This window comes from Coffea arabica, chromosome 2c (genome assembly GCF_036785885.1).
Source record: "Coffea arabica cultivar ET-39 chromosome 2c, Coffea Arabica ET-39 HiFi, whole genome shotgun sequence".
Taxonomy (NCBI): Eukaryota; Viridiplantae; Streptophyta; class Magnoliopsida; order Gentianales; family Rubiaceae; genus Coffea; species Coffea arabica.
Window position 1 is genome coordinate 75,213,667 of NC_092312.1, and position 113,728 is coordinate 75,327,394.

Here is a 113,728-nt window from a genome sequence, read left to right on the forward strand (position 1 = left end):
TTCCATTGCTTTCTTTCCAGTAAGTGGAATTTTGTCCTCTCCTTTCTTTTTTCTTAAACCTAGACATACCCCAAAGGAAATCCCATAAAATATGACTACATTAAAATTCCAATTACAGATTTAACATGAATAACCACTGCAACAGCTGGATACTCATAATCGTTTTCACTTTAATTAATCCTCCGAAAGTACATTTTGATCAGATCTGAACTAGTGAATTGAATACCCAAAGTCATGCCTCAAATAGGATAAATTATAGCATTTCTTAACCATCCAAGTTAACATGAACTATTGATTCAGAAATCTTTGGTCGTAAATATGTTTCCAGTTCCAGCTTCTCATTGTTTCCATCTAAAAATCACTAATGCTCAAAATCATCCTAACCAGAAGATGATAGGAAACCATTATTGATCAAACAGCAACAAATTCTTTACTGAGAATGAAATGATAAACTGGATATCAGAACATTTGGGCATAGTAGCATGCACTACTGCATGTTGGACATAACTACATGATAATATAATATGTAATGATCCCAAAAGTTTTAAAAGAAAAGAAAAATTATCATTGGTTAAGCTTCTATATGCTTTGTGTGTATCAAGCATTTGCAATGAAGCAAGTATAAACAAGCATGAATTGCATTTAACATGCTTGAGCAAAAAATTAAGAGCCCGTTTGGATTGCTATTTGTTGGAATTTTTGTTAAAAAAATACATCGTACCTATTTGATGCATGTGAGGTAAAAAGGTGATTGAAAACTGTGTTCACAAAAAATGTAAAAATCTTTCAGGAAAAAATGGCAATCCAAACAAGACATAAGATTCTTGTACCTAGAATTCAAAGAAAAGTTTGACGGAATGGAAGATGACTCAGCTCGGGAAACATCCCTAGCAGATCCTCCAATGGCAGTGTTATTGACTGCACTAGTGCAGCTGGCAGCATGATACCTTTGCATGTCTCCCAGCTATCATCTGCATGCTGCCTTCAGCATTGAACCTCAGCAAGGTTTATGCTGGTCAAACTGCAATAAAGAGCATGAAGGATAAAAAAAAATTATAAACAATCATAATTATATTAGCCATAGAATTTAGCATTAAAGAGCAGTTATAAATGACACAAAATGTATTTTAGGGCACAGAAGTCAGAAGAACAGCCAGACCGAAAAGACGATTCAACAGAAGTTCCATCTCAACAATTTAAACAACATAGGGTCAAACTTGTCGTTGTGATAAGCATTAGCACTTTAGACATTAAAAAGTGCAATACAGAATTGATTTTTCTAAGACTGAAGAATTTGATTTCCCATGGTAAGAGGTCATCAAAGAAAGGAAAAAAGGAATTGCAAATAACTGATTAAGAGAAAATTAGAGGCTAAGAAATTGTCATTAATTGCTAAGACGGACATGACAACAATTTGTAACTACACGACAATTTAAAATTAATGCAAATTTCTCCAGAACCTTAAAGCCACTATTCTTCGTTGCAAAAAGCATGGTAAAGCTTGAACACAATATAGGAGGATAAATACAACAGTGTTCAAGATTAAAAGCCGGATTTGAAACCCTAGAGAACCTCGCACAAGTGACAGAATAACTTTGGACACTGAGAATGATAGGTCAATCACGCAATGAAGCTACTCCAATTAATCTTTGGGCGTCATTGACACATGACACCCAAAGAAATGTACGAATTGATTCTTTACCCACACTCAGAAGTTGAGCGCTTTAACATTTAATGACATTACTACTATTGTGTCTCAGAGTGATTTATTGATCCTAGCAACTGAGCCACTATAAAATTGCATTGTACCATCACAAAACGTTCAAGTTTTAATCACGTAATGAATCCAACAAGACCTTTGCAAGAAGTGAGCCCACAACATTTCATAACCATCTAAAACAAAAAAGAACAGCCCCACCCTCGACCCCACCCACGAGGAAGTAGAAAAACTCACGAACCTGACCTTCCTTTAGCATAAAAATCAAGGCTTCCTTTCACTTTTAAAGAGAAGACCACATGGAGTTCCAGCTAACTAGGGCATACAAAAGTCCTCTACTTAAAAATCACACAGATTCATCAGATGAGTGAGTGCCATAGTCCAGCTTTCCACCCTATAATAAACTCTTAAACGCACCCAAAACTAGTTAGAAAAACAAATTCACCCTTCTTCACAGTCAACGTATCGAAAACTCCAATGCAGGTCCAATCGCTTCCACTGGCAAAGCAAAACACACATTTTTCTATAAAGACTCTCCATCTGTTTAGTTGGCACAAAGTTCCAAAACTAAATCCCATCTACGGCTAAACAGCTACACTACCACATATACTACTGAAAAGCATTCTGATCCAAGAAAATTCAAGAAAAGAAAAAAGACCCAAAAAAAAGAATTCCGGGCAACCACAGCTGAAATGTGTAAGAACCAATCTAAAAACCCCCCCGCCATCAAATCAACCACATTCAATCTTGCAAATTTCCAAATCCCACTGAATCCAATTATACACAACTGCATAAACTGAAAGGAACAGACGGAAGAGCAGAAAACGTAAGAACAACTTAACCTAAATTTCTTAGATTACCTTAGAAAGTACATTAAGAAAAAAATAGAAACTACCGAATATCTCAAGCGGAATGGTTGTTTCGATTGTAAAGTTGAAACGAGCTGAACAAATTCCAATCACTAGGGTTCAAGAGGAGGTTTTTCAAGATTAGGGTTTTCACTAATTGAAGAAAGAAAGAGAAAGAAACTGGTAGAATGGGAGAGGAGAGAGAAAATAAGTAGAAATTCAATGGAAATCAGAAGGCGATTGGGAGATTTACTGAATTAGGATTGAAATATCGAGCGATGGGCATGTACATACAAGTGCCTGTATCTATGTATGAAAATGTATATTTAGCCTATTTTTTTGACTGTTTGTATAGGTCGATGTATAGATAGAGAGAGAGAGAGAGAGAGAGAAGGCTCTGGGGGCTGGGGAGTGGGGGTTGATGGTTTGACTCTTCTTTCCTTGCTGCTTTTGCAGATGATGACGATGAGCGCTAGGGGGAAAAAAAATTAAAATACGAAAACATAATAGAAATGGAGAAAACTTCTTTTTCTTTTTGAATATATATATATACTCTTAATATTTCTTGAGTTTTTAGCGGGGAACAAGAAGTGGGAAATTTTTAATATTTGGGATTACCTCAAAAATTTAATTATCTTTGCTAAATTTGTTATCAGAAAAAGGCAAAATGAAGGCAATATGAATACTCAAAAAAATGATATGTAAATCAAACAAACCATTTGCTCCTGCTTTATATATATATCTACTTTTTTCAAGAATAATTTTCCTCGATTTTTTTTTTTGTTACTATCTTACTACAACATAATTTAATAAATTATTGAGGTAGGTAACTTTTTGAAGTAACTTATCACTCAAAGGTATGAATCTAGATGAGAAATTTACCGTTGCATATGCATGATTTGTTCAGTAAAATCTCATTTACCATTTAATAGTACTGAGTGTGTTTGGACAGTCAATTATTTGGCCAAATATATTTGCTGACATCACCATTACAATTTCCAATACACCTTTTTATCTTTCCAATTACCTTTTTATCTCACATACATCACATCACAAAAAGTGCTACAGTAAAAATATTTCAAATAACTTACAATCCAAACACACATAGTATATGTACGAATGTAGTGGCGACTTAGTACTTACCAATATTGCTACAAAGAGGTTTTCCATTTACTTACCAGGAAAAGGGAAAGAAACAATTTTTGTAGTCTGTTGGATAAGAATACGTTACCACAAGATTCACAGCCTGTGAGAGTTCTTTAAATCCGTGAGATTTTTCAGTAGTTAGCATATTTACACCAGTAAATTAAATGGAAATAGCATTAGGCAATCGAATGGTCAAATTGGAGAGGTCATCGTGCTGCCATCATTCAAATTGTACACAGTCTATTCTGATTTGTCCTGTAAATCAATTTTGTATTCTTCGACTTCATGGAGTTAGAGGGCTAATTTGATTGTTTATCGACTTAATTCTATATTAAATGTTGGATTATCTTTTCTATACGCCTCTATAAATTTCATTAACATTGTGTTGCTGCAATGGATAAAATGGTAAAATGTAAAGTTTGTTGTGAAACTAATAAAATTAACCACGATAATATCAAGTGAAATATTAGAGATATTAGAGAAAGAAGTAGAGAAATAGAGAGTGATTATCTCATTATTCCAACTAATACAAAAGTCCTCACAAAAGGTATTAATGTACCTCTATGTATAGGTACTACAACTATAAGATTAAAGGTACATTAATCCTATTAAACACTCACTACTACACAAAGAATATGAAGAAACCTATGAAGCGATTTCTCCACTACATGAATAGATTTATGGATTGTAACTTCTATACATAATGTAGCCATAAATCATGAATTAATCCTCTTGATAATACAAAGGGACACCCACACTTTAAATTGTTTCATAACAAAGTTTTTTTTTTTTTTTGGCATAAATTGCCAATACTAACGCATGCAGTCCAAGATTATTGTAATTTACTATAGTAATTCTAGAAAAACTTTTGTGTATTTGAGGATTTGGAGAACAAATTTGTTCTTTCCTTTTTACGTAAATTGCCAATACTAATGCATGCAGCCCATGCTAATAAAATTTATGTCGTCTCGTCTTCTAATGCCCAAACCAAGCCAAGGCCCATTTTGAAGTGTGTCTTTTGGGGAGTTTGTATAAAATTTTATAAGAAAATTATTTGAAACATTCGTCATCAAATGAATTTTTTAAGTCCTTTTGCTTTTCAAATAGTAAATTTATGTTCTTTACAAAAATAAGCTGTTAAAATTTGATTCTAATATAAATTTTTTACTACTTTTTTATTTTGAATTTATCACATGACTCATACATAATCCATTTTTTAAGGACAAAAAAAATTGGATCCCATTTATAATTAAACAAATTACATGATCCATGTTCATTTTATTCCTCAAAAAAGTAGAATTTGAACTGAATCATATTTATTTTTCTTCTAAAAAAGTAGGATCTGAGCCATTTTTGACACTTAAAAAGTGAGATATGACATTTTTGTACATAAAAAATGATTGAATGTTGGTCACCTGATAAAATGATTGAATAGTTGTCACGTGATAAAAAATGATTGAATGTTGGGTATATATATGACTATGAAAAATGCAAATGAAGTTTTATTTGAAGATTTTGAGATACAGTAAAAATCTATAAACTAGTATTTGATAAATTAATAACTTCTATCAAATAATAAAATTTTTTGATCCTGACTTGGGCTAACGAGCTAAATTGATAATTTTGATAAAATAATAAGATAATTTTTTTTAAAAACCTTACATAACCATTTAGTATCATTCATATCATAAATTAATAAAATTACATATCATATTTTCCTAAACTACGAGTTAAAATATGAGTCTATTGTTGTTTTTTTCCCCTTAAAATTCTATTGTTGTTTTTTTTCCCTTAAAATTTAAATCTAAATTTTTCTAAACTTGAGACCTTTGAACTTTAGCCTACTTTTATTAATAGAATAATTCATATTTTTATAAAAATAAAATAAAAATTTAGATCATATTTTAGATAGTGATGGTTAAATTTTAATATCTAAACAACATTTTTTTCCCTTGACTTCCCGTCCCACTATATACAGTGGTGGCCAACTCCTCTATCGGGGGTTGGTTAATTAATATCTCTTTAAATTAATAAAATTTGTATCGTTCTAAAATTATTAACCTATAGAGGTTTTAAATTTGACTCTCCTTTGGAATATTAGTGCCTCAATTTTATTTTATTTTCTAAAATTTGGCCCATAGTTATTCCAATCACAGTTGGGAATTAATAATAATGTTTGGTGTTCTCTGAGGGCATTGCATTTATGAATATGTTAGCAATGGCAGATTGCGATGGTATAGATTAGAGTTGTTCGTGAGCCGAGCTACTCGCGAGTAGCTCGGTCAACAACTCGACTCGAACTTGGGTTGATCGAGTTCGAGTCGAGTTTCGAGTAACTCGACTCCAAATCGAGTCGAGTATCGAGTCGCATATTCCGAGCTCGTGGCTCGTCGAGTAGTTCGACGAGCCAGAGTTAATTAAATAAAATATTTATAATTTAAATAATATATATTTATTATAATTATAAAATGACCATTATGGATATAGGTTATATGAAATTTACAATATTACCTTCTTTATAATAAAATCCTATAATGGTAAAAAAGTAATAACATAATTGTAAAAAACACTAAAAAGAAAAAATGTCTAAAAAAAAAAGGAAGAAAAGACTTTCTTCCTTTTCTGTGCCGACTGTGCGACTTTCTTCTCTGTTCGAAGAAAGCCTAGCAAAAAAATTCACTTTACCAGCCGGCAGCCGACTCTGACTGATTTAGATCTACACCCTCACTCCGTTCGTCGCCGACGCCGTTGCTCGCCGCATCTGTGAGACTCCATCGCCATCGCCATCGCCATCGCCTTAACAAGTCCCAAGTCCCAAGTCCCAAATCGAAGCTGCTCTCTGCCTCTCCGGCCTCCGCCAGTCCGCCGCGCTGTACGTCTCCTGTCGGCTGTGTCCTGCCGTGCTGGTTCATCGCTGCCGAGTGTCGAAGACGAAGCACCAAGATCTCACTAGTTCATTGCTGGTTCATCACTGCTCATCTCTGGAGCACTTAGGTAAGTGCTCCTCTGTTTTTGGCTCTGTGTCTCTGGCATTAAAATGGGCCAAGATCGACTAGGAAACTTGTTATCCTGAATTGATATGGGGACGAAATCTGAGCTTCCAATTGCAAACTCTAACTGTTGTAGTAGTTTAGATTAGGTGTGATATAACATAAGCTTTGTATTTTATACACAAGAAGCTCTCTCCAGTTGTGCAGCCTTTAAAAGTTAAGGCCTTGGGGTTGAGGCTATGTATAGACATTTGTAATCTTGTAGAAAGTGGGGTTGAGGCTATGTGTTGGTGTTCCACTTCGGGTGTTTTGTTTACGGAGTCTTGAAGGTCTTAACTTGCTTGTTTGATGCTAGAGTTTGCACCCTTGCTACTTCTGAAAGATTTACATTTTTGGGACCACACATGTATTAGCTTTAAGTACAATGTGATTTCTGTGCTATTTAGTCAATTTTTATAATTTCATGGCTGAAAGGAATACATTTGCTTATTTTATGTGTTCCTGGGTAGTTAAAACCTTTATTTGAAGTTTTTGTAGTAGAAGCTACATTCCATCAGATAGTTGTTAGTGTTGTTTGAGGATTTTGCTCTAGTATCTGCTGCATTTTCCTTTTTTGCCTGCCGTTTGTATAAACTTAATGACTATTGTCTAGTTTTGTTGCATTAGTTCGTGCCTGCATTAATTTTTTTGCTCAGAAATATTAATTGTTAGATCTGTGTCGTTTTCTTGTGATTCTAGTTTGGAACTTGTTCTTTTCATTTTCTTGTTATTCAAGTTATATTCCATCAGAGAGAGAGGTGTAGCTGTATTTGAGCATTCATTTTTGCATGTTGAAAATAAGATCTTGAGTGCTGTTGATTGCTATTTTTAATTTTACTTTTATTACAAATGGATTTAGATCTGCTTTGTACGTAGATGATTATACTTGTGTTTATGCATGTAGCTGTGCCAAAGTTTATCGGTCTTCATACATGCCCTTATGACCTCCTCAGTTGAGCACATGCGCATGCCTTTCTCTCTCTTTAGATTCAACTCCTGGATACTGAGTTGACTGGTTGCATCTCTACACTATTGCTGTCATCTCCTATTATGATTCTTTTAAGGAAATATGGTTTTACCGACATTAATCCCAGGGTTCCATTGTTGGGCAGGACTTAACAACTTATTATGGTCCTATGCTATGAGGCATTTGTCGTGGTAGAAGAGTTCCTTTTCTTCCCTTGTTTACCCGCGTATAGAAGTATAAAGCTGTTTACAGTCACCTTTGATCTGGTTTTTTGGTCAAATCGAGTCAAAAAGCTTGATAAGACTCGACTTGATAAGGCTCGATTAAAGATCGAGCCTTATCGAGTCGAGTCTTGGGCCTAAGGAAATTCTTCGAGTCGATCTTCGAGTATCGATTTTCGGGCTCGATCGAGCTCGAGTCTCGAGCCTCTGTGTGTATGAGTCGAGTCGAGCTCGAGTATAGCGATACTCGAGCTCGACTCGACTCGATTACATCCCTAGTACAGATTGGGGTGTGGTCTCAGTTATTTATCTATATTTTGTCGTTGAATTTGTTAATTTTCAAGGGTAAAATAAATAAATAAAAAAAAGAAGAGTTGAAAAGTACATTTTTTAGGATTTTCATGAAAATTTCTACTGTTCAGTACTTAATAGACAACACTGCCAAACTTATTGTCATAGAATTGTTTGGCAAAACTCAGGGGAGGTAAATACAATTAATCCATAAAACACCCCGACCTCTGGCGCTTCCCAGCAATCTGAAGTTGAGTAGAAGGGGCTTCCTTTCTTTCCCCAGATTCGTCATCTGAGCAACCTGCAGTTCAGCAGAACCCTGACCTCTGGTGTTCCGGTGCCCTTTTTGGAGGAGCACTGAGAACTAAGGTAAGAGTTTTAATAGTATTTTTTCTTGTACATGCTGTTACGGACTAGTGAATTCAAGAAACGAAATAAAACCATTTACCTTTTGATTGTTTGATTTTATGTCTTTTTGGGTAGTTTGCAAAGGTTGCTATTGAATATCAAAACCATTGAATATGTTTTCCAGCCGTGCTCGTTTGCTTGTTATGATCAGCTTATTTGTTTGCTTGTGATTATAGCTTATTTGTAAACTAAAAGCTGTTTTGGGGTGTTGTAATTTTGCTTTTGATTTCTCCTTTTCGTTTATTAAGTTGAAAACATAAAAGCTTAAATTTTTTTTTTTAAATAGCTTGTCTTTTCGTGTATTAGGCATTTTAATGGATTAAGCAAACAATAGCCTGCTCGGTGTTCTGATAACTCCGTTTTGTTTTATAATCCTGTAAGCAGCAGATACGTGCATTGACATCACGAGTTTCTCACCACAAATAGACTTTTACGGTAAAAATTTTCAAGAGAATATGTATCTCTAAAGTTTCAGTACCGTTTAATCTGCAATCCGTTATTTGATATCATCGTTGTGAAGAATGCACAAATCACTGACTTAGAGCCTGTTCTTGAAAAATTTTGAAAAGCTAAAACTATTTACATCATCACCTTGGTGACTGGTTTCTGGAGTCAGCCTCAAGTACAGTAAAAGCAGATATTCTGTAGAGTGTGTAATGTGCATGTGGTGGTTGGAGTGCAAAAGTTGTGTTTGTTGTCCAAAAATTTGGTAAATACTGATACTTTCTGTTTGGTGGTTAATAGTGGTGACAAATATTTACAAGGTGGTGGCGTTGTATATTCTATTTAGTGGTTATTTTGTGTGGTAAAGCATCCAGCTCCCGGTCTTGTGGAAGGTAGTGTCATGCTCAAGTATGTGGTGCTTTATGGCAGAGCCTCCAATTCTTCCTCATATTGTGTTGCTGTGAAGTTTGAACATGGAAATTCTGTATTTATTTGATGGCTACTTAGGACCATGTATGGTCATAAACCAGTTTTGTGGTTAGCTGCTAGCATTGAACATTGGAATATTTTATGAGTTAGTATTGTATTTGAGAGTTTCTTTTGAAGTATGAAAGTTGTAGCTTTCAATAATCCTTTAAGTAGCCTATACATTTCGTGTTTACTTATTGAGATAATGTACTAAATCACCAAATTTGATAGTTAAGTTGATAGAATGTTGTAGATAGGTTTAATGAATAGATGACTGCATAGTCAAGGTGGTATCCATTATAGTTATGAGCTCCTTTATTGAATCCATGAGTTTTTCCTGTCATCGAAATTTGTCCATTATTTTGATCCATTCCCAAACCATTCATATTTTTGTAGCCTATGCCTTTTTAATCCTTTCTTCCTATTGAGCTCTAGAAGTAATATTTTTATGTTAGACATGAAACATAGCTGTTTGTAGTCATAAACTCCCTTATATTTAAAGGTTTTATACTCTTGATGTGTTTGATCACTTATTTCCTTGTTATTTTTAATTAGATTGGTGGAGAGGATAGTATGAAGTCAGATGAAGCTTCAAAAAAAGCATCACTCCCTCCGCTGGTGAAGTTTAATAAGGCATTCAAATTGGTAACTTTTTCTCAAACTCTTTAACATTGTTATATGTTAATCGAAATTCGTTGGCACATGTCCTCCATTTGTGACGAGACCTAAGGTAAGGCAATATGGTTGTTCTCACTCCATTTTCATGGGCATTTGAAATTTATGTTGTTTAATTATGCATCAAGGGAAAACATTAAAATGATTGCATCCTGATATTTCTATTGAGCCATGACATTCACAAACGTAATTTTACCAGTTCTGCTCCAAGTTCCTTGCTTGCACTAAAAATCTGTAATTTATCGATTTAACGGAGTTAGGTCGCTTATTAGTTATTAACTATGTACAGGAATTTTAATACCATGTAGTGATTAAGCTATTGCTTACATGCAGGCTGAACAATGGGTTAATAGTATGAGTAAATTGGAGGATGAAAAATTTGCTAAAGTAGAGGTTCGGCCTTCCAGGTGAGTATATCAAACGCCACCATTTCTATATCACTTGATCTGAGAATTTACCATGTTAGGATCCTGTAGGCTTGGGGTTGGTGCAGCAGTTGCCCGTGAATCCAAAGTCATTCAGTCAAATGACCCGATTGAAAGAAGATTACGTGCTAAATTGGAATCTGATAAGAAGAAAGTTGTCAAGAATGCTGAGGAACCTGGAGGGCCTACACTGAATGGAAGTTCTCAAGAAGATAGTGACGACGAGGAACTAGGAAGCAGAACAAAAGCATTTGTGAAAAAGAGGCCTGCTGATTGGACTTTATCTCTACAACAAGGAAAGAAAAAACTTAAGTAACTCTGTGGATACAGTAGGACTGTCTGAATCAGACCTTTAGTTTCCTCACACATATATAGCTAAAAGGGGGTTCTAGGTTTATTCCTGACTTTGGTTATTTTAGTGCACAAGATCCTTTTTCATAGGTTGTGCAAAACTTCAAATCAGTACGCCTGGGGAACTGCCTTTCAAGCCAGCTGCAAGCGAAGAATGCGAGCTGGCTATTGTAGCAGAGGAGGGAAGCTATAAACTGGTCATCTTTTTAAGTTGATCCTAATCATACTATGAACTTGAACCAGAACCTGAGGCAGCGTTTCTCCAATTACTGCTCAGAGTTCTATTCTATTTACTGTAGGTCCTTTAATGGCTATTCTACTTGCCTTGTTATGTTGCAGCTTCTCTTAAGGAGTCACTTTTGGTCCTGTTGTTAAAATTAAGAGAGAAATGTTGATACTTTTTTCAAGGTTTGACCATCTTTGTTAATCTTCGAAAGAACTTATTAAAGATTTTAGTGTCAAAAAATTTCAAGTGTGATCATGTGTTTGGGTGATTTAGAGACGTTCATCTCAGTTGTAAGGCAGGTGATTAGAATCTAGAATACGTTTGGAAACCATTGTCAGCAGGGTGAAACTTGTTTCCTGAATCCTGTGTAATGAGACAAAGGAAAAGGAAAAGTTGAATGTAATACATCGGTTGATTTATTATTTCACAAGAGATTATGAGCATTGTTGTGCGTTCTTCATTTAGTTGAGGAGACTCTCCTTTATGGAATCCTCATTTGACCATTATGATTTCAACTTTTGCTTCTGTTGGAGGGACAGAGTGCAGTAGGTGGTTGATGCTCGAGGGAAACTGCTTCGGAGTCTTACATGGTGTCTGAGCTGAATACTTGCCTAGTGGCTATGTAATTGAGAAGGTTAAGTGGGGAAATTATTGGAACAACTTTCCCTACCTTCTCCTGTTTTGATAAATAGAAATGCATAGATGCATAAATCAAAAGGAGTTAACACTTAACGAGTCATCCTAGGAAAGAAACACCACCATGATCTCTGCTAAGAGGAGTAGGGGCAGAGCATGATGAATAAATAACAAAAGGTTCCATTTCCACTGCACTCAGCAAACCGAAGATCAATTTCCAGCTGAGTAAAGTAAACTGCTTAGGTCCATGAAGAGTTTGAATTAAATGGTGACTGATGGATTTCTGTGCAGTACTTCATTCGCTAAAGCAAGCAAACAAACATTATTGTCATATACATGTACACTCAGCTAAACCCTGTATTTCCAACTTGCACTTGGAAGCGCAATGGGTAGAGAAGTGTTCTCATTATCTTATGCAAGCCGGTAACCTGAAATGCAGCATCATGCAAGTAAATCTAGACATTTCTAGATTGAATTGGAATCAAAGAGGCTTTCCAAAACTGGCATGCAGCCAATAATATGTTGAGAACAACGGTGCCAAGAAGTAATAATAGCATCAAGTTGTACGAGTCCTCAAAGGAAGTTTGTCCAGAGCGCAAGGATGTATTCAGAATCTGTCGTACTTTTTTTTTTTTTTTTTTGTTTAAATCATTGTTTATTTCTTAGTATGAGTTATTACATCCTCAAGTCAAAAGTTTGTGACAGCAAGAATGGCAATTCAACAAGAGTAAGCTATTTGCAGAGACAGAGAGAGTTAAAGACAGAAATTTTCACACAGCTAGATACAGCACGCCTATCAAAAGCACACCAACCTCTACAACTCTACACTTTCTAGAGAATGTCGTATTAATAAAGTCAGATCCAATGATCACCATATCAAATCACCAACCCATTTCTGCCATAATCCACTAGCACTTTTGCCTTCTCATGAGCTTGCATCAAAAGATGTTTCACATAAGAGATCCTCTATTTCTGTACATCTTCTGCCACAGAAGGCTTCCATGCTAGTCTCTTAGCAGAATATAGGCTGAGCATAGTCCTTTAGGCCTCACAAATTTAGCATGAGGTAAAAAGATCACCAAATGTGAACCTTCATTAGACCACCAATCAGAGCTAGAGGCAGCATAACTGGAAATGTGGGTTAACCAGAAAAAAAGGACCTTTTACTGCCTCAGCAGACTGAAGATCAGCTTCTTTTGCATTAGCTCAGTAATAACGTCAATTATACTTTACAGGTCAACTTTACGAACTTCAATCAAATCAGCTGAAGATGATAGAGAACCATTTTTCAAATCATCATAGATGAAGCTTGAAACCGTGTCCTCTACCAATTTGTCAAGAATGGCCTCTTCCATTTCCGTACCAATGTGTTGGATATCTAATCGAACATCTATCCATTTTCTGGACTTAGCCATGTCCTTGTTGAGAAGCTGATCCAAAGATTGAGGTGACGGGTCTTGCTGGAGGTGCCACTCAACTCCTTCCCATATCTCCTGAATAAGTGCCATCCTAGTTGGGACAGGCCGAATGCTCTGTTTATTACTCGACATCGACAGGAAACACCCAAAATAGCGGTCGCATACCTCCTCCAGTACTTCGTTAATACAATCAAAAAGTAGCTTTTGCTCATGATGAGACCGGCTGGAAAACAGCTCCACTTCATCATACAATGTCGAATCGAGAATTGGAGATGAAGAAAGCCACTTTAATAGATATTCATCCCAGATCAATCCTGAACCTAGTAACACTGCTTCTACATATTCAAATGCAGATTCTTCATCATTCAAAGAAGTCTGCATACACATCCCTTGGTCACTGGAAGACCTCCACTCCTCAAAATGAATTTGCCGTGGTTGAATTTCTTGTTCAACTAAGAAATCAAAACATCCTTATATCAAATATGATATGGAAGTACAACTGACCATAAATCAAATAAATCTGTAGTTCATAAAATCTAATTAAGTGACCTAACCTGGCCTACGTATGGTCCTTGCTGGACTGATATCATCTTCAATAAACAGTGGTTCAAGAACAGATACAGGACTGGGTCTGTCTGTTCTATCAATTGCACCATCAAAATCTTCAACTTTTATAGTGACTGAAGAGTGTGAAGGTGATGCTGAAGGAGAAGGCAACATTTGACACTGCTCAAACGATTCCTGCAAAACAAAACAAGAATTTAGGCCTGTATAACACGCACAGCAGGGACACTACAAGAGTAATAAGATATTACTCCCAATTGTCATCAGATGTAAATTACGATTCTCATTTCAAGCAGACATCATCAAGAACCAGGAGATTACCATCTCCATTGACTGTGTCAACCCTTCTTGATGATATTGTGCAGCAATATCACAGTTTCGATCATCTTCTGTACTGTAAGAGCTACTTGATTCATGAGCAGCATTTGAATTCTCATAGCATTCATGGTCGCCTTTAGTTGTTTCTTCAAATCCTGTAGCTCCTGCATAGGATTTATCTACCACATGATGAAATGAAGACTATGAATTGCTCATATCCAATCTCAGAAAAAAAAATTAGAGGCAAAATACCTTCAGCTACCATTACATCTCCACCTGAAGACAGCGCTTCGCCATCCAAATCAGTATGATGGTGCACACAAGACAAACTCCTACTTGCTTCTGGAGTTTCTACTTTCTCATCAAGACTGGCATTAGTGGTGCTAGGTTCAATCTCTGAGCAGTACTTTAATGAACTTGAGGGTTTCCTAAGATTTTCTTCATCAACCTGATCTGTGGTCTCATTAGCAATCTCAATACCACCATGAGAAAACAGTGTGCTTTCAGTTGTTACAGAGCTGTCCTCAGTGCCCTTCCTAGGGCTGCTGTTGGCAGAAGAATTGTATTCTGAAAAAGAAAGAATCCTACCCAAGGATTTTGGTAGCTGCTGACTGATTAGCTCTGTATCATTATGCCCACTGCTAAGCATCTCCAAGAGGTGCTTCTTGGCCTCGAGGTAGATGTTAGCAACTCCCGACTTGGTATGCACAGAGGTCTCTTTCACTGTATATGGGTCAGCGTCGTTTGGTTTGCCGATTTCATCATCCCAATTTAGATTGATGGAAGGTTTGGCAAACCTTTCAGTATAGAAGTGGTTTCTGTTTGGAGACCGCCACCCTAAATTTTCTCCTCCAATTCCCTTCTCAAAATCATGTCTCTTTTGATGCTCTGATAGAGTTCTATGAGTGATTCCATCAGGAGAGGTACCCTGCCTTTCTTTTCTGATAGCATGCTTTAGTTTCCGTTTGATTTCAGTGAAAGAGAACTGGCTTCTTTCTCCCTGGATCTTAACTCCCTCAGGATTGTGAGATTGCATGGAAGTGCTAATATGTATCTCTGTGTTTTGTTGTTGCAAGGTCGCTGGTCCAGGTTTTAAAATAACAATCTTACTAGAGGACTGACATTTGTCACTTCCCATTGAGGGGAAACTTTCCTGTGATTTGCTCCTCCTCCGGAAAAAGTTTCTGTGTTGTTTGTGGTTGATGAGGTCGTCTGTTTTTGAATGACTTAGTTTGTCTTCTACGAAGCCAGATCTTGGCAATGAATTGGAATGCAGCAGGCCTTTCTCTAAATGGGCGCTCTCCAAACCTTCAATTTGCTTTACCAAAAGAGAGTTCGGGTCTTGTAGGAGCTTTAACAGCAAGTCCTTTTCTAAACTCAATCTATTCAAAGCATCCATGGATTCTGTGGACTGCTGGACCTGCCCATTATCTCTAGAATGCTTAATATTGGATGAGTTCTGATCAATGAAGATCTTAATGGCTGCACTTAACTTTCCTTCATCAACTGCACTTGCCTGATCTGCTGGCACATCGAAATGATCATGCAACAAATGCATAATAATTTCAAAATCAATTTTATCTGAAGTTTTTTGACTGTCAACCTGATCACCAGACTTATCAGTCCCTAAATCTTTCATGGCATCCAAATCACAAATGTTGATATCACTAGACCCCTTGCTGGCTTTCTTTCTATGTTGGCGGTCTTTTCTTGTATGACATCCATGTTCTGGATGGCCCATCTCGGAATCACTGCTCTGCTTGTTTGGATCTTGCTCATTGACCATCTCTTCTTCCATGAGTTTCTTCACACTTGTTTTAACAGTATCAACGGAGGCTATTCCACTCTCCCTGCCATCCTTTTTTGACATAAAACTGAATTCAGTATTTCAATTTATATATGCAATTACACCAGTAATTGAGCATCACTTTGATCAATATGGCAAAAGACTTCCATTTTCACTCCACATCCCACAATAAAATGACTTTTTGCAACTTTTGATACCAGATACTCTTCAAGATTAGTAAATGGCTGCAATAACTTACCTCACTATCCTGACAGTTTCCATCGGAATCAGGTGACATTAGTCCAGTTTGCGAGGATCCAGCACCTGTAGCAAATTTAAAGTAGCTATAGTCTGTAGAAATAGTGCTACATAGAATTCAAGTAATTGAAGCAATACAAATCATGAAAATATGACATGAACTGCATTTATATTGCTTATCAAAGAGGTTCCTTACCGTCAGCTTTCCTGCTCCCCTTTCTTCTATCTGGAAGGAGCTTTTTAGTGGAACGGCCATGGCGAAAATCAAAGATGCTGATCAATCCCGATATACAACCTGTTTGATCCTTTTCATACCGCAGACGCCGTCTTTGTGACCTCTTTGCCATTATCTCTGGCAACTCTCAGCTGTCAAGTTGTTGCTTTCATGTATATTTTCTTGCAAACGGGAACGCAAAAAGCCTGATTAAGAAGTGAAAAAAGAGTGAGATGAGAAAACAGTATAGGTACTTCAATCCAAAAGATGACATTGATGCAACAAAGTTTTCAGATGATGAATGCACTGAGAAAAGGAGAGAAATGTACAATGACAGGAGAAGTAGAATTATTAAAACTCTGAACCGTCTTATGTAAGCCTGGAATTTCAGTCAATTCATCGCATCAATCAACAAAAGAATACGAGGTTTGTCATATGCCATGATCGTAGTTCACTCTGCATTGATATAAACGAACCTTTGAAAGAAAGTTTCGCAATTTATTTTTTTAAATTTAGAAAAGAGAAAAGATTCTAAACTTGCTCTCAAGCAAAATCTAGATTCTTTTCTTTCTGTAATCTTTACAATTTTGGCAGGGGGAAGCTTCTTTTAAGTAATCTAGTGAGCATGTGATCATGTATTTTCTTGCAGATCACTATGATCCCTCATATAAGCATCAGAAACGTTGCAAAAGTCTTGTATTGACAAAAGGGGGTGGGGAATAGCAGTCCGATCCTTCATAAACCCACAAGTACGAGATTGTTTTGCACCAAAAAATAAAAAGGTACAAGTAACATACAAATACAAACGCAAGGCAGATGATTTACCTGCAATTTCAGGCTCTCAGAAACACTAGGACTAACAAAAACAAGCATGCATCCAGATAAAACTTTGCCGAGATCCAAAACAGAGTAATTTCAGCTGCTCAAGGAAAGTAGTGCTCTCTAGCAGGAAAGCAAGTCTTAACCTTCTTTGTCGGTGATAAACCTACACAGTATTTCCGATGGTACCAGTAGAACCTTCCTTTCAAACCAGCTTTTTCAGACAAGGACAACTACTCCTAAACTTCGAAATACAGGCAGAAGATCCACTTACTGGATTGTAGTCACAATTTCCACTGGCATTAATCAATCTCACACACTCTGATGCATTGTCACTTCTTAATGAACTCCAAAATTAAAACTTTCTGCTTCGTTTTTTGCTTTTGATCAGGAAGAGAGGGATCAAACTCCTCAGAAACCCAAAATTCACACTAGTTCAAATTCAACAGAAATCTATATAATACTTTCTCAAGAAAAAAAAAAAGATTCCAAATTTACACCTGTCCTGATTGCTATATATGCAAAAGGGCATCCGAAAGTAATATAAAATTTCAATCTTGACAAAGCTGGCCGAAAGCAATCCAAAGTAGTACAGATATGAAGGAAGCAAAAAATCCAGAAAAAAAAAAAAAAGAGAACCCCCCACGAAAACCCAAAAATTGGTCTTCTTTTCTTCTTCTATCCGTGATGAAGCGTTGCTTGAGGGAATTTTCTATGCACAGAGGACAAAAAGAGGGGGAGAAAAAACACCGCCCCACGTAATAAAATGGAGAAAATGTGCGTGGGGTGCAGCCATTAAAGACTAAGGAGGAAGAGGGAAAGTGGGAAAAGATAGGAGAGATGCAGAGAAGAAGGGGAGAAAAAAGGGGGAAAGGTTGGAAAGTAAAAGTATGGGGAAACCTTTAATAATTAAATTTCCCTTGGAGATGCAATTGAGGAAAAGGGATTAAATTGGAGAGATTAAATTGGAGAGGAAACTGAAGAAGGAGAAATTGGAATTGGGAATGAAAAGGTGGGACCAATAAACCAGAACGAGGAGACCAAAGTTGATGGGGAGCTTTCCAGTGAAGAAAAGTGATGGTATGGTTGGTGTATTTGAGTTGGGAATGATTTTGCCATTTTCTCATGCTCTTTTCCTCTCTTCTTCTTGCCCAATTCCATTTCTTCCACGTCCAGCTATCATCATCAGTCTCACCACCCAATTCCACACCTGTGTCTCTTTCTTTTAAGACTTTTATCTGTCTCTCCTTTTTCTCTGTCTACTGCATGTACATTACTTCATGTCCATTTCAATCTGTTTCGGTAGGCATCGTTGGGATAGTCAGACAAAAGTTCATGGGAGCCTTGGCCGCATACGCATTGAAAGGGAGAGAGAGTTAACCAAATTGATCATATATGCACGTTGGCGTTATCTGTTACGACAGTGCTTCTACAACGCGTATATGTGTGTGTGGTTCGGACTTTCAAAACACAGCAATTCAGTGGGTCGGTAAATTACATGTCACCACCCATCTGTAGTTTTATTATATAATGTCACGTAATTCTTCGAAAGTTTCAAAATAGCCACGCAACTTTTTTATAATTTTATATAAAATAAAAAAATAAATGAAATGCATAATCGGTCGCAGTGATTAAATTACACGCATTTTACAAGAACATGTAAGAACACTACTGGTGTTTTAAGTAACAATAATATTACATAAGCTATTTTTCATTAAATTTTTAGTTTACATGAAACCATAAAAGGGGTGATTTCTAGTGGACATTTTAAAACATTTAAGAGGTTATGTGGCAATAAATGAAACAATAAGGGGATGATTAATAATTTACCCTAACTCGGTAAAAACTGAATGAATTTGGCTCGACAAATTTCTTTATAATAAAATCACAATGAACCCAGGATGGTATGGAAATAATACGAATAATTTACGATCCAAACTAACCCATAAATAGTGAAAATCACAATCCAATGCCACACAATTCACGTTCAATGAGAGCTAAACCTAAAACCTCTAAATCCCTAGACTTTTGATTCAGCTCGATAATTGATCGCATTGATTTGCTCTCCGATCAATTAAATTTCTAGTCGATATAGATTGATTGATACTTGAACAAAATGGGAATGACTTGATTGGGTTTGTGTAGGGATAAAAGGGTATGAGTGGATAAATTTTAACTCTAAGTCTTTGTACTCGTTTCGAGCTTATTGTTATTTTCTTTAAGGCAAAAAACTTCAGCGATCACTAAACTATTGAGTGGGTTAAGTTTTGGTCATTAAATAATTTTTTTGTTACAAGTTGACCACTAAACTAACCAATCAGTACGCTCGTAACCATTGCATCGATTAATACTCTTAACCTATGAAATAAACTGAGCACATGACATAGTTTTGTTCTTAATCGAGTAAGTGGTGGACAAAATTACCTCTGCACTTTTCCACGCATTTTTAGACAAAAAATATGAAATTAGTGGCAGCAATTTGGATAATGATACAAACATCACATTGTGCCAACAGTACGTGACCTATGGCCAACAAGAAGAAACTTCCTTCTTATACTTTATTATTCTTTAATCAGCTCGATAAAAGATAGCAATTTGTCATGATGCACGTCTCATAATTAACAAATTGTTGGACAGTTGACAAAGATTTATGTTCCTATAATCCTATTTCAGTTTTATAATCGCCCATGCACATCTCTTTCTAGATTCACAATCAAACATATTTCCACGCCAAATTTACAAGCTATAATTTTGAGGGAGGATCAAAATTTTTCTCGTCCTTTTCTTTTTCTTTGTTGATTTTTGTTAAGCTTAATTGGAAATTTACTTTACTTTTCTGATTTATCTTTATTTTGTGCACTCTTAACTTGTCGATGGCTTAGATGCTAATTGCTAATAGCTTAATGACATATGATACTACACAAAAAGAGCAGATATACTTGTTGATACGCATCGTAATGCAGATATCTCTTACGGAGGTTTTAAATTAGTTTCAAACCCTTGCATAATTCTACCAAACTCCAAATGCCCATACAAGAGAAGGGGTGTGCCCAAAGAATCTACAGTTTTAGTTTTGTTTTGTTTTGTTTTGTGAAGACAATAATCTGCCGCTTGTTGAACTCACGTTTACGTAGAGCAGATTAAGTATGGTTATTACAACTTAAGACATGAAAGATTAAACAAATGGAGAAGAGCACAATTTTTACAATTTTTTGTTTAGTTCGATCTGGTTAATATAATTCGTACAAATTTTTGAGTGAATCTGTGCAATTTTTATTACAATTTACTTGTATGAATTGATAAATTCACACTTACAGTAAAACTATAGTACTAATTTATATCAAATATATTAATATCAAATGTTTTGAGAAATTTTATAATTGGACCAAATTGAATAAAAACTCAACTGGAGAGGACCTGATCCGAATTTTTGATGGAGTTGAGTGCTAAAACTAAAAGTCCCCCCATTAAAAAGTCCAAGTAAGCAGTCGTGTCATCTTTCAACATCAATGACACTGATGCCTTGTTTCACTTGTGGACAAGTCTACCGCAAAGTTGTCCTCCGTATATACATATACATACATGCATACATACGTGGGAATATATATACATTGAAAAATACCGCAAAGTTGTCCTCTCTCAAAAAAAAAAAAAACATATATATATTGAAAAATACGAAAAATATTGTTAATTAACAACAATTTTAGGAAATTTATGACATACATTGAGTGTGTGTCTACGTGCGCGCGCGCACACATATATATATTTTCTATAAAAGAGCCAACTAAAGTATTAAATAATTGATCTCTTAATACAAGATTGATTTCAACTCCTTTCCAATCATTCACCCCCTTCTATTTCCAAAGCTATCTAGTCTAGATAACATAACTATTTGTGTCTAATTTTCTACAGCCGGAAACAAATTCCTGTCATTAAATATGCAAAACGATAATGGAATATGCAAATTGAATTGCCGATTCAAGTCAGCATTGACAGCAATATCATTTCATATTATTAGATATGCAATTTCTGTAGAAGCATATCTACAATGATGATATGTCTATAACAAAAATTTGCCTAAAAAGATGCATTGATTTAAACGCATACGTAGTACTATTTCAAATTGCCATACTTCTGCTCATATTTCTCAAATCTTGATCCCATCATGCACACTGTTGAGTGCTTGTTCTCTTAATTTCTTTCCCCTTCAAGTAACAATAATGACAACCATGTAGTAATTAACGGTATCAAAAGAGTCTTTAAAAGCAAAGGTTGGTGAAGCAAGTTTACTCACGGTGAGGACCATCTCTAATATTACCATTTAAATCCAGGACCAACTGACCTTTGCATGCAACACATGGTGGTGGACACAACTATACTAAAGCATGCATTTTCAGCTTGTGAAGAACGCAAAACATCATTGATGAAGATGCATGGAATCCCCTGAGTTTTAACTACTTTGGCGAATTATCATGCAGGTATTGTTTGGTTAAACTTAAACACCTCCCCTGCTCTAGCTACCAAGTTTGTTGAGAGTAATGATTAGATAATACTTGCATGTCAGTCTGAAACACATTTGATCAGTTTGATACTGGACGGTTGGATTCAAACTTTCACTCGTAAATGATCCTTAATCGTTTAAATTATTTGAGATTATATCATGCGCAATTCCACCTCATCCAGTGCATATATATACAATTGATTGCCTTTGATCCCTAACTTTATTCTCGCTTTTGGTGATGGAGGACATGACCTAATAAATTGTCTTCGTGTTAGCTTGCTATGATTAGATAATCAGATTAGGTTAAACTTAATTAAGAAGCATTTATCTGACGATGATAATTCATTCTCAGTGGTGAGCAGTTGTTGGCTTCTGCCATAAGAGAATAACTTAAGGCACACAGCAAAGTAGATAACACTAAAGAAACTCGTAAAGAGAAAAGTGCCAGTTTCAGATCTCATTAAGAGGTTTGAACTACTTATAATCCTGTTGCAAACTAAATATTCTAATGACTCCTAAGACAGAGAATAAGAATACTTTTATTTCCTTACTTATTCAAACAAAAGAATAAACAAAGATAGATGTTTACTCTTTACGAAGCCATGTAAATTATAGCAGCATTATATGCATCAATGGGCAGATCAAAGATCAAAGAACTCTGAGTGGAAGACGGACAATGTGTACATAATCAGCAAGGCATTCATACCATAATACTAGAAATGTGGGCTGTTAGTTCTAATTCCTTTTCAGGGAAAAAGTTTATCTGCAAGCATCTGTGAAAGTTACGTCTGACAAAATCAAGCCTAACAAGGAACGTATATTTTTATACGTAGCTGAAATTTTCTTGACTTTTGACAGTGGATGTTAGTGGGCTAGTTTCTCAGCAGAAGGGTTTTGCATATGCTTTTCTAGGGCATCGGATGCTTCTGCTTTTGGACACAGTTTTGTCCTCGAAGTATTCTTTTAAGGCATCCCCATTTTAAGAAAAGACAATTTAGCTCTATCATCATTTGCATACTAAACTAATGGGAGATTTGTGATGCAATCTTCTTCACAAGATCTGTGAAATTTAGCACAATGAGTTGGAAATTAAGGTAGCAATGGAATGATGGATCATACCAAAGTCGCGCTTGCTTGGGCGGGAATATGATAGATCAACCATCATTGCCCGACAACTGAAACCTCGCAAAGTTGTGCATCCCTCCCTTGGTCCTAGTTGCAGTCACAATCCTCAATTGTCGGTACAATCGCATGATGTCCTCAATTTGGCTGATAGGGGAATAGAAAACAATTTTTGAACTAAAACATTTGGTCATTGTATGTTAGTCTATTACGTACTGCAAACAATTGGGCGACACCACAGATTACACCGATCGAGATGTATAAAGTTTTGAGGCCAGAATGATACTCTACTAAATTATGGGTTGGTTAATCATTGAACTTGGAGGCCTTAATAGTCTTTTTCTTGCTAGATAGGACAAGATTGCAGTATGATTCTAGAGGATTATGCTAAACAAGCACTCTATTTTTATCAGATTCAACGAAGGTGATCATTACTCATCCAAATCATGAAGAATAATGAGTGCATTATCTTAGTGGACTCGGAATGATAAAGCCTTTATCCAAGAAATGGTTAGATTAATCCAGAAAAGAAAAAGGAAAGCAAGACGAAGGCTGTAAAAGTTTGTCGTAGAGAGGGCCCAAAGTCTTTTAAATCATATTCTCTTGCGTACTTTCCAGCTAAAGATCAATGCGCAAATTCGCTTTTTACTAACTCTTCACGTTCGTTGCAACAACTAATTTACTCATAAGTTGTTCTTTCCTTTTAACTAAGCAACAAAGCCAAAATCAACGACCTGCTAAGATGATGATGATTTCTACAGCAATTAAAAGGAGCAGCTCAGCCTTCTTTGGTACTTCATCACATACAAAATCTATCTCAACTTACCAGTTACGTCAACTAAAAGATCAAGTAGGGATGTTGAATCAGTAGTTCACTAGGCAGGCTCAGAGCTAACTTTTGTTGGATCACATAGCTATAGATGATCCTATCTAAATGCCACTGCAGCTAACTTTTGTTGTCTCGCGTTCTTCTTGTTCACACACATGAAAATTAAATTGTTCAATTCCGAAAAGTAGGTTAGACTTTGAAGTCTAAGTATCACTTCTCGGGACTCTGCAAATAAATATAGGATGTACAAATCAATGTTTGCCTGGTTATGAGATATTCGTCTACAAGTGTTTGACACAAGGAATGGTGCTACTTAGTTCACTTATGTGGTCAATTACGTAATTTTGAAGTCTGGACACTTCGCAAGATTTTGCATTCAGTCCACTGATTCTTGATCACTCAAAGGAGGACAAAGGAAAACTATGAATTTGAAGAATTAGAGCTGCACGCTATAAAATGTCAAAAAGATTGTTTTGTTAATGTATTGTCTTTGGTTGATCAATGTAAGGCATGATGTTTTACAGCTAATTGATCCCAAAAAGACTGGGTATTGTAAAATTATCACTGTTCTCTTGAAAAGAGTTACCGAGTAAGAACTTAAAGCAGAATCACACTTTGCATGGTGGCAAGGGTTAATATCTATAGTTTTATGGTTATCCATAGGGTTTTATAGCTTTGGTTGTGACTGTTAGTCTTCCGAGATTCTCAACTTGATACACCAACAATAACGACTAACCAAACCGCACGGTTTATCATCTTATGATCTTAGTCCTGTCTGATTAAAAAATGCCGTACACGAAGTAAGGTTTCCTATATTATGTTTTCTAACCAGTAAATTTCTACGGGGACAGACAGTATATCTAGCAAAAGTAAATATCAAACAAAGCAATTGTAGAAAAATAACATATCTGAGTGATGTGAAGCAGATCTGAATATATATTACATTTTTTTTTTTACCTCTTTTACGTGATGTAACTGTGTACAATGACAACAAATTCTAATTAAACAACTACTTTTCTTCGTTACAGGAAGAGGGTATTGCAGAGATTTATTTGCAGCTCCATGTGAAGATTTTGGCACAAAGCTTGAAACAAGAAGGTTTTCAAGGGTCATTTCACCTTTAGTCTATAACAATGGGGTTACAGCGTTTTCTCTTTTGCCTTCTCGCTTTTCTCAGTATGCGTTCAGTCTCTTCATTTGCTTCCTGAGTGGAGTTGTTCCCTACATGTTCCCACAAAGAAGACATCTTTACAGCAGCGAGGGTAAACAACTAAACATTATAAATATCTATTGGCAAACTGCCGCAACAAGAAAATTATGAAGGTCCCAAATAGTTGAAGTACACAATCTGCCTTTTAGAGAGAAATGGATTGAGAAAATATTTTACGACACATGTTATTAAATTTCCATAAATGAAGTCCTTTTCAATAATGGGAAAATACGCACTTTATGTTCAAGTATCACTATTGGGATTGCACCGTAGTCAAATTGCTCTCAGTTGCGGAAATTTAAGAAGAAAAAGAGTTGCGAAACATTTTGATTTTTCAAATCATTTCTTTCTAAAATGCAGATTGTGTATTTTCCCAAAAGAATGTATAAGAACGTGTATCTGTTCACTCTCTGAAAAGTGATTAAAAGTTTTATGAATTTTTTGCAATAAAAAAAAAAACGCCACCTCCTCAGCTACAAGAAAAAAGGTAACTTTGGTCCTCTGTAATATGAAGAAAAATCAACTGTAAGTCCAGCGTACTTAATTGCAGAAGAAAATCATACAGATACAAGAAGTACTTCAGAAGATAAGCCTAGAAGTTCATGCAGATGATGGACAATGATTTTGCACATCTCATTCAGGAATTAGGAAAAAGTGATTTGAGGCAATCATATAATGTGAATATTTAATTATCCTGCAAGACTGTTACCTGTTTGCATTTCTTTGAACAAGCAGAAAATTCCGCCATCAGTATCCTCATCTGATTCGACCACAACTTTGCACTTCCTTTCCTGCACCGGTATCAAAAACTTAGTATAAAAAGACACTTTTTATGTTTTCGATATCTTATTCTTCAGCTTCAAAAAATAAAACAACACAATACATAATGATTTGCACCATTTCCTGAAATTGTGAGAACCAGTCCCATTATATGACCCTGCACCATTTACTAATCAGAATCTGTGCCCCCCATCGACATTCATGGAGTGCACAAGATTTAGACGTGCAGAGTGAGAGGAAGAGAACACTAACACGAAGAAGCAACAGAAACTACAATTAACAGCTACCTGCTTGATCGAGGGGATTCCTCCCTGGTGGGAACTCTTATTAGGATTTCTGTCTTTAAAAGGAGCTTCTTGGTGCTTTACTGATTTCCACCCTCCACATTCAGTCTTTGGAACCAAATTTTCTTGAGAAACCTTGGGATGCAGTTGCGCACTTGAACGAAAAGAAAAAGAGAATCTTACTGGGCTAGAGAATACAATGATTAACACATGTACCCAGAAACAGAAATTTGTCCTCATTCTATGCATATATATGCGAGTAATACCACTCCATATAGAGATAATGGAATACTTAAGGCCTGATTATTTAAAGAAAATACTCATACATACAAAGTTTGCCTAAGCAAACCTGAGTGCTACGATAATAAACAGAGAAGGATCTAGATTAGGCAATAGAGGTCATAGATTCTAATCAGTCACACTAGCTTAGAAAAATCTTAGGCATGTCCAGGATTATGTTCAATGTTTTCCTTCTTGCGAGACTTTCTTTATTACCCTCCCCACCCAGTAAACAGGATGATGTAGAGATATTCCTTCTTGAACTCAATTCACTTCTAAGGAAATGAATTTGATATGTCCATGATTCATCCTCCTAAAGTTCAATTATCAGAAATATCAATTTTTACAAAAAAAGCCGATTCAATCAGATGATTGGCTCATGCCAGTGGAGTCAGCAAGTGAGAAGAGAAAAGGAAGACTAGAAAAGAAGTACTAAATTGATACCTTTTACGAGACTGCATTTCCTGTAAAGTAGCACGATGATTAACACCCTGCAGATAATGTAGATACATGAGGCTTCAGGAAACTATCTACAAACACTTAGCATCTAAAAAATGAAACTGTCAGCTTTTTTGGGGATAGAACAAGTACCTTTGGAGGAGGGATGACAGGAGTTCCACATTTTTGGTTAGCAACTGGTACTCTGCTTGCAATTGTCTGTAAATGTCAAACCATGAATTCGGAAAAAACCTTCCAGGCCACATATAGCAGTATAAAAGATAGAGCTGCGCACTTATTGACTTCATTAGTTGAACACAAAATGTTTTCATGCCTGTATTTCTTTCGTGAAAGTCTTCATGAGATCTTTTTGAAATTTCAGCATAGAAGCCTGAATCTTTTCTGGCAAAGCTGAAACTGTTGAAGATATTTCCCTTGAACTCTCTCGAAAAACGTTCTGTGAAAACTGCCCAGACAAAGCTTTGAAGCCCCCATTCAAACTTGATTTGATATCTTCCTGTCCCTTGTTCTGGTTGTCCAATGGATTAGAAGACGAAGTTCACCGACATATGAGACACACATTTTATTCAAATAAAAATGCTTGAAGAACTGGATGTATTATCTGATACCATTAACTGAAGCAGATCATCATGAACTACCATCTTCTGCCGAATGCTTTCCACTGCAAAAGAGATCAGAGAAAATAATGACAAACTAGCTTTTGCACAAGTTTCAATTTCTGAATGCCTTTTCACTTCCCAATACTTAGAAGTATATATGCCCAAATTGCTTAATGTTCATAAAATACTGAAGCTTGATTGTGCAGGTTGATAACATATTTCTTGAAATATGTGCAATAGATATTAGCAAGAAGCTGCCTGGTCTGGACCACAAGCAAATTGCAAAATACTTTTAAGTGATTCGGTTCATCAAAACTGCCGAAGCTGGCAGGTGTTGCATGCATGAGCCTTAGAAATTTCACAAATATTTATATCAAATGCATAATGTTTTAGCTAAATTTTTACTGCTCTTTGTTCTAGTACTTTGTCAACAAAAATTGAATACGTACCCTCAAGCACTAATTCTTTTGTTCCTTTGTTGACTTGCATGATGTCACTCTGAACAGAATCCAAGATCATTCCAAACCTGCTTAACGAAGTTTCCATCATTCCTATCCTATGTTCAAGTTCTTCATTGATCTGGCCTGCTCAAGCAAGTAAACTACTGGAAACTTAGAAGAAAACCTTGTATATCCTAGAAAACAAGCTTGTTTAAACAACTTGCAATACAAAGTTACATTCTTGTATCCAATTGAAAGTCCAAGGGGGAAGTCAGAATCTTCAAAACAAAGTTGTTCATTCAAACTACAAAGTTGATGACACTATTTAGCTGATAATTGTAAACTTACACTTGTGTTCAGGAAGGGACCATTTGCGCATTTGATTGGCAGAAGATCTAGAAATTTGCATTTGACTCTCTTCCCTTGGGCAATTGATAGGAGCCAAGAAAGAATTCCTCTTTGCAGAAGTCTCCCTTTCTTGTGAACTCAATCTCTAAGGTATTTTGGTAACATGCAAATGAAAATTCTGGTTCAATGTAAAGTGATACTAACACCAAATAGATTATTTATATGGCAATTGCAGTTCCCTTTCTATTACTTCCTTCTTTATTTCCGCTTATTTCAAAATTTTTAACTAATGAAAGTGGACAACATTCATTGAGTTCAAAAAGAGTAGCTGTATCCATGCATGACAACAACATCCATAAAAGTTGCATGCTTTTACAAGTATACCAAACAAGAACTCTGATGATTGCAATTCTTTTGACAACAAACTTTTCGCATTATCTTCTTCTGTAAGTCGTTAAATGCACCATACTTTTGCAAAGGAAAAAAAAAATTAACGACACTTAAGGGCTACTTCGGCGTGCTTCTAATAGTTTGCCTATTCTAAAGCTACCACTGTCATCCACTTGCGATATTATACCTAGTTGATTCAGACAAACACCTCAAGTTTCTACTTTCATATAGTTCAAAGGCAATCCTTTCAAAAATAGAATTAATACAGAATTTATTCCAGTTTATCTTTTCCGAACCAGTTCCACTATACTAATAATCCAAACTAGTAAAATAAATTAGAATATAGAAATAATTATCAGTTACTTGCCACAGAAAGCAGCTGCATTACTGAAATCTACTACATACTAGTTCAAACTCTGTTGAAAATTAATAAAATATTCTGAATGAAATAAAACAGGACTGTACTTGATCTCCTACGCTTATTTTGCCACTGCTTAATCTTTACTTTCTTTTGAACAAACTTTTGATTATATATCTGCTGAGCTCCATTTATGTTTAGAGAGAGAGAGAGAGAGAGATTTTACTTGCTCGTGAGTGATGACGTCTTCGAGAGAGTTCTGAGATATCTGAGAGAAGAGGCCATGCTGAGATGAAACTCCTTGAGAAAATGCCGACTGCTGGGAGATCGGTGCTTGTGATCGGAACTGCGACACCGTTGCCGACGCTTGGCTTTTTCCAAAAATCGAAGTCTCTGCTCCAGTCGCAACCGCACTCGGTCTCCTTCTCACATCATCACAAATATAAAAAAAAAAATCAATAAGAAAAAACACACACACAGAGACAATAAATTAACTGAGCTAAAAATTGAAAAACAAAAATACAAGTGCGTATGGAACAAAATGATGGTAGGATTGAACCTGGAATGAGGAGGAAGAACGGAGATGGAGCTGAGATCGGAGGCTTTGTTGATTTTTAGCTTCATTTGTCGGAAAAACCTTAAGGTTCAGACTTCAACTTCGATATTCTGCTAGAAATTTTTCAACGAGTGAGTGAAACCCTAAGGAATTAAAAATGAATCAATCGAAGAAACATGGAGGAAGTAGCAAGGTTTCAGACTGCGGATGGAAATCTGTGCTGAAGCAACGGCACTGACTACTTATATACTGGAACCTTGGGCGCGATTCCGAATCTGACGGCAGTTTGAACGAGAAAGCGTTGTGTGACTCCCACGTCTTCTTAAGCACTCTGGGCTTCATCGCACGACTGTGGCTTTCTCTTCTATTAGTAATTTAAGCACGACTGGAGTCCTCTTGCCCTTCCCAACCCATCCTTTCTTTCTTTTCTTTTTCCCCTTAAAAGTATATTATTCCCGTGCAAATTGCTCATGCCTCGTGGGATTGAAGTTGTACTTTCGATCAAAGGATAAATTGGTTTCGACGGGGCTTTTCATCTTTTTCTTTTTTGGGTCAATTTTCAATGGATTAGATGAGTCAGAGGTAAGTCTTCTGGGCTCTTTAAGAGTTGCCGGCTTTTGAAGACGTTCTTGGAGTTTAGGTTTGTTTGTCCGCATTTAAAAGTCCTTGTGATCGAAAAAAGATGAGTCAAAGGTACAAACGATTGTCAGGTCAATCATTTTTATCGATTTTGCATAATTTCACAAGATATACATTCATTCATCAAGATGTAACTCGCTTTGAATACAAAATAAACATAAATCAAAATTTCATAAGCCTTGTACACAATATTAAAAATTATGTATACGAAGCGATTTAAACCTTATAATTTTTTTTGACCAATCATGGCTATGCCCCCAAGTTCTTGGATTGGAATGGAAGCATTTAGGACGTCTGGACCTCTTTCTTCCATGTCTACACATTTTGGGCTCCAAAATCTTTATGTTGGGCTGCAGTCTACAGGGCATTCGAACCTTGGGAAAAAGATAAATAGAAAGAAGTTGGGCGGTTGTTAACTGTCGGAGTTGAGGTCAAGGTACAGGCTAGGTTTTTTCTTTTTAATTCATGAGGAATGTTCCGTTTTATTATTTGTATCTGTCGTTTCACAGTTCTATAATTCACAGTTCTGGCATTTTCTTCTATCAGACAGGTAAAGTATTTTTATAATGGGGAAGTGTTCATAAAGTGGTACTTTTACACCATGGAACTAGTTAAGTTGGTCACTAAAAATATTGAAAATTCTGGGAAGCATAATTGATTTGTTAAAGAGTAGCTTAATGTGAGCTGATGGTGTGGTTGGTGGTTCTGTATGGTTTGTTCTGATTGTCGTATTTTTTATATTATTTGATGTATAATCACATTAATTTTTTATATTTATATGAAAAAAGTAGTGTACATGTATAAAATATTTTACATATATTTAATACAATACTATAATATGGTTATACGTAAAAAAAAGTTTAAAATGTATAATAACTAAACCAAATCGCACGTGTGAGCTTGTTTGGATAGAGTATTATTTGGAATAATTACTGTAGCACTTTTTATGATGTGATGTATGTGAATTAAAAATGTGGTTAAAAATATAAAAATATGAATTGAGAAATATATTTATGATGCAAGCAAAATATTGGGAGTGTCTGGATACAAAACTTATCCCAAATAATATTTCGCTTGCATCATAAACACATTTTCCAACCCACCTTTTTATCTCACATACATCACATCACAAAAAGTACTACAGTAATTATTCCAAATAATACCCTATCCAAACAAACCCCCAGTTATTTGGGATAATTTCACTATTCAAACAAACCCAATTGCCCAGTCCCACTCAATGCATGCGAGTAGATCCAATCCCCAGGATGGCCACACGAGTCAAGTGATAAAATTAAATAGATGTGCGTGTAAAGCAGGAAGAAAGGTCACCTAGAAGGTCACATGGACTGATGGAACAGGAAACGGCAATTGGCTTTTAGTACTACTTCCAGCAATTTCAGTTGCTTTCTTTGCCAGCTCAAGGGACAATCCCTTTCCAAGTTTGCTCATCATATCGTGTCCCCTGTTCAAGCATGAACCAATTGAAAGATCATGCCCTTTTTCTTATGTAACAAATTAGAGGAAAAAAAAAGGCACACCAAAACAAAGAATTTAACGTCAGTCATATGTAGCAAATAGTCACGATGGGATACCTCTACAAGGATTAATATTCTTGATTGCTTCCTTACTGGGCTAAACGTTTCAAGCCAAGGGTGTTGCTTCCCTATTGATTGAAAGGAGGGGATAATATTAGACAATTGATGATTATCTTTTAAACAACGTCTAAATACCCCAATTAAATGTTTTATCCAAGACCTTGGGCTCTAACTAAAAAGGTAGATACTTGAGCTTGAGAAGCTAATGACCCCAGTGAGTTGGTAAAACTCAGTAGGATAGGCAGTATTTTTGAACCAAATAAAATAACAAGCAATGAAACCAGGGACGAAGACGAATAAAGCCCCTAAATTATGAGGCTGCATTTGATAAACTTGAAGTTTGAAAATTGGAATTTGAAATTCAAAGTTTGAATATGTTGAGCTACTAAATTGCTAAGTACTAATCTGATACATTTAAGTGTACCTTACATTAAGTGATAAGTACATTACTTATCGCTTATTTTTTTGGAGTAAGTTTTGCTTAGAAAATTTAGTGTCACTTAATTAATTCAGATGTTCTATATTTGATTATCAAATGCGTGTCTACACATATTAAAATCAGAATCAGTTAAATTTAAATGCTAAATTGAATTATCAAACAGGGCTTGAAATAAGGAATCCTATCTAGACCATACAAGTAGAGCTGTTAAACTTCATGAGTAGCTCGAAAGCTCGTTAGAGTTCGGCTTGATAAGGTTCGAACTCGGCTCGTTAGTTGCGGTAAACGAGTCGAGCTCGAGCTAGAAATGTGCTTGTTTAGTACTCGGCTCGTTTGATATCCGAGTAGTTCGTTAGAACTCGTTAATAAAGGGCATATTTATCATTTTAGAAGTCAAAGTATAAAAATTGAAAATTATAGATTTTTATTGAGATTAATTTGCACAAACTCGAACTCGAGTTCGAGCCACATGTACATTTGATCGAGTCGAGTTCGAACACATTTTAAAACTCGTTTGTCTAACGAGCTCGAGTCAAAGCTCGACAGCCAAATACTCGGCTCGATTAACAGCTCTTTGATACAAGTGCGTCCATGCAAAGAGTTTGATTAAGACATAGCAAATTCCATCAAACACACAAATCAAAGCAAACCATCCATGTCGGTGGATTATATCTTCTAAATCCCCACACCAACGATCCAACCCTCCTCCTCGAAAAGGGGTTTTGGTAGACAGCTACGTTAAATACCTCTTCATGAGAATATAAGTTTGGGATCTACACGCATATTCTTCTGGCCCGATTTATATAATATAAAAGCAGTCTTCAATTTAATGATGAAACTTTTTAATTCTTACTTATTGCCCGTTGCCGGAGTCCCAAGTAAAAACCTACCAGCGGCCAAGAACCTCATGGTCATGGTCGCCCAAGGGATTAAAAGGTCTCTTTTCCGCATGCAGACTTCTTGCATATATGAAGAGAAGTCATTGATCCCAAAAATTCTAACAAAACGTTGTACAGAAACGGGAAATATATTGGAGAGGCACTTGTAATTTATCCTCTTCTTTCTTCGTAAATACAATACATTATTATCTAAATGACTACTGTTTAGGCCTACCAAATTAGAATTCAATCCTGTAACTGTTTTGCGCTCATAATCTTCATCTTATTTTTGCTTTTTAACCACCTAACCCACCCTCACAAGTAAGATTCGGAAGAAAGATTTGGGTCATTCTTTGATCAATAATTCGCTTATTGATAATCAGTTACCAAAGTTGACGCGAGGTGTTTGTTTGTACGGTTAAAAGGGGGAAAGAGGAAAGGAATAAAGGCAGTCGAATTAAAGTTTTATGAGTTGAATCTTGAAAACAATTTTGTATCTCTTTTCTCATCAATCCCATCGAATAAACAATGAAAATTTCTGGATCAGAATAAATAGAAAAACAAGAAGAGTCATAGAATATCAGGTATTGCCCCACACGGTTTACAGTAGTCTTTTAAAAGGGAAAACTAATTAACAAAGACTTTAGCAACCCCTCCACGACCAGAAATCAACCTCACCGTTTTCAAATATGAGAGTCACATTGATTTGGACCCTAACTGGTCCAGAACAGTGTATTGAATTGGAAATTCAGGGTGTGACTGGATGGGAAATTTAAAATGGGTTGGCAGCAAGAGGCAATGGCGACGTGGACATAAGCCAAAGAATTCGTGATGGACGTATAATATCGCGGTCAGTCTACTACTGAGCATTAAATACTGAGAGAGAATTCAGATTTTTAAAACAGGTAAGTTCGGAGTTCGACAGGACTCCAGATCCTTATGTGGACGATTGATTCAAGAAAGGATCAACTTAGGAATCTGGATATTCCCCCATCTCCGATTGAGCCCCCGGCTAAATTATCCGTACGTCTTGGCCGGCCTTAATTCCCAATAATAAACTTGCACTAATGTGACCTTTTTTTTAATCCTTAATGTGACATTTATTTTTGGCCTTGTCTTCTACTACCTTTCTTTTTCTCTTTTTTTTCCCTTTTTTTTTAAAAAAAATTTGATTGGCTTAGGACTGCTATCGAATCAAGTCGAGCTCGATAATGTACTACTTAAACTCTGCTTGAGCAAAAATATTCGAATTCGAACTCGTTGAGTTCTTCAAAATTAAACTCGAGTTTGAGCTTGAACTTTTTTTTTTTTTACTTGAACTCGAGTTCGAATTTGAATTTGACCAAATCAAGTTCAATTGAGTTTTCAAGCTTTTTTTTTTAGTAAATTTCATAATTTTGTGATAAATAATTAAAAATTATATTATAAATACATTGCTCGATTAATACTCAAGTTTTAATTTTCTATTCGAAATCGACTCAATTAACTTATCAAGTAACTCAAACTTGATTAACATTGAATTTAAGTCAAATTTTTTACCGAGTTACTAACAAGTTCGAAGTTGAATAGCTCAATTAATTACCATTGGCTGAGATAGTTCAAGACTTTTTTTTTTTTTTTTTAAATAGGTACCAGTCAGCTCAAAACTCAAGCAGGTTCCCCCCTATTAGCCTGCATAAATGATTCCAACCAAATGGTGATAATGTGGTTAGGCGTAGTTGCCGTATTCATGTCTTCTTGTCAGTAATGTTTGAATCCTAATATTTCGGAGTCTTAAATTTTTTCAATTGGTCATGTCGCAACCTTGTCATGAAAGCCTTTTGAGACAGGAATGAGGGTTAGATTGGATGGTAAGACGGAGGAGATTATAAATATAAAGTATTACTGGTTTTAAAACCTTTCACATATAAAAAAAAAAGTCTCTTGAAATAATTTAATACATCTTTTTTTTGATAAACATATAATTTCACTAATAAAATTATACTAAAGGTAGTAAATACATCATAGATATGTTGCAAATACAGCAGATAGAAAAAAAATTTCTTTCAACATAAAAAATCAACAAAAGATAAAACTTTTAACACCAAATTTTATAAATGATCGAGTAGCACTTCTAAGAAACTGGGTTTATTTGGATAGAGTATTATTTGAAATATTATTTGGAATAATTACTGTAGTACTTTTTGTGATGTGATGTATGTGAGATAAAAAGGTGATTGAGAATATAAAAAGGTGAGTTGGGAAACGTGTTTATGATGCAAGCGAAATAATATTCCCTCCCTTTTTTTATAACTGACGTTTAAGAAATTTGCTCCAGTGTACTTTTATCTGTCGTTTTATAATCCCCATACAGTACTTTTATCTCTCTTTTCCAATACAGGGTTCTTAATTACTACTCCTAGTAATTATTGCTTCTCTCTTTATAACAATCCTAGTAATTATCTGCCCCTCCGTATTATCTGCCCCTCATTGGACAATTAATGAGGGTACAAAAGGAAAGTAGTGAACAGATTTAAGCAATGAAAATTTTTTCTTAATTGGTGTGCAAAATTTTAAACGTCAGTTATAAAAAAAAAAAAAAAGGAGGGAGTATTTGGGATATAAGCACTCCATTCTCCAAAATTGATCTTGTGCACTCCAATGAAAAAGTACTTGAGTGGAGTACAATGGTAAACTACAAAAATTGTACTCATTGAAGACCATGTTTTATTTGTCATTTATAGATTACTACTTCTCACAGACTTGGTAGATCGAATATTTAGAGACTCCACTAAAAGCCCTTCATGCCTCGAAAATCAAATGACAGAACAAAACCCTGAAAATTATGAAATACATATGAGCAAACATGATCTATTAAATCAAACCAACACAATTATCTGATCCTCTCAAATTCATCTTCACCAATAGGATTATTACCAATATCAAACAATTTGGTCTGAATATTTCATATGCCCCATTATGTGCTGTACTCATTTTGTTAGTATTAAATTCTTGAATTTTCTCTACTGGATTGGACCATGGTTACTCAGTTTAAGGATGTGAAGCCATATTACCCCACATAGAATTCTAGAAAAGAACATTATCTTATCTTCATTTAAGTCTTTCTTTTTTTTTTTTTTTTGAAAAAAAAAATGCTACCAGACAACATTAGAAACGTGTAAAAAATTTCCCTTCAATTCAGAAAGGATGGAAATATGGCCGAAACCATGAAGGAAAAGCAAGCCAAACGCAAGACGTCTAACGTTTTCAGCCATGCGAAAGCAACGGTTGAAAATCCTAGCCAAGGGGCGTACTAGTCAAATTTCATTATCGTCTTGTTCGCAATTTGCCAGACATGAAAATGACGAATTTTAATGGTCCGTTGATCCCTTTTGCAGCCCCTCTGCGTGTGCGTGTTTTTCGCTGTACGATCTCTTAAATGCCGACGAAAATACAGAAGGAAGCCAGAGAAAGGATGGGTTACTTCAGTACTATTGTAACCTTGCCAGTCAATTCTTTGAAAAATGATTGTTGGAACACGCTGAACTTTTTTGTTTTTGCTAAAAAAGAAATCATACGGCAAATCTTATATAAAATTTGAACTCTGTTTTCTTCTGGATTGTTGCTTATTAGTATATAAATTACCCTAGATTTGATTATTTTCATAACTTCACTGTGAAATGAGGAAAAGGATGAGAAGAAACCGTTGTCCATTTTGACATAATGAAGAGTCCTTTCATGTTGAAATTCCTGGCTCCTAATTTGCTTAGCTTCTTGTGGTCGAGTCTTAGCTCTCTCTCTCTCTCTCTCTCTCTGCAGCCAGGTTCAGGGTTCGAATCTTGGTCTAACAGTTGGAGGTTGGTCTCATGAAAACGCGTTGGGGAGCAATGGGAGATAAAAAAAAATGAGTTTAAAAAATGTCTTACCTTTTTTTTTTGGGGGGGTAAAAATCATTATTACCCATACAAATGTTCAAAGTTCAAACAAAGAGAAATATTGTTGACAGCAGCAATTTTTTTCAGTGTCACAGCCCATTTTGACATAAATTGGCGAATGTACCCTCTGTACTCAATTAGAAGAGCCAAATGAGTGGTGGTAAATTTGTCATTTAATTAGAATGTGCTGTGGCAGTAACATTTCCGCTGTGGCAATAATGTTACGCTGTAGGAATTTAGCTTCACTGATATTGATATTAAAATTCAATTGCATGGTACTACTTCTTATAAGAATTTCAGTTTTATTATAAGAATTATAGTTATTCTATCCAAAAAAGGAAAAAAAAATTACATGACTAATATTTGTTGCGGATATAGAGGATAAAGGCACAGCATAATTTGTAAAAGCAAAAACTTTTTATTCTTTTGAAAAGGGAAAATGATAGGTTGTATTTTTTTTTTTCCACAAACGTTAACAGTTATATTTATGATAATCACTTGATAATACAAGATTTAATTACCAAAAGGGTTACTACCCTCATTTCCTTCCTCACTAATTCCATCAGCCAAACTGGGAAGTCTTGTTCCCATTCAATATCATGCACTAGCTTGACAGCAAATTGAGTTAAAGCATGGCTGATTTCATTTCCAGTTCTAGGTATGAACACAACACAAACCTACAGCTTTCAAAATGTGTTCTAAGATCCTGCACATCCTCCAAGAATAGTTGCAATTCTGACATCATAGTCATTGCAGAATGATAGATTGTATTTGAATTGATATTTTTCAGAGTTTCTATAAAAATATATACAATAATAATTTAATATTTTTAAGGTAAAATAGTGATCGTAAAATGCGATCACAAGAAACGTAAAATTTTTTTCTTCCAAAAACATCAATCCAAAAACTTTTTGATTCATTTCCTTTCTAAGAGAAGAGAACTACAAACCTTGGGTGCTTGCCGTACATGCTACTGTACTGGCAGTGGTACTCGCAAGGTGAAACGGTGATCCAGGACTCTCAAAGCTTTGCCAACATACGCTTCATTATTTCTACATCAAACTCTCCCGGTAAAGAATCAGTTACCATATTAATTGACTATAAAAACAGGTTTTCGCCAATCCGGCTTTGTACTTTCGCTTTAGGTGATTGGCTAGCTACATGCAACTTCCTGAAGTTCTGACTTTCATAAAATATACTACCAAAGTACCTTGGCTTAACGACCAATTTTATTCATTAAACCATTTCTTTGTGGTTTACTTGTTCAACCTCAGCTCTGGTTTCGGTGGGCCTACTCCTGCAATTCCTTGGAACCTTCGTACCTAAGTAAGACTGTGCAAGCATACCCCAATTGCCAAGTACGAGAAGTTACAAGAGTTAGTAGACCTAAGAATGGTAGTAGAACACAGATGCCGCCCTCCTCAAGAAAACACTCCTAATTAATGCAATTTTCACACAATTTCACTATTACATCGAATCCATTGACCAAGAAGTAACTTTAATAAGTATTATACTAACAATTGTATCAATAAAAAAGACCTGATAAATAGCTTCAGACAAGTAAACCCTTTTAGGAGCATCATTACGTTGTGCAATCTTCCCAAACTTTCCTCAATTTCATCACCTCGAAAAAATCCCAACTTTTCTGTCAATTTTCATACCCTTTTGTTCAAAAAATCAAGGGCTTTTCTTCATTTTTGTCAAGAATACTGAATGCTGGTAGTAATAATCCACATGGGTTCAGAGTTGCGATAAGGTTGCTTGCTTTGCTACAGTAAAGAAGGAACCTAGAAGACAAAGGACGGGGAATATATTGTTCATGTAAATGGCTTTGCTGACTTCTGTAAGAGAAATTCCACAAAGGACAGAGAGAATAAGGTATCCAGCGGTTGATTTAAGAGCGCTGAGTATGAGTTCATCCAGCAGCGAGATTGTTGAAGAGAGGAGCAGTTCAACTTCTTCTTCAACCACAAGCCCAAATTTTGCTCCACCATCTCGAGCTTTGACAGATAGTGATGATGCAGTGTATGTTGCTTTGGGGAAAGAAGTCAAAGAGGCAGAGTTGACATTATCGTGGGCATTGCATAATTGTGGAGGGAGGAAAACTATCATTCTTCATGTTCATCAGCCTGCCCAGAAAATTTCCATGAGTAATGAATTATGATATTATTATATTCTTTGAATTGATTACAAAAATTGCCTTTGCCGGTATTTGTTTTTCTGGGATTTGCTTGATTATGGTTTGAATTTTGGTGGGGTTTTGAGTTAAGTTTTATTTGGTCAAATATAAACTGGAAATTAACAAGTTTTTTGGTTTGCTTGCTTAATTGTATTAGGAGGAACTTGATCATCATTGGTTCATGTTGTTTGTTTGTTTTCTGTTTGAAAACTTGACGAGAGATTGTACTTTAGTCCTTTTTGGATTAGGGAATTGGGACAGCAGTGGAAATCAATTCCTTTTTTTTTTCTTGCTTATGTATGTGTGGAAGATGTTCTGAAGCCATTGATCTTGCTTCCCCTGCTGCTGATAAAGAACAGAAATTAACTGAATGTGGTCTAAACCTCTGAATCCTCCTTAAAAATGGGTTTCTAATCCGCTTGACATAAAATTTCTGTGTTCTTCATGAGGAACTGAAGACATGTTTTAGCAGATAGAAATGTGCTTTAATTTTTCTTTTGATGTGTATTCTTTATGATCAAATGCAACTCATTTTGGTATTTCATATTTTGCCAGAGTTTACAGTACGTAATGTTTTGGAAAAAAAAAATATATTTACAGAGAGTCTTTGTATTCCTATTTTGTTAGCTGTTCTCTACATTAAGCCTTGTCTGGTTGGCTGCCTTGTCTCTCATCCTTCACCTGATTTATAATGTAATAAGGGAACTATTCCATATCAAGATGACAGTTATTTAACACCCAGAGAGAGAGGGAGGGAGAGAGAGTAACTTGGATAGCTTCTTGATTAGCTTATTAACTAACCATTCCTAATTCAAACTTGAAAGAAGAATGTCTTTGCAGTAAGTGATGGTTCAGAAAGAATCGCCTATGCATTGCTCGCATTGCTCATGTGGTGCATAATTTAGCACAACTTGGTTAAATGTGTCAGCTGTCAATCGTGAAATCAAGGTTCTTGTTGAGTGATGAACGACATTATCATGTGTCGGATATGTCAATCTAAGTGTATCTAAAATGTCATTCTTGGTTTGTAGTGGGTGCAAATGTTCCCATTAGTAGGCTGGAGGAATATCGAGTTAGAGCACATCATGAAGCCGAGAGGCAAGATATGCAAAAGCTCCTTGACAAGTACATGTTGATTTGCAAGAAAGCAGGGGTATTGTCCTTCATTCTCTTTCTGTAGGTTTTGTTCATTGAACTCTTTTTGTTCTTTGACTGACTATATGTAATTATTAAAAACCTAATTCTGTTTTTCCACTGAGTAGATGGAAAACTAAAATTGTTGTGTTACTATAGCACCAACAGCCAATTAGGACGCTCAGTACTCTGTTTTTTATTTATTTATTTATTATTATTAAAGGTGCAAGTGGATAAACTATACATTGAGAAGGACTCCATTGAAAAGGGCATTGTAGAGCTAATTTTACTGCATTGTATCAAGAAGCTTGTAATGGGAGGTGCAGCTAAAGGACATTATTCAAGGTAAAAACCTTATATTTATCTTATATTCTTTTGGTGACATTTTAAACTCATCTTAGCCACCGGGCCTCCACTTGTTCCTTAGAAGTTTTGTGAAACAGTAAAGTAAATCCTAGTTGGCATAGAATTACCAAGAACACTTTTAGTCTCAGGAGAGTTGAAGAAGAATACCCCTATAAGCTCAGCTGGCTGGGACCTTATTTGGGTACCATAAGGCTTCTGGTTCGACCATCAAGCCCCCCCCTTCCCCTTTCCTCTTGTAAGGATAAGGTTTACAGTCTCTGTTGAACCAAAGGAAAAGAAGGGCAACTTGAACACTAGAAAATTTATTAATGACAGGTTCACAGAAAAATTCCTTTGCTTCCTGAAAGTCAAACCTCTTTGCCTTTTCCATCAATTAACTGATCAGCTGCAGTCTTTTCACTTTTCTTTATATTTCTCCTCTTTTGGGGTGCTGGGTGGAAGGAAGCTGTTAGGAAAATAAATTATGAAACAGAAATGCTACATAAAGAAATTACATGGTGTGCAAAGGAATATTTGTGATGCCCTTGTGGAGCTTCTCCACCATTTTGGAGCACCCATTGCTTATTCTCGACTGGGTGAGTTGACTCAATTCTTTAGTGCGGTATATCTTTTTTAGTGTGCATGTTGAAAAATTCAACAAATATGCTTTCAAATGATTCATTGGTGTGATTACAATCTCATTTCTGCTTGCAGTTATCATAGAAATAAATGAATACACTAGCTACATCTTTTTTTGTTAACAAGATTACAGTTGATATGTGCTATCATATTATATAAGCATTATGTTACTTGTAATGATGATGTGAATACATCTGTTTCTAATGTTAAGCAATTGATTCAGGAAGATGATGGAGCCTAGGTCTAAGAAAGCCATCTATGTGCGGCAACAAGCACCTAGTTTCTGTCAAATTCGGTTTATATGCAAAGGGCACCTGATTCATACAAGGTATTTCTTCTGATAGTCTTCCTCATGTCTTCTAGTGAGCTTTCATCCAGAGAAGTAAATAAGGGTGTATAACATGACTAATAGATGGACCATCTGCTTGTGATCATTTCCTAAAAAACAGATATAGCCTGGAAGTTTTGAGAATTCTTAACTTAATTTGCTGAAATTTTACCTGGCAGCAAGTTTTGGAATAACTATCTCTTTGGTTTTGCTTGATGATTAGTAGTTCAAGTTCTGATCTATGCAGGGAAGGTACACCAAGTGGGGTCAACATGGAGGGTATGTCTCCATTACTTCAGCCTTGTCCAAGTGGAGACAACTTGGAGGTTATGTCTCGATCATTTCAGGCTAGTCCGAGTGATGAAACTGGACAATCTCATTCCTTAAGATCCAGATCTGTTCCCCAGGGGGAGAATGGCCAATTACTCTCATCATTGTCAGTTCCTGACCATCGTAGGGTAGTGTCTGACAATCATGCCGTGAAATTCACAGGAGTTTCTACCCGTGACGGCCTTGGAGGTGTATCACCTCATAGTAGGTCAAGTGTCCAACAGAGCTCTGATGGTTGGGACAGGAGACCACAGAGAAGTCATTCAATGGCTTCACGTTTTTCTTCTTCTTCATCAAGTGAAATAATTGAAGATTTAGCCTCACTCTCCATTCCTCGGATGGTGGGGAGTGAGATAATTGAAGATTTAGCCTCACTCTCCAGCTCTGTTCCCCTGGGGGAGAATGGCCAATTACTCTCATCATTGTCAGTTCCTGACCATCGTAGGGTAGTGTCTGACAACCATGCCCTGAAATTCACAGGAGTTTCTCCCTGTGACGGCCTTGGAGGTGTATCACCTCACAGTAGGTCAAGTGTCCAACAGAGCTCTGATGGTTGGGATGGGAGACCACAGAGAAGTCATTCAATGGCTTCACGTTTTTCTTCTTCTTCATCAAGTGAAATAATTGAAGATTTAGCCTCACTCTCCATTCCTCGGATGGTGGGGAGTGGAAATGAGTTGGATGCCCCACTTCATTCTGATGAGGATTACTGCAGTTTGTCTCCTTCTCCCCTAGTCACAGTAAGTAAAAATAAGATCATTCTGTCATGGTCGTTGATAACATGTATGGAGTTATCACTATCTAATATTTGCATGTGATGAGAAAGTGCTAAAAGTTATACAAGTGTATATCTAATTGTTGGGACATCCATATTGTTTTATTCCTTGTGACATGAGTTTTTCTTTCTGATATTCGTGAACTTAAGTTATCCATTTGAGTCGTTCTGTCCTTTTCCAGGAAGGGAATATGCATGATGAACTCTACAACAGACTCCAACAATCTGTGGAGGATGCGGAAATTTCTAGGCGAGAAGCATATGAAGAATCAATGAAGCATAGGAAAGCTGTAAAAGAGGCTATTGAGGCTGCCAGATGGGTAAGCTTCTATTTGCAATCATCTTTTGCAACGGTAACAGTTAATTTTGTATGTTGTCATTCAAATGACGTTAAGTCCTCTTACTTGGACACTTATAATTTTGGTGAACAATGCTAGCTGGTGAAATTGTTTCTCTCATTCTAACCTGTATGCAAATTTTATAAGGTATCTCATTGTTACTTGGACGGATTTTAATTCAGCAGAGATTAGATAAGTGATTACAAACTGTTCCTTTTTTTTTTTTTCCTATTTTGGGGGCAAAATTTTGGTATTTGAATTTCTATTTGAAGTAAAAAAATATATTAAAGAGAACATTATACTCTGAGAATCAGTTTTGTATAGAGCTCAGATTAAAAAATTCTATTAACAATCATGACTCCTAAAGTGAAGCAGTCTTCAATTTTAATTCTTTTAACAGGCTAGAGCATCAGAAGCTAGGTACTCAGAGGAATTCAGACTGAGAAAAGAAGTTGAGGAAGCGCTAGTAAAGCACAAGGAAGAAATTGAAAACATGCAATATCAACTAGATGAAATCAAGAATAAGCTCCAACTTGCTATGGAACAGAAATCCTCTCTGGAGTCCCAAATTGCAACTTCTGATAAGACAGTAGAGGATTTGAAACAGAAAATGTTCGCTGCCATCGACCTATTGCAAAAATTCAAGATTGAAAAAGATAATTTACAGGTTGAGCGTGACAACGCAGTCAGGGAAGCTGAGGAGCTGAAAATAAAGCAAGCTGAGGAGGCCTCAAGCGCATCCATGTCTTGTTTCTTTTCTGAATATTCCATCTGCGAAATTAACGAAGCAACTCACAATTTTGATCAGGAATTGAAGATAGGTGAAGGGGGTTATGGAAGTGTCTATAAGGGTCATCTTCATCACACTCAAGTAGCTATAAAAGTTCTGCACCAGCATAGCTCACAGGGTCCCTTGGAGTTTCAACAGGAGGTTTGTAACTTAAACTCCATTCTTTTTTGAAATCAGAGATAAATCACATTCTTTTCTGGTAATGAAGATTGGTTTTACTCTCGTAGGTAGAGTTGTAAGACAACCATCTCTAGTTATACTCGTAATATTTTAAATTGAACTTCATCCTTTGGTTTCTATGAAAGGATTGGCTTAGTCTTGAGAACATTTATTAGGACCGCGGAAACTGTCTGTCTTTCTTTGACTTTTAAAAGAGGAAGCATGTTGCCTACTGGCCAGTAGTCCTAAACATTTCTTAGTCTTGATTGCCCTCAACCTGGGACTGTCTGGTTTTCTGAAAGATTGAACATTCAATTGTATTTTCTTTGTGCAAGTGGTGTTTTTAGGAAGCAGAGCATTGAAACAGGCCTAGGCTATAAAGGCTGTTTTTATTATCTATACAACAAATAAAGTGGGAGCCTTGGGTTCAGTGCAAACAATTTTTTGTCACCTTTTTAACTTCATTTTTACCCTCACAAAAACTAATTGTTACCCTAACCACAACCAATTTTCATTCTAACTACCAAAGCACATGTTCCCATATAACCACCCATAAGCACTTTATTATGGCTAATTATTGTTGAATTCCAGCCCTGCTTCTTTTCCTTTTCATTGTTCTATGTGATACCATTTTATGTGGTTCCTTAACTTGATTGGCAGCCCAGAAACATCATAAGCAACCCCATTCCATTAGCTTTGATGTGTGCTGGATCCAATCATAGTACTTTCTACTACATGAACCCTTTGTTTATGGTCTTGTAGAGGTGAAGTCTGTGCCGCTCAAGTAAGTGAGCTCTTTGTTTATTTTCATGTAATGGCTAAATGCATTGTGTAGACACTTCTGTGAGTTGATCTCATTTTAGGCAATCAAGTGCATAGGGAGTCTACTGTAGTGTTATTGCAGGGATGATGGTGAACCTTTAATGCACATAAACTGGATGTTGTATTGAACATGGAGCTGCAGATGATCTTTATACTCTTCTTTGTGTCATCCTTCTTAATCAAATGTATTGGACAACATGATTGGTTGAAGTATTCTGTTCAGTGGAATCTAGAAAGAGCTAATTCCCCCTTTTTTTTTTTTCTCTAAATCTTGTTAGGTAGGCATTTTGAGTACATTGAGGCATCCGAACATTGTCACGCTTATAGGAGCTTGCCGGGAAACTTGTTCCCTCATCTATGAGTATCTTCCCAATGGAAGCCTTGAAGATAGACTCAGCTGCAAGGATAATACACCCCCACTATCATGGCAAACTCGAATTCGTATTGCTTCAGAGCTCTGTTCTGCTCTCATCTTCTTGCATTCTTGTAGCCCTAGAGGCATTATCCATGGTGATCTAAAACCGGCAAATATTTTGCTTGACAACAATTTTGTTAGCAAGCTCTGTGACTTTGGAATGTGTCGTGTTCTTGGGGAAGATAAATTTTCAGACAACAACACTTCACTGTGCTGCAGAACGGACCACCCAAAAGGCACTCTTGCATACATAGACCCTGAATATCTTGCGACTGGAGAGCTAACTACAAAGTCAGATGTCTATTCATTTGGAATCATTTTATTGAGGCTGTTAACTGGGAAGCCTGCACTGGGGATATATAAGGAAGTTGAGAATGCGTTAAATAAAGGAAACTTGAAAGATATCTTGGACTCAACTGCCGGTGACTGGCCATTTGTGCAAGCGCAACAGTTGGTTCACTTAGCAATGAGGAGTTGTGAGATGAGTCGAAAGACTCGTCCTGAACTTGCTTCAGAGATCTGGAGGGTGCTCGAACCAATGAGAGCATCTTGTGGGACATGTTGTTCTAGGTTGATATTCGAGGAGGAGTCTCAGATGCCATCTTACTTCATTTGTCCCATCTTTCAGGTATGTATAGCTTGTTTTGATCTTTGAAATTCCCTAACCATGCGCTCCAATTTTGTCTTTTCCTTCTTGATATAACAACAGAAGATTATAGAACCCATGTACTGCATCTTCTTGTCTAGCCATCACTAATCTGTACATGTCAGATTGAGAGAGTTAGCTTGCTAAACTATCCTATTTTCTATCCATCTGTTTATGGTTTCTAGGAACTTTTCATTAGTAGTTGGTCGTTTTAATGGGTGAGATATTATTTTCTTGGCTCACACTTGTAGGAGGTTATGCAAGATCCTGTAGTTGCAGCTGATGGGTATACATATGAAGCAGAGGCTTTAAAAGGATGGTTGGACAGCGATCATGACACTTCACCCATGACAAACCTCAAACTGGCGCATCGCAATCTTGTGCAGAACCATGCTCTTCGATCTGCCATTCAGGAGTGGTTACAGAAACGGTAAACCTTCGAATGGTTCGTAAACAAATTGTTCTTGCATTTTGTCATACTTCATTTTTTCTAAATTATTAATATACGTTGCTTTTGAATTTTCTGTAACCATGTATAGAGAAATATGTAGGCAGCATATGTACTAGCTAGCTAGTAGCTACATTCTAAAATATTCGGCGGAAGCAGTGCCGAGGAGCTGGAGTTGTTTATTTTGTGAATAAAAATCGTTGTAATTGCATCTTAATTTCTCTTTTAGAAACTAATTTTTTTTATCTTAGTTTAGATTAAAATTTATGCACCCCAAAATTTTCAAACCTTTTCTTTTTGTCTCACAATTATCCTATTTGAAGTATGAAAATTACAAGCGATTAAAAACATTCAGAAATTAGTGAATGAGTTTCAAAAAGTCTGTATCTGAAGATGACAGGGTTAATCCAACATTGTAGCACAAGTTTTCTTTTATGTGCCAATAATTAGAACTTCCTGCATTATTGGCCCAAGCAATTATTGGTCTTGGCTTTGCCAATGTACGTTAAGCAAATACAGATCACAACGCCAAGTTTTCCTTCTATAACATGGCATGAAACATCGAATAACTCTTTTTTTTTTTTTTAATTATTTTGTAACAAATTCAGATGAATATGGTAAGAGTGTGGTTCATCCTAACAATAAATCTTATAGGAACTCAACGATATGGATTGTCCCTCTTCTACTCGATACAGATTCCGCCTTCTTGTCTTTCTAGAGGAAAATGAGAGAAACGAATGGGATAATACTCTGTAATACTTGCCCGACATCATGGATGTAAGGATTATATTAATGGGCGGCAGTAACAACTCCACTTATTGATGCGATGACTGTATTAAGCGACTTATGATCCCGATAATAAAAAGCGATCTGTAGTAAGCGGCCTATATTAATATGAGGGCCGTGTTGGTGGGTTCTGTAAGCGACCTATAGTCTCAAAAAATATGTTTTAAGTGGTGGTGATTTGGAGTCGAACCTATCCAAACTTTTATTTACCAAAAAAAAAAAAAAACTCTATGATACTTCCCACCAGGAGTGGAGGACTATTCTATATCCTTGCTCCTTGGAATCTGGGGAAAGGTGAGTTCCTATGGAAAAGGAACGTTCATGATCTAGGAAAAAAAATGTTTTCATGATCTAGAAATAATTGTTGAGATCATTAAACACCGAGACCGAGGAAGGATTTGATTATCGAACATAGCATTAGTCCTTTACGCACTTCCAAAAATAGGGATGTTACTAATACGATGTTTTGGGATGTTTTAGGCCCACAATCCCGTCTTTGACAGGGCTCAGTCTGCTCTTGATATCAAATTCATGACTCTTGAAGTTTACTTCCATGGTTAAGCATAAAGATTAGTAGTGTAGTATATATAGATTACGTGCCAGCCTGAGACACGCTTGGCTCAATAATTTCCGCCCATCAAACATTTGTCTATTGAAACTTCCCATACTGTAATTTGACTAGCATGCAATTTACGGTTCCTGTAAACGGAATGTTGAAGTGGACCGTCGTCTCCGATTTAGCTAGAACAGGCATATACGAGAATCCAGCAGACAACAAAAAACGCGGGTTTGTTCCAGTCATTTGTGGACGTTTTCTCTTTGTTTGGCTAACGCTGAGGAGGGTTTGTGCGTGGAAAAATGGAGCTTTTGATGATCACTCAGTTCACCAGTCAATTTCTTGAAACCTCATTATGCATGACCAGTTTCAGTCTCCTTGATCTCAAGAATTTTGTGACGCGTAAAATTTAAAATGGGACTTTACGAGTTGAGTTCTGTCCAATTTATACAGGTTGACGTAATTCTTATACCTTTTGGTATAAATGCATGCAATTTGAGTGTAAACTTAAATTTAAGTTTCCATGAAACTGAGTTTGTACAATACCATCAAATATATACTGGATGGAAAAAATGGCGATCCAGAGCTGCCAGGTGGAAATCTGAAATCATCAAATACTGCTTAAAAGTTAGAGCTGTACACAGAACAATGTTACTTTGACAGTTCTTCCAGAGATGCAGTGCCATCAGTTGAGGTGAGGCCTAAATTCTGATTACGTGATAACACTAGTGCTTTTAAATGTTTCATCCTGCAAAATGATTCAATAGATAAATCCAATTTAGATTTCTGGGCTTAGAACTGCAATTTTTCAGTAACATGAGTTAGCCCAAGTGGTTAAATTAGAACAGTTATTTTCGTTATTTCGTATTATATATAAAAAAATATAAAAGGTGTTTTGACTTTTCTAATATGACAATTATTTTGGGATATTTCAAAATGAAAAGTATGACACTTTCAATGGGACGGAGGGAATAATAATTTACTGTTTTTCCAGATTGATGTAAGCTTTTTGGGATGTGATGGAAATTAAAGAGAGTTTAAAGTCGTATAAAAAGATTTTCGCTCATGATGTGCTTGTTAATCATTCTTCAATTAGAAATGGTCAAAGCTGCTGGCGCTTAGCTAGTTAAGATGAAACTTCACTTGTGGGGTTTATGTTGTCAGAAATTGACATGAAGTTTTCCTTCCATTAAGATGTATGGTTGATGTAAATGGTTGTTTTCACTCCCTATACGAAGAAACTATAGCTTATGTAATCCCAACTAGGAAGGTTTATAACTCCTGGACTAGCTAGTTGGGAGCTAAGCAAGACAAAAAATGAATGTCGGTGACCAAGAAAATGAGGATGATACACAACTTGTAACGGGAGAAAGTGCCAGGGATGTAATTAAGCCTAATTCGCGATTCGCGATACTAGAGTTCGACTCGACATGCAAGAAGGATGCTCGAGCTCGAGTTTAATGATTGCTCATAGAACTTGAGTTTGACTTGCATTAGCTCGAGTCAATGCAAGTCTTATCGATCTCGAATTATAAAATTTTGTTTTCTTGGCAATTTTTGAACGAAAAGTCATTATTGCCCTTTAAAAAGTTTATACGATTTGAAATATTTCGTAAATTCAACCACTTTTTTAAGCATAAGGGTAATTTCACAATAATAATATATTAAAGAATTAAAATTAAAAAGCTCGATAATGCTCGACAAACTTTCAAACATTGCATCTGGATACTCGAACTCGACTTGCTCAATTTATCAAGCTATTGGAACTCGGTCAATCCGAGTCCGAGTCAAGTTTTTGATTGATCTGCTCACAAACAGGTCGGTTCGATTACCGTCCTTGAAAAAACAATCTCAGAATTATATTACAAATGCACAAGAGAATGCTACTTCAAACCTATATAAAAAAAACTCGTCATCCCAATTTTTATCTCTAATTTTATTAGCAAAACACTTATAATCTAGTAACATAATCATTCACGACACGTTCACACTTAATTACTTTCAAAGACCTGCATTTTGATCAAATCAGATCTTTAGAATTTAATAACCCATGAAAATTAAAAAAAAAAAACTAATACGAGATTTCTCTTTCAGCATAAGTTAAATACCCAGTCAACTTTCGTTTCAAGCTTGTTTTCACAACTTTACTCTTAAACATCGTAATAAACATTTTAGATATCCTTATTACCTGACCATTTTAGATACTCCTTTCTGATCTCCTATAAATAGACCTCCAAGGTTGCTTTTCTTTCATGCACATCGACTTCTAACGTTAATTGCTTCTCAAATTCATCACAAGCTATGGCCTACCCAAGATTTCCTTTATTGCTTTCATGCTTTCTACTAACATTTATTTCTTTCATCTTACAAACTCATTCCCAAAGTAACAGAATGAACGCCATAGATTCTTGCTGGCGTTCAGACCCTAACTGGGACGCCAATCGCCAGGCTCTAGCTGATTGTGCAAGAGGCTTTGGCGCCGATGCAACGGGTGGAAAAAATGGTCGAGTTTATACTGTTACCGACTCATCCGACAACCCCTCCAATCCCAAGCCAGGGACATTACGCTATGGTGCAATCCAGAGGGAACATCTTTGGATTATATTCGCCGAGGACATGATAATTTCTTTGAAAACAGTTCTATCTGTGAGTAGTTACAAGACCATAGATGCAGGGACGGAGCCAGAAATTTATTTTTGGGGGGGCTGAAGTGTATTAAAAATTTTTTTTTGTGACGAAATAAATATATTTAATAAGTAAAATTTAGAATCAATAATTATAAAAATAATAAAAACATATAATTATACATACCCAAAAATTTGTTATTGATTAACACTTGAAGTATTGGTAGTTGTTGCACTCGAATAACGAAGAGGAGGCAATTGCATTCTGCGAGTCTTCATCCGTTGAAAACGTTGCAATATTTGCTCATTTTCAATTGTTGCAAAAATATCCTTCTCGATGTATACAACCAGACAGTCATTCATCCACTCGTCTCCCATTTTGTTGCGCAAATCAGTCTTGACAATATTCATTGCAGAAAATACTCTTTCAACAGAAGCAGTCGCAACTGGTAGAACTAATGCCAACTGGATCAGACGATAAACAAATGAAAAAACTGTATTTTTACCAGTTTTAACCATTTGTTGAGCAAGACTTCCCAAATCTCCAACTTCTGAAAATTGAGGATCGCGTTGCACATTATAAATATAATTTCGAAGTTGAGACTCAAGATATAAATAATCGTTACTTGAGAAGTCTTCAGGATATAAATCAGCAAAACGGAGTAGTTTCTGCACATTGAATTGAGAGAAAGAACTTTTTGGATCAAGACATGCTATGCAACTAAGCAATTCCGTGCTAACTTCCGAGAAACGATTATTCATCTCTTGTATAATTAAATCAACAACCTGACATCACAACAATAATAAAATTAATAACTAAGAAAATCTGCTAACAAGTAACAAATGTAATGAAATAATAATTTCAAAAATAATACCTCACAAAAAATTTCCACGCGATAATGATGAAAATTAGTGATGGTTTGACCTCTGCGACTGCGCCTGGCATTGCCACGGATTGCTATACTGTCTTCCATATCAATCACGGGAATCATATTCAACTCACAAAAATTGTTGACTTCATCTAAAATTATTTGTCATCCCTCTTCCCTAAAGTCTTGCAATTGAGATTTCATAGTATCAATCAAACTCATGGCTTGGACAATATTTTGATCCCTTTGTTGCAAAACAAGTGACAAGTCATTTGTGATTCCCAATAAATACTTCATCAGGTGCAATGCAAAAACAAACTCATAATCATTCATTCTATCAATCAAACCCCTGGCCATACCTCTATTGTCAGAAGTGGAGGCATCATCTTGTATATTTCCCAATATTCCAATCACCGAAGCCCACATAGAGGATAGACGAAGTAATGTTAGATAGTGTGATCCCCAACGAGTATCCCCTGGTCTTGCTAAACTAGTTTCTTGATTTTTGCCTTTTCCACTAATAATATCTCCACTGTCTAAAAGTGTAACAATCTTATCATGTTCTATTTGTCTTAATTGATCTCTCCTTTTACATGATACTCCAGTTAAATTGACAATCATAGAGACATAGACAAAGAATTCACTGACAATGATATTTCCCTTAGCAACAGCAACAATAACTAACTGGAGTTGGTGAGCAAAACAGTGAATATACATCGCATAGGGATTTTCTTGTAATATAAGGGCCTTCAAACCATTGAACTCACCTCGCATATTTGAAGCTCCATCATATCCTTGACCTCTCAATTTGGATAATGATAATCCGTGTTGCGCGAATAAAGAATCAATTGCATCTTTCAAACAAAGAGATGTGGTGTCAGACACATGTACAATTGCAAGGAAACGTTCAATCACACGCCCTTATTTGTTCACATATCTCAAAACAACTCCCATTTGCTCTTTCACTGAACTGTCTCGAGACTCATCAACTATTAGGGAAAAATAATTGTCTCCAATATCATTGATTATAACACTTGTGATCTCTGAGGCACAAGCATGTGCCAGATCTTTTTGAATCATTGGAGAAGTTAGTTGATTATTTGCAGGAGCATTTTGATTTACAACCTCAAAAATCTCAGTATTTCGCTGGCTATACCACTCAAACAATTCAAGAAAATTGCCTCTATTTGAAGAACTAGTTGACTCATCATTTCCACGAAAAGCCAATCCTTGCTTCAAAAGAAAGCGGGTCACATCCAGAGCAGCAGTTAAACGGGTGCGATATGCAATATCTATTTCGCGCCCACAAGATCGTAGCACATTTGACACACTATGCCTTTGATCTTGAAAACTTTCAAACTGCATTCTAGCATCATTATGGCAACTATTCACAGCTCCAATATGTTCATTAAATCTTTCCATTGCCTTTTTCCAATTATTGAATCCCGTTTTTGTAAAGGCATCCTCTGCATATCGACCTCCCTTATTTTGTGTTTTGAAAAGAAAGCACCAAAAGCAAAACGCCGCATCTTTCGATATGCTATACTCTAACCATACAAACTTTTGATACCAACTATCTTGGAAACTTCTATGTTGTTTACCAAATGATGTTTTTGGATACATATGGCCAATCGGTTGGCAAGGTCCCCTAGTCAAATACTCTCTTCGGACATGGTCTCGAAGAGAAATATCAAATTTCTCAACTGATTTTCGTAATCCCGGATCACTAACAATATCATTTAAATTCAATTCCACACAATATTGATTTTGAACTGGTTCATTAATATTAGGCTCATTTGAAGATTCACCACTACGGACTCGTTTAGGTTTAAAGAATCTCTCCATTTTCTGTCACAATTAAATAATTGTGGTTAAATTCAATAAAATTATGCAATTCAATAATCAATTAATTTAAAATTCATATAAATAATTCTTTAATTTAATAATAAATTCATATTACTTATATTTCTCAATTTATAAAATTCATTATATAAAATTATCAAAAAGTTAAAATAAGGTACAACTAAATACCCATATAATTTCTAATTCAATCTCATAAAATTTTGAATTTATATTTACATTCAAAATTTCTAATTCACATAATTAATTCTTAAAATTTCAAATATAAAACTAACAAAATTTTAAAAACTAAATACAACCTAAAATCTATACAATTTCTAAACTAATTTCTAATTTAAATTTAATATCATTAAATTTTTTAATGTAATCTTTCAAATTCTTAAATTACATTAACATAAACTAAATAAAAATTAATCTTAATCAAATTAATATCAAGATACTCAAAATTCAAAAATAATTTAAACATATAATTAACAAAAATATAAAGATGAATATTGTAATTTAAACCAAAAAACTAACCTAAAAGATTTATGTGAATGGAATGGTGGAGAGTTGGAGTCTTGGAGCCTTGAATTGAAGGCTTGAAGCAGGATGATAGAATCTCAACTGAAGCTTCTTGGAGTTCTTGGAGCCTGGCGTGAGTGGCGTATTCTTCTTGGAGTTGGAGACTTGGAGTCTTGTTTCAGTTGTTTGCCCTTTGGCCTTTGGCATTGGCGGCGTGTATTTTTTTTTTCCCTCATTATACAAAACGACGTCGTTCCACTAAAAGTGAAACGACGTCGTTTTGTATTTAGAGGGCAAAAAAAAAATTCAACATAAATTGGGTCATCTTCTTCCTCGGACCTCAGCAGTCAGCAGACTCAGCACGGCAGGCTGGCAGCGGCTTTCCAGGCCCAGCTCTTCTTCACTTCCTCTGCAGCATTCATGGAGGCATCAGGCATGGAGCCATGGAGGATGGTAGATCTGGATCACCGTGGGGGGACTGGGCTGGGCTGGGCTAGCCGCCGGAATCCCCTATATATAGGGGATTTTCCGGCGGCTTGGGGGGGGCTTAAGCCCCCACCAGCCCCCCCTTAAATCCGTGCCTGCATAGATGGGAGAGGAGTCAAGGTAGAAATTGCCAATGGACCATGCATGGAGGTCAGAAGTGCTAGCCATGTTATAACACATGGAATCAGCATTCATGATTGTGAAGCCCAGAGGCCGGGCTTGGGTGATGCCATAACCATAACTGGATCTTCTGATGTATGGATTGATCATTGCTTTTTCTCTAGCTGTGTAGATGGCCTCGTAGACATCATTCGTGGTTCAACTGCATGCGATCACCATCTCCAACAATTTCTTCACGAAACAAGATAAAGTAAGCATGTACAAAGCCATCAATAATCCAGTACTGGCTAAAAGTTACATGCATGTGTCTACATATATAATTTAGGAATTTATTTTAACTTAGTTCTATCATCCCTAGAAATTAATCATAAATTAAGCTCTTGCACCATCATTTTTATTTTTTGGATATTAATATGAGTAATAACTTTGTGCCCTCATGCACTAGGTCATGTTGCTTGGACACGATGATGATCATGACGAGGACAAGAGCATGAGGATTACTGTTGCATTCAATTACTTTGGCCCGGGTCTAGTCCAAAGGATGCCAAGGTGAGAGTTATTTTGTGGCATTGTATTGGTCAATCAGTACACTTGAAAGGTTTTTGAAACTTTACTGATACGAGCAAGAACTACAGAGTTAGGCACGGCTATGCCCATGTTGCAAACAACAGGTATGAAAGATGGACAATTTATGCCATTGGTGGGAGTGCGAACCCCACCATACTAAGTGAAGGCAACCAATACACTGCTTCAGACAATCCTCGAGCCAAGGAGGTATAATTTCTCATCAAAATTGTATTGAAATTGATCTAGACTGTAATTTTCATATAACCTACATGCAAGCGAGATAGACTTTCTATAGTGACAGAGGGAAAAGTGGCTGCGATTGTGGTCAGATATAACTGTTCCAAACGATTTATTGTCATGATTTAGCCAACAATACAATTTTTTTTTTTTTGAAAATGTACGACTTAAATCATCACACTTAACTTTGACATAACTGATATCTACGATCTCATATAAATATAGAAGGGATCATTTCAAATACCTCCCTCAAGGTTTCTAACAATTATACTTGAATAGCCTCTAAAATTAAAATTACACTTACCTCCCCTCTATGATGGATGTGACAACATGTCTGCACCAAAACCTCCTAATGACCAACTTGCCCTCAAAATGTTGTGCCTAATATTATTACAAAAATGTGAGAAAAAAATTGCCTACAACAATAATATTTTTTTATTTGCTCCTTGCCACGATCATCTACAAAAGAAAAATTGATTTTGTCATTTCTCAACTGTTATCTTCAAAATTGATTTTATTATTCCTCAAATGCCATAGAGAGGAAGAATGCTAAGAGTTGAAAATAGTATTCATCTCTTACATTTTATCCAACTTATATGCTGCCAAGATATAACTGTTAGATATAGCTGTTGCAACCTATCCAACTCTTCTTGCTTCTAATGATCAAAAGTGCAAAATTGTACATGTACTTTGTGTTGTACTGGGAGGATCTCTACTGCTTTCATATCTTTTTTCTCTTTTTAATTAATTTTTATAAACAAAGTGGCAAATGTTTCGTTCAGAATATAAAGAAGATAAAGTTGGCAAAAAATTGTGTGTAAGTACCTTTTCCCACTTTTTAACTTTCTTTTAGTGACAGCGGCTGCAATATTTATTAAATGTGTCCATCAAAGGGAGGTGAGTGTACTTTTTAATTTTAGAGGGTATTTAAGTGCAATTGTCAGAAACATCGTGGGAGGTATCTGAAATTATCCCAATATAGAATATAGAAGAAAATATAACATGACTGTTGAAAAAAATTTTATATGGTCTCGACAGTAAAAGGTATAGAATCCAAGTTTCACTTATACCTTTTAACAGGTTACAATGAGGATTCAAGATGAAGATTGGAAGACCTGGACGCGGAAATCTTCCCGGGATGTATTTAACAGTGGAGCTTTTTTCGTTCAGTCGGGATCAGGAAGCTATCTTCCTAATTACTCACTATCTCAATCCTTCACCGTCGCACATGGGGCAGCAGTTCTGACTTTAACCTCTGATGCTGGTCCTCTGGAATGTAACACAAACAAAACATGTTAGATTATGTCGTTCTACAAACAGTAATACGTTCAGGCACGGATTTAAGGGAGCTGGAAAATCCCCTATATATAGGGGATTCCGGCGGCCAGCCCAACCCAGCCCAGTCCCCCCACGGTGATCCAGATCTACCATCCTCCATGGCTCCATGCCTGATGCCTCCATGAATGCTGCAGAGGAAGTGAAGAAGAGCTGGGCCTGGAAAGCCGCTGCCAGCCTGCCGTGCTGAGTCTGCTGACTGCTGAGGTCCGAGGAAGAAGATGACCCAATTTATGTTGAATTTTTTTTTTGCCCTCTAAATACAAAACGACGTCGTTTCACTTTTAGTGGAACGACGTCGTTTTGTATAATGAGGGAAAAAAAAAATACACGCCGCCAATGCCAAAGGCCAAAGGGCAAACAACTGAAACAAGACTCCAAGTCTCCAACTCCAAGAAGAATACGCCACTCACGCCAGGCTCCAAGAACTCCAAGAAGCTTCAGTTGAGATTCTATCATCCTGCTTCAAGCCTTCAATTCAAGGCTCCAAGACTCCAACTCTCCACCATTCCATTCACATAAATCTTTTAGGTTAGTTTTTTGGTTTAAATTACAATATTCATCTTTATATTTTTGTTAATTATATGTTTAAATTATTTTTGAATTTTGAGTATCTTGATATTAATTTGATTAAGATTAATTTTTATTTAGTTTATGTTAATGTAATTTAAGAATTTGAAAGATTACATTAAAAAATTTAATGATATTAAATTTAAATTAGAAATTAGTTTAGAAATTGTATAGATTTTAGGTTGTATTTAGTTTTTAAAATTTTGTTAGTTTTATATTTGAAATTTTAAGAATTAATTATGTGAATTAGAAATTTTGAATGTAAATATAAATTCAAAATTTTATGAGATTGAATTAGAAATTATATGGGTATTTAGTTGTACCTTATTTTAACTTTTTGATAATTTTATATAATGAATTTTATAAATTGAGAAATATAAGTAATATGAATTTATTATTAAATTAAAGAATTATTTATATGAATTTTAAATTAATTGATTATTGAATTGCATAATTTTATTGAATTTAACCACAATTATTTAATTGTGACAGAAAATGGAGAGATTCTTTAAACCTAAACGAGTCCGTAGTGGTGAATCTTCAAATGAGCCTAATATTAATGAACCAGTTCAAAATCAATATTGTGTGGAATTGAATTTAAATGATATTGTTAGTGATCCGGGATTACGAAAATCAGTTGAGAAATTTGATATTTCTCTTCGAGACCATGTCCGAAGAGAGTATTTGACTAGGGGACCTTGCCAACCGATTGGCCATATGTATCCAAAAACATCATTTGGTAAACAACATAGAAGTTTCCAAGATAGTTGGTATCAAAAGTTTGTATGGTTAGAGTATAGCATATCGAAAGATGCGGCGTTTTGCTTTTGGTGCTTTCTTTTCAAAACACAAAATAAGGGAGGTCGATATGCAGAGGATGCCTTTACAAAAACGGGATTCAATAATTGGAAAAAGGCAATGGAAAGATTTAATGAACATATTGGAGCTGTGAATAGTTGCCATAATGATGCTAGAATGCAGTTTGAAAGTTTTCAAGATCAAAGGCATAGTGTGTCAAATGTGCTACGATCTTGTGGGCGCGAAATAGATATTGCATATCGCACCCGTTTAACTGCTGCTCTGGATGTGACCCGCTTTCTTTTGAAGCAAGGATTGGCTTTTCGTGGAAATGATGAGTCAACTAGTTCTTCAAATAGAGGCAATTTTCTTGAATTGTTTGAGTGGTATAGCCAGCGAAATACTGAGATTTTTGAGGTTGTAAATCAAAATGCTCCTGCAAATAATCAACTAACTTCTCCAATGATTCAAAAAGATCTGGCACATGCTTGTGCCTCAGAGATCACAAGTGTTATAATCAATGATATTGGAGACAATTATTTTTCCCTAATAGTTGATGAGTCTCGAGACAGTTCAGTGAAAGAGCAAATGGGAGTTGTTTTGAGATATGTGAACAAATAAGGGCGTGTGATTGAACGTTTCCTTGCAATTGTACATGTGTCTGACACCACATCTCTTTGTTTGAAAGATGCAATTGATTCTTTATTCGCGCAACACGGATTATCATTATCCAAATTGAGAGGTCAAGGATATGATGGAGCTTCAAATATGCGAGGTGAGTTCAATGGTTTGAAGGCCCTTATATTACAAGAAAATCCCTATGCGATGTATATTCACTGTTTTGCTCACCAACTCCAGTTAGTTATTGTTGCTGTTGCTAAGGGAAATATCATTGTCAGTGAATTCTTTGTCTATGTCTCTATGATTGTCAATTTAACTGGAGTATCATGTAAAAGGAGAGATCAATTAAGACAAATAGAACATGATAAGATTGTTACACTTTTAGACAGTGGAGATATTATTAGTGGAAAAGGCAAAAATCAAGAAACTAGTTTAGCAAGACCAGGGGATACTCGTTGGGGATCACACTATCTAACATTACTTCGTCTATCCTCTATGTGGGCTTCGGTGATTGGAATATTGGGAAATATACAAGATGATGCCTCCACTTCTGACAATAGAGGTATGGCCAGGGGTTTGATTGATAGAATGAATGATTATGAGTTTGTTTTTGCATTGCACCTGATGAAGTATTTATTGGGAATCACAAATGACTTGTCACTTGTTTTGCAACAAAGGGATCAAAATATTGTCCAAGCCATGAGTTTGATTGATACTATGAAATCTCAATTGCAAGACTTTAGGGAAGAGGGATGACAAATAATTTTAGATGAAGTCAACAATTTTTGTGAGTTGAATATGATTCCCGTGATTGATATGGAAGACAGTATAGCAATCCGTGGCAATGCCAGGCGCAGTCGCAGAGGTCAAACCATCACTAATTTTCATCATTATCGCGTGGAAATTTTTTGTGAGGTATTATTTTTGAAATTATTATTTCATTACATTTGTTACTTGTTAGCAGATTTTCTTAGTTATTAATTTTATTATTGTTGTGATGTCAGGTTGTTGATTTAATTATACAAGAGATGAATAATCGTTTCTCGGAAGTTAGCACGGAATTGCTTAGTTGCATAGCATGTCTTGATCCAAAAAGTTCTTTCTCTCAATTCAATGTGCAGAAACTACTCCGTCTTGCTGATTTATATCCTGAAGACTTCTCAAGTAACGATTATTTATATCTTGAGTCTCAACTTCGAAATTATATTTATAATGTGCAACGCGATCCTCAATTTTCAGAAGTTGGAGATTTGGGAAGTCTTGCTCAACAAATGGTTAAAACTGGTAAAAATACAGTTTTTCCATTTGTTTATCGTCTGATCCAGTTGGCATTAGTTCTACCAGTTGCGACTGCTTCTGTTGAAAGAGTATTTTCTGCAATGAATATTGTCAAGACTGATTTGCGCAACAAAATGGGAGACGAGTGGATGAATGTCTGTCTGGTTGTATACATCGAGAAGGATATTTTTGCAACAATTGAAAATGAGCAAATATTACAACGTTTTCAACGGATGAAGACTCGCAGAATGCAATTGCCTCCTCTTCGTTATTCGAGTGCAACAACTACCAATACTTCAAGTGTTAATCAATAACAAATTTTTGGGTATGTATAATTATATGTTTTTATTATTTTTATAATTATTGATTCTAAATTTTACTTATTAAATATATTTATTTCGTCACAAAAAAAAATTTTTAATACACTTCAGCCCCCCCAAAAATAAATTTCTGGCTCCGTCCCTGAATACGTTTGGACATGATTAAGAATTTTAGATTGATTAAATATGGGATTATGCATGTGATTAGTGCTGCAACCTAGCTGGTAACTAGCCAGCTAGCCCTTTAGAAACTACTAGATTTTACGGTTTCTTTTTTTTTTTTTTTGGTTTTTTTTTTGTTTGCTGGTTGGTTTGGAACCACCTCATTGTAAACCATATGTCTCTTGAGAAGTACTTTCAATGCTATATGGCCATTAGAGGTTTGATGTTTTGTTTCTTTCTTCCCTTTTCTTTTTTTTTTTTAAAAAGTTTTTTGGATACTTGTTCTGGTTTTAAAACTTCAAATTCCTAAGTTTTGTGCACGCACCATTGTTTGCTAGAAAGACGACCAACAAAGAGAGTTTAAGGCAAAATGCCGGTTTTCATCCCCAAACTTTGGGGTAAAGACACATTTCATCCCTCAACTTTTGGGCACGACACATTTGATGTCTGAATTAATAATTTTTTACCAATGTCATCCTCAAACGGCAACTTAGTCAATTTTTAATGGAACTGGTCACGTGAAAATCACATGACCGTTAAGTGAACTTAAATTACATTTTTAACAAAACCTGTCAGTTTCCTGCATGCAATCAATCAACTTTTGACAATTTTGACTAAGCATCCATCAATAAACACTTGCATCCCGTACATAAGGGGGGAAAAAAACTAAAAATAAGGATAAAATGAAAAATAGGCAAGAAAAGAAATAATCAGCATGAAAAATGAAAAGGGATAATTTCACAAACATCCCTTGAGATTTTTAATAGTTACAAAAAGCTCCCCTCAAAATTTAAAAATTACATATACTTTGCATACTTTTACTATTTATATAAGAGCAAATTATTTGAGCAGCCATTGAACTATTTGAATAGTAAAAATTTGGCCCTTCAATTATTCATAACATATTTTTACCCATTGAACTATTAAAAGTATAAACTTTGAGTTATTCATAACACCCATTGAACTAGTATGTTTTGTATTTAACATAAATTAAATATGTGGAAGTTAAAAAAATAATAAATTGCCCATAACATACCAGTTATTTATGGGAAACTGGCAGGTTTTGTAGTATATTTTGTACCAACTCTTTATGGGAAACATACCAGCTCTTCATAGGAAAAATTGGTTAAATAGCGCCCAAAGGAAAACTAGTATGTTTTGTATTTAACATAAATTAAATATGTGAAAGTTAAAAAATAATAATAAATTGCGCATAACATACCAGCTCTTTATGAAAAATTGGCAGGTTTTGTAGTATGTTTTGTACCAACTCTTTATGGGAAACATACCAACTCTTTATTGGAAAAATTGGTTAAATAGCGCTCAAAGGAAAACTAGTATGTTTTGTATTTAACATAAATTAAATATATGAAAGTTAAAAAAATAATAAATTGCCCATAACATACCAGTTCTTTATGGGAAACTGGCAGACTTTGTTAAAAATATGATTTAAGTAACGGTCATGTGATTTTCACGTGATCAGTTCCGTTAAAAATTGAGGATGACATTGGTAAAAAATTATTAATTCAGACATCAAATGTGTTGTGCCCAAAAGTTGAGGGATGAAATGTGTCCTTACCCCAAAGTTTGGGGATGAAAACCGGCATTTTCCTAGAGTTTAATCATAACCAAATTTAATTCATTTTCAATGTGATAGGCCAAAAGCAAAATCCTCAAAATTGTGAGGGTTTGTCTATAAATTTTGTCTTTTGAAATTGCTTCTCTTTGTATAAACATAATAGAGTTTCAAGTCAATCCAGTTAACATTCATGACTTCAACTGACTCACCCAAAAAAAAAAAAATGAATAAATTAGTTAAAAAGGTAGAGAATTAAGCTATAGAAAATACCATGCCCACGTAATATGTACGAGAGTAAGAAGAAGCAAAGTTAAAGGGAATTAAAACAGGGAAAGATAATAAAAACTAAAGATGTTTTCCAAAAAACGAAGAAAGAGACATGATTCAATCTAATGGGGATTCAAAATATAAAATAGATTATGGGATAAAATAAAACTAAACCACCAATACAAGGAGCTAGACGTAATTTAGCCAACATTTATAAGTGGGCTTGTTAGGGATTTAAATCAGCTTCGAGTACATAGTCAATTGGTGAAAGTACAAAAAGGTGGCTAATTACTCAGATTATGGTCGAGAAAAAAAAAATTCGGACATGTACCGCTCTGACAAGCTTGTGGTACAAATCTATGGGTACCGGGCCATGTCAGCCCGGCACCCAAAGTCAGTCAAATTTTTTTATTTTAGGTGTGACACCGCTAACGGGCTGACACAGCCCGGTAGCGGGAAATTTTTTTTTTTGTTAAAAAGCTGTCGGCTACCGGGACAATGTCTGAAAATTTTGAGAGAGCCATTTGAATATGGCCAAATATTCCTTCCAGCACAAGATTCTCCACGGCTTGACAGCGCTGCTGCCTTCTCATATTATAGCTTGTGGTCTGTTTGTGCCAAAATGATTGTCGAATTATCTCTCAATTAATTTAATTTGTTGATTCTTTTTGGTTGTTTTGTTTCTAGTTTTTTTTTACCGCGTAAATTCTTCGAACTTTATGGGTACGTTTGTATTCCTTGTTTTTTTCTTCTGTTTTTGAAAAACTGTTTTTCACATTCCAAATGTTACAGTAAATATATATTTCAAAAACAATTCCAAAAACACCATATCCAAACATTATACCAAAAACAACTCCAAATATGCATATTTAATATGTATATTATATATATTATATTAATATAAATTGAAATATACAAACTGAAAATTATATATTTATACATTATATTATATAAATATTTATATACATTAATATTATACATAATATTGTATATTATACATAATATAATATAATATACATGATATAATATACATAATATGTAATATTGTATACATAAATGTATAAATATTTATACATACTATATTATGTACATTATATTATAATATATACATTGTTAATTTACTTTCACTATTATGTACATTATTGTGTATAATAATGTATAATAATGTTATGTATAATATATAATATACATAATATGTAATAATGTATAAATGTATATTATATTATATATATACAATATTATGTATATTATACAAATTGTAAATTTTATGTTATATATTTACATATTATATATTATATAAATATTTATATAATGATATATACAATAAATATTACAAATTAAAATATTATATAAACACCATATTTATAATATTAATAATTAACATTAATATATTATATATTTATTAAATATTTATATATTAAATATTTAGCTATTTATTTATTCATATTATAAATATTTTATTTTATTTAAAATATATTTTTATATATTTATATAAATATTATATATTATATAAATTATATATATTATAATATATATTATATATTATATATATTATACATTTATATAAATGTACATTTATACATAATATATATATTTATGTATATTTATAATATACATTTATATTATGTATTATATATAATATAATACATTTATACATTTATATTAATATACATAATATTAATTTTACATTTATACATAATATTAATACATTTATACATTTATATTAATTATATTAATACATTTATACATAACATTAATATATATTTATAATATATTAATTTATACATTTATATAATATTCATTTATAATTTATACATTTATAATTATATACACTTATACATTTATAAATATATTTATATTATCTATTATATATAATATAATACATTTATAATACATTTATATATTTTTATATAAATATATAAATATATGTATTTATAAATATTTATAAATGTATTATAAATGCATAAATGTATATTTATATAAAAATATATAATTTATAATTTATAATTTATACATTTATATAATATTCATTTATAATTTATACATTTATAATAATATACATTTGTACATTTATAAATATATTTATATTATGTATTATAAAAATTTTTTCCCTCCTTGTTTTTCACCTTTTAAACGGAGCTGGACTTTATGGACCCCAACTTTTATTAGAAAATTCACTTTTAATAAGAAGTTGCAGTTGATTTCATTTTGTAAAATATTTTGCAAGAATCTCATTTATTATTTTTACTTATATTATATCACAAAAATGTTACAGTAAATAATTTTTAAAAATAATAGTCAATCCAGTTGGACTCAACAAACATGTATAAAAATCGTCAAAAAAAACAATTTCAGGGAAACATGTAAGAAAGCTCCATTTGACAAGAAACTCAACCGTGGATATTTCCGTCCAATAGGGGTGGGTGAGTTGTTTTCTACCAGAAAATAAAAAATCTATATATTCATTTTTCGGTTTTTACATGGAATTTTTGTTTTTTCTGATCAATGCAAAGGATACTCCAATGGCTTAGTAGCATGAACCTGAGTTGCCTAGATTGACTAAGAAGTATTCTCTCTTCGAGTCTCACAACAACCAGCCCTTCTTTTTGTTGGACATTTACCTACTAGCCCGTTCATCGACTAGACTACGTACACAACTGTGAGCTCATCTCATTAAGGAAAGGTATAAAAATTTAGACTGGCTGCCGGGCAGAGAGAGCCCGGCAGCCAGTTTTTTTTCAGACATTGTCAGCTACCGAGCATTGTCAGCTCGGTAGCCGACAGCTTTTTAAAATAAAAAAAAAAATTTCCCGCTGTCGGGCTGTGTGTCAGACCTTAAAAAAAAAATTTGACTGACTTTGGGTGCCGGGCTGATACGGCCCGGCATCCATAGATTTGTACCACAAGCTTGTCAGAGCGATACATGTCCGAATTTTTCTTTTTTCGACCATAATCTGAGTAATTAGCCCAAAAAGGTGGGTCATGTAGGCAAAGGGAGACCATGGAGCTTAGTAGCTTGCTGCCGGTTAATTTGCCCTGCATTCTTATTGACATCATTATATTGTTGCTTTCTTCTAATTTCCTTCACGCGTATTTTGGTAGATGTATTTGACTTTGTATCTTCAAATAGTGATATAATTAGGGTTTGTTAAGCCCTTTCTCTTCTCCTTCCTTTCCTTTCTCTTAAAAGAGAAACGATCGATTATTTTTCGATGCTCATCATTTTTTTTTTTCACTTTTCTTCTTAACAGTACAATTTGTACTTGTGACCTTCTTAATGGTGAATTTTCTTTTACTTTCTTAATAATTCGAAATCTGGACTTTTTCAGCGGTAAATAAAACGGGTTATCAATTAAAATATATTTTGTTAGTTTTGTACATATAAGCTACCTTGATGATCAATAACAGTTATGCTTACCAAAAAAGTTAGTCCATCAATTAATGCATCTTCCAAGGTGACAGCCCGTACTATAAATTGTAAACCTGATCATCCGCATATTAATATGGAAAGGACTCGGTCGAATTGGCCATGGTCAGTTCACATGAATTGTTCAGGGACTGTTGCCACGCGAATAGTCAAGCGTTAAGCAGAAGTGAGACAAGTCAATGCGTCGTACAATTTCATTGCGTATAGCTTAGAATATGATGTGATGGACCCGGGGCAGGAACGGTTGAAGGTTAGAATATGCAACCGTTCCTGAAAGGTTATGTGCATCTACGCAGTCGTTTCTAAAGGCTGCGTGCATCTTACACGACGTAATTTTGTTTATATTTAATATAATTTAATTTTAATAATGTATAATTTTAAAATAAAATTTTATAAGTTTCATACATATTATTAAAAATAAAATATAAGATAAAATTTGAATCTTATAATTTTTTTTAGTCAAATTTTGACTGTAAATTACTCAGGAACGATCCGTCCGATGATGACCGTTCTTGCTCCAAATCCACGATGAGATCAAGTCCATATCCATTTTGCTCGTGACCAATAAGACTGAAGGTGCAGAGAAATTGAATGACGTCGAGGGCAGAAGATCACAACTGGGTTTCTGAATCCGATTACAAAAGCCAAGATCATTAGTAATTTATGGCGCCGTCTTATCGGTACGGCCTATACGGCCCCGTAATAAATCGCCTTGCTCCGACAGTCGACGGTACCACGACTTTTCTGTCACGCGCCATTTCACTTTCTCTTTATCATCTCCAATGTGGTGGCACCTTTTTATTCCCTGAGTATTCTTTTTTTCATATTAATTTATTTTCTGCTCTCTCTCTCGGCAATATTGAGCTTTTGAGTATAGAAGTATCCAACTTGAAGACATATTATACAAAATACTACTATTTATTTAATCAAAACTTGGGTAAAAGATTTATTTAATCATCTGTACATATTATGTGAAAATATATGCAAAATACTATTTATTCACTTTTTTTGCATGTTATTTTTTCATCGTATGGCCAACATGTATCTCATATATCTACATACAAGGCTTTATTGTATGTCCTAAATGACATGATAGCAATCCCAATATAATATACTCATATTATCACGCACCCATGAATTATATATAATTTTATGTTAAAAAATTAAACTTTTGGAGAAGATAAAACTAGGGATGACCACCTTTGTACATGCCCCTTAGTCACAGGATATGAAAACTTTTTATATCATACTAGCAAAACCCAAAGAAATCTTCCATTTAATCATAATTAATTCCATACAATTTGGTTAACGATGCTCAATAAACACTCGTTAAGAGAAGTCTCAAGTATTAGGCCTTGTTTGGAAAGGGATTTTCTACCAAAAAAATTTCTATGTTTTCCGTGAATACATTTTTCAATCACTTTTTTACCTCACATATATCAAATCGTTATAATACACTTTTTATAAAAAAAATTTTAGAAAATTGCAATTTAAACGCAACCTTAGTTTTTAAAAAAAACGACTAATTTCAAAATATGCTTAAATATAAGGAGTGCGATGATTGTGATTGCATATATTCATATGATAAGTTAAATATAATTTAGGTGTGCTAATGAGTGTCTATTAAGACTCGTTAACAAAATCGGAAAACTTTATAGCGTAAAATATTATCATGTCTCATTTAGCACATTTCAAAGACGTCATAGTGTACTTCATTCTCAAATAGGATACAAGATAAGTTGAGATTTTGGGTAATATATAAATGAAATATTAGTTAGCAAACAAATTGGTTTAACCCAAATCATCAAAAAATCTATCGATGCAAACATCAAATCCAAATTTAAGGATAGTATGTACTTTATACACGTGTCAGAAAAAGCCAAAAACGAGTTTGCCATTAATCACTTTGGTAGATTTATTCATTAAATGAAGTAAAAATTTTGCAACTATTTATACATCAAACTTGATTTGGAGTAGCTTTTGAAGTTCAAATATCTACTTGAATCTGTTTGATAATTCATAAAAAAAAAAAAAAACAACTGTCGTACCTCCAATGTAACGACAAAAGCTATTTACGCTTAACTTTTATTAGACACGAGTATCACCAAGTTACAAAATTTTCATTTAACAAATAATGTATCAAACTAATATTGGTTTACTTATTAAAATGTACTTGGAACAGTTCTATATTTGCTAGCGTAAAAATGTGATGAGAATAATAAGAAACTTGTGAGAAAGAAAGGGGAATTTCACTATAATATCTCATTTAATGATCTTGGACAGGAACACCACTAAATTAAACAGTGAAACATGGATAGTGTTCATTGGTGTAACTAATTATCTTCTGATTTTAGACTCTAGCACGTCAAAAAACAAAAAAGACTTTAGCACGTCACCACCAGGGTCGAGCGTGTGTTATTCACGCTCCATTCCAAGCGTCATTCTGCGAACGTCCAGGAACTTTGATCAACGGTTATAGGAGGGCTTTCTTGACGTGACCAACGCTAAATCAACAACTTATCACTTGTCGTAAAGCGAAATTAAAATAAAACTAAAGCCAAACAGCCCCTTAACAGCCCCACTTCTTCTTTCATCCATACCATTCTCCTCTGTTTTCCACTTTACCTCCTACAGTTCACAGTTCACATAACCCCACAACAATAAAATCAGCATTAGTTTTGAGCAAAACCCAATTGATCTTCCTCTGGAAAACTTTCTGGTCTTTTTTTTTTTTGAGCTGATGAAGTTAAAGATGAGAGCTTTGAGCTGTACTGTTAGTACAGTTGTTCTTGCAGTTGTGTTTTTGAGTAGTTCTTCAGTGTTTGCAGGCGATATAGTTCACCAAGATGATGAGGCACCTAGAAGACCTGGTTGTGACAATAATTTTGTTCTGGTAATAACCCTTTCAGCTGTCCTTTTCTGGTTAATTGGTAAAAAGAAATCTGTTTTTCATTGTTTTATCTTAATTATCTAACTTTTAGTATGCATATTTTGAGTCGTTTCTAAAGGTTTTGCATTGTTTTTCTTATATCAAGTATTAGTATACTCTAATATACTATTTACCGTGTTCTGATTTCCGTGCGTTTGAAAGTATAGCTTTTGTTTTTTTCTTGAATATTTCGGTGTATCAATTTGTTTTACCTTTTGTTCATCAATTAATTTTTAGTTTAAAATGACCATCAGCATAATAGTCCTTGTCCAAAGTATAATTGCTGAATCTTGAAGCTGTCCTTTTGTTGTTTTTGTAGTTATTAGTTGCTGTTGTTGATTCTCTTGCTACTCTGGCTAAGATGTTTGTTTTTCCTTTTGTACTTCATTGAATTATACGAGATCTTTCACGAAGGGGAGTTGTATAACGAATGTTCACCTTTTGCAGTGTGCTTCACTCTAGGAATTTAGTGATTGATTTCCAAAATTCTTGTCGAGCAAACCGGAAAAGATAGATAGTTGGAATTTTTGTTGAAAGTCGTGTATCTATATTAATCAATCAGCAGTCAGGGTCCCCAAATTTAAATCTTAAGGTATCCTTAAGGAGAACAATTTCAATTACTTGTTTATATACTTTATCCGGACTTTCTTGGCTAACAACAATTTGTGATAGCTCTGACATATAGCTTTTAGCACATGTTGTGTAAATGTACATATCAATGTAGTAAGAAGCAGTATAGCTCTAATATTCTGTTGTTTTCTTGGTGACACCTATTGGTGCCAAAATTCCTACTAAGACATTTGAATGACCGCAAATTTATCAAGAATGCACAAAGACAAAGGGCTCAATGGTGATTATGCTAGAAAAAAGAAGATAATGTTACAACAAAAAGAACATGAGATAATTTCATCTATGTCTTTTTTCTTTTCTTTTTTTTCCAGTGGATATCACTGGTATGATGTCTGCTATGAATTTAAGTTGCTGGTTGCAGTATTAATTGGGACTTTCTGTCATTAAACAAAGCTGTCATAAAACCCAACTAATTTTCTTAGAGTGCTCTAGTTTTGGTTTTTTATCCCCCTTTTTCACTGAGCAGAATCCTTGTATGTCTGGGTTGATTCTGCATTTTATTCCAGATTTTAGATGGTAGGGTGCTTCAGAAGACTACCCCACTTAATTCTCTTCAACTTCTGATTGCAGTTTTTTGTCTGATGCCTAAGTCACTTCTATTTAATAGGTGAAAGTTGCAACTTGGATTGATGGCAATGAGGAAATGGAATTTGTTGGTGTTGGTGCTCGATTTGGCCAAACCTTGGAATCGAAAGAGAAGCGTGCCGACCAAACAAGACTTGCCCTTGCTGACCCCCCTGATTGTTGTAGTAAACCAAAAAATAAGGTATGCTTTGCTTTTCCCCCAACTGGTGCTCGATCTTTAAGAGTTCCTGTTCATATCACAAGCCCAACTCTAAGAGTACTTAATGTTTGGTAGCTTACCGGTGAGGTCATCTTGGTGTACCGAGGTAATTGTAGTTTCACAACTAAAGCAAATGTTGCAGAGGATGCAGGTGCTTCTGCAGTCCTCATCATTAACAACCAGACAGGTTGGTGTTCTAAACATCCCGTTTTTAATGGTTTGAATCACCCATATACAGTCCTTGAGGATGTTGACATAATATGCTTGTGCATTTTTTGTGCAATTCCCCGTCGTTTTATAAGTGTAAGGAGATGCTAGATAGAGACACATTCTGTACCTCTTCTTTTTACAAAATCACGTGACAGTTGAAGATTGTTTATTTATGTGTTGGCCTGGAATGTAAAATGCAGAATAAGTAACTTGTATCTTCCATATTAATTATGTGAAAGATTGTCTATGAAATTGCTGTAGATTGATTGCGCTGAATCCTTTTATTCAATTTTGTTCAACATTAAGCAATATGAATCTTCATTCTTTCTCTAGAGTTTATTTCAAGTTCGTCAGTGGAGTATTTTTTTTTTCTAAGCGTTTGCTTTCTGACAACTGTTTTATTATTTTGCTTTTGGGTGCCTTGCCTCCTCAGAACTCTTCAAGATGGTTTGTGAACCCAACGAGACTGATATAGATATTCAGATACCTGCTGTGATGCTTCCTATTGATGCTGGTCAGCAGTTGGAGGCCGTTATGAAAAACAAGTCTGCTGGTAAGTTTATTCTGTGTGATTATCTTTCTCCCTCTGTGTTTTTCCAAATAATGTTGTGTTTGAAGAAGGGTAACAACATGGAGTAGTTTTTACTCAGTTTCTGTCCATAAATTTTAATTGCTGTATATGGTTCAGTCATATACAGTGCTTGGTGTTATTTTCAGTGTGGTTAACAAATTCACTTCCTGCCTCAGTTATGGCGCAACTATATTCTCCGCACCGTCCACTTGTTGATGTAGCTGAAGTGTTTTTATGGCTTATGGCTGTTGGCACAATCTTATGTGCATCGTACTGGTCTGCATGGACTGCTAGAGAAGCAGCAATTGAGATGGACAAGCTTTTAAAGGTAATGCTATACCTTTTAATGTTGTCCACAAATTAGCGAGGAACTTTGTTACTTAGAGACAGCTCTTCTCCTATGGGCTTGATGTGCTTTCTCACTCTTGCAGGATGGCTCAGATGACTATCTTAATTTGGAGAGTAGTAATTTAAGAGGAGTGGTGGACATCAACACAAGTTCTGCAGTTCTCTTTGTTGTAGTTGCTTCTGGTTTCTTGGTTATGCTTTACAAATTGATGTCATTCTGGTTCATTGAGGTGCTGGTGGTTCTATTTTGCATTGGCGGCATAGAGGTTAGTCACTTCTGGATTACTTAAATCTCATAGCTGAAGATTGGAGATTTTGCACGGGAATCAACTTATGTTGTCCTTTGTGACTCCATACCAGCTTACTGAAGGATATTTTATGTTTATGGAAAAGAAATAAGAGATTTTTTATACCACTCTTAATTGACCATTTATCCATATAGAGAAGTCATGTAATAACAAGTAATCCTTGCCTATGCCTGCTTGTAAAAATTGTTCATAAAAGATAACTGTGGCATGATTTTTTTTTTGTCTTCCTTTTCGGATTACAAGATTGTATCTGATTCTCTGGACTGAGCCCGATCTTCTTTGTGTATTTGCTCAAAGCTACTGTTAACGTTTTAATGATTGTGTTAATGTTGCAAACTTTGTTGGGTGTCGAAATTAAGGTTCCCTTTTGAATTGAAATCTGAACCTTTTGTCTTTTCTTTCTATAGGGACTGCAAACCTGTTTGGTGGCATTGTTATCATGGTATGTACTGCATATATTTCTTTAATGTTTAATTGTAGTGCTAATGTTATCTATGTTATATGCCATCTTTGGAAAGCTGGAAAAAGGGTGAGTGATGTGGAAACATGGATTTTTCTGATTAGCTGATGTATGGAAAGTAGCTGTGGAGAAATCATTTTTTCTGATTTAGTAGGCGGACAAGGAGGAGGATTTTCCACAAAACTGATGCCAAAGAAAGGAAGGAATTTTTTGTAGCTTGAGTTTTGACTCCATTGAAACAAAATTTGTTTTGCCTCTCGCCTACTCATATACATTCACCAATTTAGGAATACAGCTGGAGAGGAGGAAATATCTTTTCTAGTTATCAAAAACTTTAATTTTTTGAAGCTGTGGTAGTAATTGTAGAGTATGATCTAAATTTCTTTCTTCCTGTCCTTTACATTTCACTGTGAACAAGGAAAAATATGTCTCTTCCATACCTCCATGCTACTTGAACAGAAATTGCAAGTCTTTTTTCATAATGATTGACTTTATGACTGCTATTGCTTTTCTGCTTCTCTTACCAGTATGAGTTTAAGAAATGCATCTCCTCCGTAAATGGAAATTGTAGTGACCAGTTTACCTGTAAGCCATTAAGGGAGCATTTTTTCTAAGCAAGAATGGAAATGCTTATGTAATTTACCCATACAAGTGAGAATGTAACTATATCACTGTGTCATTACCGCAATATTTCTATATTCTTATGTACTATTTATGTTAAACAATTAACAATCAGGTTTGGCATCACTGTGTTTGTTACTCCTAATGGCCGGTTAATATTTTTCTTTTTTGAATCTGATACTTTTCTTTGCAATTGAACATTGACGTAACCTGCTCCAAAATGTAATTTGTTTGCATGTCATTATTGCCGACTAATTCTACATCGTCCTGTTGGGTATCAGCATGTCCATCTTATGCATGTTTTCTTCTTCTTGAAAACAACTAGCCTGTTTTACCATTGCTGATGGGGAGCAAACTAGGTCTGTCTCTTCTCTTTCACTTTTATGCTGCTTGAAAATTAGGAAGATTAAATGAAATCCACCATCCACATATCGTCTACTAAATGTTTTCTCTTGAATAAGGATAACAATAGAAAATAAGATCTTAGGCTAAGTGCTTAAGGGCCCAATAGTGTCTATCACATCACCAAGCTAAAAAGCATTCCTCTTTCTAGAGCTTTTGGGACCAATATAAATAACTTCTTCTGTTTTCAAGAAATCTTCCTTGTTTCCCCTTCTGATTGATTGGGCCAGATTTCTGCTGACATGATTATCAAGATTACCTGGTTTCTTTTTGTGCTATATGATTTTATGTTATTTTAAGTTTCATTAGGGCATCTTTAAGTCAAGAAAATGGAAGTTTTGAATCTTTATGCTTTCTCTTCGCTGATTCCTTGCAAGTACAATCTAACAATGTAGAAATACAGTTTCAGATGTTTTGAACATGCTGGAGAGTCTTTCATAAAGGTCCCCTTTATTGGAGCTGTATCATACGTGACACTGGCTGTTTCTCCATTCTGCATAGCATTTGCTGTTGTATGGGCAGTTTACCGCCGTGTCTCATTTGCTTGGATCGGTCAAGATATCCTTGTAAGCAAACTTTAGCTATTTTCATTAGTAAGTTACTATTTTCTTAGATTATCGTGTGGTTGTTCAATTTTAGATAATTAATTGCTTATAAACAGTGGACCTTCTTGGCAGTCTAAATAACTGCTCTCTGGAATACCCAAGTGAGTAACTCTCTTTATTTCTCTTCACATTAGGTATAATATGGGAGATATGAAGACAAACAATTAAAGATATGTATCTAGTTTGCGTTATTCTAGTTCATTGTGCCATCAATAACGCATGTTTTAGATCTTGGGATTGTCATGCTAGGCCTGTCACAGTTGCAGACATTTTGATTTCTAATTACCTTTCTGATTGTTTTCATTGGATAAAGTCATGCCTGATAAAGGCTTTGATGCTTTGTTTATTGTGGAAATGCTGGACTGTTTTTATTTGGTCCAGTATGAAATTTTTATTTTTTGTGCTCCATAATTAAACTTCAAATAATATATGCCAGTAAACTAAGCTTGACCTCAGAGTCATCTTCTGGCTCTATTAAAATGCTTGAGATATGACAACTGAGTTAGACGTTTTCAGGTTCCATCTAAAGACAAAATCCTTCTTGTGTACACTTCTCTTTTAATTGGAAATGGAAATGCAAATAGTACAGGCACCTTAAGTTAGCTGGCTTTTCGTTGAATCTATTGCAGCTTCATGTTGCCATGGTGTGTATCTTACCATTCTGTCAGATTTAGCTCAGAATTAGAATTTTCCTCTTTCAGAAACCAAATGTGTATGAAATTTGGTTGTTAATTTATAGTCTGCTTTTCTGAGGCAGGATTTATGTGGCATGGTTGTGTCTGCTGATCTTGTTATACGCTAACATTGTTTATTTGCTTTACTTGACTTATCTTTTTTGAGGACAGGCCTTCCGCAAAGAATGGATAATAATATTAATGTCGAAGAAATTAATGTTTTTTTTTCTTTACCTAGGGTATTGCTTTGATAGTCACAGTTCTCCAGATCATACGAGTTCCAAATTTGAAGGTATTTAAGTTTCTTCTTCTCCTATCAAGAGTCATGTTTTTCATTACTTCATGTATTTGAACTCTATATTTGGTCCCTTTATGCTCCAAGTAGTTCTATTCAAACAGAGAATGACATCATGATGGTGTCACCCTACAATATTTCACATTTTTCCTCTCTTTTTCCTTGATATGGTCAGGTTGGAACAGTTCTACTAAGTTGTGCATTCCTATATGACATTTTCTGGGTGTTTGTTTCAAAGTGGTGGTTTAAGGAGAGCGTGATGATAGTGGTACGCATTCTTCTTGATCTTCTTTCAGGCATATGAGTGTTGATTCTTCATGAATACATGCAAAAAGTTCTTTGGCTGATGAATGCCAAAAGTTGTTTCCTGACACAGGTTGCTCGTGGTGATAGAAGTGGAGAAGATGGTATACCAATGCTACTCAAGATCCCTCGGATGTTTGATCCATGGGGTGGCTACAGTATAATTGGATTTGGCGACATCATCTTGCCTGGATTGCTGGTGGCCTTTTCACTAAGGTAGTGGAGATGAGCGCTCAAGGATATCAAGAAATATTGTCCTCTTTGAATTGAATTCTAGCTTTGCTAGAATGTCTTAATGTACTCAATCTCTGGCAATTCCCCTTGGAAGAGGGTGTAAACTATGGGCCATGTAGCAGCTAAGTTTGCTTATCTCAATTAGATGCCCTTAGAGAGCCATGTTTGGAAATTTCATAATGTAGTAGTGCTGGATATAGCATACTCTTTATTCTGGTTGGCAATTCAGTTTGAAAATTTCACCAATCTTTCAATTGTCCTTGCAGGTATGATTGGCTGTCCAAGAAGAATCTTCGAGAAGGATACTTTCTGTGGGCAATGATTGCGTATGGATTAGGTATAACCAAAACTGATGTGGAATTTCTTCCTTCTCATGTTTTTTCATGATATACATGCATCTAAATGTATGTGCATGTGATGTTTATTTGTCCTTTTTATCCTTCTGCCCTTTGTTTAATTCGAAAGAAAAGTAGTTCAACATAAATTGGAAATTCTTGCTTTTCCCTTTCTGTTGGGATTTGGGAATTCATTATGCGAGATTCAATTGGGTGACTGGAGAGGCACCACCATAATGCAAGTTGCTGTATAGTGATGAAGCAGGTTATCAAAAGAGCGGCTTTGGAAATGGAGAAATTTAGGGATGATATGCTCACCCACCATTGAGCAGACTTATTTGTCTCATGTACAGCTGAAGACTTGTCTAGAAGCCTTAATAAGATTTTCTTGAAATAAGGATCAATCTATGATCCTATTGGTTTTGCTCAGATGCTTGTACTCATTTACCCGATGGCATACGTGCCACAAGGAGCCAGCTTTTGTGTAACAACACATTTACTCCATGCAGGTCTCCTCATTACTTACGTGGCCCTGAACATGATGGATGGACATGGCCAACCAGCATTACTTTATATTGTTCCTTTCACACTAGGTAAAGAACAAGTTTGTCTCCTTGCTGATAATTGGGGATAGAATTAACATTTTGCATTTCAATTCTAAAGACATATATGCATGCTATTATCTGTGATGTAATTCAATTGACTGAGAATGAGCGATCAACCCGCCCTTTAGTTCTAAAATTAGAGCACAATCTCACTTGGATCTCTATTTGGGATAACTTTCTTGTTGCAATTTACTTTGTACTGAGCTGGAAGGAGAATAGGTTGTAAAGGCATAACAAAGTGTGGGTAATTGAAATCCCATATATGCATGCTATTATCCCATATATCCATTTCAATTCTAAAGACATATATGCATGCTATTATCCGTGACGTAATTCAATTGACTGAGAATGAGCGGTCAATCTGCCCTTTAGTTCTAAAATTAGAGCACAATCTCACTTGGATCTCTATTTGGGACAACCTTCTTGTTGCAATTTACTTTGTACTGAGCTGGAAGGAGAATTGGTTGTAAAGGCATAACAAAGTGTGGGTAATTGAAATTCCACAGAGACACACAAATTACCGTTTAAACCTCTACTACCTTTTGGTTTGATATGTTACTTTCTAATGTTATTAGTGAGTCCTTGAACTGCATTGTTGATGGACTAGGGTAATTGAGACTTGACTTTTCAGATCTGTAAACTGTGACTAATTTGGCCTTTAAGATCCTAGCAACCATGGTTCTGGTAGCGTGTGGACTAAATCAATTATTAAATTCATTCTCTGAAGTCAGGCAACAAACAACTTGCTGAGACAATAGCCAGATCAGTTGTAGTGGAAGTCATTGGTAAAAAAGTTCCTCTTTCAAATATATATAGCAGGATTATCAAATGCTTTCTTTGGGCTTAAAGTAATCGTAGCAAGAATAGAGGCTTTTAGCTTAAGACATAGTGGACCCTAGGGGAGCAGGGCGGCTGCTAAGCCTATTCTGAGTCAAAATCAGTATAAAGTTATTTTGATTGTAGTGTGTAAGCAATTCGTTTGCTTGGTAATGACCTTGCTGTTAGAACGAGCTATTGCTTACATCTTTGTTCCATCGCATCTGACATGCAATGGCTGATGTTGGTTATATGTCGATGACTTAGTTTTGACCAGTTCTATTGACCGAAAGATTAAGGTGTAGAGAAATTCCATTGCCTTCAGATCCTCTCAGCACACAGATCATAGTTGCTGTAACTGTGCAACTTACAATGCAATGCAAAAATTAAGATATTCAAGAAGTAAGGAAAATTAATTTTAAAAAAAATAGCATGTGTTATGTTTGCGCTTGATATGGTGTTACTCGTGATCATGGAATTTTGATTCCCCGTGATGGATTCTGTAATATGCATTTTGCAGTTGGGTTTTGCAATTTAGAAGGGGTTTGTTAAACCAACCACATATCAACCTCTTTTATAATGCTTGAAGTGTAACATTACATTAGAATTAGGTAAAAGCATACTTGTGGAAAAAATACCAAGTCAGTGAGAGGTGAGAGTTTCATAATTGAATGAAGATTAAGTAAAACTAAAATAGATTTTAATGGGAAACATGGATGGGTACCTGTTGTTTCTACTCTCGTGCATCTTTAACAGATAAATCTGTCTCCGACATCTTTAAAAAGGAAAGCGTGCCTTCCAATGCATGTTCTTGAACATATGCTTTCATATCCTAGTTAGTCTGTTAACTTATTATCTTCCAGTGCATGTATTTTCCCATGTCTGGGAATTATGGAACAATTGATACATAAAGGTAAGGTCATGGTGATAGCCATGCCTGGTCATCACCAACTGGAAGTTTGATTGAGGCCAGAGCTGTGTGTCTCCATTTTTATGGGAATGACTGTCATTGCAGGTACATTCTTGACATTAGGGAAGAAGAGAGGTGATCTTAAGAATCTATGGACAAGAGGAGAGCCAGAGAGACCTTGCACCCATGTCGAACTCCAACAGACTGAATGATTGGGATCTCATTGTTCAGGCCGGTTAACTGCATATAGGTATTACACTGGAGATGCCTAATTGGATAGCAAGCAGAGAGCTAGAATGTGGGTAATGTGGAAAATTGCAGGTTATGCTGTGCATTGCGTTTGTTTCTGTTCCTGCTCGAGGACAGATTCACAGTGGATTAATAACAAGCAGAGGGCAGTGACCATACTAATTGTGTGCTAGTAGTTTGCAGGACTATGTTGTATCATATTGGCAAGTATTTGCATATAGATACTAGGCTACATGCACTCTAGCAGCTAACAACCTTGTTTGTACTTGAGGGAAAAGCTGTTGGCAAGGCGTTATGCTTTTGCCAAAGGATAAGTGATAAATCTCTGGAGGTATTTTGAGTAAGAGAGTTCGTTTTTGTAGTTTTTGCTACTTTAATGAATCCACGCATTTGTGTTGTTCCATACGTGAAACTATATGGATCTTGGATCCCCCAAAATAAGGTTGGGCATTCCAAATCTCGTTTGATTGGATGTTTAAAGCCAGGAATCCGTCGCAGTAAGGGTATGTTTGGTTTCCCATGGAATTGTGGTTTAGAAATGGAATTGGGGCCCCAATTTCATTTCTATTGTTTGGATTCTGTTTCACTCAAAGAATTAGAATTGAATCTGAATTCTACAGGTACAATTCCATAAATTGAATTCTTTACCGGATCAAAAGAATTCTAATTCCAATCTCACAACTAAATCCTAAGAAATGGGTCTGCACGCAGATCTAATATGGGTGAAAAATTAAAATTGGTCAAGCATAAAAATATGAAATACAGCCATCCTTTGCTCCTCCTCTACCATCGTTTCCTCCTCCAACCCTAATATTTTACCTCTCTCACCACCGTCTCCCCTCCTGCCTTCCGTTTCTTTGACCACTCCCTTCATCCTTTGTCACTTCAGTCATTGTCGCACCTATCACCTTGCCAATTGCAAGATCTATTCCATCCAATTTTTGTCACTTCGTCTCCACACTTGTCTTTGCCGCTCCTCCATTGCTGCTATAATCACCTTTATTCCTCTTATCATTGCTTTTTGGACTCTTTTTCAGCTCTTCTGCTTTTCCAAAATTTCAGGCACATTTCAAAAAGAGCTAAAATGATGGTGGTTAGAGAGGTTTTTGAAATTGGAAATCTCTCTTTCAATTCTCTCTCAATTTGGGGGCTAAAATGCAAAATTTAAAAAAAATTGAAGGCTGATGTTCGGCGCTGGTCATTGGACCGGACATCACTAGAAGTTGGAATTTGAAGATTGCAAGGTAATGATCGGCGTTGGACGTCAGGCCGGTCATGGCACCAATCATCATCGAATTGCTCGCACCTTTCTTCGGTTCTAAGAAACCTATTCCAACTGAAATTCAATTGTAATGTTTAGTAGCTATAAATAGAAGATCTTTAGGACAATTTTAGGATTGGAAAACATTAATATAACTTGGTTTAAACATCATTCTTAACTTTTCTTTAGAGATCAAGATCGAGCTTATGCGAATCAAGAAGCATGCAAGGAGAAGATTGGAATGAGCAACTAAGAAGTTTCTCTCTTATTCTTATCTTTGTATTCGCTCGTTGAATTTGTGGTTTTAAAATTTTCATTATGTTGAACTAAATTGACTTCTAGAGTTAGGGCGTTTATGAAGGAATTTGATTAGTTTTTCTAATTTAATTTCTTGCATTTTATTATGATTTATTTATCTTGATTTTAATTTTGTATTTATGCCTGATTAACATGAACATGATCTTTGGATTGAATTAAACTGAGAAGTGACATGCAACTGTACACTAGATAGATGAACATGCTTAGCCTAATCATGAAAGTAGGTTAGAGTTTGTATGACACCATTAGGTTATCTAAGTTTTTAAAGGGTTTAATTAAATTCTTGTAATCTCGAAAGAGATGTGAGATTTAATTAAGCATACTTTAGATATATCGAGAGATAATTTAAAATACTAAAATATGAGATGTTCATAGCCAATCAAGAAAATAGTTAATAAATTAATTCAAATTCTGGATTAAAACCTAAGACCCTAGGTTCTCATCTATTATTCTTTCAATCACTATTTTATTTGATTTATTTCCTTGTTTTGCCACTTATTCAATAGTTTAATCGTTCAAATTCAAGTCTTATTATTTGTTAGAATTTGTCAAATAATTAAAGTAAAGAGTTAATTCGTGCCCGTGGATTCGACCCCTGGATGACTCCAAGTGACTTCTATTACTACGATCAATTCTATATACTTGCAGGAAATTGTCGATCACCAAGTTAGAGTTGTTTCCAAGACTAATTCATTCTTTATTCTCGGATGGTAACATCGATGTTGATATAATGAGTCTTACTCATTTCTTGATTTTTCCTGGGCACCTGTGTTTTGACTTGATGGAGGAATGGATTAGAAAACATCCATTAGCATCCATTTGCACCAGTGAAGGAGTACAAATGTTCAGGGACATAGCCATCTTCCAAGATTATCATGGCTTGATAGAATTCAGAAATGTATGTCATATATTCAAGGCCATCTCCGAGCTAACTTGCTATTGGTTCCCAAATCCTCACAAGAGAGAGAATATGTGCTCTTTTCTTAGCATGATTTCCTTCAATTACCAATGCAGGCTGTAGCAAGGTTTATGGGGAAAGTAAGAGGAGATAGAATCACCTTTGAGGCTAATTCTTTAGTTTATAGCTGAAAAAAAAAAGTCAGTGAACTGTTGCTCTGACAGAGTTGTGTTCCCATACTATACTTGCCATACTGACGAAACACGGCAAGGAAACCAAAATTTTTTTTTAATGGCAAAGGCTGCCGTGCTGACTAATAATTAGTCACCAAGGGCTGCCATGCTTTTTTTTTTTCTTCACCACCATCTGAACTTTATTTTCCCTCCTCCCCTCTTTCTCCTCTTCCTCCCACTTTTCGTTTTCTACCTCCCTCTCTACCACCTATTCCCCCTAATGGACCTAGCTTCGGTGGAAGAAACCAAGATGAAAAACCCATCATCTCAAACCACTTCCTTATAGGGCACTTGAACCTCTGTTCAAATGCCCGAAAGTTGGCTGTGGGTTGAGGTTTAAAACCCCAAAACAGTTGAAATTGCATTATCAATCTGAACCATGGTTCGAAGACTCGGCCGAGACCGAGACGACTCGTCTCCGTCTCGGCCTAGTCCGAGACGAGACCGTGACGAAACGATATCGAGATACGTGACTCGCCGAGACGTCATCGTGAAGGGTTGAAACGGTCGAGTCTTATCGAATCACTCCGAGTCATCTCGAGTCAACTCGAATTTTTATTACTTTTACTAATTTTTTAATTATTTTTGTTTATCATATTTTTTATAATTTTTAGAATATTAAATATTTCAAAATTTCGCATCTCGTTAAGACCACGATCGATATGCCGAAACCAATGTGGAACGGTCCAGGCCTCGATCGCAATTGCGACCGCGACTTTGAACCATGATCTGAACACAAAACCAAATTGAATGACGCCAAGTGTATATATGACACCTATTCTTCTCCAACAATCTAATGTCGAAGCACAAGGAAAAGCATTGTCCTCTAAAAGGATTCCGGAGCTTAAGGGAATATAAAAAAATTAAGATGGAAACGAGGGAAACAGATAAATACGCTTATTTAAAGAAGGAAAAAGAAGGAATGGTAATGATAATTTTGTTAAATTTACAGATGGTAGAGATTTATTCATTCAAAGTGAGCTATGAGCTCTATTTTGCAGATAAATGTGCCGGTGCCGGCAGCAATGCACAAGCAGAGTGAGTGTCCTTTAAAAAGATTCCGCAGCTGTAACGAATATATCGCATTTTTGAAGGAAAACAAGGATTATGACAAATACGCTTACCTTCAAAAGAGAGAATAAGGAATGGTAATGGATAATTTTCTAGGTACAAATTTATCCATCAAGTCAAAAAGTGACTTATGCTTGAGCTTTGATTCTAAGGGTAATTTTAGAAAGGGAAAAAAGTCCCAATGGCCCCCCAACTCTTTCCCAAGTAAAGTTTAGCCCTCCAATAATTAATGGTAAAGTTTTGACCCTCGATCTAATAAAATAGCATATTCATGGCCCTTCTGTCAAACCCGTCAATTAGCATTATCTTGTGAGACACAACGCCAAATATCAAGGGAATTATGGTCTCTAAAGGAGGGTTTACCGAGCAAAGAGAGAGTAAAAAGGTGGCTTCTTCCTCTCTACCGGTGTGCAGATGTGACAAAGAGGACTAGAGTGATTACTTCGGGACCTCAAAAAATCCTGGGCAAAGATTTGCTGTGTGCGTGGAAGTTTGCTGCGGATATTGGGCATAGATCGATAAGGAGATGTGCTAACGATTGACGGAAATTATATCTGGCCTTCTTCGAAAGATTAATGCAACTAAAAAGGATAGAGATGAATATGAAGAAATAGCAAGAAGAAATGAAAGAAATGTAACAAAATTGAAGGAAAAAGTTAAAGAATTGGAGAAAGAAATTCGCTGCAAGAAATGGGTTAACAAGTTGTTGGTGAGATTGCTTTTTTAACATGGATATTGATTTTTTAAATTTTGATGAGTTGAGGCCAAAAAAATGGAAACCTTGTCACTTTTCTACCCTTATAAATTGAAATGACTCAACTTTATGCTCGAGCTCGACCTTAAAATTAAGTAGATTAAGAACCTTAAACCTGCAAATCTAGAAAAGGAGAATCTTCTAGCTTTTGGCTGGCCCGTCAAGATCACAGACTTGAATTATAAATTTGAGGCTTGAAGTAGCAGAAGGCAGAACGAGGTTAGAAACGTAAAACGCTTCCACTTCTGCAACATCAAGATACTTTGCCATTTCCGCAAGTACTTTGTCAGTTAGCTTGCAATCTGTCAGTTTTTGGACATAAATATTAAACTTGTGGAATGTAGAGGCTTTTCCATCTTTCAATTGCCATATTAGCTTGACACTAAGTTTCTTGGACCCTTCAGAACCTGAACTCCATTTTATGTATTTACCTCCAACAATCCAAGATGCAGATGGTGGGAAATCTGAGTTCTGTGAAGGCGTATAGACATTTAGATGCCCAGCACTGCAGAATACTCGGATTGACTAAGAGCAAGCGATGAATTGAGACCATCTGGTTCTAGTTGATGCACGGCAATTAGCACTTTCGCTGCAGCATTCGGATCGAATAGCCTGATTTTTTCACACTAGGGTTTTGGGGCAAAAGGGGTGGAAATTGTTGAAGGGAAAATCAGTGGTGAAAGTGTTTTTACTCTTTCTTTACTTAGAGACTATAATGTCCTTGATATTTGGTTGTGCGTCTCACGAGATGATGCTTCCCGTCAATTTTAACTGCTGAGTTTAACAGAAGGGCCACGAATATGCTATTTAATTAGATTGAGGATCAAAACTTTACCGTTAATTATTGCAAACTTTACTTGGAAAAGAGTTGGAGGGCCATTGGAACTTTTTTCCCTTTTAGAAACCTCCGCTGAGGTTTCTAATAATTTTACTTAGTATTTTTAAAGTTTTTAAAAATATCACTTGCCTCCAGTATTTTCAAATTTTTGTACCATTTTTAACCCAATTCAAATTATATGATTAAAATACTCATTTTAAGAAAGAACAAGAATTTCTTTCCAACAATGCCCTTTCATTGTCTTAATTTTTTAATTGTAAGTATAATGTTCATATGTTAAAAATAAGGACAAAAAGCATAAAGAGGTTCTTTTTTTTTTTTTAAGGAACAACATATAATAATTGCAACCATAAACAATATGTTTTTTTGAAAGTACAAACAAATAATAAAATTTTATTTAACATGTTTTCAAATTACAAAGTAATTTTTTTCGTTCAAGGTTTGTCTATTTAGTACTCTAAGGTCACATAGTAAGGAAATAAACCTGATATTATTGTTATTATTATTTTGACAAAAATGTAGATTTCTTCTACAAAAGTTTTGCAATTTAGAAGGCTAGTTATAATTTAAAAACTTTAGTATTTGTCCAACCTTTATTTATCCATATGTTTATTACATGCCCTTAGATTATTAAATGAGAAAAATCTTTCTTTTTATGTAAAATAGTTTGATTGAATTTAATAAATTTTATGAACTATTTAGAATCTTTAATTTTTATTTATTTGAATCAATGGCTTGAAAATTTAGAAAAAGGAAAAAAAATTAAATTATGTTTAGAATTTATTTGAGATGTTTAGCAGATGAAAAAATTATTTTCCATACCTTTACAATATTTCAAATAGTTTTTACATACTTTGTTAACTATTTATGATTTGTCAATTTAAAATTTTGTCTCCAAATTATAGATAAGATTTGTTCAAGCATTTCTCAACTCTAAACTTATAATTTTTTTACTAAAAAATACATCCATAAATTTTTCAAATATGAAAAGATTTTAAATTGATTTGTCATTACAACTAAGAGATCACAATAAAAAGGCAACTTTGGAATGAAATAACTTTCTCTTTCCTAAACATAGTAGTAATAATAATATAATTTAAACTATGCTGAGAATGTTATAAAAATTTGAAAATAAGGGGGTAAGTGATATTTTTAAAATTATAAGAGTGCTAAGTGAAATTATCAAAAACCTCAGGAAAGATTTTTGAAATTATCCCTTATTCTATTTTAGAAATGTATCCTCCAGTGCCGCCTGAGGATAATTTGGAATTGAAGGACAGAAAATAGGGAAAATGGCCATCATCGTCCCTAAACTTTTTTTTAGAGTCGATTTAGTGCCTAACTTTTATTTCTGGCCAATTTAATGCATGAACTTAATTTTCGGATCCAATTAAGGCCTTCTACGGCGGCGCCACCTAAAAGCAATTTGACTTCTAATTTAACATTAAACAAGAGCATTTTGGGAACTTTCAATTATCTCCTCTTCACTACCAACCTCCATCACCAGCCACCCACCACCACCTCCTCCTATCCTTCTCTTTCTATCCACCTTTGAGTTTACAAATTTTTTTTTAAAACAAGGCTATAGCTTTTTTTTTTTGGAATGGACTAACGGATCGTGTCAATTCCAAAAAAAAGTTGTCTCCTACCGTGCTTAGTTTGAGAAAAGAATAGTGCCAGATCAACAATTGTTAGATTTTTTTTTTATCAAGTCTTTTTAAACTTATTCATGATCCAAATACTATTTTTCTCTCTACCTGCGTTTTAATAATATCCCATAGAATATTCACCTTTTAAATACTTGTAACCAAATATCTTTGGGAAATTCGCTATTTTTGTCCTTGAACCTTTTCACTAAATCCAATTTCGCCCTTTAATAATTTTTTTAACCAATATAAGTTTTATTTGCCATCCAATCATATCCTTTTGCAGTGGCACCACCCATTTCAATTTTCAAACACAAAAATGAGGGGCAATATAGGAACTACAAGTCAACTCTCCCGTAAACAAAAAATAAATAAAAATGTTCAATTAAGTTGGGGAGAAAAAACTAAAACTTCATTAAATTGGGGAGCAAAATAGAAATTAGCAATTTTTCCCAAAATCAGTTGTCGCTACATCTCTGATGTGTCTGACACGTGTGCTCTTTCTTCTTCCGACAATGGACTGACCGGAATTTCCCCACTCTCTCACATCCAAGCTTGTTTTTGTGCGCTGATGGAGCATGCTTGACAAAGGAGGAGGGCTTGATGTGCGGGATTTGGGCAAATTTTTATTTTGTGCCACACTTTAATGAAAAATGGGTTTTTCTCCCCCGACTTTATTATTTGAACGTTTTTATTTTTCTTTATTTTTTATATAGAATATTTCGTATTGCAACATCTAACCTGTTCTTGGCCAAAAGAGAAAATATGGTGGCTCGCTCTGCCATAAAAGTCCTACATACATTTTTGTAATTCAAGGACTGTATTGGCGCAAAAAAATTATTATTAAGGATGAAATCGGTTCTAAGTAAAAAAGTTTAGGGATCAAATGGACGAATTTTCCAATATCTTTTCCTCCAATTTAAAGTTTGTCAGAATTATTATCTACTTTGCATATGGAAAATTCGGATCACAATTTCATGTGATGGATGGCATGGCATGTAAGTGACAGATTTATTTCTGTATGTAGTCGCGATTAATAATTAATTGAAAACTACAAGCAACAAATCATTGTCGATATAACTAATAATTAAAAACAATGAGGGGCGTTTGATAAAATAGAGATTTAAGTATTAAAATCTGAATTTGTTGATTTCATTAATCCCAAGCTTAAACTTTTAGTGAAGAGACTTGCAATTAGCACATCCAACTCTGCTGTCATTCACAACATACTTGGAGGGAAGCACATATCAAGAGAGACATAAAGGGAAGGAATATGCCAGCAGAGTTTCAAAGAAGTGACACTCAAATTGAAACATCAACAACAATTGATAACACAATGGAATCACACAACAGCAGAAGTAAACGGCAATGAAAGGTTACATCATCTATTCTGTGAAAGCAACTAAAAAAATAACAAATGACAAGAAGCTTGTCCTGCCAGCATCTTGCTCAAGTCATGACTAACCTAACCTTTTCACAGGAACAAATATAAAAATCCCAGAAACTGAAAATTCAAAACCTACAAGATATTGTTAATGGAAACTTTACAGCCCACAGTATGTTTGCTAAACTAAGATAAAGTATCAATATGATCTTTTTAAGAAAAAAAAAAAAAAGAGTATAAAAAGAGAGAGTTGCCTATCCTATCTACAAAAATTTATGACTACCCGCAAACTTCTCGGGGAATATAAGAAGGGAAGGAAGAAAGAAAGAAAGAACGAAAATCTTCTACAAAATTGATCAACATTGGCATATAAAGAGACATCTTTTCTTCATATTGTGCTCCTGTTGAGTACACTGAAGTCACAAAGATCAAAATTGATTCATATGAGACTATCAAAAAATTGCTAATCAGCTAGCTCACTTGTGAGTTCACGCTGATGCATGCTACCCACTTCTCGGTGACATCACCAATCCAGCTGCGCAAGCCAATAAATAAAATTGTTACTGCTGGTCAAATCTTAAAGAGCTACATGGTTATCCATCACTTCTGCTGCTGGTCCAGTCCTAACAACAAAGAAAAATGCACTATCAACTTCTGAAGGACCCCATTTTGGCAGCAATAGTGCAAATATCTAGATACTGCAGCAATATGCATGGAAGTTCTCTTTTGCCAACTTTTTCAGGCGATCCCATGAATTGTATATCATATCAACAAGATATTGGAACCACATAACAGTACAAACATCAAAAATAAGATCAGATACAGCAGGATGGTAAACACAGCAACATTTGGGCCCGAGGTACTCCAAATAAAGATTATCAAAAAGGTTGAAGATGGGATACATGGGACTGAAAATCTGTAACATCTTGTCCATCTCCTTGATCTATGGAGCCAGGCTTGCTGAACCTAATACAGTATGCAAAATTTTTCAAAGCATCAGAGGCTAAGGAGGCACCAAAATTGATCTCTCATATCATCATGCACACACAAATTATTTACTTGCTTTAGACTAGCCAAGAACAGAATTATACTCGTCCAAACTACTTAATAGAGGGAAAAGAAACTGGGCCAAACTCAGTTCCACAAAAGATAAGAAGCAAGCACTAGTCAACTCACAAACAGTCTAAAGATATACATGCAAAAGACAAGAAGTGTGATCTAAAATCAAATCAAGGCAAGACAAAGAAAAAGAATGAAGAAGATAATATACTTGCATATCTCTTCAAGGAACCATTGCAGTTAATGGCTGTTGGTATCCTCCTCCTCTCTTGACCGAGAGAGAGTATCTCTGGCCAGCCTGAATTTAATCTTCGAGCAAAATCCGCAACTTCCCTGATAAAGAAAGGAAAATCTATTGAACATGTATATTTACAGGCATGGAAGATCTCTGTATTGTGAAGTAGAAAGAGCAAAAGCTCAAAGCATATGGTCCACAAACCACACAATAACAGAGTAATTAACAGTTTGGGGGTGGCCATAGGCAAAAGTAAAGATTTAACTCTTCGTCACTTTTCAGAAAGAAAAGGAAACATTTGAAATGAGATTGTGTAACAGAGAAGCAACAAAGTTTCTAAAGTATACATCACTAATCTGAGCCAATGTTTAATTTCTGTGGTCCTTCAAAATTTAACTGGAGAAATCAACACAGTTTAACAGTGAATCTACTCATGGTGCACCTAGATGTTGAAGCATTGCGTATGTCTGGGAATCAAGATTGTCAAATTGACTTTGAAGTAAAAGTAGAAGCTTGTAGAGTTACAACTAACAAGTGAAAGCAAATTTCTCAAACTCGAAATAGGTCTTGAATTTAACATAGGCTCAATGAGACTGCAATACTCTGAGGAGATATTGCTACAAAAAGAAACCAGCTGCAGGGTCTGAGCACTGAGAACAGCGAAAGTTACAAGTCTAAAGAAAACACACAGAGCCATTGATCAGTTAAAAAGTTTCAATCCTCAGACTGATCAAGCCATAACATCAAAAGCAGTCTCACATTTTCACGTCATCCAAAATTTTGAAAGAATTGGTCCCAAGACTGCTTGAGCCCCATGAAAAGGTAGACCCATAAACAAACTATGGAAAATCCAACTACTTCCAGAGAGCCCACATTAGAACTGCTGCAGCTATAATTAGAAATATCAGACTCCTACAGAATCATAAAAATTAAGGAGATCCACGTTTTATCACAAAATTAAATAAATTTTCTCAAAGGAAGAACTGTATAGAAAAAGATCTTTTGTTTTCTAGTTCTGCCTTAAGGAAATTCAGAAATGATGTAAACTAAGCCAACCAACATTGCCAATCAGGATCTTGCCACCCACCCCAAACAGCGGAAAAAAAGGAAAAAAATGAAAAGGGGGAGAACCCCGAAGAAAATAAAGCAGCAGCATAAGAGAACGAAAGTTTGTCTGCATAGGCAGTTCTTGTATATGTTAGACAACTGCAGATGAAGACTACAACTTCCAAACAAATTTGAGGAGATTGCCAATAAAGCATAATTAGATACCTAAAGCAATCACCCTTACTTATCAATCTTCTCTTTCATAGCTGGGTCAATATCATCAAACTCATCATCAGGTGAAAAGCCTTCTTCTATATACGGCAGCTTCGATGGATTACCAGGATCGCTTAGAAGGTGATCACAGGCTGCAGCATCATGACATATAAAGTCAAGCCCATTCGATTCCTGCTACATGTCAAAGTGTCAGTTCTTTTCTCTCTCATGTCTGCACATGTAACCGTGGAAGGACCTACGTATTCTCTCTTTTTGTAGGGATCCCTTAAATAGATGTTGGATTGGTACAACTACGACAAGCAAATGGGAAATATAGGGAACAATTAGGTATTATACCAACCTTATCAATGTGTACAGCATTGCTGGATAAAGATGTGCTATTTGAAGTACTAGCATCGTTTCCTGGGGTGTTCTTCTGTGGTTCCTTCCTTCGTCGATTCTTCTTTTTGGTCTTAGAAGTTTTGACCACTTTGGACTCTGTAAGCAAAAGAAGCAATCCCAGTATTCCAGAGAACATTAAAATAACTTGAAAGATTACAGCAAGAGAACGAATGGCGGGATGTACAGATGGCATATTAAAAGTAGCTGGTAAGACAACCTGATAATTCCGAAAGCAAAAGCATCACATGAAAACTAGTTGAATACTCCTTGGGGATCTTATTACATGACACAGTATGAAAAAATAGGAAATCATCTAAGTGCAAAAAAACACATTCACTAAAGGAATGTATAACATCACCAGCTGTACCTTGACCATTATCTTTCAATACTTACATTTGTTAAAATTTTCTAGTAATTTTGTAACCCCGCACAAACTGATATTTCAGACTTCTTATCTGGCTTTCAATTCAGGCAATAAACTAACTAGACACTAACGTGACACTGGAAACCTACAGGAAGAAAGGAAGAAGCCAGTAGAAATAGAAATTACAATCTCTCTTTCATACTCTCAAAGAGGCACGCACACACTCTCAAACACGAAAACATCCACAAAATTGTGCCTCTCTTGTCAAAACGAGCACACAAAGCGACGAGATTGTTTTCCCAAAGATTGTTTTCTTTCTTATTCAAGAAATAATACTTAATCAATGGCCCAGTTTCCCAATTTGATAGATTCTGAAAACAGGATTCATGCCTGAATTCTTCATCTCATGCCCCAGATGAACAATGCTCAGGCAACACAAGAAACTAATCACTATAATATGTGTGGTGATGCTATTTTCTATCACAGGTTCATCAATTTTGTGGTTTCCAGGATTTTAAAATTGACTCTAGGGCCCTAAAACATTACTAACAGGTTTATCGGACATGTCCTGAGATAAACATTCTGCAAAGTGTCCGTTGTCCGCAAGTTGGTAATTGAGTTTCCATTTATTTTTTTAAAAAAAAGAAGTCTTTGATCAGGAAAGTTAAAGGGGTTCCTTTCTACCCTTAGATCATCAAGGTCTTTCCCTTGTTAAACTAATGGCAAGTCTAAGGCAAAGATGATTCCCTTTTGGGGGGCTCTAGCTTCGAAAACCTAAGACACAAACACGCTTTCCAAAGAAAGAAGAACATGCACACAAAAGGGACTACATGCCTCTACATACTTAAAACAGATTTCTGCTCCTAAAAAAGTAATGGCTTCATAAACTTTACCCATGCCAAAGCCAACTATGGAGCAAATGAAAATGACTGGGAACGTTGATCAATCAAGAGATCATGAAGAATCATTCCAAAGAAAAATGTCAGATAATATACCAGTATCTTGTAAGCAAAGAGAACACAATCACACAACTCTCAGAATAAGAACACAAATTACCTGCATCTCCACCATTAATAAAAGATAAGAGGTCCTCAACTGATCGCTCATCCACACGCTCTTCTTCAATTTCAACATTCTAGAGGAAACGGCATTCAAATTGACTCAGTTTCACACCAAACAAGTTAACTTACATCAATTGTGATAAGTATTAAAGCAAGGTAACCAGAGGGTTTGAACAGTGTACTGTTAGTGATAAAATTAAAAGCAATAATAACAACAGCAAGGCTAGCACAGAGTTCCGATTTAGTAAGAGAAGTCACAATCACCTTTAATCTCTCCCTTTCCTTCAATTCTTTCCTTTTTCTAGCATATAACCTATTTAACAGCCGAATTCGCGGGTCATCAATTGTATTCTTTATAGGTTCCAGCTTCTCTTCCTGGATCAATTAAATATATCAAAAACAAAAAAAGGACTAACATGGTAAAGCAGTTCATCTCCATGACATAAAGAAAGGACATCAAGCATGTACACTGCTTGCAAGCAGAAGACACCTCAGTAAGGTCATCAGGAAGATGAAAGATATCACGTATCTCTTCAGGAGTCTTCCCCTCAATCATTCGTGCAAGTGCACGACTAGTAAGATCAACCAGAGGCTTCAGTTGCAAACTGTCAGCAGCAGAAGTCAACTCACAGAGCCTTTTTGTATCCATCCTAATAAATTTCTCATCAAAAGACTTCCGCTCCTGCATAAATGAACAGCTAGAAATTAACCTACTTTTCTTGTTTTCATGCATGCAACTCAAAAATCACATTAAGGTTTAAAAATAAATGTTTTTCTCAATCATTCAAATATGACAAAGTTCAGACTCTATTTAGCAGAAGAACAATGAAAGAAATATCTCCACCAAAAAATGTTCGACATGAAAAACTTATCGTCACAAACAATTCTCAGCAGCTGGGTATGTAAGTTGCAGAATAAACCTAGTCAGCGTATAACATGAGATAATAATAAGGTAATGGCCCAATGACTTCATGTGAGTAAGATGGCTTGATAGTGATATCAAGGTATACTCATAAAAAGTTGCCAAATCTTACTCTAGCTGGGTTTTCGCTTATATATCATTCATTCTAAAGAAAATGCTAAAATTCTTGGAATAACTTTACACCACTCCAAATTAAGTCTTGCTCATAGTTTTCAACGGGCAAGAAAACCCAAATGATATCAGGATGAATGGCAATCAACACTCTGCGCACATTACTTTTCTGCTCTTGTCCATCAAATTTACAAACCTTGTTACTGCGCCCTGGTACTTGATGAAATCGGCAGTAATCAAGAATCAGACTCAACATGGCTGGACTGACCCGTGAAGGAAGAGAGATGGGGTAAGTCTTTGATGATCCCATGCCTGAATGTATCTCATGACATATCCAAGGACAAAAAACAGCAACCTCTTGCTCAACTTGTTGCAATGAACCGTCTGAGGTCTGAAGCCATATATATGACTTCATCATCTGACAATACAGGCAGAAGTATTATAATCCACAATGTAGATTGTCTAAATGAAACAAAGGTATAAAATAAGGGTTAATTTTTCTTGCACCATGAGTGTCCTTTTTTTTCACACTAGCTATTTGGTTACATGACACATAACCGCATTCAGAAAACTTCAAAATTTCTTTTTGCACCTATGTCATCCATCCAAGCACAGTGCTAAAAAAAAACTATTTACACTGACACTATAAAAAATTAATCCACATAATAAAGAAAATAAGCAATTAAAGTTGAAGAAGCAACTGAACTAATTCAAATAGACAAATGTGGTTGAGATAAGAATAAGCTTTATTGAGCCAGACATGATGGTTTTAGGAAAAGCGGTGTCCGATAAGGGAGGGGAAAAACAGGCACCAATGACCGCAAAGCATATAATAAGATCAATGACCACAGTTTTTTTTTTTTTTTTTTTGAGCAAGATCAATGACCAAAGTTGTCATCTTATAATCTTACCTTTTCATCTATTACACTCTTGATTTTGTGGAAAGATATTTAAAAATCGGATACAAATTATATCACCAACTTCTTATGATATCTCAAAAAAGATACAAGAAGGATAATGGGAAGTCTTAGGGATTACTTGCAATAAAAAAAAACCCAGTAGTACATCAACTACAAAGCCCTATTGAAGCACCTAAAACAATAAGTCAAACAACGTTGCCTAAGTCCATGATACTGATTTCTTGCTCCTGCTATCTGATCGCCAAATCCTTTTTTCCCATTACCAGTCATTGTTTTGTTTCCATAGGAACATTGCAATCAACTTCTGAAGAAGATGGCAGTGGACATGACTGCTTTAAAATTAGGGGTAATTAATAAGGTTCTTTATACAAAGAAAAAAAGGAAACAATTTACTAAATTAATAAGAATGCAGAGGAAAAAATCATAGGATAAAGATGTAATAATGCTTAAAATGCAAAGCAAAGCAATTTGCCGATGCATAACATACTCATTACATACCTCAGGTTTAATAATTTCCCTATCAGCTTCTGCCATTATTATCTTCTAAAGTTACAAAAGAGGGATTTCAGTTGAACCACTATCAAGTCAATCCTGCCAGTAAAAGTTGAAGGGTGTTAAGGCAATATGGTAAGTTTTTTTGAACATCAAAACCAATGGTCCTCAAACAAGGTGAGGTCCAAAGGAGCATGACATATGCACTTTGAAGTTCCCTTAACACAGACAAAGAGATATATCTTCGAACTTGTTCTCCCAATCCTTGTTCCAATAAATAAAAGCATAAACGCCAAAATTGCGAGCCATCAAAAGAACAACAATCAAAGATGCACACATCATTATGGAATACAACAAGATCAAGAACAATGCCAAAAAGAGTAAAGCAAAAATTTGACAAATGATTTAGAGAAACTGTATACCAAATAAACTCAATGAGACAAGAGCCCTATGGTATCAACAGCTCTATCTACAGATGTAAACTCGTCAAACGCAGATAACAAGATTATATCTTGTGTAGTGCAAGTTTTTTTTGGGTACATCACGGAGAAGGGCGACATCCACAATTTGGCAAATTGGATGCCTGCTGGTAAACGTTGAAAACCTAACAAGTAAAGTCGTTATTACTTTATGCACGAATGGATTAAAGATTGTGCCCAGAAGAATAGGGCCAGGTGCCATTTTTCTTCTGAAGTTCAAGTTGGTCAAGTGAAGCTAATGGAAATTTGAAGACATGAATCATGACTAATTTGAAAATTTTTCAAAAAATAAACATGTGCATTAAAAAAAAAAAGAACAGAACATCTACAAGCATAAAATTTGAAGCACGTCGATAGCTTAATCCAAAATGACTGGCAAAACACATGGACCCATGCGTATAAGTTCACCCTCATGCCATGTAACTAAGATAATTTTGATTGTCTTATTAAGTAAAGTGGCCCCAACTTGAAGTTCCCGAATCATCAAAGTGCCTACGTCAAGAGAAATTAATGATAGATACCAGGATGTGAGCAATGTCATATTAATTAAACATATAAACTAAAGCAATACTTCCAAACAAAACTCAAGGCTTCAATGTGACTTGAAGTTTGAAATGCATGTCCGCTTGGTCTAGAAGGCACTACATAGATTTAGTGTAGTATCCTATGAAAAGGAGACAAAGCAAACCCTAAACAGAGAAAAGGCCAGAAATGGAATATCCATTTGGACAGTCAAGAATCTTCCTAGCTTAGGGCCGTGGCAGCACTTAGGAGACAGTAACAACTAAGGTGAACTCTGATTTTTGCCCACAAAGAAGTAAGAAGCTCATGTGGCAATGGAGGATCCTTTCCAAAGGATCTCTCTTGATGGAGTAGTTCAGCACATGCCCAATTTAAAGGCTTGCAATTTAGAAACCACCACACTCAAACAGTAAGCATCAAAGTCCAAGTATCCTATGAAGGGGAGGGACTCCTTGAACCAGCTGCCCTGCATGAACATCATGTCAACCAGTGATGTTTCTAAGCCAGTGAACATGAACAAAAACCAATCTCAATTTGGCAGGTTTTGGAGCCCTTCAGAGTGCCCTCGACTAGACTAGTCAAGCTGTTTCAACTCGAATGCACAACTGTCAACTTTCCTTTGCAACTTGCCTCCAGTAGAAGATAAAGTTATAGATCTTGATCAGGTCAAAGCTTGCTTGATCAGTGGTTTACTTAGTTTCCTCTTATACACATCCATAAATCCCATTTCTTAATCTTGATCCATATCATTTGAGTAGGATATGAGAATCATATTTTTCTGTCCAAGCTTTTTTTGCAGTCTTCTTTTACACCTTTACATTTTGTATCTTCTCCAATCCCCTTCTTCCAGTTAATTTTGTTTTGCCAGTTTCTTTACCTTTTTCTTGAATAGCTACCCTAACCTAAAACTTTATTGCATTTTTCTAGTTTTATACTTGCAGATGTCAGCCATAACTATCTATTTTCACTTCATCAATATGCCGCTTTGGATACACCAGCTTTCCAATAGAAGCCAAGGAAACTAAGGGTTGCCCAGAATTTTCAAACAACTTTAGAAGAAGCAAATATTTATTGAACTCTCACTGATCCAATCAACAAAAGATTCTTCAGTCCTTTTGAAAAAATAACAATTGAAAAAAAAAATTCCTTTGACAAGCAAACTATTTTTTTTTTTTTGAATAACAAACAGCCACGCAATTATCCCTTAGAAAGGGATCTTTAGGCCCAAGGAAAACAGCATCCTAATGACTCTTTGGATGTATAATCCATTTCCAAAAATTTTCACTTATTCTCCATTTTCCTAAATGTATTAAAACTTCAAACTTATGTTTTTCTCTCCACAAATCTGCATCTAGGGTTTTGCAAACATAAAACAAGTATATCTTTCCACAAAATGCCCATACAAATTGTTCTTCTACTCAGATCAACAAGTCTGACAAGAAATATTACAGCCAGTAATACAGGTTATTGAATAAGAAAATTGGATGCGACTGCAGAAGTATGATCTTAAGCTACAAAAAAGATCAACTTCATCAAGGCCAAAATGATTGAAAACTAACTGAAACCTATCCTAGATAGCTAAGGGCTTAGTTAACAGCTAACGTGTCTATACAAGGAAAACTAAAGCTTCAGATTTGCTATTCCCCTAATTCCAGATTATTTCCCTTTCTCTTCATTCATGTCCCCATGCAATTAAAAGAAGAATAAACAAGAAAGGAAAATACATACGCTGATGAAAACAAAAACTACAAATTACAAACTCCTTCCTCAATTTATATCTGAGTCCCAAGAAAAACATATGGCCGCTTCACCAAAAATGTAAAGTGCATAAATTTTACACTTCATTCAATCTTATCTCCCTCATTTCCAAGCTTATTATCCAAACCCCCAAACCGCGCCCCCCCCCCCTTCCCAACGCATCCAAAATCAAATCTACATGGCACCAACATCCCACAAGAGCACAAATCAAAATTCAATCTTGAATAGATTCCAGACACGAATGCTAAAACCCTAATGAAAAACAGCCCATATATCCCAATAAACAATCCAAGAGCATCAAGCTGAATGAAAAAAAAACAAGCAAATGAGCAAACGAAACTCAACTAGAAATCATTAAACCATCATAACATTTCCAGAACCAGATTGAAACCACAAAAATCAAAAACACACAAAAAAACAAGAAAGGAAAAACACGTACGCCACAAACACTTGAATGCCCATTGAAAGAATGGTTTAATACCTCTAAAAAATTTAATCAAATAAAATCAAAGACAATGGGACTTTGAATTAGTGAATTGGTGGTAGTTGGGCGAATTAGAAAAATAGATAAAAATGAGGGGGGGAAATTTGGTAAAAACTGGGGAAATGGTGGTTTTGGTGGCGGTGGTGGTGGTGGTGGCGGTGAAGGAGGAGCCAAGGGGGAGGAAGATTTAGCATGTCAGGAAAAGCGTTACCATCAGTGTATACTTGGAAACAAGTATGTCATTTTCAGGGTGCGCCGCGTCAGCATTTGGAACATAATCTTTAACCCAACCCGGGAACTTGGCTCAGTTTTTTTTTTTTTTTTTTCCTGCTCGGGTTACAACTACTGCAATTCTTCTTCTTATTATTTATTTATATTTTTACGAGTGATAGATGAGATTTAAGAAGCAGGAATAAAAAGAAAATTAAAACTCATGACAGTTAATTCATGAGACTTCAACAATCAAGACTTTCTTGATTATTAATTACACATAATTTGATAAGTCATTGATTTTTTTTCCATATTTTTAACGAACATGTTAATTAATCAATTCCTATAAATTAGATCAGATTTGGCAGTTTTTCTTATGCAGCAACGCCCCGACATGGCACAAGCGCGAAGGGGTTCAAGACTCAGTTTTCTTTTTATGAGGGCTAAAATTACTTATTTTAGCTTGTTTAAAGTACTAATACTATATTTTCCTACATTTCCATCCTAAATTACTGCTTAATCCGAGTAATTATTATCATTTTAAATAGAAACTGAATTCTATCTTTTGCAAGTTATTGTTACCTTTTTTGCCCAAGTTTTGAGTCGTGTAGTTTTTTAACTCTCAATTGCATTTAATAGTATCGACCAACTTCGGGCCATGTCAGCTATGCAATTTATTTTCTTTTCGTATTTAGGCGAATTATATAGATTTCACTTCGCAATTTTTTGTTAGCGAGCATTGAAAGGCTATGAAGTGCGTTTTCCATTTGGAAACACTAAAGACTAGTGATAGCATGACAATGAAAAGAAAATTGGAAAAAAAAAAGATTAAGATAAGAAAATCAGTGGCTCAAATTGGGGCATATTAGTGTTGAATTTCAGTTTGAATCTTTTTATTGTTGATAGTATTTTGATGAGCATTAATTTTTTCTACCAGTGGAAATGTGGGATTTAAGAAGCGGAAAAAGGGTAATTATTAGGGAATTAGAATTTAAAATCTATATGTTTTAAGGCATCAGTTTTAACGATTAAATCAAAATTTTTTTGATAGTTAAATGAAAGCTCTTAACTTTATTTCAACCACCTTTTTTTTTAATCTTTGACATTTAGGAGATGTAAAATTCTAAGAAAAACAGGGATAAGCTCAAGCATTTAAAGATACGAAGCGTTGATCATCAAGCAGACGAGCTTCAATACCTTCAAATTCAATGTTTGTAGTAAAAGACAATGAAAATTCTTTTTTTTTTCTTTTCCACTTTTAAGGGGGAGGGGGGGGGGGGAAGTCAATCGGTCAATACTCCATACATAGTCGCTTCCAATTCATGAGACAAAAACCCAATTGAAACCATTTGGGCCTCCAAGACCTTGTATGGACGAGCTCACATCTTTGACCACCCCACCGAATAACTTAAATTAAAAAGATCTTTGGCAGCCCAATCATGCAGGCAATTTACCCCCAGAGTCCAGGAGGAGAATGGCACCGGTTTGCCGGCCCTAAACCGTACTTAACTGAAATATATATATATATATTTGTTTTTGGAAACTAATTTTATTGTTATTATTTTTTAAATATTTGTTAAAATGTTTTTCTAGCAAAGGCGGGATAGGATTTAAGAAATGAAAAGAGGGGAAGAGGAATCTAAATCTAGGACCTCTCACTTCTCAAAAGAGTTTAGATTATGGTACTATAACTTATGGTGCCAGTGTTTTCAGATATGTAAATAAAAGCATGCGTAATATAGAATTTAAAATGGGTAATTGCATTGCCAAAAGTCGAATGACAATGGGAATTTTTAAAAAAAAAAAAAAAAAGTCCTATCACACAAGGAAAAAAGAAGGGGAAAAGAAAAACAAAAAGAAGAGCACCAATGCTATACTTATAAGGTGACCAAACACCTACAAAGGCAACCCAAAGAACAGGAGTGAGTTGTCAGAAATTGCTTTGCATATATACGTGATGATGAATGAAATGAACTTCAAAATATAAGCAAGTCCCTTCTCGTGCATCAGTAGTAGTTAGCTCTGAATTTAGATACACTGTTCAGTTGACTTGACACAAATATTGAGGGTGTTTGGATATCTATTATTTGGAGTATTATTTGATAAAATATTATAGATAATGAAAAAATCTGTCAGATAACAAAAAAATATTTGGACAACTTTGGTGGCAATTCTTCACTTTCCACGTCCTCATTGCCAGGTTGGACCACGTGGATACATTACTTTAGTCGATATGAGGAGGGATAAAAAAATTGGCCAGCTTTCTCATGCAGACGTACTTTAGCTTCATGCAGCTCAGTGACCCGTAATTTGCCTTGACGAATGCCAGGGTTCTAAACACTGGGGCAAAGCGGAACTCGTCCAAGTTTCATGCAGCTGAGAAGTTAGCCACACAGAGCAACTACTTCCTAAAGGGCCATCAGGCAACTAAGCCATTCGTGTAAACCTCCATTCCCTTTTCCTGCGGACCAGTTTGATGACTCAGACAATGCATACAACTAGAAGAGCATCAGGCAACTAGGAAGTATCCATTGACGGATGTGATGTTGGAGCTCTTGACATCTAAGGTTTATTATAGATTTGCCGCAGACCATAAGATGATGTAAACCTGGGAATATAAGAGCAGATGTTGCAAAAATGCATGCAGTCGTTAAATTCTTGGAGCAGGAGGCAAGCAGTTTGAGAGAAATGAAACATTCAACACACAATACAAACTTATAATTACATTACACAAGCTGGAGCTGCCGTCTCTATCTTTTACTAGCCACCATTTCCACCTCGAAACTAATACGGCAGCTTGAACTAAGTACAACAAAACATACACCTAAAAAAAGGCGGAGGAATATATGTATCCTCTTCCACATTGAACCTATTAAGTTGCACAACTTCCCATAGATTCAGGGTGGTGTTTATTAGTTGGCCATTGCGAAGTTCCAATGTCTACTACCTTCGCCTGCGTGAACCGGCATGCATTTGATTAGCCATTTCTTCTCTCATTGCATTCCAAGCTGCTATCTCATGTGGGGGCACAGCCAATGGTTGTATATTCGGGTATGGATTACCACCAGCTTCGGCTTGTACTTGTATGTCCTCTTGTTCATATTGCATGAAGTGATCATCGGAGGGTTGAGTTTCCCTTAAGAAATTGTGCAATGCACAACATGCAATAACTACATTGATTTGTGTTTGCATATAGGAATATGGGACAGGTCCCTTCAAATACGCAAATTGTTGTTTCAAGACACCAAAAGAGCGCTCAACTACATTGCGAAGTTGGGAGTAACGGGTATTAAATAGCTCCTTTGGTCCTTGGCCTCGACCACGTCCTTGCCCAACACGTGAAACACGTCCTCCTTTAAATGGTGCTAAGAATCCCGGCATCATCTTGTATGCCGCATCCACCAGGTAGTACTTGCCTAAACATAAAAAAATTGTGTGGCTAAGCTTCTGAGTTGGCATATTGAAAATGGTGAAAACTTTAAGGGAGGCCTAAGAAATTCTCATAATTGGGATGTCCATAATAATTCCGACTATTGAGGCTTAAGAAAGAAATGGAAGTGGAATACTTTGGATATCTATTTTTGTGGCTGACAAGGATAGGACACGGGTACGACTCTTTGAAAAAAAATTACTATGCTTCACATATTTGAGAATCTGTTTCGCTTGGTAGCAACCCTGTGCAGAAACTCAAAGGTCAACTCTTTCTACATTGTAAACTTTAAAAAACCTGCCACTAGCCATACGAAAACTGAGACATGTTATTCCATTTTAGTTTGATATGAGAACAGGCACTACGGTCTGCAGTCTAAAAAGGAAGATGTACTACTACAAGAAGACGGGTTTGTATTCCTTAGTCTATTTGCCATTCATTTTTCCTTTCCACCTATTACTGGAAGCACGTCTAAGAATTTATTGAATGCACAATAAAAAATTTGGGAGCAGTTAAGGCCAGACCAAGGGATGCCACTTATAAGTACTCTATGGACAGCAAACACACGTAGGTCCATGTTTGTTCGGCCTAACCAGAAATAAACACAAGCTGTCGAACCTGGGGGTGGAACTGGGAAGTCAGTGTGCATTCGCAGTCACTTTCAAAGACCCGAGCATCGTGTGTGCTTCCCTCCCATCCGGCATAGACATACACAAAGCGCATGTCATGGTCACATACAGCTAAAACGTTCTGAGATTGGGTCCCATGTCTATTAGTGTAGGCCATTTGCTCATTTGTGGGCACCGAAGCAGGGATATGAGTGCCATCCATAGCGCCAATAGCATCCTACATTTTGTTCGAGTAAATCAACTGGCCATTGACATGTACTATTTGCAAATCGTGAAACCTTCAATTAAAAAATCATACAGTGGCTATTACGAACTTCTAAAGCAGCAGTTTGGCAAATATAAGCACCATAAGCAAGACTTGGTTCCGTCTATTAGTGTGAAAGCAATATATGTAAATATTTGCATTGAAATAGCCATCTTTTTCGAAACAATAAATGTTTGAGGAGGTATCCCAACATTAACCTTAAACCAATGATAATACTTGGTACTATATCGTATTCTTGGATGCACGTCATTTGTTTCTCTTGGTCGAATAATCCTTTGCACAAATCTACACAGTCCCAACAACACTTCTGCTACATTTCTGTGGATAGTTTCAGTAGAGTGTTGAAATCTCTCTGCCACTACGCAGGTACGCGTGCTATGGCTCAGCATGACTAGAGTCATAGCCAGTGATTCCTCAATAGACACATGCTTGTGCGGATTTTGCGGGACGTAGTTATTTTGAACCAGAATGTCACAAAGTCTCATGAAATTGTCAACCGTTATTCGACAATTCTCCAATATGCGAAGCGGGTGACCAAGGATTAGCTCTCGCACCCACTTCCAACCAGGCATATCTCCAGTTCGGCAGGGTACTTTGATAAGAGGCCCATCATATTGTTCGGCTTCAGGTGCAAAAAGCAAAATTACTGCAACATTGAGAATTGCCTCATCATCATTCTCAGAACTGGTGCCATACGAAGTTGAGAAGTTTGGGATGAAGTTTGCCATGTAGGAACTGGACAAATGTTGCTTACGGTTTCACGAATGGAAAAGTAGGGAAAAAATCAAGGACTTACTAGTGGAAGAAAGATATACCAAGTTTTGGAAAGCTGGTGAAAGAAAGATGGTTGGTGGATGTCTGTTGCATGGTAGGACTGTATTCTCACCTGATTTTAAAGGGCGAGAATGGACATGAATTTGATAAAAAGCTGATGTTCTCGAAACTAATTGGGATGCACATGGGATCAGAGTTGTCTGTACCCTCACTCGTCAAGTTATTCTCTTACAAGTCCCCTTTTTTAAAGATGTATAAGGCCCCGTGAATTAACAGTAGCTATCTAAAAAAGCTCACCTTTTTATAAGAGTAAACTTCATAAAGACCTACAAGAATGGAACTATTCTTGACAGTGTGCACTTTAAACACTCTGAGAATATCTCGTCTGTCCATGTCAAAAGATCACACATATTGGGTATGTTGGAGTTATTCTCTTTATATGCACAAGATTCGGGTTTCACACATTATTGTCCTTAGAAGTCCCGTTGCTGTAATCATCCAGATATATGTTTATCTCACATAAAGGCAATTTTTTCCAATTCTTTTTTTTATTGAACCAGAGAGTATGCTACTCTCGAGTGCTTTGAAAAATATGCTATCTAATAAAACAAAAACAACACCTAAGCTTTTTCATAAGGTGGGAAGTGAGCATATGCTTCATCTGCTCAGAAACGTGGGGAGGCAATAAAATCAATTTTTCAGGATTTGTGTTGTTCTTTCCATGCCTATTGGTTTGACGTATGCAAATGTCTCAGTTCCATAATGGCTGCACCGAATGTCACCTATGAGTTATGTCAACTTGGCATTGAAGAGCTACTGTAGTACTTTAGTTAGGCTTAAATAGCAAAGAGTTAGCATGTAATACTTGAGTTAGGCGCTACATTGTAGTACTTTAGTCCCAAAAAATTGAATTGAAGCATGTAATATGAAAAGCAGTCGACTTTTCTATTAAGAAAATGCAGCAAATCCTTTATAAAGAAATTCCTATTCAAGCTTAAAATCCAGGTAATACACAAATCCGAAGAGGCCTACTCCTCACATTTCAACTCCTCCTTCAATAATGCGTAAGGAGTCTCTTAATGGCCTGAGCCTAGTACCTCACAATTTTTGCAAGCAGAATGGATACAAGAATAAACAAGAGGAAGCTTAGGCAAAATGAAATTAAAGAATTCAGACGTATACATACTTATGGTTCTAACCATCTCACAAGAAGAAAAAACAGCATGCAATTATTTACCAAATAAGAAATTTCTATGCAACTACTTACCAGTGCTCTTCGAAAAGGAGTCTCCTAGCAACTGACAAATTGAATACTCATACAAAACAGCATACAAAGATAGCCCTAATCTCCGCCAAATTAACAGCCCTTAAATTCATGAAATTAGCACATGCAAATCAATCCAGGTTCAACAACATATATACCAAGTTTATGCCACTTTCAAACCAACATATTTAACAAACTTGCACAGTTAAACATTCCAAAGTTTACACCAAATGACTGCCCGTGGGAGCATAAACAGCACTTATCAAAATACTAAACCAAGCATTTTGGGTCATAGCAAACCCAAGCAAAATCTGATTTTTGACAACCATGAATGGCCACAACATTAAAAAAGAACTTACTAGCCGATAACGAAAATTTATAAAAGTCATTCAACAAATAGTAAACAAGAACTACGGGCAGCCAATAAACACCGAAACTTCACTTCCCCTCCATCTTCGGGATGATAAACATCTCAATTCAGGTTAACTGCTCATCCCTATTGAAGCTAAGAAACAGAGCTCTAAACTCTTCATCCAGCAACTCCTTCAACAAGAACATATGCAGCCGCTTCTCCAAACCCAAGCTTTTGACAGGTTTTTTGGCAGCAGCTATGGAATATTTCTCTCTGGACTCTTTTTCATTTGCCGCAATACAAGAGAATCTGTTGAAATTGCTAAGCGCTTCTTGGTAGTTTTCAGAGCCCGATCGTCGAGACTTCGCACCTCTAGATCGATCATTCTCATAGCTATAAGCACCACTAGAAATTGGACGCTTGCCAGGATTTCTTGGAACAGGGCTGTCTTCATCGTCTGATAAAAGGAAGTGATGTGGAGGGTCAATAACAGAGCTTGAAGCCACCCCTTTCCCCTTGATGTCACTACTGTCCCCCCTACGTCTCCTTACTCAAGGAGGCACATATTGTGGCGAGAGCTGTGCCAAGGATTGAGCTCGACTGCCAGTGGCGTGTTTGCCACCCATAACCGCATCCCATTGCATCACCAAATTAGCATTATTTGGGTGTTGGAACTCCAAATAGTGCTTGTTTATCTATTTGTATGAAGAAGCTAAGTTAGATGCACATTCTATGTACAGCGGGTAGTGCAAAATGTATAAGACAGAGTATGAATTGAAGTACAAGAAACAAAAATAATTCAGGTATTTCCAATTCTTCCAACTTTGAATTCTGTACACAAAATCAATATGATTACATTAGAGCATTTTGTTTTAGTCTCGGACGAAACAATTAGACAGTAAGCTGTTTCACCCTAGTAGAGACGCACTGTTCTGTAATACTATCAGAACTAGAGCAGCAGTAAAATTCCAATAGATAGTAGCCTTTTTCCTACTATGGCTTTCAAAAGCCTACTTTAAAAAGAGCTAATGACAGATAACATGTGTTCTTCCATTCTCACTTTTTCATAAGGAATTGGCATATACGTGACCAAGGTAATTGAGAAAACTAATTATGTAAACGAAAGTCTATAACTACTGCAGAATTTCATGGTTAAGGAAATACAATGGAACATGCATACAATGGTCAGAAATAACCTGGTACAAATAAACCCACTGATCAGCTCTAGCTTGGAAGTATTTATGCTCGGCATCCTACCCTATCCCAGTCTCAGGTTTGGCAGAATCTCCCCGGAGATGAGTGAACAACCTCCATTTCTCCACCATGCGATAGTATTTGGACTGGCATTGGCTTCCAGTGCAATCGAGCCCACACTCTTGGGTCAAGTAGTTGGCCAACGCAGTAAAGTTAGCCAACGTGCTACGAGTTGCCTCCCATTTTCCATTCTGCTGCCACTCCACGTAGGTGCGGACATAAAGATCCTCCTCTCAGGGCAGCCAATATTTTTTGTCAGACATCTATGGAAAAACCAATAAACACATCAGTCTTTTATAAATATGTTGTATGCACAATAGCAGATGAAATAAAATGGCATAGAAAATGATATCTTACGTCAAAGTAGTTTTGTAGGGCCTCGTGAAAGTCGTTAGAGGCACAAGAGGAATGGGCTATGACAGAAGAACTGGGGCTGCGATGGGATTCTGTAACACAATCCAACAATAAGTAAGAAAGGTTCTACATATATTGGATTAGACTATTGGTGCCAAATATAGTGGTACGGCAAGGGGAAAGACTAACCGACGCTTGAACTCTGAATATATGAGTTGCTCACAGGCATAAAAACTTCCTGTAGATCACACATACATCAGCACATCGTGGGTGGTTATAGGGAAAAAATTGACACAAAGCATGGGTAGCAGGATGCCCATAAGTTCATCATCAGACGAAAACGAAGTTTAGAATGCTATCCAAATGCAAATATGTTAAGAATGAGGGAGGCCCATAAATTACTCACACTGTTGAACCAATTGACGAACGTCTTCACCAAGTTTTCTATTTCTAACTGTAAAGCATATTTTGTATTCTATGCCTAAGTCTAAAAAATGACTGTTGTAGGCAAATTGTTTTGACATCTCAGCGTAACTTTAAATAGCAATTCGGATCAACTAGACCGACGACTTGAAAAATTGAAGCATCAGGGTAGATAAGAAAGTAATTCCCTTCAAAAAATTACACAACCGTGAACATCAATTAATGATTCTTCAACTGTAATTAAACGCATATTTGGGAAGAATGCTAGTCACGGAACCCTAATTTAACATTCATGCGATTCATCAAGTACGCAGCAACTTGACAGAAATGGGAGAAATTTTAACAAGGAACTATCGAAATCAAACATGACAAAATTGACCAACCAATTAGACAAGTCTTAAAAAAGAAATTGCCGACCACTGTATGGCAGCTTAACGGCGTATTGCAAGGGCAAGGAAAGCAGGGAATATAAGAGCACTTAACTCCTTCCTTTCTAATGCGTTGAACTTGCAATCGATCGATGAAAGGTGAGCCGAATCACATACTACCGCGCTCCAATTGTAGAGGCGCTTCTGTAATTGCAGATCGAAACCTTTGCTTCACAGATTTATAGAACGACGCGCTATTCCAACCTCGCACGCGAAGTGAAATTTGCTATCACTTCATGGCAGAGGAATCAATTCCGCCGGCGCTTGGTAGCAGTAGACTCAGTCTTCCTGATAGTTTCCAAAGGCCTTCATGATGTAGTCGTTGAATAGGTTGGATGATGAAGTAATTGCTCAGCGAAAGAGCTGCTCAGCCGAATAAGTTCTCTGACGAAGGCTTTGATGGAGCAGCTTTCCCTTTGCTTTACTCAGACGGAAGGTGCAACGGTACAAAATATGTAACTGTAAGCAAGTGAAACACAGTAGAAGTGGAGGGCCCCTGTCGGTCAAGACTTGTTAACTCCGAATCGGTACGCCAAGTATATGTCCACGTGGGCCTACACTTCAAGCATCAACTAGATTTGGTTTTGACCATAATGTCCATGCTGGAACATACGAGATGGAATGTACATGTATATTATTCTGGTCTACTCTTTGTTATCCAAACACCAATTTGACATATTTTTTGGAATAAGCCAAAAAATGCCTATCCAAACATACTCATTATCGTTTGGATAGGGTATTATTTGAAATATTATTTGGAATAATTACTATAGCACTTTTTGTGATATGATGTATGTGAGATAAAAAAGTGATTGAAAATATAAAAAGGTGGATTGGAAAATATGTTTATGATGCAAGCGAAATATTATTTGAGATATTGGAACTATCCAAACAACTTAAACACTAAACCCGAATGAGAAAACATAGAATATAAATGCCAAATTCAGCTTCGACATAAACAGAAAACAGAAAAGGAAGTGCCAACCAAACCAACTTCAACTACTCTCAATTCTAGAAACTATTTCCCCCATCCCGAAACCCGTGAAGTTACGTTTGGACTAAGCCTCCATTGCGGCTTTGGCAATCTGAACAGCTATGTAATTAGGAAAAGTTGCAGGTTGAAGGAAGATTAAAATACAATCGGATTGCAAAAGTGTGATAGACTGCGTTACAATAGATTCCTGCAACGACTGCATGCATCTATGTTGTGATATTGGAGAATATACAAAAGTCGAGGGAGTTTTTTGACCAATGCAATTTCTCCTTTATATATAGAGAAGAAAATGAGTTGTGTCATAGGTTAGCAAAATTCACTTTAAAACGATGTATATTGGGAAACAAATTTCTTGGGTTGAATAAAAGATCTAGCACGAAAGGATTGTGATAAAGCATGCTTGCATTATTAAGTTTAAATCGATATAAATATTATCGTTTTGACAAAAAAAAAAAAGTAAGACTAAGCCTCCGTTGCGTGTTTAAAGAAACAAAAAACACATATAAGTACTAAAAGTACATCTAAATTGTTTGATAGCTAATTTTCTATAACTTAAAAGGAGTCTAATTTTTTATAACTAAAAAGTATTTTTGTTAAAAGTATTTATGTCAGAAATATGATTCTTTGTAAGCAATCGCAAGTCGCAACTCGAGACCTCTTAGTAGCTTTTCGTCAAAGACAGCGAGAAAATCTAGAAACTAAACGCTTTCACGAAAAGCCTGGGAAGCACTGATGAGTCTCGTGAGCCTTGTTCCGTAACGCCTCTATATATTTGATTCTTTTCAGGGAAGCCGTCCTTCGCCACTTTTGTAACGGTCCAAAGAAACCCATCCTTCTTGCTCGTGTCCCTTTTTTTTTTTTGGGCCCCCATATTCCTGTGGTGTTTGCTTGTTCCGAGGAATGATGGATGCTTTTGGAAGAGCCAAAGCCTAAAAGCCTGTCAACACTATAATTAATTCCAATTCACTTGATAATCCTATCTTAAGTATACTCAATTAGGTGAAATCTGCATTTGTGGACAAAAAAGCAATCATTTGGTGAGTTTTTAAATATATCCTCGGTTACTTGGTTCTGAAATTTGTCAAGTCATCAGGCAGAAAAGAGGAGTTGCTGATGATGATGCATGATTATTCCTGTTCTCAAAGTGGTGTAGGAAAGAATGCGGATCAAATTATGGATGGATTCAAAGCTTTTAAAATAGGAGAAAAGAAAGCTGGATAAAGTTGCTCGTCCTAAAATAATTGGTACCACTTCAAAAGAAAGAGGATAATGTAGCACAGCCTTCTATGCCTTTCTCATGAGACTGGCTGTTACCTATCCTTTAGTTTTGCCTTTCCACGAAGGAACATCACCTCCAAATACACGGCCTCTTTCGAACAGTAGTTGTTAGTGTTGTTTTTTAGATCCGGATTGGACCAACTGTTCTGACTCAAAACCGTCAAAAATCAACCAAGCCAGTCACCTAATTCGATTGCTTGAGTTGGTTTTCAAACTTTTCTTTCTTTTTTTTTTTTTCAAGCATAATTTGACTTACCTAAATTATAAAATTTTTATTTATTAATAGGAATAGAAACGCCATCAATTATTATAAACACCAAAATTACTCGTATCCGTAAACGATCTCTAAACCAATAAGTTTTATCCCTATCATCTCATCGATTTATCATCAGCGATTGTGACTTGTATTAGAAAGCCATATTCCCAACAAAAAGATCTGAAATTGGGTATGGTTTGTTTCAATTTAGTCTTGCAAGTAGTTTTAGAGAATGTACATATTTTACTAAGTATATATTTAATTGCAAGCCTAATATTTTTGGAACATTTTGTACTGTTTGCGGAAATATAACCAAGAACTTAATTTCAATATTTCTAAAAAATTATTAAAATATAAAATAATTATGACATCATACTGATGTCAGCGAATTTTTTAGAATGTTTCAACCAATCCGATCAGTTAACTTCTGATCCAATAGTTTAGTTGAGTTGACATCCGGTCCGAGTTTAACACCATTGCTTTTAAATCAGGCACCTTCTTCCCTTTGATGATTTTTTGACTATTTAACTTAAATAGTTTCCCTAGCAAGACTAGATTTCACTTCAGCATTGATTAAAAGACATAACAAAAAACTTCCCCAGGCGTAACCAAAAACTAATTTCCAATCCTAAAATTCTTAAAAAAGAAGAAAAAAAAAAAGGGGGGCTCTATCTACACCACTGGCTTTTAAATGAATCTACAGCCCATGCTGTCATCGAAAGGCTTTCATGAAATTTTAGCTTCAAGAAAAGGGTGCAATAGATATTTCAACCACTCCGTCTAATAGAATTTGTATTATATATAAAACTCTTTCAATCGTTATTTTGTATTGTTTAGAATTTTTAAAATTCGTGAAAGTATCTACAAATTAAAGGTGAAAATTTACTAATAAAGAAATAAAATGATAATAAACTCAAGAAAGGTAAGAGTAACATGTAACTTTCAAAATCATAGTCACGTCGACGAAATCCCTATCTTCCACTAATGACAAGTGGAAAGCTAGCTGGAGAATGGAACATCATCACCAACCACATTCTTCTATATAAAGTCACTCCTCCTTCTATCGGACTCCTTCACCAACCAAACTCATAGCATTTGTATATAAATCACATTCCCCATTAATCGAAGGCTTAACCAGAGAGAGTAATGGAGGGGAAAGAGGAGGATGTAAGGCTGGGAGCCAACAAGTTCTCAGAGAGGCAGCCACTGGGGACCTCAGCACAGACCAAGGACTACAAGGAAGCACCACCTGCTCCCTTGTTTGAGCCTGGTGAGCTGCAGTCATGGTCTTTCTGGAGAGCAGGCATTGCAGAGTTCATGGCGACTTTCCTATTCCTTTACATCACTATCTTGACTGTAATGGGGGTGGCAAGGTCTAATAACAAATGTGCTTCTGTTGGTCTCCAAGGCATTGCTTGGTCCTTTGGTGGCATGATCTTTGCCCTTGTCTACTGCACTGCTGGTGTCTCAGGTACATACGTAGTCCTAATTTCATTGCATGGTCTTACCCTTCTGGAAGCAACAATCTTACTATACATGGTACAAGCAGTTGAAAGTACAATAGTTATCCAGATCATATGGTCATCTGAACTTTCGCTTCAAACATACACAAGATGGCATTTTTCATCTGCTGTGCTGTCTTCTTATAGGTTAAAAACTTGGGTAGAACTGTACGTAGTTTATCTTGATTTTTACTGCTTGTACCATGTGAATCAATACCTGTACCCTGTAAAAGACGCAAGGATTTAAAGCTTTGATCAACTTGTAGTCTAGATCTACTTGCGTGTTATCCATTTTGAGGTTTTCTTTCTTTGTGTCTTTCTTCAATAATTTCAGTTGCCTAGTTGCAGTAGAAATCAGAATGATCTTCTATACACTATTGGTCCTGGACTTGGTCGTTTATTGTTTCAAGAATTGTTTTTAGGGAGAGCTAAATTAATTTGCAAGTTGTAGCACTAGTTTTGAAACTTGTACAAAATATGAATTTAGGATGAACGGATGTGGATTTCGCATTTTCCTCGTTTCTTTTCAAACTTCTAATAAATTTTAGGGAGTAATTCAAAAGAGATTAGTATGTTAACATTCTTCTGTTTTTGCAAGATCCATGGGCTGGTCATTAAATTGGCTTTACATACTTTGACTGCTTTAAGTTCTTCAAGCTTCACTGGACTTTTGCTTGCAATGATATGTTTCTTTTGTTTGATCACGATCAGGTGGACACATAAATCCAGCAGTGACGTTTGGACTGTTCCTAGCCAGGAAATTGTCCCTAACCAGGGCAATTTTCTACATTGTGATGCAATGCCTTGGCGCAATCTGCGGTGCCGGTGTGGTTAAAGGGTTTCAGCCATCGCTATATGAGAGTAAAAATGGAGGTGCAAACTTTGTGAGCCATGGTTACACCAAGGGCGATGGGCTTGGTGCTGAAATTGTTGGTACATTTATTCTCGTCTACACTGTCTTCTCCGCCACTGATGCCAAAAGAAACGCAAGAGACTCCCATGTTCCCGTAAGAGCTGTGCTGCTACTATTGTATCTACATAATCTGCACTGTGATTCACAATCATGTGCGACGTGTAACTGTTAAATCTGTTGCATTTTTACATCTAAGTTCTCATGACTTCGTGCAGGATCTATCATTGAAATGATGGACAATTATTTCTAGTCTTATAGGATATTCTAAATTTAATTGCTCATCAATATATGCGGGCGATTAGAGCAGATAAATGGACAGTAGTGCTAAATCAAGTTGAATTTTTATACACTTTAAAAGCACATCATGTGAGTAGTATGTAACTTTGCTAATATTAATTTTCTTTTGTTCTTGTTTTGTTGGAATACTGCAGATTTTGGCTCCTCTCCCCATTGGGTTCGCTGTGTTTTTAGTTCACTTGGCAACCATCCCCATAACAGGAACTGGCATCAACCCTGCCAGGAGCCTTGGAGCTGCCATAATTTACAACAGAGACCATGCATGGGATGGCCATGTGAGTTTCCATACAACAAATTAATACTGCTACTTAATCATCCTGGTTCTTCCATATATACTGAAACATTATTGTCTTTGCAGTGGATCTTCTGGGTAGGACCCTTTGTAGGGGCAGCACTTGCAGCACTCTATCATCAAGTTGTAATCAGAGCCATCCCTTTCAAGAGCGGAAACTGAAACATGCATGTCACCTTTGTTATTGTATTTAACAGTTTCTTGACCGTCTAAGTTTATTTTTACTGTAATCTATGGAGGGTCTTTATTACTTGTATTGGTGTGAATGAGGTTGGATTGAGTAATTAACATTAAATTAAAAAGAAAAGAGAAGAAAGGGCAAAAAAAAAAAAAAGGTTGTCGGATTGTATCAACTTCTTATTTGTTTTTTTTTTTTTTAAAGTTTGATTCCCCTAGTATTTTTACTTCGGTCATTTCCTATTTTTTGGCCTCTTCCTTTGAAGAAGAGAAAAAAAAAAAAGAAAACCTTGATTTTATTTTACTGGAATATATATTTTCTTTGAGAGATATTTCTTCGATTCTAATTGATTTGATTTTATTGGAATATATTTTTTTCCCGAGAAATCACTTGCATTCTAATTCTGTGAGATTTCCTATCGCCATAGGCCCATTAGTTAGCACAACATGTGCTAGGAGCACGAGTGTGCAAAATCGAAAAATTTTGAAATTCTTACCTAGTAGGCGAAATCTAGTCGAATTCGGTAATGAGATTTTTCAAATCAAAAATTTTGATTTTGAATTCACAATTTGAAATCGAAATCGAAAATCGGAATTCCTATTTCGATTTTAAATTCATTTTTCATATATAATATAATATTTATTTAATAATAATTTTTGTATTTATAAATTCGGTGAAATCGAAATTTACCGAATTCAAATTTAGAGTTAGTGAATTCGAAATCGAATTCAACCGAAAATTTTGATACCTAAATTTTGAAAAATTATAGTTTTAAAGTTCTAAATTACTGATTTTGATTCTGATTCAGACTCCTAGCTAGGAGCATATGACAGCAGGACAAATTTCTCGATCCAAGTCCGAAAAGTTAAAAGGAGCACTAATCGTAACACGTCCAAAACCACAACCAGATGCTAGGGAATATCACGGCCCAACAAGGCCCAGCATCTTGTGTGGATGTGAAGGAGTCAAAACAAATTTAAGAAGCAACTGTAGATGTACAACTATGGTCCTGTTTGGCACACTAATTTTTTTTGCCAAGTTTGTGGCCTATAAGTTTCTTAATAATTTTACCTAGGTGAGGCGGCGGCCTTGCAATCTTTGTGAGGAGGCGAGTGCGGGGCGCTGTCCATAAATTCCAGCAATGTGGATGCAGCTGTGTTGGAGGCAGCTACACCTCTCATTTAGTGAGTGCGACATTAAAGGTTTATGTGTTTTTTCTGCACGAAATTTATAGATTTAGCAAACTCCTCTCACTTACAACCCCCACAAAAACACAAAAAAAAAAAAAAAAAAATCCCAATATTCTGCCAAAGCGAGGAGGTATGTTTTGCAGTACGCGTTCACCCTCAAGCATATAAATTGGAAAATTTTAACAAAATTTTTTTGTATCCAGTTATCCATGCACTTAGCTGATAAGTTTCTTCTTCTTCTTCTACTTCTTCTTCTTCTTCTTTTTTTTTTTGGTTAAGGCGTGTAATAATAAAGTTTTGGATGGATCTAACTTTAATTATTATTACAGTCAGACATGTATAAACATAACATGTTGTCAGCAGGGGTCGATCTGAAGATCTCGAATAACTACCTGAAAGCGGTTATCATACAAGCTGCCTGTTGAGGACTTACTAATTACTTATTAATACAGTCATAATACATGTAACAGAGCTTGAATAAATCGTCCATCAACACAATCAATTATTATATAAGCAGTGAGACTCTTTAACATATCACCTTTGTTGAGCTGAGTGACCTGAACTTATCAACTCATCCAACATGCTCTGGCAATAAATGGATAAGTTAGGCATAGCTGAAGAATTGGCACTTACCAGTACTTAAAGAAACACCAAACTCAGATGCTAAATTGCTGACTCTCACGAGTACTGTCTACTGACAAATGACCCCATTTGAACTGCCGTAGCTAGCTAATACTAAATTCAGAGGTGAAATGTGGTTGGTTTCCTTGATGTCAAATTATGCTGTGCTAAATTTGTCTTAGACAAGTTAAGATGTATTGCGACATGTTGCCTCTTATGGCGGTCCAACCTCCAAACTCGTTGGCTAATAATTAATGTTCCCAAAGATGGAGGCAAGATGATTTAAACTCGCCAGCAATGCATGGCGGTGGAAATAGTGGTCATGCATCAATTTCCTTTCACACTGATAATCATTTCAGACACCTGTTCAAGAAAATTATAAAATTATCCCTAAATGATTTTATGAGAATCACAAAATTGTACGTGTAAATGTGCTTTAATGTTTATCCCATCCACAAACTCTCGCTGGACCACTATGGTTCGACCGAGCGGACAATGTGATCCATAGAATACCACAAAAAATAATTTAAAAATACTTTCTCCTGCCTTATATTTAAGTGATTAATATCCACTTGTAAAATGAAGTTCTAGGCCAACGACAAATAGGAAAATCCTATGTTAAGCAATGCATGACTGACCAACGTTGGGAGAGCTTCTCTGCAAGTAGGGCTGTCAACGGGTTGGGTCCGGGCCGGAATTCATTATTTCGGACCAGGACCCGAATTACTATATCGAAACCGGATCCGACCCGTTTATCCGACGGGTCTTTTATTCTATGTTCTGGATCCGGATCCGGCGGGTCCCGGATCCGGGTCGGGCGTACTCGCAAAAAAATTCGCAAAATTTATAATTTCTAATAAAAATGAGAAAAAAATATATTTGTAAACTAATTTCTAACTA

General features: G+C 35.7%; 9 protein-coding genes, 1 long non-coding RNA gene and 1 pseudogene across 28 annotated transcripts in view; 5 read left to right on the forward strand and 6 right to left on the reverse strand.

The window, feature by feature from the left end:
* Positions 1-2,991, reverse strand: part of LOC113728068 (mediator of RNA polymerase II transcription subunit 12-like) — a 17,108-nt gene extending 14,117 nt beyond the window's left edge. For 2 of the 6 annotated variants that reach the window (XM_072076517.1, XM_072076512.1), the window contains exons 1-2: positions 2,578-2,991; positions 831-1,021 (exon numbers count right to left, since the gene is read on the reverse strand). In XM_072076517.1, the coding sequence (XP_071932618.1) occupies positions 831-955 (125 nt within the window). In that variant the 5' untranslated portion in view covers positions 956-1,021; positions 2,578-2,991. Of the gene's footprint in view, positions 1-830; positions 1,022-1,958; positions 2,514-2,577 lie in introns of all 6 variants that reach the window. The other 4 variants (XM_072076514.1, XM_072076516.1, XM_072076513.1 and 1 more) reach the window with 4 other exon arrangements.
* A 3,370-nt stretch (positions 2,992-6,361) lies between these two features.
* LOC113728070 (uncharacterized) lies at positions 6,362-11,397 on the forward strand. The gene is made up of 5 exons (XM_027252548.2): positions 6,362-6,705; positions 8,408-8,588; positions 10,095-10,184; positions 10,548-10,621; positions 10,691-11,397. Exons 3-5 carry the CDS (start codon positions 10,113-10,115, stop codon positions 10,953-10,955), a joined length of 411 nt encoding a protein of 136 aa, XP_027108349.1. The 5' UTR covers positions 6,362-6,705; positions 8,408-8,588; positions 10,095-10,112; the 3' UTR covers positions 10,956-11,397.
* Positions 11,398-12,563: 1,166 nt separating this feature from the next.
* LOC113728069 (uncharacterized) lies at positions 12,564-18,639 on the reverse strand. Of its 2 annotated transcripts, none has more exons than XM_027252547.2 (7): positions 17,236-18,639; positions 16,393-16,616; positions 16,198-16,262; positions 14,405-16,010; positions 14,156-14,316; positions 13,825-14,011; positions 12,564-13,722 (listed from the first exon to the last, which is right to left on the reverse strand). In XM_027252547.2, the coding sequence occupies exons 2-7, from the start codon at positions 16,541-16,543 to the stop codon at positions 13,082-13,084; spliced, it is 2,811 nt and encodes a 936-aa protein (XP_027108348.1). In that variant the 5' UTR covers positions 16,544-16,616; positions 17,236-18,639; the 3' UTR covers positions 12,564-13,081. The 2 variants fall into 2 exon arrangements, with proteins under 2 accessions (XP_027108348.1, XP_071932631.1); XM_072076530.1 differs by having other exon boundaries at positions 14,156-14,331; positions 17,236-18,489.
* Positions 18,640-24,542: 5,903 nt separating this feature from the next.
* LOC113728071 (putative recombination initiation defects 3) lies at positions 24,543-30,004 on the reverse strand. 3 transcript variants are annotated; one of them, XM_072076532.1, is made up of 12 exons: positions 29,641-30,004; positions 29,388-29,494; positions 29,055-29,250; positions 28,081-28,225; positions 27,742-27,876; positions 27,302-27,354; positions 27,007-27,201; positions 26,826-26,891; positions 26,679-26,725; positions 25,959-26,109; positions 25,601-25,682; positions 24,543-24,902 (listed from the first exon to the last, which is right to left on the reverse strand). In XM_072076532.1, the coding sequence occupies exons 2-12, from the start codon at positions 29,450-29,452 to the stop codon at positions 24,802-24,804; spliced, it is 1,236 nt and encodes a 411-aa protein (XP_071932633.1). In that variant the 5' UTR covers positions 29,453-29,494; positions 29,641-30,004; the 3' UTR covers positions 24,543-24,801. The 3 variants fall into 3 exon arrangements, with proteins under 3 accessions (XP_071932633.1, XP_071932632.1, XP_027108351.1); XM_072076531.1 differs by having other exon boundaries at positions 29,624-30,004; XM_027252550.2 differs by having other exon boundaries at positions 29,587-30,004.
* An 8,084-nt stretch (positions 30,005-38,088) lies between these two features.
* LOC113728072 (U-box domain-containing protein 33) lies at positions 38,089-46,414 on the forward strand. Of its 3 annotated transcripts, XM_027252551.2 has the most exons (9): positions 38,089-38,999; positions 40,060-40,181; positions 40,386-40,507; positions 41,370-41,474; positions 41,722-42,544; positions 42,762-42,899; positions 43,318-43,848; positions 44,967-45,731; positions 46,001-46,414. In XM_027252551.2, the coding sequence occupies exons 1-9, from the start codon at positions 38,675-38,677 to the stop codon at positions 46,181-46,183; spliced, it is 3,114 nt and encodes a 1,037-aa protein (XP_027108352.2). In that variant the 5' UTR covers positions 38,089-38,674; the 3' UTR covers positions 46,184-46,414. The 3 variants fall into 3 exon arrangements, with proteins under 3 accessions (XP_027108352.2, XP_071932635.1, XP_027108354.2); XM_072076534.1 differs by lacking the exons at positions 38,089-38,999; positions 40,386-40,507; XM_027252553.2 differs by lacking the exons at positions 38,089-38,999; positions 40,060-40,181; positions 40,386-40,507 and adding an exon at positions 40,514-41,103.
* Positions 46,415-49,930: 3,516 nt separating this feature from the next.
* On the forward strand, positions 49,931-56,105 carry LOC113728073 (putative pectate lyase 2; annotated as a pseudogene).
* An 11,651-nt stretch (positions 56,106-67,756) lies between these two features.
* On the forward strand, positions 67,757-77,813 carry LOC113728075 (signal peptide peptidase-like 4). 3 transcript variants are annotated; one of them, XM_027252554.2, is made up of 14 exons: positions 67,757-68,056; positions 69,330-69,488; positions 69,582-69,693; positions 70,150-70,269; positions 70,464-70,615; positions 70,719-70,901; positions 71,351-71,385; positions 72,830-72,992; positions 73,944-73,997; positions 74,176-74,268; positions 74,377-74,519; positions 74,804-74,874; positions 75,382-75,465; positions 77,309-77,813. In XM_027252554.2, exons 1-14 carry the CDS (start codon positions 67,904-67,906, stop codon positions 77,413-77,415), a joined length of 1,629 nt encoding a protein of 542 aa, XP_027108355.1. In that variant the 5' UTR covers positions 67,757-67,903; the 3' UTR covers positions 77,416-77,813. The 3 variants fall into 3 exon arrangements, with proteins under 3 accessions (XP_027108355.1, XP_071932636.1, XP_071932637.1); XM_072076536.1 differs by having other exon boundaries at positions 67,917-68,056; positions 69,313-69,488; XM_072076535.1 differs by lacking the exon at positions 75,382-75,465 and having other exon boundaries at positions 77,309-77,518.
* A 7,965-nt stretch (positions 77,814-85,778) lies between these two features.
* Positions 85,779-96,267, reverse strand: LOC113728076 (SKP1-like protein 21). Of its 7 annotated transcripts, none has more exons than XM_027252560.2 (11): positions 95,922-96,128; positions 92,688-92,780; positions 91,466-91,687; positions 90,727-90,918; positions 90,501-90,611; positions 90,232-90,310; positions 88,771-88,907; positions 88,441-88,601; positions 87,126-87,247; positions 86,758-86,821; positions 85,779-86,478 (listed from the first exon to the last, which is right to left on the reverse strand). In XM_027252560.2, exons 2-10 carry the CDS (start codon positions 92,721-92,723, stop codon positions 86,799-86,801), a joined length of 1,083 nt encoding a protein of 360 aa, XP_027108361.1. In that variant the 5' UTR covers positions 92,724-92,780; positions 95,922-96,128; the 3' UTR covers positions 85,779-86,478; positions 86,758-86,798. The 7 variants fall into 7 exon arrangements, with proteins under 7 accessions (XP_027108361.1, XP_027108356.1, XP_071932640.1 ...); XM_027252555.2 differs by having other exon boundaries at positions 88,441-88,604; XM_072076539.1 differs by lacking the exons at positions 86,758-86,821; positions 95,922-96,128 and adding an exon at positions 96,136-96,267 and having other exon boundaries at positions 88,441-88,604.
* A 2,429-nt stretch (positions 96,268-98,696) lies between these two features.
* LOC113724704 (protein ALP1-like) lies at positions 98,697-100,395 on the reverse strand. Its single transcript, XM_027247580.1, has 3 exons — positions 100,158-100,395; positions 99,082-99,550; positions 98,697-98,742 (listed from the first exon to the last, which is right to left on the reverse strand). Exons 1-3 carry the CDS (start codon positions 100,393-100,395, stop codon positions 98,697-98,699), a joined length of 753 nt encoding a protein of 250 aa, XP_027103381.1.
* A 2,288-nt stretch (positions 100,396-102,683) lies between these two features.
* LOC140035449 (uncharacterized) lies at positions 102,684-105,788 on the reverse strand. Its single transcript, XR_011839676.1, has 5 exons — positions 105,363-105,788; positions 104,646-104,694; positions 104,460-104,548; positions 104,045-104,365; positions 102,684-103,543 (listed from the first exon to the last, which is right to left on the reverse strand). It is a non-coding gene; the product is annotated as an uncharacterized lncRNA (long non-coding RNA).
* A 3,095-nt stretch (positions 105,789-108,883) lies between these two features.
* Positions 108,884-111,192, forward strand: LOC113728077 (probable aquaporin PIP1-2). The gene is made up of 4 exons (XM_027252563.1): positions 108,884-109,306; positions 110,049-110,344; positions 110,682-110,822; positions 110,906-111,192. Exons 1-4 carry the CDS (start codon positions 108,982-108,984, stop codon positions 110,999-111,001), a joined length of 858 nt encoding a protein of 285 aa, XP_027108364.1. The 5' UTR covers positions 108,884-108,981; the 3' UTR covers positions 111,002-111,192.
* Positions 111,193-113,728: the final 2,536 nt, after the last annotated feature.

What these genes read in the sequence shown, in the direction of transcription:
- LOC113728070 (XM_027252548.2), top strand. Translation starts at nt 10,113, where the DNA reads ATGAAGTCAGATGAAGCTTCAAAAAAAGCATCACTCCCTCCGCTGGTG. An exon ending in TTAATAAGGCATTCAAATTG is followed by an intron (nt 10,185 to 10,547) that starts GTAACTTTTTCT and finishes GCTTACATGCAG; the next exon opens with GCTGAACAATGGGTTAATAG. An exon ending in GTAGAGGTTCGGCCTTCCAG is followed by an intron (nt 10,622 to 10,690) that starts GTGAGTATATCA and finishes AGGATCCTGTAG; the next exon opens with GCTTGGGGTTGGTGCAGCAG.
- LOC113728069 (XM_072076530.1), bottom strand. Translation starts at nt 16,543, where the DNA reads ATGGCAAAGAGGTCACAAAGACGGCGTCTGCGGTATGAAAAGGATCAA. An exon ending in TGACACAGTCAATGGAGATG is followed by an intron (nt 14,012 to 14,155) that starts GTAATCTCCTGG and finishes TTTGTTTTGCAG; the next exon opens with GAATCGTTTGAGCAGTGTCA. An exon ending in AAGGACCATACGTAGGCCAG is followed by an intron (nt 13,723 to 13,824) that starts GTTAGGTCACTT and finishes TTGATTTCTTAG; the next exon opens with TTGAACAAGAAATTCAACCA.
- LOC113728071 (XM_072076532.1), bottom strand. Translation starts at nt 29,452, where the DNA reads ATGAAGCTAAAAATCAACAAAGCCTCCGATCTCAGCTCCATCTCCGTT. An exon ending in AAAAGAATTAGTGCTTGAGG is followed by an intron (nt 27,355 to 27,741) that starts GTACGTATTCAA and finishes TCTCTTTTGCAG; the next exon opens with TGGAAAGCATTCGGCAGAAG. An exon ending in CTGTCATCCCTCCTCCAAAG is followed by an intron (nt 26,726 to 26,825) that starts GTACTTGTTCTA and finishes CATTATCTGCAG; the next exon opens with GGTGTTAATCATCGTGCTAC.
- LOC113728072 (XM_027252551.2), top strand. Translation starts at nt 38,675, where the DNA reads ATGGCTTTGCTGACTTCTGTAAGAGAAATTCCACAAAGGACAGAGAGA. An exon ending in GGGCACCTGATTCATACAAG is followed by an intron (nt 41,475 to 41,721) that starts GTATTTCTTCTG and finishes TGATCTATGCAG; the next exon opens with GGAAGGTACACCAAGTGGGG. An exon ending in CTCCTTCTCCCCTAGTCACA is followed by an intron (nt 42,545 to 42,761) that starts GTAAGTAAAAAT and finishes GTCCTTTTCCAG; the next exon opens with GAAGGGAATATGCATGATGA.
- LOC113728075 (XM_027252554.2), top strand. Translation starts at nt 67,904, where the DNA reads ATGAAGTTAAAGATGAGAGCTTTGAGCTGTACTGTTAGTACAGTTGTT. An exon ending in AGATGGACAAGCTTTTAAAG is followed by an intron (nt 70,616 to 70,718) that starts GTAATGCTATAC and finishes TCACTCTTGCAG; the next exon opens with GATGGCTCAGATGACTATCT. An exon ending in TTTGCATTGGCGGCATAGAG is followed by an intron (nt 70,902 to 71,350) that starts GTTAGTCACTTC and finishes TTCTTTCTATAG; the next exon opens with GGACTGCAAACCTGTTTGGT.
- LOC113728076 (XM_072076539.1), bottom strand. Translation starts at nt 92,723, where the DNA reads ATGGCAGAAGCTGATAGGGAAATTATTAAACCTGAG. An exon ending in GGGAAATTATTAAACCTGAG is followed by an intron (nt 91,688 to 92,687) that starts GTATGTAATGAG and finishes CTGTATTGTCAG; the next exon opens with ATGATGAAGTCATATATATG. An exon ending in AGGAAAGGGAGAGATTAAAG is followed by an intron (nt 90,311 to 90,500) that starts GTGATTGTGACT and finishes CGTTTCCTCTAG; the next exon opens with AATGTTGAAATTGAAGAAGA.
- LOC113724704 (XM_027247580.1), bottom strand. Translation starts at nt 100,395, where the DNA reads ATGGATGGCACTCATATCCCTGCTTCGGTGCCCACAAATGAGCAAATG. An exon ending in ACAGCTTGTGTTTATTTCTG is followed by an intron (nt 99,551 to 100,157) that starts GTTAGGCCGAAC and finishes TTTTATGTTTAG; the next exon opens with GCAAGTACTACCTGGTGGAT. An exon ending in GCCGGTTCACGCAGGCGAAG is followed by an intron (nt 98,743 to 99,081) that starts GTAGTAGACATT and finishes TTATATTCCCAG; the next exon opens with GTTTACATCATCTTATGGTC.
- LOC113728077 (XM_027252563.1), top strand. Translation starts at nt 108,982, where the DNA reads ATGGAGGGGAAAGAGGAGGATGTAAGGCTGGGAGCCAACAAGTTCTCA. An exon ending in CAAGAGACTCCCATGTTCCC is followed by an intron (nt 110,345 to 110,681) that starts GTAAGAGCTGTG and finishes GGAATACTGCAG; the next exon opens with ATTTTGGCTCCTCTCCCCAT. An exon ending in ACCATGCATGGGATGGCCAT is followed by an intron (nt 110,823 to 110,905) that starts GTGAGTTTCCAT and finishes TTGTCTTTGCAG; the next exon opens with TGGATCTTCTGGGTAGGACC.